The sequence below is a fragment of the Cyprinus carpio genome, chromosome B7 (assembly GCF_018340385.1).
Source record: "Cyprinus carpio isolate SPL01 chromosome B7, ASM1834038v1, whole genome shotgun sequence".
Lineage (NCBI taxonomy): Eukaryota > Metazoa > Chordata > Actinopteri > Cypriniformes > Cyprinidae > Cyprinus > Cyprinus carpio.
In genome coordinates this window covers 23,869,316-24,013,494 of record NC_056603.1, presented here as the reverse complement: position 1 = coordinate 24,013,494, position 144,179 = coordinate 23,869,316, and the positions used below count along the sequence as shown (strand labels likewise).

The 144,179-nt window shown below is 36.9% G+C and overlaps 6 protein-coding genes across 10 annotated transcripts in view; 4 read left to right on the top strand and 2 right to left on the bottom strand.

The window, feature by feature from the left end:
• Positions 1 to 32,339: 32,339 nt before the first annotated feature.
• rnf32 (ring finger protein 32) lies at positions 32,340 to 41,943 on the top strand. Of its 3 annotated transcripts, none has more exons than XM_019107193.2 (8): positions 32,340 to 32,426; positions 33,607 to 33,862; positions 33,947 to 34,089; positions 37,166 to 37,198; positions 37,311 to 37,435; positions 37,546 to 37,654; positions 39,415 to 39,588; positions 41,621 to 41,943. In XM_019107193.2, exons 1-8 carry the CDS (start codon positions 32,418 to 32,420, stop codon positions 41,834 to 41,836), a joined length of 1,065 nt encoding a protein of 354 aa, XP_018962738.1. In that variant the 5' UTR covers positions 32,340 to 32,417; the 3' UTR covers positions 41,837 to 41,943. The 3 variants fall into 3 exon arrangements, with proteins under 3 accessions (XP_018962738.1, XP_018962739.1, XP_018962740.1); XM_019107194.2 differs by lacking the exon at positions 41,621 to 41,943 and adding an exon at positions 39,699 to 40,487; XM_019107195.2 differs by lacking the exon at positions 39,415 to 39,588 and having other exon boundaries at positions 41,621 to 41,836.
• On the bottom strand, positions 41,941 to 73,810 carry lmbr1 (limb development membrane protein 1). Its single transcript, XM_042728045.1, has 17 exons — positions 73,528 to 73,810; positions 70,958 to 71,030; positions 69,642 to 69,681; positions 69,209 to 69,348; positions 68,300 to 68,403; positions 62,277 to 62,403; positions 62,102 to 62,170; positions 60,773 to 60,837; positions 60,603 to 60,675; positions 56,047 to 56,136; positions 53,391 to 53,467; positions 53,170 to 53,247; positions 50,021 to 50,094; positions 49,768 to 49,858; positions 49,365 to 49,431; positions 45,799 to 45,960; positions 41,941 to 45,613 (listed from the first exon to the last, which is right to left on the bottom strand). The coding sequence occupies exons 1-17, from the start codon at positions 73,588 to 73,590 to the stop codon at positions 45,528 to 45,530; spliced, it is 1,479 nt and encodes a 492-aa protein (XP_042583979.1). The 5' UTR covers positions 73,591 to 73,810; the 3' UTR covers positions 41,941 to 45,527.
• A 1,066-nt stretch (positions 73,811 to 74,876) lies between these two features.
• On the top strand, positions 74,877 to 82,375 carry nom1 (nucleolar protein with MIF4G domain 1). Its single transcript, XM_042728044.1, has 12 exons — positions 74,877 to 76,088; positions 76,524 to 76,636; positions 76,769 to 76,906; positions 78,620 to 78,677; positions 78,834 to 79,160; positions 79,347 to 79,457; positions 79,766 to 79,936; positions 80,163 to 80,284; positions 80,726 to 80,858; positions 81,222 to 81,353; positions 81,528 to 81,637; positions 81,982 to 82,375. Exons 1-12 carry the CDS (start codon positions 75,060 to 75,062, stop codon positions 82,154 to 82,156), a joined length of 2,619 nt encoding a protein of 872 aa, XP_042583978.1. The 5' UTR covers positions 74,877 to 75,059; the 3' UTR covers positions 82,157 to 82,375.
• Positions 82,376 to 85,152: 2,777 nt separating this feature from the next.
• On the bottom strand, positions 85,153 to 88,109 carry mnx1 (motor neuron and pancreas homeobox 1). Its single transcript, XM_019107311.2, has 3 exons — positions 87,459 to 88,109; positions 86,103 to 86,263; positions 85,153 to 85,884 (listed from the first exon to the last, which is right to left on the bottom strand). The coding sequence occupies exons 1-3, from the start codon at positions 87,952 to 87,954 to the stop codon at positions 85,603 to 85,605; spliced, it is 939 nt and encodes a 312-aa protein (XP_018962856.1). The 5' UTR covers positions 87,955 to 88,109; the 3' UTR covers positions 85,153 to 85,602.
• A 5,535-nt stretch (positions 88,110 to 93,644) lies between these two features.
• ube3c (ubiquitin protein ligase E3C) lies at positions 93,645 to 123,420 on the top strand. The gene is made up of 24 exons (XM_042728042.1): positions 93,645 to 93,809; positions 94,813 to 94,951; positions 95,217 to 95,270; positions 95,716 to 95,790; positions 95,902 to 96,048; positions 96,245 to 96,360; positions 96,493 to 96,650; positions 96,809 to 96,962; positions 99,587 to 99,807; positions 99,902 to 100,053; positions 100,166 to 100,353; positions 104,258 to 104,344; positions 104,454 to 104,608; positions 104,829 to 105,055; positions 108,034 to 108,138; positions 108,434 to 108,521; positions 110,147 to 110,244; positions 110,475 to 110,607; positions 110,906 to 111,153; positions 114,259 to 114,471; positions 116,310 to 116,498; positions 116,725 to 116,791; positions 118,247 to 118,377; positions 121,669 to 123,420. Exons 2-24 carry the CDS (start codon positions 94,886 to 94,888, stop codon positions 121,837 to 121,839), a joined length of 3,243 nt encoding a protein of 1,080 aa, XP_042583976.1. The 5' UTR covers positions 93,645 to 93,809; positions 94,813 to 94,885; the 3' UTR covers positions 121,840 to 123,420.
• Positions 123,421 to 127,535: 4,115 nt separating this feature from the next.
• The window catches only part of dnajb6b (DnaJ heat shock protein family (Hsp40) member B6b), a 20,076-nt gene continuing 3,432 nt past the window's right edge, over positions 127,536 to 144,179 (top strand). Inside the window, exons 1-9 of one of the 3 annotated variants that reach the window (XM_042728041.1) lie at positions 127,540 to 127,774; positions 131,999 to 132,119; positions 135,028 to 135,137; positions 135,692 to 135,745; positions 135,857 to 135,961; positions 138,803 to 138,928; positions 139,021 to 139,174; positions 139,384 to 139,454; positions 139,562 to 140,165. In XM_042728041.1, the coding sequence (XP_042583975.1) occupies positions 132,055 to 132,119; positions 135,028 to 135,137; positions 135,692 to 135,745; positions 135,857 to 135,961; positions 138,803 to 138,928; positions 139,021 to 139,174; positions 139,384 to 139,454; positions 139,562 to 139,566 (690 nt within the window). In that variant the 5' untranslated portion in view covers positions 127,540 to 127,774; positions 131,999 to 132,054 and the 3' untranslated portion in view covers positions 139,567 to 140,165. Of the gene's footprint in view, positions 127,775 to 131,998; positions 132,120 to 135,027; positions 135,138 to 135,691; positions 135,746 to 135,856; positions 135,962 to 138,802; positions 138,929 to 139,020; positions 139,175 to 139,383; positions 140,166 to 144,179 lie in introns of those variants that run through there. The other 2 variants (XM_042728039.1, XM_042728040.1) reach the window with 2 other exon arrangements.

Here is a 144,179-nt window from a genome sequence, read left to right as displayed (position 1 = left end):
CAGTCTCCTCTGTGTCTCTCCATATTATATATCGAAGACGAACGAAGCTTTTACAGGTTTGGAACAACATGGGGGTAAGTTATTAATGACAAAATTTTCATTTGGGGTGGAGTATCCCTTTAAACCTTTTCCCTTCATTGAAAGCGTTAGAAAATAGTAATCAATCAATCAACTGATAAACAAATAACACTGATTTAGTAAGCCAGTAAGATGTAAATAAATATAGATGATTATTTTTTTGATGTTGGTATGCCAAAAACTATATCTTTATAAATTTCCAAAATATCCTCTAGATCACATTTCAATGTGATTAAGTCAATGAAGGGACAAACAGTCTAGTGATTTAGCCACTGATGTTCATCTATCCTATGGCATTTTCCAATTTTTATAGGCTCCTTAATGTGATGCTAATTTGGTATTACATTTCCAGTTTTACAGCGACAGCAGCTTAATTATCAGCTAAGCAGAAGGTTGAATAATGAGCAGAGAGGCTGATGTCTAGTATTGAGGGGACTCTGTTAGTTCTGGGTGACAGACTCATAAGGAGCAATTACACCCACCCAAGTCCTGTCTGACAGTTTTATGCTTTAACATCCATTTTTTTAATATCCTCTATCCTCTGCTCGGCTTTAAAAGTGAGACATATGAAGAGTGGATGAAAGAGGAAGAGAAAGCGGAGAGAGACAGCAACTAAGCCATAGATGACGTCAACCCTTTGGTCTTTCTAAGGATCCACTCGAGAGAAGAATAATTATTACATATCTGAAAACAAGATTGATTTGACTCTTTATGCCCACAGAACACTAAATCTTCAGGATGAAGGTGGGCAGAAATGCAGAATCATTGTATCTCACTTTCATACTCATTATGTGATCATGCCAAATGATTATAATAATTCAGTCAACACATTCATTTTGGGAACAAGTCCTGCCAGGACTGCACTGATATTGCTGAACTAAAAATCTTGCATGGCAGTATGCTGTTCAGTGCTACAAGTTTACCTGTTACAAATGCATTTGTAACCCTTTTTGGTTCCTGCATACCCTTGTGCAGACCCTTTCCTATAGACTCTTTCCATTGCTGTCTACACCAATTACATTATAGAAATTGATGAGAGGAAAGGGGGCCAAACTCTTAATTACTTTTGCTGCAAGAAAGTGCATCACTGTCTGTTTACCTTTGATCCAGTTTCCCGGCAGTAAAAAAGGGTGCTGTACTAAATCAAGAAAACGTATGCATTTAGCCCCGAATGCAACCAGATCCACACTGACATTTAATGAGCTGCTTCTTTGAAAGGTTATCATACGTGCTTTTCCGACAGGTCTTTGGACAGTTTGATCATAGCCACAGGCCCCAGCTCATCTCAGGTTGGAAAGGCCAAAAGAATTTGCATCTTCCAGACATACTCGCCATCTTGGCAGGACATATTCGGAGAGTGTGGAGAAACAGATTATGAAAAAATGAAGTTATCAGATGATTTACACCTTCCATGCAGAGCTATTGCCTGAGCTCTATCTGAACTTTGATCAGTTGGCACTTCACCAAATTTGGGATCAGTAGGACATGTGTCTGATACAAGTGCCTTTTTTGGTTATGCATGTGAGAGATATGTCTCCAGTTTCATAAGAATATAAGAAATGTATAAATAGTAAAGGCCTTCAGATCATGCAAATGTTATGTCAGAGATTTTGCACTCTCTGACTCCTTTATAACACTTACATTGGAAATTATTTGAAATATCATTGTGCAGTCGATAGTACATACATGTCAATCCCTTTTCATGGATGGGAAATCCCTTTTGATATAACTTTGAGGCAGATTCCCAAATTCAAGTCCCAAGGCACCAAAAAGGCCAGGAAGCACTAGCAGATAGAGAAAATAACCTTTTTTCAACACAATTATGTTTTTAAAATATGAGATAAAGAACAATTAGCCAAGCTAAAGACATATATACAGGCTACTGTATTCTTTCTTAGCCCTTATTCTTTTTTCACTGACCCTAAATAAACATAAATATAAATAAATATGTGACCCTGGACCACTAAACCAGTCTTAAGTGTAAAATATTCTAAATTGAGATTTATACACCATCTTAAAGCTGAATAAATAACCTTTTCATTTATGTATGGGTTGTTAGGATAGGACAATATTTGGCTGAGATACAACTATCTGAAAATCTGGAATCTGAGGGTACAAAAAAATCTAAATATTGAGAAAATCGCCTTTAAATTTGTCCAAATGAAGTTCTTAGCAAGGCATATTACTAATCAAAAATGAAGTTTTGATATATTTACAGTAGGAAATTTGCTAAATATCTTTATGGAACATGATTTTTACTTAATATACTAATGCTTTTTGGCATAAAAGAAAAATCGATAATTTTGACCCATGTATTTTTGGCTATTGGTCACATATCACAAAGCAACAAGCAATTAATAAAATTTCTTGGGTAAAAGCAAAACTTTCACAGCAGAACTCAAAAGTTTTGTAAGCAAATGCATTTAAGTATGTTTCCGGAGTGAAAAAAATGATTGCGCTCACGAGTGACCTGTTCACATCATTCTGAATCACAAACCGATTTGGATCGCTAGCCCTTGTGACCAATTCATTGAAAAGACCCGACTTAAAAAAGTGATTTGGGTATAACGCGTTATAAAATTTACATTACTTAAGTTACAAATTCATTGTGTTAAAATATATGAAGTAAAATCATGTTTTGCGCATCAGTAGCCTATACCTTATAATAAATCACCAGAGAATGCGAGCTAAAATGCAGACGAGTCCTACAACATTTAGATGCAATGAAATCATATTTCAAAATGTTTCACTCAGTTTCACATAATTTAGTCTGGAATTATAATTTGGGAAAAGTTCAACAGGTGAATGTGTACAAGTTTATGTCACAATAACACTGATATCAGTAAAAATAAATGACCCATCAGAATGAGATCCTCCATTGTATTATGCCACGTCACACCACATACTTTTGAGGTAAATTCATGGCTTATTTCTTCACAGATGCGTCTTCTTTCACAAACGAAAAGTAGCCATGATGACCTTAATGAATCTTTCTTTGTTTATGGAGGTGATGTGGGCGTTTACACATTCGCGCATCTCAAGTTTGGTCTCACGTGGATGATTATCTTATAGCGCGGGATGTGCATGGGAGTGATCACACTAGGTGAGCTCAGACGGGAAAGACTGTATCTTGCGTTGGTTTCATACAGATTATTTTATTAGAGAATATTTGTTTTGATTCACTTCATTTAAAATAGACACTTCAAGCTTTCTTTAGATATATTTCTCATATCTGTGTGTAAGAAAAAATGCAAGTGTTCATTCAAGTCAATATCAAATACTGACTATGAGTTTCACTTTGTAGTGTATTTTTTAGTTTTAATAACTTGAAAAGTAAACTTGAAAGTTAAGTAATTAGTAATCTGATTACTTTTTAAATGCAGTAATCAGCAATGTAATCAAATTACAATTTTAAAGATGTAATTAGTCATTTGTACTGGATTACTCTTTTTGAGTAACTTGCCCAACACTGGTGATTCATTCGTGAATCAGCATGGCTAGTTGGGAATCTTTCCGCATGTCAAATCATTCCTTCAAGCCTTTTTGAATTATTTATGAGTAAATCAGTTGAATCATTCAATCAAAAACTGATTAATTTAAATGAGACAAATGAATAATTTACTCAACCTATTAGTTTTAAAAGGCTGATTCATACAGTAAGCGAACAAGTCTTAATGAATGTGTCACTGAATCATTTACTCAGCCAATCTGTTAAAAAACAACAACAACAACACTACTGAGGAGTGTTGTTTAAGGCTGCTGCAGCTTTGTTTTGAACTCAGTTTTCATTTGCAAGTAAATACTGAATTGTTAATTGAACTGTTGCATGCAATATCACACAATTGCGCTGGCTCCTTTGTTTTGTTTAAGAGTAATAACATTCAAATACAGAACTATAATATATGACATATGTTGCCATATCAAAGATTGATATTGCCATATAAGTTACCTATAAGGCCCTGTATAATTTTCACATATATACATTCTCTGACTAGATGATGATTTAAGTTCATAACATAAAATTTGTATATGCACATACATAAACATACATATTTGAATTGGTTATATAAATATACTGTATATCTTAATGTATGAAACTGTCCCAGTTTGAACAGGTTTTATTTCTGTTTTTACTTCATATGACAATATATAACAATAAATTTAATATACGTACATACATTACATTTGCGTATGGGTTACAGCCACTGTAAGCAGTTAAGATAACTGATGATTGGTGGTGGTGATGGTTCATATTCTGTGTGACAGATATCAGTAATCACTGGCCATTATATGGCAAGTATAGGGAACAGAATATGCTCTGTGATTGTGATCTTATTGGTGTTGGAGGGCAGAAAGAGGACAGGGATTGGCTCCCACACTTGTCTGGCATGGTAATGGGTTGTGATAATGCTATTGATGACAGCATAATGTCTGCCTGTGACCATGAATTAAATCAGATCTGTGATGATATTTGTTCAGCTCTCACATGGACTGCTTTGTGCAAAAGATAATACTGAGGCAAAGTAAGGCGAAAGGAAAAGAAAGAGATCAGAGAGAGGCAGAGAAAGAAAGGGAGAAAAAGAAGAATGAGAAGTGGATGACGTAAAGGAACAAGAAGGAGAAGGGAGAAAAGAATGATATGGACAAATCTGTTAGGACTTGTTGGCATTGTGAAGGCCAAACGAATGGTCAGGACTATTGTCTCTGTGGTACTACATGTCCAAGCATAGCATGGCACAGTCACTTGTGTTATTCAGAGCTCGCATGAGCTCTTTGTCAGGGTGCGAAACCCTTTAAGATGGTCTCAGGGGTGAAGCCCTATCTTGAGCGGAGTGGAGCAGAGCAGAGAAGAGCAGAGGCCTGCTTCTATCTCTCAATCTCTGCCTCTCAATCCCAATCACAGGCACATTGTTCTCATCATGTTGTGGAAAAGGCTTTTGACAGGGCACAGTGATGAATCACCCACGCCAGTCTTTCAGCGAAGGAAATAGAGTGAGCAAGTGAGCGAGAGAGAAAGAGAAGGAGCAAGAGAAATAGAGCAACGGGGCCTCACAATGTAAGGGCAGCAAAGAGGAAGGAGAAAAGAGGGGAAAAAACATCAACCACACAGCATTCAATTCATTTCTGTACCTCTTTCATGTCTGGCTCTTTTCATTGGTGCGACGGTATTTTAAAGTTATTCGCTCCTTTTTTTCTTAGGATCAGGTTGAGCAAATAGCAAGAGGCAGAGGCTGAAAGAGGAAGTGCTTTTACCTGAGCGGAGGTGCTGATGGCCGTGAGCTCCCTGTTATGTTGGAGACACTTAGAAAAACAAACGTTAAACAGACCCAATTCCTTAACTAATGAGCTAGCATTCTAATCCCTGTCAGAGTTTAGCCTGACATAAAGAGAAAGCGCCACATCAGTTTGTTTTTTATCATTATTTCTAAAAGCTATATTTAGAGAACACATGATTTCTGGAGGCGAGAGACATATTTTAGAAATAAATGTTTAAATGTATCTTTGATCATGTAAATATCTTAAAATCAACATTATATATATATATATATATATATATATATATATATATTATATATAAATACAATAAGAGGGTCTTCCTAATTCCCCAAATAACTAACTAATAATTTATATAGATAAAAAAATATTCGTAAGGATATATGAGACAGTGGTCATGTTTTTATCTCAAGAATGATGTATAATTTGAGTGCCTTCAAAAGTTTTAGGTCAGTAAGATTGTTTACTTTTTTAAAATAAATCAATTTTTAAAAATTATATATATTTTTATTTGTTTATTTTTGGAAAGAAATTAATACATTTATACGGCAAGGATGCATTAAATAAAAAAAAATTATGTTTCAAATAAATGATGTTCTTTTGAACTTTCGAATCATCAGAGACTAAAAAAGTATCACCATTTCCACAAAAATATTAAGCAAGGATTATGTGACACTGAATATACTAAAAAGAAAACATTTTTTGCAAAATTACTGTTTTTATTGTATTTTTGATCAAATAAATGCAGCCTTTGTCAACAAAAGAGACTTTTTTTTTTAAAACACAAATCTTACCAACCCACATTTTAGTGTAATTGATAATAATAATAATAATAATAATAATAATAATAAAAATAAAAATAATAATAATAATAATAATAAAATCAACATTATAGCCAACATAAGATACAATCACTCGTTGCCGTATTATGTTGATAAATCTTTTAACTTTACATTATCGAGGTAATCATGACTTGATCTGACATTTGATCTGGGCTGGACTGCACTGATGTATAGGATGTAGGATTAACTATAATTTACTGGCCAATTATGCAGCAGTACGAACGCGGGAGGAGCCAGGCTGAAACCACATTCTTCCACCACACCTCCTCAAACCCCAGACTAAACAACACGTGCTGATTGACAAGTCCTAAAATTTGCTATAGGCCTTCCCATTCTCGGCCTGCTGCCAACAAAATATCCTGCTTATTAGCAGACTAATTTCATTGTACTCCTGACTTTTAAACAAGCACAAAATGTTAAAGCCATTCACTACATCTCTACAAGGATAAATGGTCTTTAATAAGACACAGTGTGATGCATAGTGAACTTCTCCTTGCCAAATGCCCCAGGTCATACCTTTTTTTAACCATCTGAGTAATTATGCACTTTATTCTTGGGCCATAAAACTTAAAACTTTTGCGCAGGGTGAGTTGGGCTGTGTTGATAAATGGGCTTTGGAGTGAACAGAATGCTTAGCTGGGCTAGTTAAAGCATGCACACTGCAAATAAACAGGAAACGGGTCCAGGGCCCTGACTGCCACAGCTGTGGCGAAGGGTTCGCCTAGCGCTTTGTGATCAGATACATATACATATTTCATATCTATTCAGGTCTAATCTCCCAACCCCGAGATGGATTCTGTTTGGAAAGCTAGTGCAAACATTGCAAAACAAAAAAGAATGCTGATAATGGTCGCGACTTCCGAAACTTTGCGAAACCAATGAGCTTTCTTGCTTTTTTTAACGGCTTGTCTGAATCGACCTGTTGGGTGCTTTTTGTCTTAGAAAGATACTGCGCGCATAAAGGCCAACAAGGACACTGAGAGCAGTAGGTTAAAAAGTGAGACGCACCCTTGGCTGACTGGGTTAGAGGGACTGACACCTGGGCAAACACTGCCGAAAGACTCATCTGTCATCAACTCCGAGAGCGAGTTAGAAACTCAACCGCTTTTGTCGAGCCACAACAAAAGGGAACATATGAATTAATTTAACACTTTGCATTCAGCGGTCTCTGAGGTTGAGCTCTTTTAAAGCCAATATTATGGGTCAATAAACATCATAAATTCCTTGACTATATGCTGGACTTGATTTGCCTTATTGCTGTTGTTGTGCTCTCTGATCTCCTCGCTCCTACACGACTCTTCATTCAACGTGTCCAAGACAGACACAGCAATTATCCTGGAGTCTTCACGTCATACCTCCATTTCAAACCCGAGGCGCTGTGAATTTGAGATTAAGTAAGGCACAGTAGGAGATTACTAAAAAGTCTGAAAACGATGACATGTTTGTATTCTTTGTGCCTAGTCTTTTGTGACGCATACTTGGGGGCTGAGGAAAACTCTTGTGTGGCTGGGAATGCTAAGCCATTAAGGCCTAGATTCCACGGTGAGCTCAGAGCCATACAGCTCTGAGTGTCACAATTACAGAAATCAGAGTATTAGCGACACGCTAACACCCCTTAGCCTTATTCAGTCTGAATACTTACACTGAGTCCGCTGACAAAAGAGTCATTATATAGAGCCTTATTCCATTAGATATTCCATTTAATTCGATTCTAGGAACATCTGCAGAACACACACAAGGCTACAAAAGTGTAAAAAATAAATGTACAATAATAATAGTCATAACAGCTGTATCAGACATGCATCTTCAAAAAATAAAAGAAGTGCTTTTCCAATAATCATCAGTGTCAAGTGTGATCACACCCTTCTTAAATTATCAAACAAGCTTCTGCATGTGATATGAGCACCAATATGTTAGCTGCTGACTGTGACACTGAGTTGAACATAAATCAGCTAAGCACATCAGAGAATGAGCTTCAGAGACATTTCCATGGCAACACATGCACTGAAATCGCAAAGACTGATTGTTTTCTGTCAAAGGCCAGCTACACGGACAGAAAACCTTGAGAGACCACGTAGACTAGCACTGTGAGAAGGCTTTCACTTTTCAGCAGCTAAGATGAAGCACAGCACTCGGACTGCTGTGCATGTAGAAAAGAAACTCTAAGCTGTTTAAGTCAGCCAGTAATCCAGCTATGAGTGCAATGTGACATGACCACTGGGGACAATGAGTGCATGCTCATTCATTCATTGTCCCCTCAGCCTGATATCATCTCCGTGTTATCTAAATCTGCTACCAGCAGAGCAATGGGATTCTTACCGTCATTATTAATATGTTTGGACTAATCAGTGTCTTTATTACACCCTAAAGCTGCAGTAACAGGATTTTACTTATTTGTGAAATCCCCACAAATCCTCAGAATGGCTGCCATAGATTTAGGGTTTTCTGTGAATGTTCCTCAATTTTTAACATCTATATTCACCAATTATTTCTTTTCTTGAACCTGAGTCACTAGACAACACCTGTGGAAAGAGTGGAAACTACACCCTCTATTGCTGCTTGCTTATATGTAAATATTTGTTCATTATGTCATAATATTGTGCATAATTTGTAGTATTTTGGTGTATGCATGCAAGTGAAAGGCTGTGGAACAATGTATATCTGACAAGTATTTGATAAACCAAATCATTCTAAAATAGGCACAATAAAACCTGATGTGATGTGCAAATAACTTAAGTATGTAATAGTGCTAAAATACTACTCAGTGTTACTGAACTATGTAAACATTTACAGTATATGCTTTGTTCAATTATATTACCAACAGAGTAACCATATGCTGTATACTCTTATACTAACCTTTCATTCAAACTATCCCTCTTTCAAAGGTCGATTTTTTTAAAGACAATTAAATTGTAATAGTAATTGAAAGAGAAATACAGAACTATATGCTGTGTGTGACTACCTCACTGCTGTATATAGGCTATTACAACAGTGGAAATGAAATGTGACAAAAAGAAATAATGAATGGTGGCAGCAGGATAGAGCTTTAAAACAGAGGAGAATCAGACTGAATCAAAACAAAAAGTGTCCACTTCTCTAAAATGTATATAAAAAAAGAACACTAGCATGTAACATATAGAGAAAAAATCATATACCTTTAAATGATTATTGGTGAATAAAATGATTCCACTGCTGAGTCATTTTTGTGCAGTTTTGATATGCAGTACAAGCACAAACAGGAGCAAGCTTTTAAAAAGTTAGCATGAGGATTAACACCCCTCCTATGGTAAATCTCTGTACTGCATGGTGATAAATCACTCCACTTAATTTCATTACATTTTCCATTAATCCAAAGCATTTTTGGCAGTCAAAATATTTTGTCTTAATGGTTTCCATACGGATTAAAAGCTTTGCTATTGCCCTTGTGAAAGTTTGAAATGTAAGTGATTTAAAGGGGTCATCGGATGCTACATGCACTTTTACAAGTTGTTTGAACTGAAATGTGTGTTGGCAGTGTGTGTACACAACCACCCTATAATTATAAAAATCCACCCAGTGTTTGTTTTTTTTATCTACTAAAATCTTTACCCCTATCTCAAATCGAGCCGATCTCAGGTGCCTGTTTGTGTGACGTCACAAAAACAGGCCCCTCCCACGATAGTTTGATTGACAGTAGCGTTTCAGCAAAGACTGGACTGTCTTACCTTAGACCTGCTCTGAGCAAGCTGTCATCAGTCTGCCATTGTTTCAAGGCTGGAGCAGATGTAGACGAGAATGACTCCTAAGAGATTGAGGTGTTCTGTTGTTGGATGTAATAATGAACACAGCAGTCGTCATTTACTCCTGACATCATATCCGCTGAAGACGCAGTGGATTATGTTTGTTTTTGAAGGGAACGTGCCCCTAAACTACGTGTCAATGTTAGCGCGAATCATTCTGATCCAGCTTCACCCACAGCAGAAGTGAGTATAAGGTTTAATGAATCTTTGCAAATCAGCTTTCCTAATAATGTGCTATTTAGCAAGTTTTACGATGAATGCGGCTAAAGTAAACAGTTTCTCTGAGAGCGCCTCAGAAGAGAGGGGCGGAGTCAGCATAGCTCATTAACATTTAAAGGAATATGCTACTAAACTGTATGCTCTGAAAAGAGCTGTTTTTGACAGGGTAAAAAAAATTGTTTTTTACACTACCATTGAGAAATTTTAACCAAACCATATTACAGACTTTTCATTAAGACCCTAAAGAATCATATCAACTTGTGGAAAATGGGCATCCTATGACCCCTTTAAGGAATTTCAGGAATCCTGAGATAATGAAGTGCATTTTATTTTAAATGTCGGATTATAAGTGTTGACCCCCATCTATCAGCCTGCTTTGTTATGACATACATCTCTTTAAAAGTCTTTCTGCTTTGAGAAGAGACATAAGTCATATGAAATCATTAGAGTTGAAAAATGTGAGTTACAAGCTATTGACACCCACGGCCAAATCATCAGCAGCTTAACTGATAGTAGCAAAACCTGCCCATTCTAAGCAAAAGTCATGTGATCAGAAATGGTCATCTTTGTAACACTGACTGAGTTTGGGATTTCTGTCACAATCTTAAAAACCTGCTGCAGTTCCACCTCACACCCCTAGGGGATCACAGCTCAATATAACTATATTTCACACGCAGTGGGGGCATATTGTCAAAAAAGGTCAACGTGTGTTCAGCAGGCAATGGTAGTGGAAATATCCACTGTTTATAACCAATAACTTCCAAGTAATATTCAAAATCAAAGCGGACACAATACAGGAAAAATGCTTTCAAACTGATGTGTAGTTAATGGTAAAATACTAGTATTCCGCTTGTGTCTCTGTTTGCTGTAAAAATAATAAAAGACTAGAATCACACATACTCCATTGCATTACCATAACTATCCCTCTTGTTCTCAACTACAGTGTAAGGATGCATGTGCACTGCAATTTAAAGATGACAGTAGGAATGGGAATCTCTTCTAATGGTTAGATGGGCATCACTGATTGGGAGTACTCCCTTGTCTCCAGCTCAAGAAACCAGTCATAAAAGGATTGGACTCCTCAGACTGCACTGGCAAATAATAATTAACTCTCCTTTGGTCTCAGAGACACAAGCAATAATTGACAAGGCAGATCTAAGGCACTTTACCATGTTCTTATGATGGATTAAAATCTGAAAAGCGTTCCAATAGGACATTATTCCAAATGCTCGTAATATTTTCAGGAGGTGAAGTGGCTGAGTAGACAACAAAAAGACATTTAGTCCTGCATTCTGTATAGTCTCTACTGCCATATATCCAATTATTATAAATCACACTGAGCAGAATGTCAAAATTTGTGTTACTGGGAAAATGAACACTTACAGATTAATATGAAAAACATAATGAAGAGGAAGTGTGTGCGCATGTGTGTCAGCACTATGGTGGAACAAATTCTCTATACAGAGAGACATGCACAGATGCCCTTGCTCTCCTTATACGGTTTGTACATTTTATCATCTCCTCGGCAGAGGTGTGTCACTGCACTGTTCTCAATCTGATCTGACAGAGTGCTAGTGTTTTCAGTGATACAACATCTTAGCAAAGTGCTCCAAAGACGAAGCCATGTTTTATTCATTTCATCTTTATAACCCATGAAAATAGACTTCATCCTAGTCAAACATGTAGAACTAAGTTTTCACACATTCCTACCAAGCTTGGCCTAAAATAATTGATTTGCATTAGTCGTTATTCAACCATTCATTTAAGCAGTTTTGTAGCCATATTGTTATGAAAATTACGTATCATGATTTATTTATTTATCTTTTAGAGCACAAATACAGTATTGATTCATTACAAGTTCATCCCTGTGCTGAAATATGTAGCTGTAAAATCTCTGATCTGTTACCAACATCTACCGGATATTAAAAAGTAACATTTATAATAATAATTACAGTATTATATGATATATCAACTATATTATTTTAATTGCTGTTTGATAAATGTAATTGTTTTTATAAGGACTTTTTGATATGCCCCTAAAACAAACCAATGCAGGTCAGTTCTGTGCATCAGTGGTTCACAGTCTTAGTACTGGAGTCCTTTAAGCAATGAACATGATTCTGAACATTTGATAAATGTTATAGCATAAAGTAAATGCTCTCATAAATGTGCACTGATTCTGGATGAGGCCAATCACCACTTCCTTTCATCCAGAGCAGAAATTTACACAATACAGTAGCTCTGGGCCACTGACCACCATCAATATTTTATCAGGCCCCAACCCTGACACATAATTTTTTCATGTGACACTTAAGCTGCTGTGGAGATGGAGGTTTCTAGGCATGTCAGAAAAACTGCATTATTTTGTTCACCAGGATAAAAGATTGTTAGGGATACAAAATGCTATTTCTCTTGTATGTGTGCAAACATATTCCAAATATGGCATACATATGGTAAATATTCATAAGCAATGCAAGTTGACCTACAGCAAATGTGTGAGTCATAAATATAAGATCTCCAGAAGGGAATTAAGGCCAAGACATAGAATACTACAGCATGACTTTTACGGCAAAGGCCTAAAGTCATAACCTTTATTGCTGAATAATGGTAAAATAAATCCAGCCAAATACTGACTGAAAGAGAAGCCAGTCCAAACTAATGCAATAAAAATGAAGGTGATAATTTAACTCACTCTTTTACATTTTCCTTATAAACAGATGTAATGTCCATTGTCAAAAGGACTAAAGTGAGGTGACAAACAATTTACTGATGTAGAACTCATAACAATTACAGTCGGATATTATGGAGGGTGAGATCAAGAAAGAGAGAAAAAGAAGAGTGTTCTGTTTGCCCAACAGTGGTATTTGAACGACAAGGATGAGAAAGGATTTGTGGTAAAAAGGAGGTGTGGTAGGGAGGGGGGATAGGTGGACAAAAAAAAAAGCACAAAAACTTTTCAATAACTGTGCCGAGTGTTGAGGCCTCAGCCCTGCCTGTCTGTTGCCCTGGGTGCGTGTGAAATGCTTCCAGTGAACAAAGTAAGCCATGGGTGCATCCCAAAGGCCTTTGTGGCCAAAGCCTGGTGAAGAGGCTCTTCAGAGCGCCAGCAAACACAGTCTACAGCCTCTCACCACAATTCTGCAGATCCTCCCATTGTGTCCCAACACACATTACACACTCGAGAGGGAAAAAGGAGAAACAAGGCAAAACTAATGAAAAGCTTTGAGTGGCTGCTCTTCTCGGAGCACACCCACACTCTAAAGCCCAAGAACTGCCCCAGACGCACACACGCACACATACCTCACTTGCAGCTAATAATTGCTATTGAAACACTTATTTGCTGTTGTTACCTGCACATCCTGCCACATCAAGTGTGATGGTTTTGCTGTGGTGTTACTTCAGCAACCTTGAGAGGGAGGCGTCCTATTCCTTATCACCATGCATCATGTAAAGCAAAAAAAGTATATTTCCTCTTCTCTGAAACAGGTAAAAAGAGGTTCAGCATCAAGTTAAGTAATGTGTGTGGGAAACATCAAAACAGGTAATGCATGACAAATTATACTGAGCAAACTAATGCTACAGGTTTTGCCTTTTATTTTGAATTCTGATTAAAGTCCTTTTTTATACCGATACCTGGTACTAAACTATGATATTATGTCTTTAAAAAGATACATGCTTGTGTCAGTGATGCAGACATACGATTTGTCATAAGAAATTACAGGCCTAAAACTGAGATCTCTTCCCTCCACACCTCACCATTACACACTGCACAGTATATTGATAAATGACAAATATGCGAGCGTTTTATGGGAAATTCAGGAAAATTCATTGAGATTTTTTAAGAAAGAAGGGGACAATCGGGGTGAAGGAAAAGTAAATAGCCAAGCACAAAAGTGAATGGAAGAGTGTTCAAAACCATAGGACAATGGTGGTTCTTTACATTAACAGATGTCCTCCTGTAGTTACACTGGGAAAAGCTACATATTATTTGATAACTGTGCACAACATTGAGATATAGGCCCTATATATAATTAGGGCTCAGTATGACTTTTTTTTTAAATAAATTTTTATTCAGTATGCATTAAATTGATTCAAAGTGATTGATCAAAAGAGTAAAGACATTTATAATCTTTCAAAAGATTTCCATTTCAAAAAATGTTCTGTTCAATCCAACCCTGAACGAAAATGTGTTACTGTTTCCACAAAAAATTCAACACTGTTAAGAAATGTTTCTTGAGCACTAAATCAGCATATAAGAATGATTTCTGAAGGACAACGTGACACTAAAGACTGGAGTAATGATGCTCAAAAAGTCAGCTTTAGCATTACAGGAATAAATTACATTCACTTAATTAAAATAGAAAATGGTGAACACTGAAAAAAATCAAGGTTGTGCACAGTCACCTCTTCAGAAAGTCTCTCTCTCCATCTCTCTATATCAAATCTTTACCTATTATGACTATGGTGCAACAATAAGTATATTGAAAGTAAAATGAAGAAAGAAAAATTCTCTGCTTTAAAATTAATCTCGAAAACCTAAAAAGGTAATTTGCTCAGACCTTGGTAGAACTTGGTAGAAAAGCCTATATTTATTTTTGGAATGAATATTTCATGCATTATATAAAATGAAGGAAGGTCAGCGAGCCAGTCAGCAGTTAAGAACTTTAAAAATATGCACTGTGTATGAGCGCAGCAGAGGGAGGCAGACATGTGGCCCTGAGTGCATTTTACTGTATTTCATCAGGAAAAGATATATTCTCTAAAAATAGGAAGGATGAAGAACTGGATGGAGAGGGAGGGTTAAGGGGACTCTGAGGTAACACAGGCTTGCTGGTCTGTGCAGCTTAGCTGTGCAAATTTAGAGACAGTCACCATCATGGAACAAGACTGAGGGAAGATGCTGAGTAATTTTTTCAAATGTTCAGCTAATATATCTCCTTGAGATATGAATACATTTCAATGCCATTTTAGTTTGTGGAAAAAGTATTAGAATCAAAATACTGAGATGTGATATTACATGTAAATTAATAAATGCAAAACAAATATTTAAAGATTTTTATGAAAATTTTTTGGTCAGTTATATTGACTTAAATTCTTCGAACAGCAGCCTTTGGAGCAACCATTTTTCTCTACAAAAATTTAACTTATTATTGATTATTTTACATATTATTAATATACTTTGGAATGCACTTTTGTTATGATAGCAGAAGAATAAAAAATGAAGAAAAATGTTGTGGACCAATCTGACATCACAAAGAATTTACAGACTACAATCAGGGACTACACAAATATTGTCACACATAATTATTTGCTTTTCCAGTTGTGTTCATGTATGAAACACATCATCTGCCTGAGTGTCTTGACATGATTTCCCCAAATATAGTTCTATAACTAAATGACATTTTTACTCAGTTATCTGAAGCATGTCTCACCACCTCTCTACAGTATGTTGGGTCTTGTCTCTGGCTGGAGGAGCTTGTAAAAATATTCTCAACCAGCAAAAGAAAAACAACTTAGGTGAAGGGGATTGTCCTCAGAGGACAAATTATTTTTATGTCTATCTCTTGAGTGACAGACGACTTCATAAAGACATGGCAGCTCTATTTGTCACTGGCAAAAATGTCAAATTGTAAAGATACAATACAATAATTAAGACACCAGGAACTCTGTATTGTCAACAGCACATATTTACATTTTATTTGTGCATGTTTGAGTACATTTCTAGTCCAATAAACAATATTTTATCCAGTCACCAGTTTCATAAGGAACTGAATAAAACATCACATGAATCATTATTTATTAGCAGCAAAACAAGTAACATAATCCAAAACTTCCAGCTAAATTGTACGACCTTCATGATCACACCTTTATGTTTTTCAGTTTGTGGTGGAAGGGGATTCTTGTCTGGTGATGCTCAACAAAGTCTCTGACAATCTTTGTAGCAATGTGGGTAATGTGAGACAAAAGTTACTCAATGGCATAGTATCACAATACAAGAACTAGTCTATAACAAAATGCAAAGTCATGGGGATTCATGCGTAAACCCATCTTCAGAATATTATGGGAAATGTCCTCCTAATAAGCCTAGAAGATGATAATCTCCCAAATAAAATAGGTGCAACGCTTGTTTATAATACTTAATATGCAGCACCAGACCAGCTGTGTCCTCATACTGAAAGACACACATTGTTCGCCTCCTGTGAATTGATGGAAAAGAACCAGCTTTGAAATGTGATTTATGTATCATCTGTGTCATCCTGATAGCCATATATTCACGCTCTGGAGCAGCTTTATGGCCAAACTGTGTTAAACAGTTTAAACACCACATATCATTTGATGAAATGGTACCAGTGTTTTTCTGAGACTTTTTAGAATTGAATTATGACTCTGAGTGTCACAGTGGACATCAAGATAAGATAAGATGCATTAAGACAGGATTTGGTCGAGGAGTGTTTTTATAAATTAAAGCTGCATAATTTTAAAAAAGAGAGCATAGTCACCATACATCTTCTAGAATGTCATTCTCAAAGCAGGGAAATATGCTAATCTTGACATTTTGCAACTTGTGACCTAATCAGTGAATTTAAATAAGCACCTGACATTACAAGAATACACAGGATGTTAGCCTGAAACAGTTCAGCCGAAAAAGACAATTCTGTCGACTTAATTACCGTCATGTCATTCCAAACCTGCAATAATTTCTTTGTATTCTGTGCAAAATGGCTTAATTTTAGTCTATACAAAGATAATAAGATAAATAAAAGATTGGAGAATTTTCATTTTAGCGTGAACTGTGCATTTAAGGACAGTCAAAAAGCTCAAGTGATTCTTTCATTTAATACATACATTCAACCACACTATATTTTAAGGTTCAATTCTCACTATTAGCAAACCATTAACTCTGACTTTTGCCTCAATAAACTCCTAATTTGCTGCTTATTAATAGTTAGTAAGGTAGTTGTTAAGTTTAGGTAGTAGATTGGATTAGGGACATAGAATATGGTCATGCGGAATATTGTTTTATAAGTACTAATAAACAGCTAATATGTGAATAATAGGCATGACAATAAGCAACTAGTTAATAGTGAGAACTGGTCCCTATACTAAAGTGTTACCATACATTTTTTTAATTCTTTGGCATACCAAAGACAATCTAGAAAGACTAGATTTGATCTAGCATTGATATAGGAATGAGTGTCTGTAAGTCTGAAAATGATTATGCATGGGAAGCAGCCTCAACAGGTGTAGCAATTCACTTTCAAACACTATATGATTACGACTTTTAATTATAGGATGCAGCTCTTGTTTAGGTGCATTTGAACTTTTCATTCATTTTTCCCCTCTCCTAAATATTAAGAGTTTAAATGAAATGGCCCTCTATGGGTTTTGAAACACTGATACTGCATTTACAGCAAATTGTACCTTCACTTGTAAAAAATTACAGTGCTCGGTGTGTATTTAAGTAAGACTGTGTGCCGTTTGGAAAGCAATACGAGCAGACTCCATGACCACATGAAACACAACTTAAAACTGACTTCAAAGGAGAAGTGGAAGAGCAGCAGGAGCAAGCTCTGACAGCAAAAACAATAATTTAATCGCATCATTATAAATATTAAGCAGAATTCGGATTTCTCTCATCATCTTTAAAGTGGCTTTTTATGATGTTTACTCTGTGTAATAAAAGGTTAGGATGATTGAGGTGTCATGTGGGTGGAACCCTCAGCTTCCCCTCGATTAACATCTAAACATGATGCGTCCGTTTATCTCTAAACTATCTGCAGACACTGATCGCTCAAACCGCCTGCAGCTTACAGGTTCATCTCCAAGCTGTTAATTAAATCTTTAATTTAATTAACTCATCTTTGAGTTTCTGCCAATCACTTTGTATACAGATACCCAGGTGTTCAAAACATAAGCCACATGACAAATGGCATTAGTGTGGAAATGCATTTGTGTCTAATATGTAACAGAGATTTTGAAAGTCACGGCAGCGTAATCCGAGGTCACAATAACATGCAGGTTTACTGATGAGTCATGAATACGTCTGGTGTTGTTCAGAAGCATAACATTATATTACTGTGTGACATCTGTTAAGACCGGATGCCAAGTTTTCAACCATATTTATTTGTTTGTTTGGGTCTGTTTGCATTAACGAAGAAAAAAATTATTTGAGGTTCATGTTTTAATGTTCAGACAGTAGAGGCTGCACTTTATCCTCAAACAAAACAAGAACTTGAACATATCCGACTAAGTATCCAATACCATGAACTCTGGTATTCAGTACCTGCGAAGTGTAGCACAAAACGGTTTAAGTAGAACCATAATGTGCTCTTGGGAAAGGAAAAAGAGGGATGAGCTTAATCTATCCTGTGTAAACCAGGGAAATTCCTATTGTTGGCAGACAGGCCTCAGTCCTCAGGCATTTAAAGTGCATGTCTTGGCTGCACACGACTGCCTCAAGAACACAGGCAAAATACACAAGCTCAAAAGAGATAAAAAGACAAAAACAATCAGAAGGGTTGGGATTGTAAATCACTGAACTAGAGGATTTCCTCTTGTGAAGAATTTGTTCTTCATGGAAAACCAAATAGGCTTCTGTAACATGTAAAGACATACAGAGAGATGAAGGATAATACAGAGAGAGAAAGCGACGTTCACTGCGTAACAGTGTGAGTGAGCATCTCAAAGGCTAGCTCTGTTGTATGCTACAGACAGACCAGGCAAGTCCAGGCTCATGACTGTAAGCATTTAATAAATCTTCCTCTGAGGGAGGAAAGGCCTCCAGAGATTGATGAACTGCTGACAGTTTTATGGCAAAATTACTATTGTTGCACTGGGGGCACTCATCATTAGTAAAATCAATGATAAGGTATGATCTTTTCTTTTCTAACCACACTTTTCTAGCTACCAACAAGCCACCCTCCTCTTTTTCTGCCTTTAATTTCATCACTAGTCTATCAGCATCTCTCTTATAATGACATGCTGCAAGTTGCAAGGCCTGTCAAAGCGTTGCTGTGAGTTTGTCTCAGACGTTTGTACACCACTCATGCAATATTGCTTTGATCTTCAGTGACAAACGCTGTGGCAAAACAATTTGGACTAATGACTCATTATGTAGACTCTCTAATGCATGAGGACAGGCAAATTAATTTAAATCGATCTCTTCAATTTCAGTGCATGCACTGGGCAGTTTGTCCAGAATTGATTGTGGCTTCCTTAAATGTCTGTGTTTGGCTGATAGTCAAAACAGTTGAATAGGTTAAGACAACAGCTTGTAGTTGCATTGACCTGTACAAACTACCTAGTAGGATAATTTCTCTTAAAAAGCCAGCACTAGATTGATTGAGCATTAATGTAACCTCCTGGCATCTGTACACATGATTTGAGAATGTACTGCAGATTGTGCAGAAGCATTATAATATTACTAAGAGATCATGTTATATGACTAGTGAAACTTTTGAGTCAAGTTTTCAAGAGCTGGAAAAATCAATAATATATATATAAAAAAAAAAACATTAGAATAATCTTTTAGGAATTCAAATAGTCTTACCTATATAAGATTCAGTATTGTTTGAATTCCTTATCTTACAAATTCATTCATTCATACATGTTCATATAAAATAAAATAATAAAATACAATAATATTATTTTCAAAAATATTTTCTACGACTAATATGCTTTTTTATAAGCTTTATTAAATAAAATGAATTAAAAAATATTTTAAAACTGTAAATAAACAGGATGTGAATTAGCCACAATTTACAAGAAATATGAAATATTTCAGCATGCCCTACATGAATGCCTCTTTACCTGACATTCTTTGAATCCAGTTTGCATTTTTTACATTAAAAATTCCCTCTCTCCATAACCACTTGAGTAGACTTTAACAATGGTATATACGTTGTAATTGCTATAGTGTTTGCTGAATTTTCCTCCTCCCTGAGTAGGGCTGGACACAATAGTTCTGTTGCATTGACAGCTCCTCCAGTTCTCACTGAATAGAGTGAGAGTCCTGTGGACAGCAAGCTGACATAATCTGCACAGGACATGCATCTGCAGAGATGGGCTTAGAGTGGCCACAGACGTTCAAAGCTGGAATCCTTTGCAATTACAATGATGTGCTTTATATCCTGAGTAAGAGCACAGTGGAAAAGACTTTGCTGTTTCCCTGATGCACACACACACACACACACACACACACAGATACTATGCTCTATTCTCATTCAACTGACAACGGTCTGTCCTTAATGGGGATTCTGCTTCTGATGAGAAGCTGGTCAAAGAAAGGTCTAGACCTACCGCTAGACAGAGAGACAACTAAAGAGACCATTCTGGACAGAGGGACACCACAAAGCATCCCCTCATTAGCAGTGTCCAAACACTCCAAGACAGGAACAGCTGTCTCTCAGAGAGCAGAGAGAGAGAGGGGTGTCAAGAAAGGTCAAATAGACCAAAGTTTAGTGAGCTTCTTTTCACACAAGTAACAGAGCAGCAGTCTTTAATCGAACTGAGGAATGCAACATAACATAATGACATAATAATTAAACTACATGATGTCATGGCTGAATGGCAACAATTGACATTACTTTTAAAAACAGTTACATTACAAAATGGTTTTAATATACACATTTTTTTAATACACAAAATTATTAATTAAAATATTATTTTAATAAGCAAATGTATTCATTTACATCCTGTTGCCACAAGATAATGGAACATTGCAGTGCAGCAAAATCTGGATGTTGCGCAGTGATGTGAACAGGTGTTTCACATCGTAGCTGTTAAGAGTTTTTCTCAATTGCTTTGGCACATTTTTCGAAACAGTCTTAATCTCTGTCACAACTGTTAAAACTGTTAGCTGAAACATCAGAACCCTATTGCATGACTGCAAAAGGTAGTAACTCATCTAAAACATTTCATTCATGCTTCAAAACCTAGTTATTGACATGGACAATGCCACCAAAATAAAAAGCACTTTTGTCATTGTGTGAGCCACACTGATCAAAATGTTTAGATGTTTTTTTCATCATGGAAATATGTTTTATATGCAAATGTCATTTTATTTATTTTTGTGTTACAGTTTTTCTCAGTCGCTTTGGTGCATTTCTCAAATCATCCTTAATATTTGCAAAAAAAAGTATGTGCATTTCTCAAGACAATTCGTACAAACAGCACCACACAATGGATTACCTGCAAAAACCTGTAACTTACTCAAAATCTTTAGTTCATCTCTCAAAAGTAAGTATTTATGTCAATGAACATATCAGTGCCATCAAAATGAAAAGTCCTTGTGTCATTGTTCACAAACAAGATAGTCAAAATGCTTAGTCATGTTGTCAATATAACAGTGCACTTTATTAGTATTACCTGATGTAAACTATGGCAACAGTTTGGATGACAGTTACTATATTGAACAGTATGCCATATGCTTATGTATGCCATATATCCATTTCAAAAGTACACATGTATGTGGGATGACTGAATGATTGAAAGGGACTGGATAGAATTCCCAGGGGTCTGACCAAAAAATAAATAAATAAATAAAACATGACAATGTCATTGTGATATAGAAAAGGAAAAATAAATATGGGCACAAAGATGCAAATAAAAAATAAGAAAGTCCATTGTCAGAATTTGTAACTCTTGTGTTGTCCTCTGTCTATACTCTGTCTATACATGCATTCCAACTGACAAGTCATGAGTTGAACCTTTGAGCTATTTCAGAGAAATGGTTTATCATTGGCTGATCTGCATTCTCTTCGTTAGTGAGAGTCAAGATTCACTTGCACAATTCATGCCAAATTTGCCAAAAAGTCTAATAATAATAATGTGTAAAAAATTGGCTTGACAGTTTATGACAACTAGATGAACCATTTTGCATTTAATGACTTATACGATAAACTAAAGACCAGATGTTTTGAGAGGTAAGACTCCTGCTCAGAAAACTTTATAATACATTTAGAGCAACATGACATTAGCCAATGATAATGTTGGAAACCACAGATAAATGTATATAATCATTTGCATGAATGTACCAAAGCAATCACAACTTTTTCTAAAGAATAAGTAACTGGTTTAATGATGTGTACAAATGACTAGATGATGTGGAGGTTGTACAAATAGTTTTGAGAATTTCATTTCTGATTTGAGAAATGCACCAATGCGACTGAGAAAAACTGTACACGCAAATTTCATTTTGTTTTATGCCATTTCATTTCATATTTATTATATGCATTTTTTTCTACTTTTTTGTTGACACTGCTTTCTATACTATAAAAGAATGTCTGTTTTATCTGTATATCACACAGCATTTTAGATAACTATCCTTTTTATTATGAGACCCCATGCATCAAATATAAAACTTGTGACTGAAGTGTTCATTCACTTTCACCTTAAGGGAAAATGGTGTTTCCTTCTTCTGTCAACAAGTTATTAGTGAAATAAAACCATTTCATAGCAAAAGCATAGCATTTCATATTGAGTGCAAGAGACTTAATAGAATGGTATTGTGGCAAGCGGAGAGACATTTTGCCCTTTCTTGTTGCAGGCTATAGTTTGAGATGAAACACGAAGGCTAGAGGCAGGTCAATTTCTGCAACGCGCAAGCTGATGGACAGAACCAATTTCAGCTTCCAAGACCTCCAGACTGATTATATAGCTGAAGAAGTGGTGTGAGGTTGTCTAGACAGAGGCGACCAATGAAATACCAGTGTTAGTAAGTCAGCCTATGTAGGAAGTTCTATTCAATTATTTCTCAAAGTAGTAAAAAGTAAATGAGAAAAGTTTTCTTCATCCCTCAGGGGTAAGACTTTTCTATACTTTCCCAAAATAGCTATTTCACAGTTCATAGCTCTGCAGAGTAAATTGGTATTGGATGCTACAAAAACATTTTCTCATTAACACATTAAACTTACACAAAAAACCCTATGTTATCTGAGCATAATTAAATACTAATAATCACAGAGCCTTGCAGCTAAAAAGTATCCTGTCCAACGCTATACTTGAATAAACCACTGTGGTTTATTCCTCTTTATCAGGAATGATGATGATGATGATGATGATAATAATGATTTATTATGATGACAGCTTTAATGACAGCACACAAATCACTTAGATAATATATGTTTACTGCAGCCACAGCATTTGTCTATTGTCTGCCAGGAAAAAACATTCACCTGGCTTGAACTTATCAATAATCAATGTGCATTTGAAAACCAAAAACATTAAACAAAATAGTTCAAGTCTTTACAGCCGAATAATGTTATTATATACTCAGGAAAACTAGGAACCTTATTTGGTTTAAGACATCTCTAAAATTTCTAAGCCACCCTTTTACTTAACATCAGACAGCAGCTTCACGTTTAGTTCCTGAATCTCATTTAAACTTGTATAAACTTGGTGCTTATCACAGATTACTGTGTGAGTGTTTGATCTTCTTAAACAGGACGTCCATGTATATGGAAAATATATATATATTGGATTTCTTTGTACATGTAAGACTATCAAAAGAGGAGTCTTTACATGACCTCGGCCTGAGGTCACTCTTGTATGTTTTTCAGCTCCTGCATTTAGTAACTCCATCCTGAATCATTTTTTTTTTCCCAGAGAGGTGTGTCTATTTACTAAACGGGCCAAACACAACCCTTACCCTCGCTGGCCTGCTACAAAGCTGAAGTGAAATGCTGAAAGATGAAAGCATGGCTGAGGCTGTCACTCACCCCGTCCAAGCTACAAGCGTTGCCACATTCTCATTGTCTGTCACTCATACAGGTGTGCAAAAGAGAGACAAAAGGATATGGAGTGAGAAAGAAATAAACAGGTCAGAGAGTATACAAAGCTGGTCTGGTGTGGGCCAGTTCAACATTTTTACGAGTGTGCGTGTGTCTATGTGAGATGTATAGCATGGGCTTTGATATGTAGCCGCTTGCTGAATGTATGTGTCAAGGTGATGAGCAGGAACTTGTTGGGTCCTTGATGGCTTGTTTATTAATCACGAGGCTTGTGGGATAAGTCTCTCATCACCCTAACAGGTATAATTAAGCATTAAAGGGCACGCAAAGCTTGATGTGTCTTAGTCTAGCTTTTAGGTTTCATCCTTACCTCATCCACTCCTTTTGATGTAAAATGGCATGAGTGGAGTTTTGCAAGAGGCCATTTTGCGTTAAAACAAAGTGATTAACTTTACACTATTTGCTATAAACTGATTGGCTCACTTATTGCTCTATATAGATTATAGATTACGTCTCGGCAACTACTGTATCCTTAAAATTACGAGTTTCCATTTGTAAATACGACTTAGCTCATCATTCGTGTGCTTAAAACTCGTGATTATGATATTTCCGAATAAACGTTAACCTGAAGGGCACATATCCAAAATACTCTGTAATGAATCTTGAGTGCAAATGGAGTAGGCTAGTGCGTGCGACTCCCAAACTAATGACTCTTGAACCGGTTAATTTTACTGAATCAAAAACATACAGTACAGCGCAACAAGCGTAGACCAATTCCCGAACAAATGATTCTAGTCGGTTGATATAGAATCAAACACATAGCCCACAGTGAGGCCTTAAAGGGGTCATATGATGCGACGTGCAATTTTACAAGTTGTTTGAACTGAAATGTGTGTTGGCAGTGTGTGTACACAACCACCCTAAAATGATAAAAATCCACTCAGGGGTTTTTGTTTAATCTGCTCAAATCTTCACACTTTTTTTTAAATCGAGCCGATCTCAGATGCCTGTCTGTGTGACTTCACACAGACAGGCCCCTCCCACGATAGTTTGATTGACAGTAGCGTTTCAGCACAGACTGGACTGCTTCTTACCTTAGACCAGCCCTGAGTGAGCTGGCATCAGTCCATTGTTTCACAGTCGGAGCAGATGTAGACAAGAATGTCTCCTAAGTGATTGAGGTGTTCTGTTGTTGGATGTAATAATGAACATAGCAGTCGTCATTTACTCCTGATATCTGAGCCGCTGAAAATGCAGCGGATTACATTTGTTTTTGAAGAGAATGCGCTTCCAATCTACATAAATGTGTTTATGTGCGTTGGCTGTGTTATAAATTGTCTAGTTAAAGGGTTACTCCACCCCAAAATGAAAATGTTGTCATTAATCACTTACCCCCATGTCATTCCAAACCTGTAAAAGCTTTGTTCATCTTTGGAACACAATTTAAGATATTAAATTAAATATCGCCATTTTGGAGAATATACGCTGAACGCAGGCAGAGCACGCTCTTCTGTGTCAGCCTCGCTGCACGGATGCGCTGTTTTTGTTCAAATCAAAGTGTAAATACACACAGAAAATATATCCTTGTGGCGCGACTGACACAGTATAGCATACGCTGCCTACAGAGGAGACGAATTGTTGAATAAAGTCGTTATTTTGTGAAGCTACGAGAGTACTTTTTGTTCAACAATTCTTCTCCCCGCGTTACCGTCTTGTGCCATTTTGGAGAGTACCACGACACATGCGTGCGCTTTCCCCTGAGCGTAATCAATGCAATCAGCTGCATTTTTTTAATCTGTTATTTTGGTTTTCTTTGCAAAGAAAAAGTATTCTCGTAGCTTTGCAAAACTGAAGCTGAGCCACTGATGTCACATTTTACCAATGTCCTTATAAGCTTCTGGGTCTGGGAACATTTCAGTTGCATTGCTGTCTATGGAGGGTCAGAGAACTCTCAGATTTCATCAAAAATATCTTAACTTGTGTTCTGAAGATGAACGAAGGTCTTACGGGTTTGGAACAACATGAGGCTGAATAATTAATGACAGAATTTTCATTTTTGGGTAAACTTTAACTAGCATCATAACTATTATTATTTTTAATTTTTTTGTTGTGATTCCTGCATGTTACAGTAACTTCCTTTATATATGTCTGCGTAAACTGAGGACAAATGTAGGTTAATATCAAAGTATATGATATTGCACAAAATATCACATAAGTGGAAGTATCTATCTCTAGGTCTTTCTTTCCATATTTCCAAATTGAGATGTGATTCACTGTAATTCCCCAACAGGAGAAAAATCTGCAAGCCTGCTGACGTGATAAAGCTCACAAAGTTTGTTCACCCTGCTGAAGGGTTATGTGAACTAGATCTCCTCCTCCACTTCATCCATCCTTTATTGATTCGCAGAGCTGGATGAGAGATGTGTATGGTGGAACATCAGAGAAAAATGTAAACACGCCACTCTCATCTGCCCTTGATCTTCCATTTCCCTTCCCTGACACGTGGATGGGCCCGATGGTTCAACACTGTAATGTGAGACAAAACTATCAGCCAATCGAAGCTGTCAAGGCCCAAGGCATTTTTCTTCCCCCTGCCAATATTGTTCATAATGCACCTTTTGACATTTGGAGAACAGAAAGTCAGGTAAAGCTATACAAAGTACAAGAGAATGCAGAATAGGGATTACATGAATGGAAAACTTCTTATAAAAAGGCTAATACTGTAGGCCTTTTCCCTGAATGGTCATGCTCTTATTAGGCTGTCAAGTCTTTTTTGGTAATATTTACTACTACTGGCCTACATAATGACTAAAACATAAAACATCTGGAAGGATGCCAGGATTAAGGAAAAGGTGAGCAGACCATTAGAGAGTTAATGCCTTAGAGCTCTGGATGAATGAGGTGACAAGGAGAACTTGTGAGCTATGAACGGTGATTTAAGACATATCGAACATTTTTAATTTTTTTTATTTTTTCTTCCATATTCATGCTGTCGAAGATATACAGCTGAGGGGGTGTAAAGTGATGAGAGATGCACCTTTTTACCTCGGCACGAATGGCAGGGTCAGGCTGGCAGCCAATGGGCTGTCACCTCCTAAGGCTATCAACCAGTCATTACAAAATATCTCATTGAAATGTCTAGGCCCGTTTTGTAACATTTGATTGTGACTTGTAAAATAGGTTTTTCCAATCAGAGATGCTTGAGTTTGTCTTAGCACAGCTCACAAGGCTTTTCATAAACATACTAATTAATACATTATATACAATTTTAATTGAAACTATGGTCATTTTTTTATATTTCCATTGACTTAATATGACATATTAAGTGTAAAAATATTACACATATTACTGACTTATTACTTTTATTTCTAGTGTAAAGCTTCCCACCTCTTTAGTGTGAATGTACATCACTGCAATTCAAGGCAAGACATTTTGTTTTCTCAACATTAACGATCTGCAACAGAGCATATCAAACTTTCAGCTTTCCCCGTCACAGCCTATGTCAAATAGATGCTTCAGATGCTGTGGTATGGATGAAGGATGTTTCAACGGCCCATATCGAAACGGTATTATCAAGCGTCGGTCACATGTCACTACATTTAGAAACACAGAAGAGACTGTGATTTCCACTGGACCTGTTCAGGAAAATATTTGAAGCATCCAAAGCCTAGAAATAATCTCTACAATTGTGCAGTGGAAATATGAGAGATATGATATAAAGTACATAAACAACATACTTTGAACATCATTGTAATAATATTGACTGGGGGCACAGAAAAACAAATGTACTGTAGAAGTATATGTCAATATGAGCAATAAAAGGCAAAGTGAATATTTGCCATGTTGAAAAATAAGTAAATATGCATCTGTCATCACTGTCTGAAATTACAACACAAGACTAAAGTAGTGCTCTCCTTTGGCACAACCTCAACATGCTTTGAAGTATCAAAGGCGTGCTGAATGACTCGCCTGCTGAACAGTGAGGCAACATGTGTCATTTAGGCTTTTTTTCTTTTTCAAGAACTGTGCTATCTATCCAATCGTTTGGATATGGATTGTGAGAGAACATTAAACAAAACAAACAAATGGAAAGAACTGTCTGTGAATTAAGTCAAAAGTCACAATAGCATTTGAAACGAGCCAAAATGGTGATGGTCATAATCAAAAATGGTCATAATTGAAATAACATTGGCTAGAAGATTAAGATTCTCAAGGCACTTTTTATTTAGCAACGAACAGTGAGTTACATGTACTATGGTATGGAATAACAAAACTATTATGTTCTAATAAAAAATACATGAAGTACATTTATGTAAGTACTTTAATGGTAGACCATGTAGATAAGTTTATCAAACCTCAAACCACGGTTGTGTGAAATGAACAAATCTTTGTAGAATTGCTGCCTGCACTCAGATTGACTCTGTCAAGCAAACTGTTTTGCATAGAGAGATAATGTTCGGAAGCCACAAATAAAACCTAAGCAAACTCAAACTCAGGGCACAGCACAGGAAGTTGGAAGGGTGTTGCCCTACGGTAGACGTGGAAAGTCCCCAATTATGTGATAATTCTAGTGAGTGGTTTGGGACATATTTATATTCCTTGCTCAGAGAACTTTTGTATTTACGACATTTCACCACAAACACATTCCATCAACCCAAGGCAAACGTCAGCCTCCATCATTCAGTCATTCATTCACTCAATCACATGAAATAAGCCATGATTAATGTGGGACTTGTAAGGAAGTCTTTGGGCTCTGAACTTCTGCTTTAAATGAGATGAGTTAATTACCCTCTCAGGTTGTTTGTGCATATGTGAGAGGGGCTTCAACATTAATGATAATAAATCCACACTCAGTGAAAACACTAATTTTCTATGCAGATTTACTCTTTATGCTTTTAACACTTAGGGGGTTAACGTAAGACATCAAACCACCTGAGGCTATCCAGATGACTGTCAGTTCTTTATAAGCTTCCATTTCCATTCCAATGTTATTCTCAATAGAACGAAACCACACATGCCGCACAGGTGAGGTATCACAGAAAACTAACTTCAGTGTACTGAATAGTGGGCATTACCACAGCTCTTCCTACACATCCACCCACCAAGAGCACAAGGCCTCCTGCTTTAGGAGCTATAATTTTAATCACTGGCCCCATGTATGAAATCAGCAGGTGACGGAGAGGAGAACGAGACAAGCTCGTCTCTGGAGGTACAGGAGACTCTCAGGCACAGCAGGGTCGGCACAGCTCTGTGTGTTAATCTCTCCTGGGCTACAATTTATGGCCATTATGGCAGTCTATTTTCAGCCCCTGTGATGGATTCTGCTCAATTATTGGCCATTATAGGGACGAGATGGCTTCGCAAGTGTGTTGCAGATTGCTGGGCACCACTGCGACATTCAAGTGAAATCCACTTGGCACACAGAACAAGTCCTTACAGACTATGAGAGCGAGTGCAAAGCATCCAGACTTATTATTATATGTCGTATAAGTGGATGAGGTGTATTGATGGGCAGGAAGTACCATGTGACCAAAGAGACAAATAGTAAAAGCATCACTTGCAATGATGTTGATCCATAAGCCATCACCAAAATTATGTCACTGTAGTTTGTGGGCAACATGAATGCAGAGATGTTCCCCCAGCGGAGGTCGTTCCAGAATTTATCCTCTGCAGTCTGAGCTCAGCCAGGCTAACTGACAATGAACATTTCCAACCAGCCATACACAGAGCCAGCCAAGACCTGTAGTACTGTGGGAGGACCCTTCAGACAGGTTAATCAAACCGCCTGATCGATTACTCTCAGCTGCAAGGAGATTTATGGGAAATCTTTTGTGAGGTCCAAAGCATGAGGTAATGTAGCACTTAGCAAATGAAATAAAAAGACGCAAAAGCACACAGTGATTTGTATTTCATTTTCAGTGGACATGTTCAAACTATTTGGCCTTCCGTCTTTACAGACAAAGCCTGTTTTCTTTCTCTTTTTTCACAGGTTTACTTAGTCAGCAATGACACAAAAATAGCACAATAGCAATAACCTTTTGATTAGCCCCCATCTCAACTGGTTGATGACGTATGTTGTATTATATAAGAGTGGCATTATATCAAGGTTCTATTAGACGGAAGCACAGAAAATCATTTGGACAATGGCTGGTCAACCCCACCATTGGAATAATTCATATAATTTCCACCATTGAAATTATTAGCATATGCTCCATTAATAAGGCAATATTGTATAACTCTTTCCCTCTCCATATGAGTACTTACTTCAATGTAAGCTGGAGCTTAATCTTAATCATATCTTTATTAGAAATCCTGTAAGTTCAAACTGTCAGCTATAGGCCAAGTAAAAATCTATTCATTTATTTATTCTAGCCACTAAGTCATAAGTCAGGGGCTTTGAACATGGCTTTTGTACTGTGTGTCTATTCTGAAAGCCATCAGGCTATTAGCCTCACATCACGACTTGACTGGAAGCTGCACATTCTGTTTTTCAAAGAGAACCTATGCGAAATGATCAACAAATTTCTACATTGATGTTTCAAATTATTCAGTAATACATTTTTCACTATTCATTGCACAGTTTTAAACAAGCTCTTTCCTTAATGATCTTTTGCCACTTTCACATGAACATGTTGTTGTTCAGAATATGCCTGCCCCTTCTCTTTGAGCAGAGATAAATCGATGGATTACTTCTCCCTTTTAAGCTGTCTGTGCCTTGCAAAGTTTGCACAGAAGTTCAGCAAAGGTTTCCTATTCAACACATTACACCAACAGACCCCACAGCCCTCGTTTCTTAGGTCATCGACACATTGCACGGCAAGGTGAGTCCCCTCGTTTTTCAGAACAGGTAAAAAGGTTCACAGAGAAGAAAGTTAAATAGAAAGCTCTTTAAACTGGTATTTATAGAGACGAAGAAAACAAACAGAGTCCCTGTTGAGAATGAAAGCATGTACTAAGATCCATTTCGATGACAGTTGGAAGAAAGCAGCTTTTATGGAGAGACTTGACTGTACTTCTTTTTGAAAACTGTGATTATTTACTTAAAAACACAAATGATGGGCCTCAAGTCAAGGGGATTGAGGAAGACAGGTTTTGATTGAACACTCAGAGGATAAATTCCTCACAAATAAATTGCTCCAAACCTTTGTCTGTGGCATTAAAGGCCATAGGCTGTGCTTTTCTTGCGCTAATCTCAAGAATGCATGGGTCTATAGAAAAAAGCATGATGGTTTTCCTCTGTCACACCGAGAAAGAAGTCCAATGTTCTTTTTGAAGACACCCACTTTTATTGATGTGATGGGTGACCCAGTGAAGGATGCTAAACATAGCCAGTTGCTCTCACCTTGTGTCTGCACCATAACATATGCCATTTATCAGACATTCAGAATTATAAACAAGACATCATTATATTTTGATCACTGGTGAACTGTCTTGTGTGTGTGTTTTTCTCTGAAGTTGTTTTTTAACATCTCAGAATGCCCTCTTTGAGACACCTGAGCTCATGGTTCAGGTATGAGCAAAGAAGCGTTGAGGAATTCAGCATTTGACGAAAGCTCGATGATGAGATCCTCCTGCTCATTGTAGGCGGTACATGCGTTTTAACGAAAAAAAGAGTTAAAGTTAAGACATGTGCAGGCCTAATAAAAATGTGAGTTATTTATTGGAATCAAAAATAAGGACAGAAGAATTGTACTGTAACATAAAATAAAGTTAATAAAAATTAAAGTTATCCAATATTCTTAAAAATAAAGGTTCTTTAATGGCATGGACCCATGAAGAACCTTTAACATCCATGAAACTTTTCCATTCCAAAAAAGGTTCTTTGGATTATTAAAAATTCATGCTAAGAAAAAACGGTTCTTTTAAGAACTGTTCTGAAAGGTTCTTTGGGGTACCAAAAATGGTTGTTAAATGGCATTTCTGTAAAACCGCCTTTTGGAACCTTTTAAACATTGTAGGCCTATACATGGACATGATTTTCCCTCCCTGACCAATTAAGTGCAAAGTGCAAACTCTACCCCGCAGCTGATTTAAAAGTGAAGGTTTTCCCAGTGAGGGAATTGAGGAGTGACTGTTGAAATGGTACAATTTTTAAATGTTTTTATTATGAATTTTTTTTATTTATTTTTTTTTGGACAAGAAAAAATTTAGCTAGGGCTTAGCCTGAGGAAGATTGTTCTTAGTGTTGTAATTATACAATGGTTTTTAACAAAATCCATAAACTTCACATGATTGTTTCTTAATGTATTTAGCCAAATAATTATTTATGATTGCATGTTAAAAATTAACATAATTGTTTTCAGACCTCATAGTAAATGTTTTAAAAACGTAAACATAAACAAAAATAAAAATTGTAAAAGTAACACCAATATTAAATGCCGCGGGTGAGTCTCTACTCTTTCAGAGAAACTAGTTGAGTTCGTGGGAACGTCACACTGAGTTGAATGGAACTTCGTTGCATAGCGACCAAGTAAACACTGTTTCTGTGGACAGCAATGCCGCGGGTGAGGTGCTTTTCTTTTCTTTACTCTTTCTGAGGATCGTCTCTGCGTTGTTAAGCTAGTTTGAGAGGGTGACTTGTAAGGTTATCAAAATGCGTTCCTGCTTATTTTGCGCCTGATAATTTAAGACAACGTTTGTCTCCGCGCTCTTGCTAGCTGTTATGGTTACTGTTCTGATTGCGAGACGGTCAGGAGTAAAGCTAGGTTGTCACGGTAAACATCTGACCTCCATATCAACGACACATTCGCAGGTTCTCGTACGCATAGGTTTCTATGCTCGTAAACTGTTTGTAGGCTAATCTCTGTGTTCATGTCTTCGTGAGACACGGGTCTAAGATAAATTGACGCTGTAAAATAAACTGCATAATAGTTACTTAAAATGCTACAATCGTGACAGTTTTATGAGGCTGGTGACTAAAAATCTTTTCTGCTTTACGAATTCAGTAACGCTCATTTAATCCTGTAATCATTATCATCATCATCATAACAATATAATCTACCATTGTTGGTGCTTATAAATCACTGGCATATGACGCAACGTTCAATTTAACAACATGCAATCTTCTCATAAAAAAGGAACTTGCTGTAAGACACTCAGTCTCAAACTCCCAGACTCTCCATATCAGTATGACAGCCTTCAGCGCACCTCTTGAACAATTTTAAGTTTAAAGATTTGTTTGAACTGGACTGAAAATATTGGATTAAAATTTTGGAAATGCTTCATAGCCATTTGTCTATAGTTAAACCAAGACAAAAAGCCAGCTAGGTCTGTTATACCTTAGCAATACCATTCATCACCGTTGAGGGACCCCACAAAAGTATGTGACCTGACGGCTGCCATCTTTGCTCATGAGCGATTAGTTTCAAGAACGTTTGTCATCAAATGCAGGACACAGAGAATAAATATCAGCCCATTTCACACTTTTAAGAACCCTTGAGATATATGTAGACGTCACTGATAAACAAACAACAACAAAAAAAAAGAATCCATTTTAATATAATTAAATTTCAGTGAATTATGAAGTAGATTCCTTGACAAAAAGGCTATTTAGTCAGATTACACAGTTACATTGGGATTGCCATCAATATGGAAACATGCTTCTTGCCCTCATGCAGCAGTAGACCGGTAGTCTGAACTGGTTTACAGTGTATTAACTGAGTTTGACAGCTCCATGTTTCTTAGGGATTCGGCTGTAAAGCAGAGCGCGGGAGGCTGACTCTAGCTGCTGTAGCACTACAGGACCATATCACACGAAGTGTTCTTGTTCGAAACATTCCCCGTAACCTCCCCGTATCAGACGCTTCCCGTGGGGCTGCACATGTTAGTAGGAAGCACAGAAATCACAATACAAGGCAGAGCGTCATATGTCCTGAGCAGACACAAGGAGAAGAGGAGACAGAGTATGTGCTGGATCGTGGTCCTCCACCTCCGACTCTTGGTAGGCTGCGATTATTGTGCTTCATGCTTTGGTACTGCTGAACAGCCCACACTGGCTAATATTCAGTTGTTGCTGTTGATGCAGCCCAAAGGATGGGTCTGGTGGCAGCTCCTTCAAGAAGACTAACAGCAGAGGAGTGGGCAGAGGTCAAAACCAGGTCCATCCAGGAGGGAGACTCAACCCAGCCTTGTGTGATATGCAGGGAGGAGTTTCGTCTGCAACCGCAGGTAACTGCATTCAAAGGCATCGTGCCCACTTATGTGCTCTCTCATTTTTCAGTCACATTAATTTGGGACGCGTTTAAATACATTCGACAGTTAAGTGCAATGATTATTGTTGGTACAAAATTGACATTGTCCCAAAGTTGTCAACTTTTGGAGCCAAAAGAAGAGGCCATTTAGCCTGTGTGATTCATGGGGCAATCCCAAAATTTTACAAAATATAATTTGTCAGTACAATACAACCAAAGAGTTTTAGCATTTGTTAAAAACGTTTATATATACAGGGGCGTAAATTTCGTCTAACAGTAGGGGGGGGCAATAAACAAAATTTCTCAAGAGCAATTTTTGTAGGGGACACGGATAATACAGCTAAAATTGTACTTGTAAGGATATGTGTTCACAGAGGAATGGCTTACTACTATTAGTGCAGCAGGGAGACTGTGCCAAATTAGACAACGTCAAATTGTGGTCACGCCGTGACAGCACTCGTGATCATTGTAGACGTTACTATCTGTCACAGTGTTGCCAAGTCTGCGGTTTTCCCTTGGAATTGGGCTACTTTATCACTGTTGCCGCGGGTTGTTTTTCATGTCCGCGGGTTAAAGCGACCTGTGTACATTAGCCCCCGGAGCGTGATTTTTACCTGGGGACCCCCTCGAAACGCAGTTAGTTTGGGCTAGTTTTGAGTAGCAATTGGGCGGGTTTTGTTATGAAAACCTGGCAACCCTTTTTGTCAAGCAGGTAACGTTATTATTGCTAACATAGTGGACTTATCGAAAAATAGATTGGCATCATCTGTATTAAAGAGAAAATAATCACTTAATCCATTTTAAGTGAAAAAAATAGCCTTGACAGCCTTGGAGTTCCACAACTATTGACTTTGCTCTCTCTCACCGGACTCGTGTGTGTGTGTGTGTGTGTGTGTGTAGGTGATGTAAACGAGGAAAGCAGCCATTTGGACCAAAGCACTGTGAGGCAAGGGAGGGGAGACTCAAAATGTTTCTAAACTTAAAACCCATTTTTGCCATATTTGTGTTGTTTTACTACTTACACAATTATTTAAAGTATAAAACATTGTTATTTACAATGCACAGCATGATTTTTAAAGGGATAGTTTACCCAAAAATGAAAATTCTGTCATTAATTACTCACCCTCATGTCGTTTCAAACCCATAAGACCTCCGTTCATCTTCGGAACACAAATTAAGATATTTTTGATGGAATCTGAGAGCTCTCTGACCCTCCATAGACATCAAGGATTCTTACACGATCAATGTCCAGAAACATAGCAAGGAGATCAGTAAAATAAACCGTGTGACACCAGGGGTTCAACCGTAATTTTACAAAGCTACGAGAATACTTTTTGTGTGCAAAATGAGGATACTCATGTGGATACTCTCAAAATGTGCTTTCAAAGCAAAGATAAGATGCAGCTTATGTAAGCTACATAATACATGGAAGTATTCTTAATATTTTGGAAGTCACTAATTTACTCAGTCTCATGTTGTTCCAAACCTGTATTAATTTCTTTCTTTTGCAATTGAAGAAACATTTTTCAAAATATCTTTTGTGTTCAGCAAAAGAAAGAAAGTCATACAGGATTATAATTACATGAATATTAGAGATTTATTACAGAATTTTTATTTCTGGGTAAAGTAAATGAAAATTCTGTCATTAATTACTCACCCTCACATTCTTCCAAACCCATCAGAACGTTGTTCATCTTCGGAACACAAATTAAGATATTTTTGATGAAATCCGAGAGCTTTCTGACCCTGCATAGAAAATACTTTTTAAGAGAAGTACTCTGTAAGCTACGAGAATACTTTTTATACGCAAAGAAAACAAAAAGCGCATCTGGGTTCTACGTCAGAATGGCGGCTCCTCCCATCAGCAGCATCATGTGCAAGTGTCATAGAACTCTTGTGGACTCTTTGAATAAAGTTGTTAGTTTTGTTTTCTTTGTGCACAGAAAGTATTCTCGTAGCTTCATAACATTACGGTTGAACCACTGATGTCACATGGACTAATTTAATGATGTCCTTAATACCTTTCTGGGGCTTGAATGTGGTAGTTACATTGCTGTCTATGGAGAAAACTCTCGGATTTCACCAAAAATATCTTAATTTGCGTTTCGAAGATAAATGAAGGTCTTAGAGGTTTGGAACAACAAGAGGGTTAGTAATTAATTACAGAATTTTCATTTTTGGGTGAACTATCCCTTTAAGGAAGGTTTTATGCAGAAATATAATTACAAAAGTAGGAAAGAAATAAGCACTCTTGATTGTCCCTGAGAGAACTTTACTTACTAGTATATCCTCCCCTTTCTTTTTATCTTCATGAGTTCCTGCAGTGCCCTCCAATGTTCTGTCGGTCAACAGATGCCCTTGCTTTTCCCCAGATGTACACAAACACACTGTTTTTAGTGTTTTAATGTTTTTAATGTAAATATTAGTCTACTAAGATGTGGCAAATAAAATTCTATTAATATATATTATATATTATAATTTGTTAAATATTTTATCTATTTATTAGTTTAAGAAATGATTCTCAAAATAATTATTATTGGCATAAACTCAATTTTTTGTAGAGATAAAGATTAATAAAGTGCATGCAAATAGATCAGCTTATGCATTAACAAAAGAATACTGAAAGTCTGAAATATTATTAACTACATAATACAAATTGATTTGAGAATTATGAATATAAATACATAAAACAGTTACATCTGCTCCTGTGTTTGTTGATTTGGTGTGAGAAATTTGCGCTTTAATGGAGACTGAATGCATGTAGATTATCAGACAAGCTGTTGGCAGTAGACAGTTTTATAGGCAGTAAACAGACAGTATACATGTAGTCTCAGCTGCTGTTTCTGGTGACTAATCAAGAACATCACATCTTTTTGTACATAAACACACTGGCCACCTTGATCGATTCATTACCATGCTATATTTTTGAGTAATATGCTGGAACTCACGCATGCTACATTTTGTCAACTAAATGTTTTTATATAATAGCTAATAAAAGGACAGCATTTTTATAGATTTTCTTTAATTATGTTTTTTTTGTGGTCTTTGGTTAGGTTCTACTCTCCTGTTCTCATGTATTTCACAAAGTAAGTCATTACAGATCCTTCCAACATCATTAATTGGCATGGAGACTTTGATAACACCTTATGAAAATCACTCTGAGTTTGTGATTTAGTCCCTTTGTGCCACTAATTTCAGGTGTGTCTGAAGTCTTTTGAGAAGTTCTCAGGCAGGAAGAGCTGCCCGATGTGCAGGACGGAGCAGTATGAGACCAGGGTGATTTACGATGGTGCTCGTCTCCATCGGGAAAAGTGTGCTGTCAGGTAAAGATGTGAAGTTCATGCGGATGGACAATCTACATCCATCTAAATTGCTCCCATTCCCAATCTTGTCATTGTTTTCTTGTGTTTGGTTTTTATTTGACAAATCTCAGAATACAGGCTTTCTGGCGTGGCTACCTTGTTCGCAAATGGTACAGCAACATAAAGAAGTATGTGCCGCCGAAAGACCAACAATTAAGACGAGTATTCTTTGAAAAAAAGGTAAACTTAATTGAGACATTATAACAATTTTAGTCTGTTAATTGACACTTCGGTCTCTCAATAGCATTTTTAGTTCATTAATTTTTTCTAGTATTCTTGATATGCTATTTTAAACTTTTCTGCCAGATATATGGTTTGTCTTGTAATGTTGGAATTTTTTATTTATTATTTTGCAAAATGAAGAGAGTAAAGCCCCAACTGAAAAATAATTCATTTTGTACAAGATTTGTGAGTTTAGAATTGAAGGCCCTAAAGAGTTTGTTTAAAAAAGTCATTTTCCATTGCAGTTTTCATGCACTCTTTGACCCTTCAGAGTGCAGGATACTGATAGCAGGTGAAGGTGGTTAGAAGCTGTTGGTCAGGGACTCGCTGACAGCCCCCTCATTATCCCACACAGAAGTCCCCATGCATTAGCCCAGGGAAAGCAAAGGTTGCCATCTAGTGAGGCATCAACTGTCAAGTCTTGGTTACGGTTCTGGAACTGACAGCACTATTCCAGACTCCAAGCCATATTCTCAAACTGCTTTGGAAAGCTTATTTAAAAACATACAGATGTATGCATTGACCCCTGTGACAGTATCGTATACTGATTAGCGTTGCCAAATATATTTTTTATTTTCATTTGTCTGCTACTAGGGAGTATGGTTCAATTGTGATTGCTAAACAACTAATAGCCAAGTGCTCTCTTACAAGGCAAGTTAGTTTATAGTGGCAGGAATGAAATGATCTACATTTACATCGAATGTATTCATTTAGCAAATATCTTATCCAAAGATTACTAACAATTTTAATGGAAAGATAAAACGTTAAAAAAAAGTACTTAAGCTTTTAATTAGCAAATTTCTTTTTTAAAGCATTCTATTTATTATTGATGTATTGTTGTTTTATCTTTTATTATCGATTTAAAGTAGGGTTTCATGTTTAATCGTATGTTATTATGGTATTTACTTGTTTTCATGTGAAGTGCTTATTGTAATGCTTTTTTTATTGTAAAACTCTTTGAGCTGCATTGTCTGAAAGGGGTTATATAAATTAAGTTTAATATTGTTGTCAGCTTACAGTGCTTTCAAGGAATACGTTTGTGATTTAGATCCATAATCTTGGTATTACTAGTGCCATGATATAACATTGGCATGATATTACATGGAAGTTTTGGAATGCAACTTGTGAATGAGTGTGAATTTCTGTTTTTCTGTATGTTTCTCTGGACCTTTGGCACGCCAGGAAGCAGTTAACCAGCTAAACAAAATGGAACAAAGAGAGAAAGAATGCAGTATGCTTATCGCTTTGCTCTTAGATAGGTTTTCAATCAACTAGTCGCTCGTTTTTTTCCTCAGGTGCCTCACTAAGTCAACATATTAGAAAGTTAAATTGGTGACATTAAGATTGATTGTACCTGCCCTCTCTTTTCCCTGAATGCGAGGAGGCAGAGTTCACACTGTCCATCTTTAGGAAGGTCTACGTTTGAACTCTGAGGAACGCTTAACGTCTGTTTAATTACTGATCAAATACAGCTATAAAGAAAGCATTGATGTCATTCGCTGCAATAGCCGCCACAGGATGTACCTGTGCATGCTTAATCTTGCAGGTCAATTTCTGGGATCGTCCAGAAAGTTTCCTTCATACATCCATTCATACTGCTATTGATCTGGCCGTTAACAGCTTTTCATTGTCAGCGCAAGACTCAGAATTGATCTGTGTTATGACGGAACATCAGTTTGCCTTAAACCCATTTTCATGTCATTCGTTTCCTTAATCAGTTTCAGGAGATGAACGACAGCTTGGTGCGGTCATGCAGCACAGACGTGGAAGCCTTCCTGAGCGATATCGATCGCTCCGTGGCCTCGAGCCACGACATCCTGTGCCGCTTCGACGACAAGTACACCAGTGTTTCTGAAATGGAGGATAAACACTGGCTGGAAGCTCAAGAGAAGGTTTGCGAAAATGCCGCTGCTCCTTCACCTACACATGCAGACGGAGACTGAAATACCTGTGTACTTTTATAAAAGAGCAGCTCATCAATGCCTCTAATCCCTCTCTGCAGTCGCTCCTCGGTCCTGCCCTTCGCCCGACGTGCCGCCACCTGTCCCGGAGCGCTCGAGCCGCGCTGGCGGCACAGATGTTCCGATTCAACAGTATCAAACCCTCCAAGAGATGATTGTTTACCTTGCTAATGAATGAGTGGAAATAATCCACCGTGTTTACTAAAAAACACAAGCTGCGCGGATAATGCACGCCTAGCCTTTCATTACATGCGAGCTGAAGACAAGATTTGGCATTTCAGTGGGCCTCATTGTTATTGTGTTGAGGCAGCCAATGGCAATGATCCACTAAAAAAAAAGGAAACGCTCATTTTTTATCTTCTGGATGAAAGGTCGGGCAGATAACTTGAGACTCTCAAACCTAGAGTTAGCAGAGTTCAAGTCAGAACCAACCTGTTCCCACCCAGACAAACAGAACGGACAATTATGAAATGTTCTCGTGCGAAGCGATTGGCCTTTGCTGAATAAAGGAAGCTTGACAGTCAGTTAATGATTATGGCTGCACACCTACCTTCTGTTAGACTCGACTGTGATACGAGCTGCACACAGCGGTCATAAATCTGCTAATCATTTTTCCCTGATAATGGAGCAGGAAAACACTCTCACGGAACACGAGGTGTTCACAGGCATGTGTTTTCATTTCACAGGAGCATTTCAGAGGCTTGTTAATAAAATCAGCATGATGATGATTAAATACAAATTAATGTTACACTGCCGGTCAAAAGATTTTTTTATGTTTTTGGAAGAAATCTCACCAAAGCTGTATTTATTTGATCAGAAATAAAGTTTAAAAAATTACAAATTAAAATGACTTTTGATATATGAAGAGTTCATTTGCAAAAACAGAAGACTCCATTTTTAACAATTTTCAAAAATCATGTTTTTTCAATGTGCATTCCAATTAATCTCAATCAAACTGCAGTTGGGTTATTTTGATTAGGTAAAAAAAAAATAACTAAAAAATACAGCTAATTAACACAATAAAAACATGATTACATTATAAAAAAAAATATTTTTTTTTTTGCAAATAAACTTCATATTTTAAAATATTATTTACTTCTGTGATGACAAAGCTGAATTTTCAACAATTATTACTCTAGGCTACAGTCTTTCTCTTGAGAAATTATTCTAGAACGCTGTTTTTTTTTTTTTTTTTTTTTTTTTTTTGAAGATGAATAAAAAATTTATTAATTTAGCAAAAATACATTGATCAAAAGTGACAGTAAAGACATCCATAATGTTACAAATGTTCTTCTCTTGAACTTTATATTTATCAAAGAATCCTGAAAACAATATTAAGCAAAAATGGTTTATTAAAACCATTATTAATAATTGAGTATTAACAGATAATAATTGAGCAGCAAACCACAGTTAACCTGAGGAAATCTAGCATGAATTAGCACCAAGCACAGCACAGTCACTTACGTTAAATCTCGATCAACAGAATTAATGGTGATAGTCATTTTGAATTTTCAGTGAGGAATGAAAAATGTAAATGGTCGTCTAATCAACAGATGCAGAGCAGCAATTTGATTGAGTGGCACTGCTGATTGCTGGTGTCAGTGTGGTGTCTTGGCAGCATTAATCATTGTGCATTTTGAATGGTTATAGTCTCTTAAAAGTCAAGAATTGTCCCCGACAGCACATTTTACGGATGGTGCATAATCAACGTTTGATCGTAACAGGCCATGGGTAACATTTTCAAATGGATACTGTATGACATATATTGTGTAGTTGACATTTTAACACCTCATTGAAAGCAACTGGACAGGCATAGATGCATTTTAAGCATTGTGTAATTCTCACTAGTGATATTACTGTTCGTCCATACTCACTCATGTGTTTACTGCTGCCAGTTCCTAGTACTGAAATGACTTCTTTCAATTACACAATCACACATGATTCTTTTTCTTGCTTCCACCAGGCTGTCCAGCGTGGCATTCAGGACTGCCCCATTTGCCTGAACCCCTTGGGCTCACACAATGGCTCGTCTAAGGAAGACAGGAGTGTCCTGTTATTGTCCTGTTCCCATCTCTTCCATGAACCCTGTCTGCAAGCCTTTGAGCTTTTCTTCCATGAGGTGAAACCCACATGCCCTCTCTGCCGGTCACACTATGCTAAAATGCTTGTTTCAAATTAGAGATCAGGATATTTATTAGATTGTCTTGATGTTATAGTTTATATAATGATACTAATTAAACTTCTCCCACATTGTGATTCTACATCATCAAACAGTACGATAAAAACGGTCAAAAGTCACAAACTTTATTGTAAACTGAAGTGAAATACAACGTAAACTAAAGACAATCTGAACATTTTGCTTCACAAACATATGCAATGAAACTCTACAAACAAGAGAGAGAAAACATTCTGAAAATACATTCACATGTAAAAGAAGCAACAGGCAAGAATGGAAACAGAATTAGCTTTTCCTTGGGATCTGAAGATGAGAATTCAAATGAGACAGACAGACATTTAGCCTATGATGAACAAAGAAGCTGTTTTGATGTGTAGACAGGACACTTTCTAGTGAAACGCTGTCAACAGTTCAACTAACCAATAAACTGAAATACCACAGCATCTCTGATGTACTACATTTTTTGTAACTCTTGTGCCAAAACAAGCAGATTATAGAATATGGAATGAATCAGCTTCTTTTTCTTTCAGTTATTTTTAGTATATCACTGCAAAAGCCTCTATTTTAAGAAACCCATCACACCAACTGACACACCAGTCCTTGTCCTGCATAAGTAACAGCAACATTTCTCGAAAACCAATTAAATTAAAGCCTAAGAGTAGAATTTAGCGTTAAAGAAATTAGTATTATATAGTTGATAATAACGTAAGATGCTCTGGCATTACAAAATTTGTGACATTAAAGTTTAATACACATACACACAAAAAGGAAAAAACATTATAAAGCTTACTTCAGTGACACAACTATTGACATAATACTTATTCCCCAGATATTTTCTTACAAAATGTTCTTTGTGCAAATCAACAGGAAGAAAAGATATTTTACATGCAACTTTTTAAAAAAAAACAATGCAACAAACTGAACCAGTTGTCCATTTTTAAATGTCCTTTTCACAGGCTTTTAATCCAGTGTCCCTCATATGAATCCTAGACCTCTGCAGACAATCTGTTTCTTAAAATGATTTCTGCCCAAACTTTAATTTTCAATCTCAGTGCCCTGATAGTTTCTTTTGACTTTGGCCAGTTTGAGTTAAGAGATACGCCCTGTCTTTTTGGTATGCCATGTTATTGACGATCACAAGAGGGGTTCACAGTGAATTAGTCAATAAAAAGGTACACAAACTAACAATCGGTCTCACTCATTTGCACATCTCACGCATGCAACTTGTCTCCTAAATACTGGACAACAGGAGACAAAAACGAAAAAGCCTAGAAAGCCTATTTAAGGCATCAGAGGTCATTTTTTTTGTTTGTTTGTTTTTGTACAATAAACAGCTGCTGGATGATTAATTGTCTGGCCTTTCCACAAATAGCATAGTATGAATGAGGCTCAAAGGCCACTTCATATCTACATTGTACAAAAATAAAACAAAGAAATATACTGTATATACATGTAAATACATCATTTACATTATTATGAGGCTTGCCATAGTTAAAGAGATGAAAATTGAAGACTGCACACAGGATGTCTGTTCAGCTTAACATAAAACCTTAAGAGAAATGTCAGGAATGGCCAAAACTGTTCTTTTAGCTTACTGGTTTTGTCATCAGAATGGGAATGTTTGGAAACTATACTGAACATATTGTACATTAACTGTGTAATCAGTAACATTTAGACAAAATAAAAACAAAACAAAAACAGCTTGTATGACACTGTATTTCATAGCTACAAAGGAGACCCTTCAATGAGTCATGCTGCGCTCTACTGACTCTGCTCAGACTTCACATTCATTTCACTGCACAATAAGCTTTAATAGATGTGAATCAGACTGATATGGCTCTGCAAGTCCTGTTTTCACAGCCTTCATATACAAGATCCTACATAATGTAAGAGTTTAGCCTCTGATCTGTGTAGACCAGTATTTTGTTAGACTGAACAGACTGAGCTGACTTAAAATCCAGCATGAGAGTGAGTGGAAAAACATACAAATATCTTCAAGGATAATCTGGCATTTGCAAAAAGCAAAGCAGCTGCAGAGGTACAGACTAGATGTTGTGAAGGCTGTTTTGCTAGTGATGTTGAAATAAGGCAAATATATAGATCCTTACAAGCTCTGCAGCAATAAACAAGTTCAAAGGATGTATGTTATTGGTTGTATGCTCTCAGTTTGCGTAGTGCATGTAGCATAGAATAGTATCAAATGTTATGAAGGAAGTTGCAGCAGATTTAAGTACAGGAACAGGAAGCATATCCCAAGATTGTGCCTCACCTTCTCCCATATATTTGGTGCATTTTACTACTCCGACAATAGAGCAGCATTTCTCTGCTGTCTTTTCAGTTTTGTACAAGACTACAATACACTACACTCCATTAAACGCGTTAAATCATTGAGGTGATTTTGCCAAGAGTGACTGGCAGGTGGCAATATCCCAAAACACAATCTGCCACAACCAGTTCAAGTAAACACAATAACATATTAAGCTGGTTGTTGGTAATGATTCGAACCCATAATGTCCACATCTGAACCTTACCTACCAATGAAAACAACAAGAGCAGTTGCAGTGCAAGAAGAAATTTGGCAGGTAGGCTCCTCCACTCTTTGTAATATTTCAATACTACCCAGTATATGCCAATATTGTGAGTAAGGCACATGTTTGGGGAGTTTCCTCATCAATTCCCATTACTTAATTCTGTCACATCCAACAAACCTGAATTGTCACAGTAAAGCATGAGGAAACTGAAATCATAATGCTTCCTCATTTATAACGGATCAACTTATAAATAATAACTGATCTTCATTTTAACAAAGTGAATGTAAACATATGCAAAGGCAGACAAAGAATAACAAGTTTTCCGATTACAAAACTTACTTTACACATCACAATTCAAGCAATAAATTTGACAGCTACAGACTGATGCTGACTATTAGTTTTTGTCATTGTGACTGGCCTTCATGTTTTGCTTGTACATTTTTATGAACTGATTTTGTAATGTGCCCCATTTGCACAAGAACCAGTTAATTTGGCATTAAAGCATCTATAACTTAAATTTAGATTATCTATGTTCAGTTAGACTCACTGCAACAATTCTTCAAAGAATGTAGTTTATAATATTAGAACTAATATCATGTGTAATAAAGGTGCCTCTCTTGTCATTAACAAACATGCTTATATGTCATTTGTGTGCTGTTTTTAACGGAACTAAACCAGTTTCTTTTAACAAAGTCCATTTAACTTTACAAAATACTGATCTACAAGGGCACAAAATGTCATCAAACAACAATTCAGGAGGAAAATTATAAGCCCTAATTGAGACTAATGCACGCTTTATTACACGTGAAATTATCAACTTGGCAAACAACTTAATATTTCCCCTAATTAAACTAGAGAAAAATTATAGATAATAAAAAATAATAATAATAATCCCTCATTGAAGGGTGCAGTCAGGAGGCATTTTAGGCGTGCAGGTCAGCAAGAAAATAACATGTTCTCACTTAAAGAGAATTGAAATGAAAGCATTTACAAGCTGAATAACAAACACTGCTAACCTGAATGAAATATTTGTGAATCTCAGCCTGGTTAGAGCTGGAAGCATTCTGGAGTGAGGCTCAGTGGTATGACTACCACTGTACTCTTAAAATGAAAAAGGCAACTACATACACATGAGTTTGTGTGAGAATGGCTCGATTTTGTTCTCACAGAGTTTTCTGATGCCCGTTGACAGCATGTTTCCCTGACTCTGCATCTGTCGTACTGTTGGACAGATTTAATTTATCCAGACCTGAAACCAAAGAGATAGGTATTTCAAACATTTGGACTTTTTGACTCTTATAAGACAGACAAATAATATAGCATTTCAAAACTTAAAAGTACAGTATTCATTTTATGCACTGCTTGTGGACTGCCCTGAATATACAGACACAAAGACATCAGCATAAAAAGAGATAAAAGAGCAGAATGCATTACCGAGGGCTTTGAGGAGTTCCTCTCGCACAGCAGATGTGAATTTTCGGACCAGACACAATGTGGTTACCACAGCAAACAGAAGATTGTACGAAAGTACGATGTAAAAATTTCCAAGCCAATTAAATCGTCCAAAATCACCCAGGAGATCAAACCTTGTTATTCCTGCAGAAAGTAAGACACAGAAAAATGGTCAATTCTCAGATTCCCTATTTTTTGACACACAATAGGTGGGAGTTTCTTAAAAAGTCTCAAGCATAGATAGAAATAAAGAGTGAAGAAAGGGGGAGATGGTCTGTTGGAAAGAAAGGACTGAAAGAGCAGGTGAGGGCTCATGATGAAGACACGATAAAAAGAAGGCCATTCTGAAAGACACTTCAAGGACTACAGCTCCATCTTAATCAGATTACACAACATAATAAAGTATCTTTTCCCACATCCTAGATAAGCAAGCCTGACATTTACCATCTGCTGTCATATTTCAGTTAGAATGAAGGTTGTTTATTGTCGTCAGATAATACATTCTTTCTGAAACAAAACGGACAAGTTGCACTCTGCTATTTTTATAGGACTTAATGATCCATGGCCACATGGTCCATGCGGACATTCAACAGAAATGGTATTTGTACATTTTTCCAGGATTTTGTACAGGATTCCATTTTTCATAGAAGTACTTTCATGTTCAATTTTCTGATTTCCAATCAAACACTCCAAAGATTTGAAACATTTGTCTGAGGACAGATAAAGGATTAACAACCACTTCAAATTAAGCACTTTTAATCACAGTAAAATCAGAGTTCAAATAGCTGCATATTTCAAAGAGGAACAGTCTGCCTCCTTTTCCCCCTTTGCATCATGGCTTTTCCTATTGGACATGATTTTTTTGTCCTCCTCTCATGCTTTTGGGTGCTCCTTTATATAACATTATAACTCAACCTTTTTCTGGACTACCTCTAAATAAAACATTGGGTACAACAGGCTGACTCCTGAGGATAACTTAAAACAACTTCAGTGTTTCCATCCAAAATCTCAAGCACCATCCAGTTTGTTGAAAGTGGTAAAAAAAGGGTCAAGTTTTCATCCGTGGGCAAACATATTCATCCTAAGTTAGATGTGCTTAGTTTTTCAGACTGACCACCAAAGTTAAAAAAAAATAACTCTTTGTCTGTCCAGCATCCACTAATTATCGCAAAAGACCAACAGTGTACACTGGCAAACCTAAATCCTCAAATGTATTCATTAATTACACCAATTCATTTTTTTTAGGATTTTTCTTCGCTAGGATTTCCAACTTGATAAATCCCTTGTAGCTTTTTTCTGCTAGCCTTAAAAGAAGAAAAAACTGCAGAAGGATAAATTAAACAATTTAGTTTAATTAAAGGAGCTTTTCTAGACCTCATGACTGGTTGACGAGGGCAATGACCAGTTTCTGTACTCTGAAACGTTTAAAAGGAATTGTAAAGAGAATCATATTTAAACAGAGCAAAATTCTAATGTCAAAAGGTTTCTCTAGTGCATGCCTGATTTTTTGGCTGTGGTCAAATTGACACCATTATTCTAAGTAAATTAATTGCATAGAATCTGTAGTCCTTCAGATACAACAAGGTCTTTAACAGTCATGTTGAATTAGAACAATGGCATAAAACTTTAGGTGAATAGCACTCTCTAACTGATGATTTCTCAGGTGACCCCTTGTAATGGCTTAGTGAAATAAAGAAACCTACTTCCCAGAAAAGAAAAGAAAATATCATTAAAAAGGAGAGTGTTAAGGTGAGAGTTGTTAACTGTCTGTGTAAAAGTCAGTGCTGTCACACAAGTCAGTTTGCCTTTCCCACATTTTCAACAGGCTCCTGCAGTCTGTTGTGCACACACACACACACACACACACACACACACACAAACGTTTCACTATATTAGTGTGGACATCTTATAGTCCTCCATTGTTTTATATAAGATTAATAATATGCCCTAACTCGACCCCTAACCCTAAACATCACCCCCACAAAAACATGATTCAGCTATTCATGATTTTAACTAGTGATGTCTGGCTCACTAGTCAGTGTTCAACATGTTTTACTATATTAGTGAGGACATGTTTCAATAGAGAGGATATTTTGGACCTCACAGGTATAGCCAAACCTGTAAGTATTTGTACACACACACACACACACACGCACAGTATTTCTGCAGGACTCCCATCTTTCCACACTAGGGAAATGTGTGAGTCTATGTGATACTACATGTTTTAATTGGTCTGAGACTGTATGATCAAAGTTGTTGAAATTCTTTGGTCAAAACAAACAAACAAACAACAACAACAACAAAAAAAAAAACTGTACTTCAAGCATCTCTCCTTTCATCTATTCAGTGCAGCACAGCAGAAATGTTGATATGTTTCTGAAGCTCCCAGTGAGTCACTGTACTCGCTCCTTCACTCGCACATACACACAATGCTATTTGAACAGCTGTGTCTGTAGCTTGCCATGTTGTTTATTGCAGCTATTGTGACGGCTGTTTGTCTGTCCTTTTTCTCGCTCCATTCTTGTGTAAAATCTCTATGGCAAATCCTGCTGGAATGTAACTTGTTAAATCTTAACAGTGCAAATGAGTTTGCCTGTATGTGTATATGTCAGTACAGCTGGGAAATGTATAAAAATGGTAGTATCCAAACACAAACAAATGTTTAATGCACTGTTTATGGCAACCCAAAGAAATACACTTACAGTGCTGTTCAAAAGTTTGGGATCAGTAAGGGTTTCTTTTTTAAATGTTTGTAATGCTCACTCAGGCTGTATCTATTTGATCAAAAATACAGAAAAAAAATGCAATTTTAATGAAATACTACTGCAATTTAAAATAACAGTTTTCAATTTTAATATACTTTAAAATATATTCCTGTGAAGCAAAGCTGAATTTTCAGCATCTTTACTCCAGTCTTCAGTGTCACGGGATTCTTCAGAAATCATTCTAATATACTGATTTACAATTAGTGTTGGAAACCGTTGTGCTGCTTAATATTTTTTGGAACCTGTGATATATTTTTTTTAACCTTTGATAAATAAAAAGTTAAAAAGAACAGTGTTTATTCAAAATAGAAAGTTTGGGGTCAGTAAATGTTTCTTTATTTTTGTCATTTGATACTTTTATTCAGCAAAGATGTGTTAAATGGATAAAAAGTGATAGTAAAGACTTGAATAAATGCTGTTTCTTTTTAACTTTTTATTCCTCAAAGAATCAAAGAAAAAGTTCAGAAGGTTCCAGAAAATGTTAAGCAGCATATTAGAATGATTACTGAAGGATCATGGGACACTGAAGACTGGAGTAATGGCTGATGAAAATTCAGTTCTGCTTCACATAAATAAATTATATCTTAAAGTATATTTAAAACAGGAACCAATATTAGAAATTGCAATAATTTCACAATAATAATGTTTTTTATTTATTTATTTGATCAAATAAATACAGCCTTGATGAGAATAAGAGACTCCATTAAAAAACATGAAAAATCTTACTGATCCCAAACTTTTGAACGGCAGTGTATGTACACATGCAGGTTAGGAGGACCTTACCAAGTGTTCGGGACATGACAGGCAAGGCCGAGCTCAGCACTAGAATGGATACACAGCAACCAATGATCTACAAGACAAGACAAGACAAGACTAAGAAACATTTCCATTCAATGTATCATGACCAAATTTTTTGCAAAATAATCGATTAAGAAAAAGGTAAAATAAAACAAAGAATATCTTTGAACTCCTTAACATTAAGTACAAAATGCAATGGTTTTTTTTTTTTCATTGTTTAGATGCTTAACATCATATGTAGGTATTCAAACTTGTTGAAGAAAGACAAGAATTCAACTTCTCAGAATTGGAAACGATTTGACTCCACAACAAACTGTCAATGTTTTATACATTTAGTTCAACCTAGTGTTAACAGGCCTTAAAACTGAAGCAGTGTTGCAGATCCTACCGTTGTCATGGTAGTGTCGTCCTTTCTGGGTGTGAGCTCCTGAAAGACGCGAAGGCTATAGAAGCCAACCACAGATGAGACCAACAGATAACTGTTCAAGAGTTAAGACTAACCCAGTTGTTTCCTCTAGAACACACTCACAACAATCATAAGCAAACAGCTTTGAGTCCCTTCACTAAACACACACAATCTGTGATCAAACACTCTACTGGAGCTTATGCAGCATTAGATTATCACACACAGCAAAGGATACAACATGAGAATGATTTCGATAACCGCCTGGGCAACTCCAAATTTGGATAAGGAGGCATTGCCAAGATTTCTTTCCTGCAGAAACAAAGAGTGAAAGTTACGGTCAATGGTTATTTTCATAAACTGATTTTATTTTCCTCCACGTAAAATATGCATTCAGAATATGAAAATTTTTCGTAAGTCTCTCAAAGGCACCGTTTGAGGTTCTGGACTGAGTGGAGTAACTGCATGTAGTGGACGTGTTTTAGCGACGTGCCCAACACACAGGCTCCTGTTACAACCGAAGCTGTGTAATCTAAATAAGACTACAGTGTTGACACCTCAGTGCTTCAGGCAGTGAGAGCAGAAAAAAGCGGCACAAATATTTGGAGCTGTTCTGAGTGAACGCTATTATGAAGAAATAAAACATATAAAGCTCAGATTAGCGAAGTTTCCCCTCTCACCAATGAGGACAGACAGAGTGAAATTGGCGAAGTAATGAATGGAAGCAGATGAAAGAAATCTTTTTAAATTCACCGCCGCTCACACACACATAATATGTGAGCAGGTGTTCAAACAAAAAAAGAAGAAGAAGGGAAAAAAAAAAAGGCAATGGAGCTCTTACAGTAAGAGGCTGCATAGCATGAATGGCTGCCAAAAATTAAGAGAAAAATGTGAAGAAAAAAAAAGAAACCAAAACAAATGCGCTGGCAAACAAAGTTTTTCAATCTCAGGCCTTTAATATCTTTTGAAGTCATTGACGTGATCTGAAGGTTTAGATTGGAATTATTACAATAAAAGCCAACATTTATTTGACATAATTTATCAATGTAAAACAACTTTAGTCTGGGCTTGACAAGCAAAAAAAATAAAATAAGAATCAATCACCGCTCTCATTCTAATGATGTGTATTTGACAGCAGACCAATTCAAAATCAACAGAGCATATAAAAATATTTATGATGATCTTTCTAACCGGATTAGATCAAATCTGAACCAGATTTTATAATGTCAGTCTTGCTTGCTGTTATTGATGACAGGCCTGAGGAAAGTTTACATGTGATTGAAAAACCGGAGAACCTCAACTAAACACCTGCTCATAAAATATCATCAAACACTCAAACTGTTATATAAGTGAATAGCTAGCTAGTAGTTGGATCATGCTTTATTATAAAGGTCCAATTCTCTAACCACTGACTACGAATTTTACCTCAATAAACTCCTAATTTTCTGTTTATTAATAGTAAAGTAGTTGTTAATTTAAGGTATTGGGTAGGATTATGGATGTAGAATATGGCCATGCAGAATATGTGCTTTATAAACATCCAATATGTTAATAACACGCATGCTAATAAGCAACTAGTTAACAGTGAGAATCAGTCCCTATACTAAAGTGTCACCAGTAGTTGGAAAAAGAACTGATCGAACATAAAAACCCAAGAATTATATTATTCTATATATATATATATATATATGTGTGTGTGTGTGTGTGTGTGTGTGTGTGCACACATCAATCCTTGACCGTCATTTAACTTATAGCCATAAACCGACTGATATTATTGAACAGGACAGGTATCTCAAATCCCCTTTTTTGCTCAGAGCTGTGTCAGGTGTTTGCTGGCGCTGCTTAACACCTGTGATTGAGTGAGTTTAAGGATATCTGTGTGTGTACCTTCCTTCAGGTGTGTCCTAACTACACTGCATGTTTTGATGTGCCTCAGCTTCCTCTGATGAAGGATAATAACAGAAAAAAAGCAGCAAAAAACTAATCACGGATTAGACAGGCCTTTTTTTTTTTTGAAAGATGTTTACTGACAGGTTAAGTGTCATCTGTTGACTCTTGTCAAAGGTTCAGAGGTCAAAAAGAGAAATATGATCCCTCTCGCTTTCCCTCTCATCTCGTTTCTTATTCCATCATTCCTTCTGCTCCGCATGACACGTGAGATATGAGTTCGGATGAGAAACGGACATTAATGAGGCTGTTTTTAGCATCGACAATAATTCTGAATCCATGGGGAGTGACAGCAATAAGACTTTTACTGCAGTCATTAGCAACAGTGCATCAGACAGCTTAATGCAAGCAGTGCCATTGCATTAGATCTGCTTACCTCACTGCCACATTTACGATGCCCTGCCTTATCTGACAGTCTGGTGTTAACCTAGTTACCTTAACTCGCATCAATCTCTCTTAAGAATGTTGCGGAATGCTGGCCCTCCCCCTGCCACATCCCAAGCCGGCGTAAAAACCATCAAACAGACGTGCAGACACCGCTGCTGGGTTGTCGTGGTTACATGAGATCTTAAGCATGGCACCAGTCCAGCTCATCAAACGCATAAACCATTAACCAGCCTGTCAAGAGGGCCCTTCGTCTCTGAACACTGTGACAAGTGTAATTTGGGGGATTTTCAGTCAAGCGTCATGCCAAGGCAAATATCGACACTAATAAAATAATTAGAATGGGGAGCGGGCACTCTTATAGAGCTGCTCAACACAATCAAACCATGGCCAGAAAAAGGATATGTTGAATTTCCTTTGTTGTGGGAAGACAAAGAAGAAAGGTATGGAGCAGGGACAGCAGGTGGGAGTGGTGAAGTCAGAGTGAGATAAGACCATCATTGTATGGAGGAAAAGAAAGAGTGAGAAACAAACAATGTTCAACTTTATATAAAAAAAAAACAACAACAGGAAATGATGTAACTGTTCCCATGGACCTGTTAATCTATTTACCTGTCCAGAGTTAAACTGACTTGGTCCCATGTTCAATCAGCTGCAGCTTGTAATTTCCTTGTCAAAGAGAAGACTGACACTGTCTTCACACAGTCCAAATTGTGCAGTGATGGTTTCATTACAGAGCTTTGATTCAAAACACCCAGTTAAGACGAATGAGGTCTGTGTCCAGAGTTTCACACACAAACGATGCGTGAGTGCCTTTGAATTGACATCATGCAGAGCGAATGGGAGCGCAACTCTGATAAAAAGCATCAAACAGCAGTGACATGATACACATCTCGACCTGCCTTTTCTTCTACAGAACACACCTGAGCATATCTGGAATTCAGTGTACCCCGACGCAAAGCGTGCTTTTTGCAGGACAGCGAGAGAGGGAGCAAGTGAACGAAAAGCTGAGTATTTGTTTACATTTTCAGGTTTGTTGACTTGTATTTTTCTTACCGTTGAACCCTTTGGCAAAGCTGTCTCATCAACAAGCAAGTACACAATGTTCAGGGCAACCAGGAGAACAGAAATCGCCTGCAAGCAGCACGGATGGAAACAAACATAAGCATTATAAACAGTAGAAAGAGACATCAAACCAACTTATGAAAAAAAAACTATCAATTCATATGCTTTGTGGTTCGTTATGATAACCCTGCAAAGGCTAAATAAACACGTACCGTTCCAGCAAGCAGGATCAGCATTACTATGGGGTAAAGGAGGTTCTTTTCCCAGGCTGAGGCCTTCTTTCTCCTTTCTAGGACAGAGGGTGAGAGAAATGATTGTAGTTTCTGACTAGCAGTACATATGTATACCATGAACTGATGCCGAGCAAATTACACCCAATCCCTTTAATTAGTCCATTCCTCTCAGTGTCTGACAGAAAAACTATTTCACAGCAAGATAAAGAGTAAAGGCCTGTTCACACCAAGGACAATAACTATAAAGATAACAATAAAGATACATTTCTAAAAATCATTCTCAATATTAAAAAATAGCAGAGTCCACACTACAGCTATAACGATAAAGCAACAGAGAAATGATATTGTGTGGGAATCACTTTCATAATTTTTTTTTCCAGCTGATGAACGATACAAACATTGAGACCCAACCAGAATCAATCCTGCCATAACCTACCTGGTCTGATGGCAAAAATGTACCTGGGGGCACTTTTTAGTACATATCACTGCAGTTTCCAAAAGAAATGAACACTAGAGGCAGTAAAACTCAGACTTTTTATGCCTTTTCACACAAATTTTGCACAATTACTTGAAGAATATCATGTTATGATGTCAAACCGATATTAATATGCTGGGAGATTTGAAAACTGATGCATCTGAACGTTCACATTGCACATATCCAGCTGGATACCAATCCAACAGTAGGTTTGTTCGGTAGCTCATGGAGTACAGAGACATATTTGAGAGGTGAGGTGCTCCGTGTAACTACTGATAGACAAAACGGTTCAAATCTGCATATAAGGAAGTTGAAATGGCACCGTTGCATCAACAAATGCATTTTTATATATGTTTTGCATTTGATAACACTATTGGGGTTTGGTGTAGGGAATATTTCCAACACGATAGAGCATTAACTTTTAGACAGTCCCCGGATATTTGAATTCTGAATCGCTGCAATATGTACCTGAAGCAACCTAATAAAAACACAGCAATATGTACCTATATCAACACGTGCCAGGGTTCACGTATTGAACCCGTGTTTAAGCGCCACTCAATGGACATTTCTCTTTGAAACGTGCAGTAAGGTATGTGAAAACGTTGTTACACAACAAGTACACAGAGGTATGTACTTTTATGAGACCAGGTTGGCCATAACAAGCTAGAAAACTAGAAAAAGCAGCAGACGAGTGTGCGTTTAGAATAAACACACTATATTGTCTGCTGGGGTGGAGGCTAATATAGTTATATTTATAGTTATCGTTCTTGGTGTGAATGGGCCTTAACTATAGAAAGACAAAATATCTATTTAATTCAGGACAATTTCAACTAGCAAAGCTATCAAATAAAGACACTATTTACATCAGTGTAACATTTTACAAGTTTAATCAACAGGCTTAAATTTATTATTATTACATAAAATTAAACTAGCTTAGAATTTAAAAAGTAGTAGTCTATGTATAAATTAAAATTTACCTAGATTAATAAATGCTGTAAAAGTATTGTCCATTGTCAGTTTATGATACCAAGTGCATTAACTAATGTTAACAAATAAAACTTACTGTGAGGTGTCAAACCTATACTTGTTTAAATGGTTGGGGTCAGTAAAATTTGGATAGAAACAGACTTTTAATTAGCAGTTAAACATTAAACTGATCAAAAGTGATGTGGAAAAAAAGTGAACATTTTGTAGAAAAAAAAGTTTCCACAAAAAATTTAAGCAGCAAAACTGTTTATAATATTGATAATAAGAACTGTTTCTTGAGCAGCAAATCAGCATATCAGAATGATTTTTGAAGGATCATGTGACACTGAAGGCTAATAATTATGCTGAAAATTCAGCTTTGCCATCATAGGAATAAATTACAATCATTTTATATTATTTCACAATTTTACTGTACATTTGATCAAATAAATGCAGCCTTGGTGAACACAAGAGGCTTCTTTCAAAAACATCTACAAAAACTTACTGACCTCAACTTGAAAGCTACTAAATAAGAACTACAGCCTTACTGTAGAAAATTCATTGCTTTGTATTTTATTAGTGTGTTGAAATAACAGCTACCAGTTATTTCTGGGTTAACTCAAGTAAATCCACATCTGTGTGAGCACAGTTCAGAGGTTTCAGTATAGTTCGTAAGAGTGACAAACATTAGGGATTCTCCTGCTACACCCATGAAGTAATTCTAGAACATCGATCCCAGTGTCTGTCGCTCCTGTGCCTCTCTGTCCTCTACCCTCTCCTTCTCAACATCTCTCGCTTTGATTCTGCTCTGGCTCTGAGGTTGGCAGGGCTCCCTGCATATGCACCATGCTGCCTCTAAATTAATGACCGCACTTGGAGAGACAGCCACAATAAAGTTTACATCACACTCCAATATCCTAAGTGCCTTTGTGGCCTCCTCTCCTTCCAACCGCTCGTCTCTCTGGAATCATTTATAATACCCCAAAATACAGGCTGACGTGGAAAATGATACAGCTATACCCTATTTGGCCTCGGTCCAAATGACCGTTCACATTCAAATATATGAACACACTTTGCAATTCAACAATATTATGAGGAGTGGATATTGCAGCCTACACATATTTGAAACTGACAGCTCTGACAGAATCAGAGTTTAATTTTGTTTAATTAAAAGTTGTTAAAAACATCTCTCACCAAGTTTGTTCCTCTGATTGCGAATGTTGTCCAGCTCTTTGTAGAGATGGTGCTGAGAGTTTCCATGGAAATAAGAGTTTGACATCGTACCTGAGAGACAGATAAAGACAGAAGGAGCTTTAGAAAAAGACTGATAGAGAGCAAAGAACTGAAACAAAGAAAGATACTATCATTCTGTTTACCTTGGCTTATTAAGAGCTTCTGTAAAAAGATCAAACCACTAGGAAACAGCAGGGATGTGAACATAAATCAGTGGTTTGAACTTTGTTATCTTAACTGTTACTCAAGTACCTACTTAATATAATCACACCATTTGTCAGAAAATCTGTCAAGAAAGAAAAATATATTCATTTACTGAAAGTAAAAAACAGCTTTCACAGTGTCGAGGCAGCAGTTAAACATCTGAGAAAAGGTTACTCTTTACATTAGGTGGCCTTTCATTTCAATTGATCGTTTGATACAATGCACTTATTGTTTACATACATGGTACTTTTATTTAAAAAACACTTGCAAACTACATCTGTAATTCATTTCTCTAATTACATTAATAATTACACTGTTGACCTATCCCTTACACCTTAACCCACCCTTAAACCTACACTAACCTTACCTGTATCCCACCTCAATATCAGCAAAAGTGTTTTGCAATACAATATGAACACATTAAGTACATTGTACTTATTTTTATGCAAGTACATAGTGGTTAAGGCCACCTAATATAAAGTGGGACCTAAAAATTCTAACAATAAATTCAAAATTTATAACGTAATTAAGGATTAATTACATTAAATCATTAACATGTTCAATACGTTTTGTTAAGTTTTGCCTCTAAAGGTTTTTCCTTATTGTCAAAAAGATTACGCTTTATTTGAAGGTGTCCTTGTTACAGTGTAATTATGCATTTAAGTGCCGAGTAATATTAATTATATCAATTACTTACTATATGGTTTTGGTTAGGATTAAGGTTTGGCTTAGGGTTACTTGTATGTAATTATGCATAATTTATTTATTCTTCTTACAATAGTAAGTACATGTAACATGTAACAAAGACACCTTAAAATAAAGTTTTACTATCAAAAATAGCTTATAATGAAAATAATAGGTGTACTGCTATAATGGCCATTCGTCATTTATTTTGTTATGGCTTATATACGTTCTTCATACTCTGAGAAAAATAATGTTAACACATTTGACAGGTGCATGTCTGATATGCTGGTCCAAGACCTAAAAGCTTATGTCTTATCTTTAACTTGACAGTGTCATGATGTCTCAAGACAAAGGAAATGAGAGGCTTCTGGTGGCATTTGTGAGTAATATTTTTAAAAGAAAAATTATGTTTGTAGCATATTTGAAATTCAAATATTATGGTTAAAAAAAAACAGTTACTTGGAAAAGTTTAAATTGAATTGAATTGTGCATGATATAAATTTGGTCAAGCACAGCAGGCATGTACTGTACGTGTGCAGCCCATTGATTGTGAGTGTGGATCAAATGGACAATGCTAAGCATTTAGCTGCAAGCATACACTAAGTGTTTACGTCAGAACTGAAGTATACTTTGGGAATGCATTACCCCAACACTAGTAGTTGTATACTCTAAATGAAGAGTCTAGGCCAGACGTGTGCATGCTGCGACTGGTTCTGACGGAAGAGGGGACTGAGGTTTATTCTGAACACAGTGTGTGTGTGTGTGTGTGTGTGTGTGTGTGTCAGGAGGTGAGAGCGAGAGGGCAAAACCAGAGAGGGGTTCTCCAGGAAAACCACAGACTTCGGTCTCATTTAGCTCTTATTTATCCGTTTCATGCTGGTATTTTTTTTTCACAGTTTCAGTGGTTTGTTTGCTCCTCAAAGCAGAGGATTGGTTTGCAGAGCCTCGGGGGACACACTGGCAGATCAGCAGCAATTAGTTCAGTGTTACACCGTTACTGGCGTGCAATAAAAACACAATCTTTCATCTTTTCACTGACATGAGGCTGAGGAGTCAATCACTTTGATCAAAACGTGATTATTATTATGATGAGTGCACCACGCCCTGTCTGGTAGAGGTTCAGGTTCATAAAGAAATCTATTAAAAAAAAAAAAAAAAAAAAAACAGCAGGTCTGTTCCTGATTGTGTAACTTGTCCATACCGGTGATTTTTTGGGGGAAAATCTGTACCCTCCAACCAAAATTGTGAGAAATAGGAAATGTCACTATTAGCTGATCAGGACTGGATTGTTCTGCCAAACATGGCTCTGGGCTGCCCTGAGGGGCTAACAAGATGTGAGTGAAAAATCAGAGCAAGAACAACAGTTAAGACATCTGAATGCTGTATGGAATAACTTTTGATTTCCTGTAATTATTAATAGCAATGTTTTCACACTTTAAACTTGGCATGAAATGAAAATTCACTTCCATGAAATTTATAAATGCATGTTAAATAGATATTATTTTACTTTATCTTTATCTACATTTCATAAAAAAAAAAAATTGGTTATATGCCAGTCTCGAATCATTTAGTCTACCTAAACCCTGCCCCTACACAAATGACTGCAGGGTTGCATTCATTTTTGTGTCCACATATCATAATCCAATCAACAACCAATGAATAAATCCAAGTGGTTGTGTTTCATTGTGAATTTTACTTTTCAGAAGCTTCAAATTTACTGTTATTAAAGAAAAATGATTCTTATTAATTAGGTACATGTATTGCATTGTATATGTTTTTTTGTAGTTTTGTTTATACAGTGCATTCATGACATTATCAATAAATGTCTACCCGAATTCCCTTAAAAACCTAATTCCTGATGACATAAGCAATGGTGGGGGAAACACTAATAAATCCAATAGTTTGTTAAAAAACTGCTGCTCAGAACCGCTGCTGTCCCCATTTCAAGAACATTAGAAAACTCTTAAATAATTTCTTGCATAGAGCCCTTCAATTAAGGTGATAAAGGTGATGCTCAGTAGCAAAGGATGCTGGCAGAAGGAGAGGAGATGATGTCATTGTTTTCTAAAGAAACTTCAGCCGCTTCTGCATTACGTCAGTGGTAATTATGCAAAGCAGAGAGCCATCCGGTACTGAGGAGAGTTTTTGCAAGGTCACCCTGCCACTGCGCATCTGGGCAACAGAGAAAAGCATAGCAAGAGCCAAGACAGAGGACAAACAAATGCCTGCACCCGGACTGGAAGGAAAACATACACTCAGACAAATGCACCTAAACACACAGTTGCAAGACTTTGCCACAGTTCAGAAAAAAGTGCTCTAATGCACACATTCATGCAACTACATGAATGTATTCAGATTAATACTTCAATACTGTAAACTGTATTAATGGCCTCAACTGATGACATGAGACTAAGCAGAGATGCAGATCAGGGCATTACTGTAATAACCAACACGCTTATGAATTAGCCCATATCAAGGGTCTGCAAGAGAGCGTGTGCAGGCATGTAGGATCTAAATGAAGTTACAGTCAGTTGAATAATTGTTATTAGATAGAACACAGATAAGAGAGTAAAGCAAAGTAGACAGTTTCCTCTTGAACTCTTTTCCCCCCAACTTCACCTCAGGTTTTGCATTTATGGGGTGAAAGAAGAAAAGAATGAAAATTCCTTAAATTCCTGATAAGGTAAAATTGTTCTCTCCGTAACGCCTGAGTGAGATCTTCCTGTAACGCCGAGTTTTTGAGCTTCGCCAAAATCACATTCCACATCCCTAGTGCCCTTTTGTCACCCGATCACAGTGACTGCCAATGCGCTTTACATCAAACGGCAATCATAAAGAAGCGAAAATCGTTAAAACAGATTACAATTATTTTATCAGGTGTTCAAAGCAAATCTGCCTTTGGTGCTAACACTACAGAACCAAACAACCAAATGAGAGGCTATTGAAATTCATCCATGGGATTTGAGCAACTGGGCACTATCAGTTAAGATGATCTAGCTTACCTCCGTGAATTCAATAGAAAAGCACATGTTCTATGTTGACTGGCATCTGTACACTCTGTTGCGTGCATGAGTTGAAGCAAAAGTCTAGTTTGGCTTTAAACATGAACACTTCCTGCATTGTGTGTCAGCTAAAAGAAGACGTATGAGTATGAGAAAACTTTATAGTATATTTTTAATGATGTTCACCGGTTACTTATCTGATTTAAATCAAACTAAATCCTGTAGGAAACACTGGAGCATATGGGTATTATTTCTCAGATACAGGGGGGGTTAAGGGAAGGAGTTAAAGAAAGTGAGAAAACATGAGAGGGTGGTTCAACAGGGACATAAATCTGTAAGATTCCTCTTTTTTTTCTTTTTTTTTTTTGGAACTAAAAATAAACCAAAAACTATTTGTACACTATTATTTATTACTGCAATGAATTAATGCTTTCTCAAAAACATAAGAAAACACCCAACTGAAGTGATACTCTACATTTCTTGCAACATCACCAAAACTTTGGCAGCAGAATAAATGCTAAAATTTACAGCTGCAAATAATCCGCTGTTATTCAGTTAATACAGAAAATAATACAAATATGCAATAAACCTTGCATTTGCCCATCATATAAAAACAAAAACACTCACCATTGAGTCTACGCTCCAAGGCCTCTTCCTGAAGCTGTATACAATAAATCTGCTCATCCAGATCCTCTAAAATCTTTACAGACAGAGAAAGAGAGGAACAGAGTGTGAGGGAGAATGAGAGTGGATGTTTAACAAATGCACACACACACATATGGTGTAATAGTACTTACTGTGGGTTTGACTAGTAATTGGCCCATCACTGTGAACATGCGTGACAGCCCCACTGGAGTACACACTGATGAGAAGAGACAAGAAGCTGCTTTAAACACACACATGCTCATTTATGCTTTTCTAAAACAAAAGTATGAATGCAACCTTTGAACTAGTTCAAATTTATCTAACTACTGTAACAGTGGCTGAAACAAGTTTAAATAACACATCTTAATATGCATCTGTTTGCTCTGGAAAATATATTTTAAACCATTTTAATCAGAGGAACCATTTCAACCAAACAGCTACTGCTGCCAATGAGACTGAACCTGCTTAAAGTATTCAAAAGTAACAATCTAGTTATGTTTCCACACTGTTTTTCACTAAATGAACAAAAGAAGGAATTAATCAATTTAATTGTATGAAAGTGACGTGTTGCCAAGTACGGTGACCCATACTCGGATTACAAGTCCAACTCTCTATCCATTAGGCCACGACTGCCCCAATGCACCAATACAACAATACATAGGAATAATTGCATAGGCATAATTGCCTCGTTCACAGTTTTGCTTAATTTTATATTGCCAGCAAAATTATTGTGAATACATCATAAATGTTCAAAATACTGCCTAGCCCTAAAGCACTCTCAGCTTAAATATCTTCCAGTACATTACTATCCCACAGCAAACTGTGGTAGTATTTTTTCAGTCATATTTTTAATAACTGCTGATAAACAAATTATATTACATAATATTACATTATACTATATTAACTATAGCCAGCAGGCACAGGTCGTCAATATAACGTCGAAAAGACATTGCATTTTGTTTGAGAATGAAAATCATGTTGACGTCAGTATTTGATTTGGCGTTGACTTAACGTTGGATTTTAGTTACACAACCAGTAAAAGCAACAAATATCCACATCAGCTGATGGACATCAAATTAACACTGACATTAGACGTTGAATTGACATTGAATTTGTCGCTCGATGTTGCAACTTAAATTTAACCAAATATCAACATCTTATGACGTGTGCCTGCTAAACATTATATTTTGGTAAATTACATATGAACATATTAGTAATTTAGTAACGAGTTCATTTATTGTCAAAACAGATTAAATCAAGAAAACCTGTACTGCTGTGGGACACTTTGTAGAGATTCATTTGTTTTTAATTTCATCTAAACAGATGAAAAGAAAAGGCTGATGCTCAACCAGGAGCTTTATTTGCTTTATTTTCCCCACAATTTTTTTTATACTCTTCACTGCATTGAAATTTACAGCATCCACTGACAGCTAAATACAGAAGTGATCATCCACTGACAGCATGGTTTCATGTGAACTTACTAAGCAGCAACAGGCCTCCCATCAGAGAGATGCAGGAGTAGAGGTATGGCAGATAAAACTCCCATAAATCTAGAACAAGAGAACGTGACAGGCACAATAAACCACAGATCAATACATAACGGATTACATCACATGCGTGCATCCACAGCTGCAGGAGGAGAGTTAAGAGACAAACCGTAGAGCGATTCCATGCTGGCGGCATCATTGTCAATGAGAGCGGACGCCACCCATACAATGCCCAGGATGAGGAGACCCAGCAGAAAGAGCATGACAAATGTCTCCAGCACTCGAGCCTTTATGCCCTGAAACCAACAAACACCCACTTTAATGTTTTCAGGTTTACTTACAGCTGTACCCAAGAGTGATTCAGAAACACACACACAGATCAGCAGGTGTAAATGAGGCTCTAATTGGAAATTTAGCTCTGGAAGCCCCGGGACTTCCCTATAACACTGACTCAATGTCAAGCCCCCTTCCCAATACAAAACGCACACTCAACAATAGGTCACCAGATGCACAAAGAAACTAATGACCTTCCTCTCTCTCATTCACTGACACACACACTTATATGAACAGTTATTACCATGTCCGGTCAGAGTTTGCGGCTAAAATGAAAAAGGTGGCTGCTACTGTCTGAGATTAACTCCAGAGGCTCATCTGGAAACTATTAGGAGTTTTTTTCTGGTTCAGTAAGTGCCTTATGTGTGGCATTTAACTCCACTCCTGATTTACTTGTCCCCCTGAACCTACATATTGATGTTGGTGACTGCAAGTGTTTGTAAACTGCAACACTGTGATGAGATGAGTGTGCTCTTTCACAGTTCCAAAGTTTGGGGTCAGTAATGTTTTTTTTTTTTTTTTGGAAAGAATTTAATACTTTTATTTAGCAATGATGCATCAAAATGTATCATGGTTTCCATGAAATTAGGAAGCAATACAACTTGTTTTCAACATTGAAAATATATACCAATACATTACAGTAATATATTCTTGTATTTTGAGCAAATAAAAGCAGCTTTGGTGAACATAAGAGACTACTTCTTTATAAAAAAACCTTACCAATCTTATACATTTGAATGGCAGTGTACACATTTATCACTCACAATGACAGTAGATACAGAAGTGACAAACTGATCTACAAGCATTTATAAGCAATAAATAATAATAATAAAAAAATGCACATCTGACAATGAAGATTATTTCCCCTTCAGCTGTCCCTTTCACACATTTTCAAACATCTACATTAAACATGTCTGTCTCAATCCATTAGAACTTTGTATATGTGCAGTATTTAATAGCTCTTCTTGATATTAAGGGGTCATATGATGTTGCTAAAAAGAACATTATTTTGTGTATTTAGTGTAATGAAATGTGTTTATGCGGTTTAAGGTTAAAAAAACACATTATTTTCCACATACTGTACATTATTGTTTCTCCTCTATGCCCCGCCTACTGAAACGCAACGATTTTTACAAAGCTCATAGTTCTGAAAAGCGAGGTGTGCTCTGATTGGCCAGCTATCCAGTGCGTTGTGATTGGCCGAATGCCTCAAGCGTGAGACTGAAATGTTACACCTCTTAACATATTGTGAAGCCTTGTCCGGCCGGAGTGACGAGACAAAAACATAAAACCCATAATAAACGTGATATAAACATGATTTCTAGTCATGTTTTCTTTTGGAAGGAAAAACAAAGTTGTTTCGATGTATTTCCTCAGCAACCAGCACGGATCAGCTCCAGGCATGACGAAGCAGATCTCGTCCTCTTTTGGAAGGCCAAACAAAGTAGTTTTGCTTTCACAGTGAAACACACAGTGTCTATACAACATGGCGGTGGCGGCAACAACAATACTATGACAAGAATAAAAGGTACGCCTTCTTTCTTTGCGTGAACATCTGGGCGGCGTTATGCAAATCTTCCCACATACTGACGTAGATATGTGGGGGCGTGTTAGAACGAGCCGTTTCAAGGGGGGCGTGCACAAGTCTTAAACTTTTATAAAAAATATCTCTTTGGATTTGAAACTTTAGTCTTTGCAACTTCACAGATCTTCTTTATTCACCAAGAGCTTGTAACACTCCAAAGAGAAAGGAAAATTTGAAATCGCATCATGTGACCCCTTTAAGAGAATCTAGAGCACCTCCAAGTGACTTCCTGATGAACAACATCTGCCTCATATCAGTCTCCCCTCAATGGACTTTGAACCTTTGATATTTAGACTGGCTATTTTGCTAAAGTAACTAGTACAGACCTCTCAATGTATTTGGAAGCAAGAAAACAAAGAGAGATGTATAGCCAAGACAAAAAGAGAGACGTGGCAGAAAAGCCAGATATGGCTTGAGCTCTTCTTCTCTTGCCCATCTAAATGTGAGCACTGCTTAATATAGTAACTCTAAAATATTCAGCATCTAGTCCATTCTCACACACTCTCTCTCTTTCCCATACACACACACACACTGCAGTATACTCTAATCAGACAGCTGCTAATATCATGCTGGCTGACTTCCAAGAAATATATGCATGTGTGAGAGAGACAAGGGGAGAGATATAGATGAAAAAGCGAGTGTTTGCATTTATGCATGTTTTAGTCGGATTCACTCTAAGAGGGCTCTCCCTGACCTTACACACCCTCAGTCACCATCAGGGTCACAAACTGCTCTCTCATTCTCCAAATCAATGTCTGCGTAACAAGCAAAAATAGAATATAATAAAGACACATCTTTTAAATGTTATTAATATTTAGTGCATGTCAGTCCGAAGAAGGAAAACAGAAAGAGAGATTTTCCCAAAGAGTTTGACTGCAGGAACAAAATTCGAATCTCTGATCTTGTACACAAAACAACAGAAAAGTTCACAAACATGCAGTGTATTTTCTTTGTCCACTATGATTTCCTCTCCATGAACTGACTCTCATCAATAAAGGCTTAGCATGAACAGTAGTCATTACCTTCTTTTTAAGCCTGCTACACTGAAAGCAGTGTCAGAGACACAAAACAGAGCGCAGAACACACAGGGGACATGAATCACTGTGTATCAACACACACACACACAAGCCATTGATGTGCCATTCTGACTAATACGTTAGAAGCCCGTCAAAATGACGAGAAAACAGGATATATGACTTAAGGAAGGCACTTCAGTACTTTTGAAGTTTGTGGGTGTGTTTCATTTTCTTTTTATCCCTCTTCCTACAGTGTCACCATCTTTTTCTTGTTAGCATGAGGTGTCTAACAAATAAGACCTTTGAGAACAGCTTCTGAACTAATCTGGGGTTTGTCAAGAACACAAACAGCAGGATGTTAAAAGTCAAGAGAATGTTTAAAAGAGTGATAAAAATAAGAAATGATTCCAAAACAAGTAGAAAAGGCAAACAGGCAATCATTTTTAAAAGTACTAAAACACATCCAGTGCAATAATCAAACTAATAAGTCCCTCTAGTGTGTCGCAGTGCTGATGGTAGTGAACCGTGCACACACACATTCATTTGCATTCAAGTAAACCTCGCAAGAAACATCTCAATACATACAAACATTCATGCTTTCTAAGGCTTGACTATGGAGGCTATTATCCAATCCAGTGTTGCGCCTCTTCCCGTCAAAATACAGAAACTCATATGTTGTCATAGAAACGGGTATAGAATGGGGCGCAGGCAAAGTAAATACGCAGTGTCACGGCCTTAGCAAGCAAAGCCTGGGAGCCAGAATCACATCTCAAAAATAAATATCAGCCCTATTGTGGACAGACTACAAAGGAAGAGACTGTCAAACACACACACACACACACACACACACACAGAGAAAGATCATTTTTAGCATGTTCAAGGTTCATGTCATTCCTAAGGAATCAGTTAGGTGATGTCCATTTGCATTGTGATAATAACTAACAGATTTCAGCAGTGCTATCTCCATGTGCATCACAGAGAATTAGGAGGCCATAAGGATCCTCTCACTGGATTTTTTTAATGTTACACTGACCGGGGCATCAGGCTCTTTTCTTACTGAAATCATAATCCTGCCATCTGTTGGACAAAATCAGAACTACAGGCCCAGGCTACACACACATCTGTCTATCTGGAGCACCCTTACAAGCTTTCAAAACATTCAAATTTTCAAATATTAACAAAAACAAAATAAAAACAAGCCTGCATTTATTTGAAAAAAAATACAATGCTCACCAAGCCTGCATTTATTTGATCAAAAATACAGTAAAAACAGAAATGTTGCAAAATATCTTTACAATTAAAAAAAAAAAAAGTTTTCTATTTATATACATTTTAAAATGAAATTTATTCCTGATCGTAAACGAAATATACAGTATGGAGAGACTTACATTTACATTAAGGCTCAAAATCCACAAATGTAACAAGTTGTGGGAAAAATGGATTATGTATGTAAACCATTGAGGAAACTGTGATATTGTATATCAAGATGTTGGAATTATTTTGTGATACTGTCTGATATTGTAGCATCCATGATAACCTTGTGTTCTTTGTTCCAACAAAAAAAAAAAAAAAAAAAAGTAAAAAATTCAATTTATTCCTGCAATGTCAAAGCTAAATTTTCACACTTCAGGTCCTTCACATGATTACATGATACATCAGAAATCATTCTAAAATGCTACTTTGTAATCTGATATGCTTTATTATCAACGTTGAAAAAAAACTGAAGTATCCAGTTCAGTAGTTGAAAAGTGCTTCATATTTTTGTGGAAACTGCGATACATTTTTTCAGGGTTCTTTAATGAATAGAAAGTTCAAATAAAATAAAATAAATATATATTTTATTAAAAAAGTAACATCTTAGTTAGTAAAAGTAACAAGTGTAAGTAATATCTTTACTTACTCTTTTGATACATTTAATACATCTCTGTTGAATGAAAGTGTTATTTATTTTACTTACTTCAAACTTTCACATGGTACCGTATCATGGTTTACACAAAAATATTAAGCAGCACAACTGTTTTCAACACTGACAATGAGAAATATTTCTTGAGCACCAAATCAGCATATTAGCATGATTTCTGAAGGATCATGTGACACTGAAGACTGGAGTGCATCTTTGACACCACAAGAATGTGTTAAAATATACTGTGAGAGTAAGAAACTTTTTTCAAAAGCTTAATAAAATCTTAATTATTCTAATTATTTCTAGAGAGAGCGAGAAAGAGGGAGAGAAAACAGTCTGTCTCTTTCTCTACAGCAGTCACACACTTTACTTCCCCACAGAATTTTGGTTTTGTTTATTACATTTGATGAAGTACTAATGCAAACACTGGCCCATAAAACGCACCAGCTACAGCTCTCACAAGCTTTTAACAAACTACCCAGTTTCATTTCCTCCAGTTACTGAATGTAATTTGCCATATATACGTCCCCATTTAACCATCTAACATGGAGACTGGCACAAGCAGGCCATTTGACGTTATACTTAAAAAGAAAACATGAAATCTTGCTTTTATGGGCTTCTACGGTTGACGACTTAACCCTTCCCTGTATCAGCAGGGGGCTTTCATACAAGCGGCAGTTTCTGATCGTTTCCTCTCTTTCGCTACACACACACACACACACACACGTTACACCGGTCATTCTGAGACGTGTAGGCCAACATAAAGCAGTGCTTCCCTCTCTCCTGTGTTTCTGGTTGATCAATGGCCAGAAACAGTCATGGTGCAAACGAGACAAAACGAAGCAGTACGCTTCGCTCCCGTACAAATGAGTGCAGCCCTCATAAACTACAGTAGCAACTAATCTTTATGTAGCTTTGCCAGAAGGGACATAAACCAGGAGCGACTTCAAACTGTGATGAGAGTAAGACAGAGGGCAACTTGATGCATTCCCTCCCACCCTTTCATTTTCATCAGCACGCTCTATTGTGACGCCTTGTGTTTGCTGCTTTACGGTCTCTATGAGCACCGGTGACAACCCTTGTTTGCGTGACTAATGACATAAGGTTGAATGAGCTGTAGAATTAAGAGAGCTCTGCTTTTGAACTTTTATCTTTTTAGGATGGGGGAGTGGCTGAAATCAAAAGGGTCACACATAAAACCGTGTGTGTGCGCGCGTTTGGCCAAGCGAGGGTGAGTAAGTGCACATACCTGGTTTGTACAAATGTGTAAAAATGTCTCTAGCATCCTATGTGTCCTATACATAATATCATTATGCAAAGCCTCAAGCTTGCAGAAAATACACTTAACCACAAACCTTTTTCGAACCGGCAAAGCCCTCGGACTCCAGGAAGAAGTAGGCAAAAGGCATCAGCACAAAGAGACAGAGATTTGAAAAAAGGGACACCAGATTCCACAGGCCTGAAGAAAGAGAAATCAGTTTATTCCACATTAAGTTCAGATAACTAATCTGATCAATATCATTTTACATAATAACAGCAAATGGAAAACACCCCCCCCCCCATCCCTTGTTCTTTAAACAATTAGTTTTAGTTGGTTTAACACATTTAAAACGATTTCATAGATTTTTCCTCAAAACCCAATTAATTAAAAAGTTAAAGAATCAAACTTCTAGTCTTAATTTTTTTTTTTCATAACCCCAAACATTCTTGTATAAAACAACCCAAAACACTGCTCTCAAAAGCTCAGGGCTGCGTTTCCCAAAAGCATCGTAAGCCTAAGTTGATCGTAGCTCCATTGGTTTCAAAGGGTGTATGATGTACTTAAGCTTATGATGCTTTTGGGAAACACAGCCCAGGTTAGTTTAACAGAGAAACCATCGGCACAAAAAATAGACACATGACACCACCTTGTGGCCATGACTGAAGCTAAGGAGAAAAATACCTCAGCTGTACTGAAATGATTTAAAATGGGAGAAGTATGGCCCCAACAACAAAATTAAACACTGCATACATTGTTCAGTGTAAAAATCATTTTAATAAACACTTTCTATGAAACACACAAATTAAACTTTTTAATTTAGATGAAAAGTATCAAAAGGTAAGGACAAATAACGTAATGCGTATTTGGAAGAACAAAGTAAACCATTAGCAGAACACAAGCAGCATTCATTTCTACAACATGACAGACAATAGGGTACAGCCTTATGTAAGACTACTTGTTAAGTAACACATATATAATAAGAAAAAAAAAGTGTGATACTGACCATGAATGAGTGATCCATTGAGCCATTGTATGTAGTAGTTTTTTGGTAGGGAGAGCAGGATCTCATTACTGATTATAGAAAATGGTAAGAGAAGGACAGCCCCTCCAGACACTGCCAGGGTGAATGTACACAGGTACATACTGAGAAAAAGAGGAAACAAAGTAAAAAAGTATGTCAGTACTTTTTATACATCATGTTAATGATTTTAATCAGTTTTATTTTCACATTTAAGGTGATGTAATAATGTAATAATATAGTGTGACATTAAGAAAACAAGTGATTACGATTCAAGGCACAGTGGAAGATTTTATAAGAAAATGTTAAGACTAAAGTTTCTCTGATATTAAGTTGTATATAACTGGATCCTTTAAACGCACAATAAAAAATTTGTATTTGTTATCATGCCCGATATGGTCAATATCAAACAACTCACGATATTCTGTTGACGATGGCATCCTCATCTTCCTGGTCATCTGTTGGCATAAGAGAACAACATAAAATCAAACAATAAACCAGACACAGATTCAAAGTCATTTTGTTTTTGATTGAGATTATGTTCCTAGTGCATAGTCCTGTGACACTCTGACAATCTTTATCAGAGATTTCAGACAGTCAGCTGGTTTACTGTAATTCAGGATAAAGTTCTTTACTGTGAATTTGTAACAAACAGCCTCCGCTACAGAGGACAGGTGACAGATGGTTTAATAAGTCTAAAGCATGATCTCTCTTCATTTAACTGAAAGCTACTGGAAAACGATACTGGATAATCATAAATCACAAACAAGTGAATAAACCTTTACAATAAACCGGCCAGATGGAGGCTGTCAAGAGTCAAAGTGGGTTCAAGAACAAAGGAGAGGGTAAGAGAGAGATGAACAGAAGGCGCAGAATAACATCAATTACATAGATTGCAGTAACTGAATATTCAGACCCTTGAAAAAGCCTCTACTTGAGGCTATAGAGCTTTATAGTCCTGCTTCACAACAGCAGCTCAGCTCAGCTGTACTTTTATAGAGACAGGAGGCTTAAGAACAACCTACTTTTACCTGCAATCGACGCTCTCCACAGGGGTTAGCTGACGTTAGTTACGCTACTTTTAAATGGGAGGGAATGAACTGATCAGGAACTAAATTTGTCCTTGTAACTGTTTGTGTAAGGAAGGTTGGAGGTGGCAGTGCCTTGTGTTGTGTTGAGTTGGAAAATGCTCAAAAGAAAGTGTACTATAAAGTGTTATAAAGTTCTAAATGGTGTAAACCCCTTAAAAGTGTGCAAGCAAGCACACTTAATATCAATCAAAGTGTCCATTTGCCACCTAGGAATTTGCTCTAAACTAAATCTGAGGAGCTCACATGTATTATTAAGTTATAAATAGTAAATATTAATGTAGATAAATATTAAATATAGTTTATATTTAAATATACATAGTAATATACTATGGCGCAGTTTCACAGACGGGGCTTAGCTTAACCCAGGACTAGGCCAAAGTTCAATTAGTATTTTAAAGTAATTTTTATAAACATGCCTTAGAAAAAAGATTACTGGTGTGCATCTTGAGACAAAACAAGGGCACTGACATATTTAAATATCAATCAGTGCAAGTTTCTTTCAGTTGAAACAGCTCAGAGTTACATTTTAGTCGGGGACTAGGCTTAAGCTTTGTCTGTGAAACCGGGGGTATACATAGTAAACATTACAAATATTATTGCATTTAAACAGTGTAACAGTTTGATCAGAAACAGAACTACTTACCGCTTTTTCTCTTGTAGCGTGAGATGACGCAGTACGATACGATGTACAGCACTGCAAACAGGAGGAAGCAGACCTAGAAACACATGGAAAGAGATGGAGTTTTCAAACACTTCTGTTCTGCAAGGCTTTTACGTTGTAAACTTTTTATCCATACCCTTTTTAACTAAAAGCATCATCTTATATCAACTGAAACTTGAAATTTTAGTAGTAGTCTAGTCTAGTGGTAGTCTAGAAATTTTTCCCAAGTAAGATCTTTTTATATAATTTAAAGAAAGAAAAAAAAAAAACCTTGCTACGTGTACTACATTAGGCTAACTGAGACTTGTCACAGCACTTCATATATATATATATATCATTGCTCTTCTGTTGATTTTGATTGCTTCCATTGTCCTCATTTGTAAGTCGCTTTGGATAAAAGCGTCTGCTAGAATGACTAAATTTAAATGTAATGTAAATGTAAGTCTTGCCTGTATTTATAAGCAGTAATAGTCCAACTGAAAGACAAAGTAAAGTACCTCTGTTTTAATCATCAGTAATATGCTGATCAGTAAACTGCAGCAATGTTATATGGCATGAATCAGCAGAGTGTCCAGGAGACTGGAGTGTATTTTAAGAGGACGGACTGATGGATGTGCATATGTAAACATGCCGCTCATGCTTGAACATTTGCTCATATTACACCTTGCTTGTAACCTCACAGAACTACAGAGCGCTAACAGAGTTCTGCATTACAAAAATGCAACTCTGCTCCACCATGAAAATAATCCTACAACAGGTGAAGGATCTGTCAACACAAGGACTTCAGATTATCAGATTAGAAGAAACTCATACCTCAGGCTGCTTAGGAAATCACACATAACTTCTATTAAATTATTTATTATTTTAATATTATTATTATTATTATTATTATTATTATTATTAAAAGCATAAATAATATGCTAAACCTAACCCTTTGCAGAGTGATTGCACAGACGTTTTGTGAGCTCCGCTGGGAAATGGCACTCAAAATACACACCAAAACATATAGCATACTAAAATTCACATTTTTTTACATTTATATTTATCATTAAACGGCTTCTCTTAAAATATATATTTACAATACATAAATGTTTTTCCATTTCCTCCAACAGCTATGAAGTACACAGGAATAATGTTACTCTGTGAAAGCTATAGATCATCATATACACTTGTGCTGGAAATAAATGGCATATGGTGCAAAGCATTATGTATTCATTTATAATTTTCAAACCATTCTAACTGATGCTTCCGGGATGATTACAACTCTCACAATGTCTAGATGGCTCTGAGCCATTGGGCCATTCTTATTATATAAATCCTGCATTAATAACCACTCAGAACCTATTAAGCATCAACAGAGATCTTAACACGAGCAATCAGCACGATGATGACTAACTGAATTCTGACTGTAGACAAAACAGCTTTATAAAATAAAGATTCTTCGTTTGGTAAAGGCCCAAATTTGTCAAAATTATTGCATTTCAATTTCATCTAAGATAATCCAGAAATGGGACAGTTTAAAAACTTCTTGCCCATTATCATCACAGCATTGCTAAAGAGCAAGAAAAGCAGATATCTCCACATGGCACAGACTTTCATTAGACTAACTTAACAGCTATCTCACTTCTACACACAAAAAGAGTTTGAACTCTCTCAAATACACTGCACATATTTCTACATTCACTAAAGTCAGTGGTAAAATTTCAACTGAAATGTCAGGTGTTACTCTTAAATTAAATGACTGCTATCATAATAAAAAAATGAACTTAAAGCGTCAAAACTGCATCACAGAGACAAAGTGAATTTCTTTTGTTAATGCCTTTCATTGCTTCACTCTCTACACTACAGAAACACTTTCTTGGTTGTTGAAAATGTGGATCAAGAACAACATTGACCACTAATTCATTCAGTTAAACATTGATATCCATATAGAAGGCAGAGACGGCAGCTGGGATCACTATAAACAACACAACAAGATTTTTTGGCTGTTATACAAGCAAAGGCTGCAAAATTTGTTCAGTAAGACAAGTGAATCACTTGCATGTCGTTCATCTGACACACAAGAACAGATTTGCCTACGCAGGAAGGAGAGACACATTACATCCTGACACCCGCAATGCTCATGTGTGCACCAACAACAGTAAACAAGCTGTCAGTGTAGAACCCTTGTGATTACTCAACTGATCTAGCGACCACATTATACTGCGTCTGCTCTAACTCTACTAGAGGTTCAATATAATATGTCACAGTCAGAGACCATCGTGCATAAATATATATACAAAAACAGTGAATCAAAGGCACCACAATAGCCACAGGAAGGGATTAATTAGCTCAATACTGTAACGAAAAGCTAACATGCTAGCTAGCTAGCTAGCCTAATGAACCTCACTCATACACACTACGGTTTCTACTGGGAAATTATGATACACTTCAATTATAGCAAGCCCATTCATCTTTTCAGTTTCAGAAATATAGGTAAATGAGGTCATATGCGAGTTGAAGTGTGAACTTGAAGTGTTGTACTCTAATCAGTGTCTCTGTACGTTACTCACAATGTACTCGCGCACTTGGCTGTGGAAGTTCTGCTCTCTAATCGTCACATCGTCTTCTTCCATTCTTCATACTGCAGAAACACATTCATTAGCAACGCACTTTTGTGGCGATTCCATCCGCTGTAAGAGAACGCGCCACTGTGAGATAAACAGACCACCGGAGCAGAGCTCGACTGGACTAACTGACAGCGCTCGCGGTTCAGCGCCAAATAAACCACCAAAACACAGTCAAAATATACTGCGTCATCATTCAGCGACGTACGACAGGACGAGAGGCTTCAAGCTCACACGTGTGCTGTCACTGAGACTGAAGTCGAATTATATAGATCTGATTACATGTAAATTCCAAAAATTAAGTACTTGTAATTAGATTAAAATATGTTTTACTCGTAATCATCAGACTACGGTTACTTTATGGATTACATGATTACATATTATTTACACAATAGCAAAAATGTATCCATAATTTACTGATTCTCCCTAATTCCATTTTATTTTTTCTTTCTCAACTCATAAAGTCTTCCGTTTTATGAACATGTAGTCACTGTCACAGTCAATCTACACAGCATTTTGACCACTGGATTTACAAAAATCAGTTCAGCTACTGAAGAACATGTTAATTTTTTATTAAAATGATCACTCATTCTGTTAATTTACCATGTATTACTTTTGTTTATCTTTCAAACAAATTTACTAATTTTGTCATCTGATCCTCTTTCACCTAATATATTTTTATCTGAAGTACCCCTGAGGTTTTAGAATAAATATTTTAATAATGAAGTATCACAATTGCATGTTCCCGGGTCTCTGACATTGGTTATGTTCACATGACATGTAGGTAAACAAATAAAATATTCCATATAAAAGTAATCAAAAAAGTAGTCTGATTATATTACCAAAAAGGTTTAATGTAATGGATTACATTACTAACTACAATTTTTGTCATGTAATTTAGAAATCAGTAACAGATCACAATTTATAAGTAATCTTACCAGCTCTTTACAAGCCTACACAAAGATCCTGTGTCCTCTACAGTATTACTACTTCCACTACCAATAATAATTTATCCAGAAATGTATTATCTATCGATCCAGTCTATACTACTACTACTACAACTAATGATAATATAATGCTGCTGTAGGCATCAAACAGTAGGCTATATCAGGTTATGAGCACATAGGCTACCAGTGTCTCCAAGATTAAAAGAGGCCTATATATTAGAAACAAAACCTTTATATGTTTATGTAGTTTAATTAAACGCACATATACTTGTTATAAAATAGTTCATTCATATTTCGACAAGTAACGTTACACTCCAACTCAGTAGATGGCGATAAAGCCACGCAATTTTCTTTTCTCTGCTGTCGTAATGTCTAACGAAGAAGCGGCTACAATGGCGACCTCCAGCTTCTACATGTGTTGTCTTTTCTGAGAGCTTTCGTGGGATAATTTGCGATATTCAGTCTGTACACACGCAACCATTTACAACAAATAAAGATTATATTCACAGCCAGACATATTTCTCTTCGAAAATGAAGGCAAAGGCGCGTCGCAAGGGCAAAGCTGGAAAGCAAACACACACGGATAAACTTCAGAAATTCAAGGATTCCGTTAATGACTTTGTGAAGAGCAAAGGCGGCCTCGGTGAAAATGAAAGCGACCGAAGAGGATTATTCGTAAAGAGGAAAAGCAGAAAAGAGCTGCGCAAAGAGAAACGTAAGTTAAAGAAAGCCAAAAAGAAAAGTCACTACACGGGACAGTCCCTGCAGAGCCCCAGCGAGGACCCTGCTCCAAACACTCCTGCTGCGAAGGAGGAAAAGACACACAAACCAGCCCTGAAGACCACTGGAAATCTTAAAGATGCCGCTCAGAAACAGCAGAAGGCAAATAAAGACAGTGTTAATACTAAAGACAATAAAGAAGAGAAGACAAAGAGGAAAGTCCACTTCTCCGAAGATCCGCCAAAACAGAGAGAGAAATCTGGTCTGAGCGGGAGCAGAAAGCGGGCTCTGTTAGAGGCGAATATCGAGGAGGACAAAGAAATAAAGAGATTAGAGAAACGCCTTGGGCTGAATAAAAGAAAGAACAAAAAGAGTCTCCCTCAGTCATTCACCAGCGATGGACTCGATTACATTTTGGGGATTCTTGAGCCTGGAGCATCTGCAACGGGCCTGTATGAGAGTGATGAAGAAATGGACATCGACAAAGCTAAAGATGACTTTGAGGAGCTGGACGAGGACAGCGACGGGCACATGACAGACGATGAGAACAAGGATGACGCTGACAGTGATGAAGAGGATGATGCACAGATAGAAGAAGAGCAGGATGTAGAAGATGACAACCAGACAGAAGATGAGGTGGAAGGAGATGAAGAAGATGACACCCAGACAGAAGATGAGGTGGAAGGAGATGAAGAGGAGGAGGATGTAGAAGATGACACCCAGATGGAAGATGAGGTGGAAGGAGATGAAGAGGAGGAGGATACAGATGCATCAGAGGAAAATGATGATGATGGGGAGGAAGTTGACACTGAACAAAAAACACCTGAAAGCCAGGAGCCCGTATGTCATTCTAAATCTGGATATTATATTTTATTATCATAAGTTTAACTCTCCCTAATGCTCAAATCACATTTATTTATGTAATGCCTTTATACAACTACAAATTGTTTCAAAGCAGCTTCCCGTTAACAAACACAAAATAGTTTTGATGTTAGGAATAAATTCAAATTCAGCTGTGAAACCGCTCAACCAAAGACAATAGTCTCATTATTCCGCTCAATTTAGTTCAGTGGTGATGAAATGTATTTTAATAGTGGTGTCAGTGTAGCAAAACAAGCTTAATTCAACAATAAAGCAGCTCTACAGAAGACAGTAGTATCATTATTCTATTATTCAGTTTCGTAAAGTCATTATTGGTTAATTTTTTTCCCCACGTTGCATGCTCATCAGAAGAGTGTCTTGAAGCTAATATTTGTGTGTGTGTGTTTTGTATAGAATCCTGCCACATCAGGCAAGTATGTTCCCCCTCACTTACGAGAAGCCATGGACAGCAAACGCAAAGCCGAGCTGGAGAAACTGAAGCGCACTGTGAAAGGTCTAATAAACAGGTGAGATACAATGGAAGGTATAGGCTACAAAAATGCACAATTTGAAGAAGCTTTGTTTTAAAAAATAAATACAGTCTTTGGTAAAGCAAGTGAAATTCAGCCAGTTTGATAACCCTGTCCTCTGTTGAACAGGTTGAGTCAGCCCAACATGGCATCCATCAGCAGTCAGTTGGAAGAGCTGTACATGAGCACCAGCAGGAAGGACATGAACGAAACACTCACTGACATTCTGCTGGCCGCCTGTGTCACACCTGCTCTCATGCCTGAAAGGTTACCCTCTCAATAATGACTTCATTTAATAACTGACTCTTTGATAATCACTTTAGTATTAAATGTATGTTGATTTGAGAAAATTTACTTGCTGCTATTCTGTTTTAACTTAAAGGGATACTCCACCCCAAAATGAAAATTTTATCATTATTTACTTACCCCCATGTCCTTCCAAACCTGTAAAAGCTCAGTTCGTCTTCGGAACACAATTTAAGATATTTTGGATAAAAACTGGGTGACTTTGACTGTCCCATAGACTGCCAAGTGTCAAGGTCCAGAAAAGGTATGAAAGTCGTCTTCAGAATACTCCATCTGCCATCAAACAGCGCATCCTTGTGGCGCAGATGACACAAAAGAGCATACACCGCATACAGTGATATGGAGAGACACAGAGGAGACTGTTGACAAAGGAATTATTGAATAAAGTCATTATTTTAGTTTTCTTTGCTTACAAAAAATGTTCCCGTCGCTTCATATAACCCAGATTGCACATCTGATGGCAGATGGAGTATTCTGACGACGAATTTCATACCTTTTCTGGACCTTGATACTGCTATTTACTTGGCAGTCTATGGGACAGTCACAGGCCTCCCGGTTTTCATCCAAAATATCTTAAATTATATTCCGAAGACGAATGGAGATTTTACGGGTTTGGAACGACATGGGGGTAAGTGATTAATGACAAAATTCTCATTTTGGGGTGGAGTATCCCTTTAATATTCTTCTTCTGAGACATTAGACCCTAGCCTAGAGCATTCAAGCCACATCCACCAAATTAGGCTCAGACCTTCAAACTGTGTGGAGAATAAATTTTGCCCAGATCTGCAGTCTGGACGATGTATAAACACTAGTTGCTGAAAGTCAGAGCCAGTCTGCAGGTTTTGGCCAGTCTGAGTTTACGGGCTACATGATTCCGTCTAGTCAGACGACATCAAACATGTTTGATATTTTGAGCCAGTTTTAGAATATGTATTGTTTTTATTTGTCACGTGTCTCCTAGCAACAAGCCACATGTTTCTGCATGAGTTTGTTGTGTTCTGAATGCCTTGAAAGTTTGGTATTTTCTCAGTTTATGTAGTGCGTGATGCCCAGTTTTAAGCTAATTACTACTACAAGCTATTTAAACTACTTTAAATATTCTAGCAGGGCTTTCTTAAAAGGGTGGTTGATCAGCTTTTTTCGAGTGCTTCATTGTGTTTATGGAGTGCAGTGTAACGTGTTTATGCTTCGTTTAAAAATAAATAAATAAATAAACATTATTTTCACATATTTAACCTTTATTCTGCACCACTATTTCCATTCTACTCAAAACGGTCTGCTGAAGCCCCTCCCTCAGAAATATGTAAACTTCAGGGTTAGTGATGTCACAGACACAGTAAGGAGCTCGTTGTAGTTCCTACCATCCTTTTATGTAGTCCTTAAACAGCGTTTTTGTTTTTTTGGCAGCAAATATCTCATTTTGCATTGAACTTTGAGCATCGTAACTTTGCAGATGTAGTTTATGCTCTAGCAGCAACATCACACACTAACTAAAGTTAAAAAGTGAAATCATAAACAACCAAACCTTTAAGTCAACATCAAAGTTTGTCTTGACAACATTAATGTATCCTGGCTCACTTTAATTCTCACTCAAGAAATTAAATATGACCTTAAAACAACACACTAATAAATAGTTGTACATTTTTTTTAATTAACACTTACTCTCTCTTCCAGGCTTCTAATGGAGCACATCCTTCTTGTCAGTGTCCTTCATCATAGTGTTGGCCTGGAGGTATCTAAAATTTTACTTCACATTAAACTTGTCATCATGGCAATATAGTCCACACTAATTACTGTTGCATGCAGTGGCTTAAGAATCTCTCTGTCGCTGTGTGTATTTTTGCTTGATGCTGGTTAATTTCTCACTTTCTCACTTGTTTTCCCTGAGGTTGGAGCTCATTTTCTAGAGACTGTAGTCCGTCAGTTTGATAAAACCTACAGTCAGCTTGATGCTACAGACAAAGAATGTGACAACTTGGTGTCCATAATTGCCCACCTCTACAACTTCCATGTGGTCCATGCTCTCCTGGTGTTTGACATTCTGAAGAAGCTGGTGACACGTTTCAGCGCAAAGGATGTAGAACTGGTTCTGCTGGTGCTGAAGAACGTTGGGTTCGCTCTGAGAAAGGATGATCCGCTAGCTCTTAAGGAGCTGATCTCCGAGGCTCAGCGGAAAGCCAACGCTGAAGGAGAGCGTTTTCAAGACCAAACAAGGGTAAGACACCTTTGTCATGTGAAGAAGCTGTCTTCTGGTGCTTAGGAATTATCATATTACATTAACTTTTAATCGTTTACTCATTAATCCAAAGCAAGTTACAAACGAGGACAACGAGGCGAATCATAAATGAGGTCTGCAGTTGGTCTCAAGCGCAGACATTTGTTATGTTGGCTTGCTTGTCAGATTCGGTTTATGTTGGAGACTATGCTGGCGCTGAAGAACAATGACATGAGGAAGATTCCAGGTTATGACCCAGAACCTGTGGAGAAGTTAAGGAAACTGCAGAGGACTTTGGTGAGAAAATGACTGATGTCAATTTGCATTACTTATGCTATTTACAATGTTAAATTTATAAGGTGGACTTGCAATACAAAAATGCTTAGAGCAGTTAAATAATTAATATTCATCTGTATTAAGAACACTAAAATGAATATTTGATATTTTTTATTCTAAATGTACTTCTCGCCGTGTCCACTAGGGGTCAGACTAACTCTATAGTTTAGTGTAGTCACATTTCTCTGACGTTTGTACAGTATTTTTACAGAAAGGTGGAATGTGTTTGAACCTTGTTTCTTATGCACTGAACATAACATTCTTAACAGATTCACAGCAGTGCGGGTGGAAGTGACATGAAGTTGAGAGTCTCACTAGACAGTCTTCTGGAAGCTGAGTGTGTTGGTCGTTGGTGGATTGTAGGATCTTCCTGGAGTGGGGCACCCATGATCGATGACCATGGAAACAAGACAACTACCCCATCCACCAAAGGGGAACAAGTAAACGAAAAAAGAAAACAGTTGTTTTTGTTTATTTAGAAATGTTTTCATCTGTAATTTAAATGCTCAGATGTACAATTATTTTCAACTGATAAAAATATATAGTTCTGTAGTTTCTGTTTATAAAATCTCTCCATTTAGGCATGTTTTATGGACCTTTATGAGAGTCAAGGTCCATGCAGAAATTGTCCTCTGAAGTTTTTTGTTTCTCTTTATGAATTTGCAGTACAGTGCAAAGATGTTGGAGCTTGCACGCAAACAAAGAATGAACACTGACATCAGGAGGAACATTTTCTGTGTGCTTATGTCAAGTGAAGACTATTTAGATGCCTTTGAGAAACTTTTAAGGTTTGTCAGTATTGTTTCTGTTTCTTATTCTCATTGATTTTCAGTGACAGTGACGATGTTGCACTTTTGGGATTCTTAGCAGTTGACAAATTGAATTGCAAATCAATCAGGTTCTGATCAGTGTCATGTAATCCCAGAATCAATCTGAAATTTACAGACCTACTTGTGTGAAAGAATTGTATAAAGTGATTTAAAAATGAACAGATTTGCCTTATTAGCAGCACAAGTTTCTTTTAGCAAGAACAACATTTCAGATCTTCTGAAATGATAACCTTGTACTGATGTCAAATGTTTTAAAGTTACACAAAATGATCTTTAAATTTCTTCTTTCTAGCAGACATGCCTGTTTTCGTCCTGTGTATTGCAAACGTGATGCACTAGGTTTGTAATATTTGTCATGAACCATTATTTACCCAGTTCAGTGGATTCATGTCTTCTCAGGTTAGGATTGAAAGACCAACAAGAGCGGGAAATTGTTCATGTTCTGATGGACTGCTGCCTGCAAGAGAAAATGTTCAATGGATTCTATGCGGTTCTGGCAGAGAAATTTTGCTCACACGACCGGCGGTTCCAGGTAGAGTGGAACAGCAGTGATTCCTAGTTCTCACTGTGTGCTTGTGCCACTGGTTTCACTGCATTAGGAGCTGCCCTGTGTGTGTTTTGTATGTTTAACTTGTTAGCTCAGGCTAAGAACATTCAGATGTTTTTCAGTACTTTGATCCAGTGGTTAAATTAGCTAAAATTGATGTTGATATTATGATTTCATATTACTCTGTAGTCAGCTGTAAGCTTTTTAATAAGCAAATCTATGAATATCGATAATTCTAAGTCAGTTCATGTACATCTAATACTGCAGCATTTAAAACCTAGTAGCTTGTAGGTGAATTATAATCCATTTTGTAAAGGTTAACCCTCTCTGCTTTTCTTCTGTTTTTAGATGACTTTTCAGTTTAGTCTTTGGGACAAGTTCAAAGACCTGGCAAACCTTTCCAGTCGGCCCTTCAGTAACCTGGTCCAGCTGGTCACTCATCTTCTACACAGGAAGTGTCTCTCTCTTTCCATTCTTAAGGTAATATTTGATAAAGTCCACCCCTCTCCAAGAAGCCATTCTAGAATGCATTTGTGGTTTGTATGTAATGTTGTAGTGTATATGTGTAATGTTCTTCATCTTCTTTATAAACCGCTTATAAATGAGTTAATGAACAGCAGCTTAGTTTTCTGCCTGTTTTCTTCTTTTCATAAGGCTATTGAGTTTGGGGAGCTGGATAAGCCCAAAGTCAAATTCTTGAAGCAGGTTCTCTCAAAACTCCTAAAAGAAACCGAGCCAGAAGATCTCGTGAATATATTTGGCAGGTGAGTATCCTTAGTACTACAAAAATGAATAATAGTACATATTATGTATATATAAATGTTCAGAATGTTGAGTGGTTTGCGATTTTGCAAAAGTGTGATTGCTAATTAAAAATAAGTGTTGTTTCAGAGGCAAATTTCATGATGGCAGTGTATATTAAATGAAAAATAAAGAAAAATTGGACTTTGTTAGTTATAACAATTGTTACATTATTGCTTAATGTAAGAATTTGTCAGTGCAAGTTTTTAAAAAGACCATGTTTGGGAAATCCTAAGGGACATGTAAAATTGCTTGTGTGTGACCTAGTGTGTCAATATCTGTCTTTGTGTCTAACATTGTGTGCCAGGATCTCTGGAATCCCCAAGCTGGGAATGCTTCGGGAAGGCTTGAAGCTTTTCATCAGTCACTTTCTGCTCCGGAACATCCAGACAGAAGAAACTGAGCAAGCCAAGGTCCTCAAGGATAGAGCTGAGGTCGCCACCAAAGCCATGGAGGCCCGGGATGCCAAAATGAGGCTATAGAGCTCTTGCACACAAAAATGTGTGTATAATGCTTCGGACTCAAAAAGTGAGAATTACTACAGGGAACTGTATTTGAGCCTTTATGCCTTACAACACATGCAGATCACTGACATGTTACTGCATTTTTGTATTAATTCTGGCATTCTGTACAAAAATAAAACGTAAAATGTGTAAAGTATATAAATAAATTTTAGTGTGTTTTAAAGAATTACCACAAAAGCTCAATGGTCAGATTTTCTGCTCTATATTTTTATTGTAAGATGTCAGCAGATTTCAGATTTGGAATTTGGATATCTGACATTTTGTACTTTTTATTCACTTAAAGACCTACTTATGAGAAAGAAAAAAATATGCTTAAATGTTTGGTTTTACTATAATGTGTCTTTTTTTAATGGCAAGTCAGAGTTGCTGTAATGAAAGGACAAACTAATCTGTCATCTGAAAAATGTAAGATAAATGATGATAAAAATAAAGTAAAAAAAAAAAGTCTCTTAAACAGCAATTTGAGTATAGATACAAAATAGAAATAGAAAATCAGAATGGCCTGCTTCAAATTAATTCTTAGTGTTTTTTTTTTGTAAGCCAGAAACATGTCTCAAGCAGAAAAAGAGAATAAGATAATTCATTCTTTTGCTGCTCATTAGTTTCCCATGCACATATGTTCACATGATTCATCCTCCGACTTTTAGAATTGAGTATTGAGTAACTTACTCCATATAAACAATACTGTATTAACTTCATTCAGAAAAGAGTACAAGGATGCATTGCTCTACTCGTCATGAAATATAGGTTGATTGCAGTGCTGCAGTGCTCTGGACATGAGTCACGTGTCTGACTAGTATAACATAGCAGAGGGTGACCGTTACATTTGATGCCCTTTGTTAATTCATTAGCAACATCAGCATTACTGACATCAATCCACAGCATTGAGTGATCAGTGCATGATCTACAATCATTTTGGGGTCAGGCAGCGGAAACATAACCCTTGCAGCTCTACAACAAACCAGCTAACTGTTTAATTATATTTGATTAATTAAACCTTATCGCACCCCTCAATGTCACCTCAAACAGATTGTCACATTAGAACCTGTAATAATGACACAACAGTCTGGCTGTTTTTTTCTCACAGTTTCAAAGCTGGAAAAAGGAGGGTTAGCTACAGATGCCCCACTTTTCCACCCTTTGACAAAGACAACGTTGTCACCATATGTGAAGAGAAGTGTATAATGGGGGTCCAGCCCACTAAGATACACACAGGTGATTGTAAAGAGTGTGTGCTATTGTCTGTCTGTGTGAGACCAGAGGAAGGTTGATGCTGACCCTAGTTTGAACTGGTAATAGGAAGCAAAGTTGTCTTTGAACTGATAAGACCACAGTTAAAATACTGTTTGTGAGGATATTGCATGTTCCTGTGCAAAGGACATGGGACTTGGTGTTCGTTTTTTAAAAATTCACCATTGTTGGCTTGTTCTTTTACGTTTTCAAACATTTCATGTGCAGGAATCTCAGCCAGAAGGTCAAACAAATCACTTAAGCTGCCCTGTTGATAAATCTGTATTGTGTGGTTTATTATGCATTTATGAATTTTAGTTTTGTCTCACCTTCCACTGTCTCATCCAGGCCTTCACATAAGTGTCCCACCCTGCTCACTTGTGTGTGGTTTCTTTCCCGATCGTTAGAGGGTGATAGTAGCACTGATAAGGTTGAGTTCTTTGTACTTATGCAGCTGGGTAAACTTACAGGTAGGGTAAATTAGGCATTAGTTAAATCAGTAACTAATGTTTCCTAAATTGACTACTACCTGTTTAAGGCCAGATTAATTCGGTAATTAAATCATTGTTTACTGTTGCCCAACAGAGTATTTTGTATAACATTATTGAAGCTTTTGTTTAGATTTATGGTCTTAGTTATCTTAACATTAATTATAATGTAGTATAGTAACCCATTTCAGCATTTGAACAATATCTTATTTTGTCCCTCTAAACAAAATCCTGTTTCTGTGCTTTCCTATGCTGTCCTCTTGTTTGACTACCCCATAGCCTTTTAGAAACCAAGAGTAAAGCGAAGGTTAATAGATTAGCCATGATTTTTAGTTTCTGCATGCTTTGCTTAGTCACGTCACAGGACTTGTAAATTCTGTTTTAGAGAATTCACCAAAATCCACAGCTTATTATGTTAAATGTGTTTGGACTTTATATATATATATATATATATATATGATTATTTTCCACTGAGAATATGGATAAAGTGGGTTAGTAAATGAAAAACAAGGAACATTTCATTTCACAGTGTCCGAGTAGATAGTTGTCGTAGCCCTGGACTGATAGGAGTGGATAGTGATTATATTTAAATGTCCTCTAATTGATTCGAAGAAGCTCCTTGGCAAAGACCAGATGGATCTCTGGGTTTATTACCCAATAAAGCATGTCGTTATTAATAAAGGAGGAAATGCACTTATGCGAAATAGACCTCAATTAGATTGCAGAAAAGACCATTAAAATAGTCTTGCTGTAATCCAGCATACTCTCCTTCTTTCTTTATCATTTTCGTTTCATGTCCTTGCCAAGTAAGTTTCTCTGGTTTAGCTAATACAACAGGCTCATATTCATCATTACTCTTCTGGCTAGATATAACATGAAGTGTCTAAAATCAGCGAAAAGGTCAATTTAATTTCACTTAAAGTCTAACATAAATATAAAAGACACCTAAAATAGCTTCTGTGATGTGGCCTGGTGATGGATGGGCTTCGTCTCAAAGGTTCATTATGGGCTGCCCATTGCTGCAGTGGTGAGAAATGTTTCTTCATATTCGAGTATGCTTACTCGCACATTTGCACGGATATGAGAGCGCTATAAACAGCGATTCCCATGACCCGACCATGCCACTGACAACAGACCGCTTCACATCCAGCCTTTCCTTGCCGAAGCTTTTTCCTTCACATTTGTAATGGAATATCCGAATTCAACATTGGTACAAATTTAAAAAGGCCCCCGAAATTAGAAAAAAAATCATTTTATTCACAGAGTGTAACTGATAAACCGACACAATAATTTACATGCATTTTAAAAGCAATTTCGTTATAAATTACATTGTATAAAAATAAACAGATCACATAGGCTATGGTTCTGGGTGTAGATAAAACAACAACTGATTTTTTTTCATCCCACTTGAGTTCAGAAATTAACACAGTGGTTATCAGATAGGAACATCTTGATGGTGCGAATTATTATCTGATAGGCCTACTAATCTATTTTGCTTGATGTAATGCATTTTACCACATGCTCTGCATCAGGCTTCACCTTCAGAAGCTATCAGTAGTCAGTGTTTGTAAGTATACAAACAGCTCATGTGGGCGTCCATCTCAGCATTTCCATAATGACTGCAAGATGATAACACATGCAAATCACATACTTCGCTTATATAAGTGTCTCTTTGGAAACGAAGTCTCATGGTTGTGGACTGATATCACTGGCATTGGTTCGTTCATCATCGGAGGAACAATCAGATGAATTCAGCATGTAATTGTCTCCTTCTTCGTCGTCACTGTCCCTAAAGTCCCGTATTCTGTTCCTTTTCACAGAATCTGTCTTCTGGTAGTCCTTCTCCAGTCCGTCCACTTTGTCCTGGCTTCCTTTACCTTTTTGCTTCTCGGCCTCCTGAGCGGCTTGTTCTTTAGCCTTTTTACTGCGCTTCCACTTCATGCGCCTGTTCTGAAACCAGATTTTCACCTGGAAATATGAACATGACATATGTGTCATTTAAAAATAATCCCGAGTAAACGAATATTATTCGACCTTGCTGATTTTAATATTTTAATTAAAAGTATTTTATTATTATTATTATTATTATTATTATTATTATTATTATGTATACTAGCCTATTATAATAATAGACTTTCAGCAAATGAATGTAGACATTTTTAAATGTTAAAAAGCCGATGGTTTACCTGTGTCTCTGTTAGCATTAATGATGTGGCCACTTCAAAGCGTTTTGGTCTCGATAGATATTTATTCAGCTTAAACTGGTGCTCAAGTTCAAGGAGCTGCTGGCTTGTGAACGCGGTTCTTGGTCTTCTGCACTTCCCGAGCAAGTTTGACTGCGCCTGGCCTGCAGAACAAAACACGGAGCGTGGATATTGTGTAGGCTACAACACATCATAAATAAATTACAAAGTTAATGTTTAGGACTGAATGTTGATAATATAAACAGTATATAATATAAACAATATAAAAATAAAGATGCCAAAATAAATAAAAAAATCCACTGAGAACCAAAATGTGTTTTTACATTTTCACACCTTAAGAGAACCTTTCATCTTCTACAAAGATTTTTTATTCTCCATTTTCTCCAAACTACAAACTGATGCTTAAATAACCCAGGCATTTTCTTAATCTCCAAAGCACCATCACAAAAGCAGAAAACTTTATAGAGTGTTAGGCTATTTGATGAACATAGGCCTACTGCACACAGTGGTTAAAAACTTATTTTTGAGAGTGGCAAGGACAGCGGAATTGTTGGTCCTGTTTTTCCACATAGCCTATTTTTATTTTAATAGCCTATAATATTGTGTTACAACATTAGTGTAGTATATAGCTACGCACAATGGATTTTAACACACCGTGTAGCCTAAATGGCACGGCAAGAAATAATAAAAGCTCTCATTCTAAAAAAAAAAAAACTCAAAAGCAATTCCCAATCACACTTAGCCTCAATGTGCCACGGCATTGTCAGTACATCTGCTAACATTTCCACCCTATCTGATTTGTTTGGGAGAGGTTTGAAAAAATGTGCAGACGAGCAGCGGAACAGAGAGACAGTGTCTGCAGTGCACACAGTTGGCAGGCTGTGGTTTTCACACTCGTCCGCCACTCTCCCTCTGTCCATTATCTGTCCATTTAAGCGCCTCTTTGAAGGACAGAGCTCGCTCAGTCTCGTTCAAAGAACAGCTTTACTGACCCTGCACGCGTTATATCTGGCTACTGTGATCCGTTGCTCTGAACACATTTGATTTTTTATTTTTTTATTATTAATTAAACAGTACAGTAGTAGCCTATATGCTACGTGTTGAAAATAAACAGCGTTATTCTGCAATATAAGTCTCAAAAGTGATCAAATATGATTAAAGTATCATGAATAAAAATATTCAATTAGCTATAACAGAACAGCATGGCCACAAAAATTAGAATGAATAAAAATTAATTTCGACAATAATAATAATAATAATAATAATAATAATAATAATAATAATAGTCTAATAACAGTGTTATTTTTTTTAGCCACATGCATTTCAGATGTAACTCACCATTGAAATCTGCCATTTTAGGCAGCATCATCCCCGCAGTGGAGACCCTCAGCCAGTGATCGAGCTGGAAGGAGCTGGCGGTGAGTTTGAGGGGGTCACTGGGATGGTGATGGTGCGAGCCGTGCGGATATGAGTAGGACAGAGCCGGGTGTTGGCCCAGCGCTGCTGCTGAATAAGTGTACATTGGATGACCGTAGAGAGCCTGAGGGGGGATCCCGGTGCTGCTCTGAGGGTGTAGTCCGACCATGCCTGAATGTAGAGAGTTCAAGAAACCCGGTTTGGGAATCAAGCCGCAAGAAGATATCCTGGGGGGCGACGGAGTCTCGGCTCGAAGAGCTTCGGAGTTCGTGTTCAACTCCGACACCTGGACACTTTCGGAGGAGGATGACACTGAAGAGGTGGGCAGGGAGGTGACCAGCGCCAGCGGCGAGGTCTGCACTTTTGGTGGATCGACGGCCAGAAGCGCATCGATGCGAAAGTTTTTGGATTTCTCCATCTGGCCCACCTCAGATTAACGCGTCGTTCGCAACGTTAAAAGGATGTTACGAGTGTCACCGTTGCTCTCCTTAAAGTTATGATCTTGGCTAAGGTGCGCAAGCCAGAAGTCCACTTGTCAACTGCTTCTCGAGAGGGTGTGGATCGCTCGCGTCATCCTCGTGGATATCCGATTGGACAGTGATTTCAGTGCTCACTGCGCGCTTAGTACTAGAAGTTCTATAGTCCTCAGAAAAATATAAAGATTTGTAACTTAAGCGTAAGTTAAAAACCAAAAAAAAACAAAAAAAAAAAAAAGAAAAATAAAAAAAAAAAAAAAAAAAAAATAACTAAAAAACTAAAAAAAAATAAAAATGTTACAATGTAGGCTAGTTAACACACAACACACACTTTTGGCAGATAGGCTATAGATGTCCATATCTGAAGAAAATAATAATTGTTTTATAGATATTCTGCATTGTATGAGTGTAAGTGTATTTAAAAGCAATGATTGATATGCATCGTCCTCTAGAACAGATTGAAACATTTTCATCACATCCCTTAATAAGAGTTTTGTGAGTGTTTTCGACGTGTCGTTGCAAAAATATAGAACTATGAACTAAGATGACTAACTGATTGTCTAAAATTGGTAGCTAAGTACCTATTGCTCACTCGGATGTAGAAAATGTTGCCAAACCAGGCTATATTTTTATCTATGTAAAGATAACGACTATTCGTTTAAGAGAGAGAAAGGCAATCATCCGCCAATAACTGTTTATAAAGATTATAGGCTTATGGGCATTTTTCTATTTGATGATTAAGCCTATATGAATTAATAAGTGGCATTCACGCATTTAAAATGAAAAAAATATACTCTGAATTCTGTAAGAGGACAAAATTGTGGAAAGATTGTTCTTACTTGGACACCTTGGCTCATTTTACTGCAGTGAATATTTATGAACAACCTATGGCTATTTTTTTCAGCAAAAAAATGTAAGCAGTAAAATAATGATGAAACATAAAGCCTAATGAAAATACGCAAAATATACAAAATTATCAAACGTGTTTTGATCAACAAATAGGCCTACGTTTAATAAATTTTAGCCTATATATTTATAATAGCCTATGTAAAACTCATGTGACAACTTGCCCCCTCCACCGCCAAAAATGCACCGAACTGACATTTGTGAAAAATATCCAATTTACCCCTGCCTGAATATAGGCTATTTATTGTGTAATCTCTATACTTTACAAATTTGATGATATCAGAATTTTACTCTGGAGGATAAAATTCACAAAAAGTATTTTAATTTGAGAGGATATTGAAACATAGCCTACAAAACTAATGCTAGAGAAACCATTTTTTTACTAGGCTATAGCCTATTATTTTTGACTTGTAGACCTAGTGACAACGTTTCCGTTGACAGTGCCGGTATTTAGCCTTTGATTATTAAGCGGGAAAAAATATTTAAACAAATCTAAATTAATCTGTGGGCTATTAGCTAATATGTTTACATATATTTAACAACTTTGTGTCCGTAATTTTATTTTAACATTAGGGTATTGCCAAAATAAATACAGGCTATGTTACTATAACACCCAGAGTGAAAATAGGGGATTAGGCTATAAATAATCGCATTATAAAAACAGCTACACATTTATAATTATAACATGTTGGTCCATTAGAACGAATATTTGTAGCCTATTTATTTGGCATAATCATATCGACATAGGTCTAGGCTAATTTAAAATATAGCTAATGATAAAATGACAGGGTCAGACTGTCTTAAAGGTTTTCTAGTGTCTTCAGTTAACGTTGGATCTCGCGAACTTTAAATCGAAATGATTTGTTTTTTCAAGCAGCAGCACTTGGAGGGATATAGGGATGTGGAATAAGATCTGTGTCTAGTCGTGGGGTCTGCTCCTCTTATAAGCCTCTTTAAGCTAATGAAGGAAGAGGTCAGAGAGAGAATTATTGACACTCTGTTGCCCTTAACCTGTCTACCAATAAAGCGGATTAGTTTTCCTCAATTCATCAGCTAACCACCCTCTCGAGACCGGTCGCATGCGTTTATTTGCTCAGGGGAAATCAACAAGTCACGGGCCGACAGAAGAAGAATAACAGGGTGCAGTAATGATACAGTGACCAATTCTGTAATAGAAAGCACCAATCCTCACGTGTAATTGCGACATAGCCTATATAGTGCACGGTACTGTAAAGTGTATTTTGACGATGTGCTGAAATACGAAAATGTTTTTATGTGATTTACAGCGCAACAATAAACCTGTGTTATGTTTAAATCTAGCCAGTGGAATTCTTCTGTAGTTTGAAGTCTGCAACATTCTTTCCAATCAAATGCTCTTGTGACTTTAAACGCTACACATTAAGGCCGCTTTGTCCGTTTCCCAGATTTAATTTCATTAAGGGATTGCATGAATATTTCTATTAAAGCAGCAGTGAAATATGAAGCCGTGGACCTGCAGCGATCAGTGAGATTTATGGCTCTTTTTCATCACATCAGGAGAGAGTAAAATTATTATTGCACTCTGAGATAGAAGGGCCTGAAACAGGGACTCTCCTCGAAGCTGTTCACTCGCTCGGTAATTACTTTCACAATTAAGTGGAACACACATCACAATGACAAATCGAAATAGTTTATATATTAATTATCCATGGTAAATGTGTTCATTATGAAAACCCAATTTAACGGGACCTCCACTGTCTCTTTTATTGCAATAAATATTTTCGATCGTAATGGCCCAAATGGGCAGTGTGTTGAAATTGTGAAAGTGTGTTGAAGGGAGTGTGCCTTTATTACACTGCTTTTAAACACATTTGGGACTCATAATCTTTTTATCAATTTAATTTGTGGAGAACAGTTAGGCCTACTTACAATGAATGGTCTCCGTATCAAAAGTCAGGAAATCCGATTTCAGTGCTTAAAGCTGCATGATTTCGTCCCCCAAGGACTCTGAACGTGATGATAATTCCTTTTAAACGTAGACCTACTGCATATTTTAACAATTTCTTCTTGGCTATAAGCGTTTTCCTCTGTTTGCTTTGAGAAGCCTGATTATCTCTTAAGTGATTCACTGGACCAAACAAACCAGTGCACTAGCCTGAAAGCCAGGTGTCACTTAACCGAGCGCACTGTAGACTACACTAATGTGATGAATACACACACCATTCAGTCAGTGGTGTAATTTCAAATGTGCTTTAAACGAGATGACCCACAAGTCCCCTCTCTCCGTGACACGAGCCCGTGATTGACGATGTCACCAGATGTCAGGCTAATTCAAATGAATTCATTTCATATATCTGTCGTATACGCAAAGACCTCTCTGTTTATTGAAATGAGTGCCCCACGAAAGACTGAGACCAACTTAATATTTTAAAAGCAACATCTCTTTTCTAACAAATGTATTAATTAAATCAACAACAACCCTTATGATTTAACATTTACAAGCAGACACGACCCCAACGAAAAAAAAAAAAAAAAAAAAAAAAAAAAAATTATTAGGCTATTTTATTTGTCCTGTAAGCTACAATGATTTGAATCTGCACATTTAATATTATTTAGAAACAATAATAAAGAAAGCTACAATATTGCCTTAAAGGCCTATTCCTTTTTTTATTCTTTTTTTTTTACTTGGGCTATCTTCATTTAGTCCTCTATTTGAATGCAGAACGCTGTCAGCTTGTAATGCATGACTTTTTAACCTATCCAAACCTTTTCAAATTTAAGGCAAATGTGACATGATGGCTGTATTGTATTTCAGAAAAACACATTTGGCCACCACATATTAATTGGATGGTGTCAGTTTTCCTTATTTCCATTTTCTTCCTCTCCTTTTCATTACTTTTTCAGAAAAAAAGTGGGAGTGGAGGTGCATTTGGCCCTAGCTGTTTCAATTTATCAACCAATATCATAGAGCTAAACAGCTTTTAGTCAGTGAAAACAGTTGTCTGTTTCTTATTAATGTTTCTCAAGCTCAGCTTTTACATTTTACTCACTGACTGATGAATGATCGTAGATCAAAATGTAAGACTTGTTTTTGTATCTAAGGAGTTTTATAATTTAAACAATGGCTGTAGCCTAACTGCAAATGTAAAGCACATAGCCCAGCAACTAATTGGATGCGTAAGAATTAAAGATTAGGTAAAAATATAATTTTTGAATTGGTTTGTGAAATTTGACATTTTTTTTTTTATGTTTAGGAAAAACGTATGGCTGCATGATTCTGTAATAAATAGTTAAATACCCAATAACTGATCCTTAACAAATTTAAGCTATATGCAAAAAAAAAAAATAAAAAAAATAAAAAAAATAAATAAATAAAAAACATTTCTTAGAAATCTTAATTGAAATCTTAATTAATGGTTAAGACCTTTAACATCCATAGAACTTTTCCATTTTGCAAAGTGTCTTTAGGATGGAAAATGGTTATTTTGAACCACATTGTATGGATTCAAGAAATAGCTTAAATCCACTTAAAAATACGGGAAGAGAGGACTCTTGAGTTTAACAATTAAACAGCCTCAGCAAAGAGTTATGGAGATATATAACTCTTAGAGTTGACGTAAATGTGTGACCTTTTTGACATCTTTCAAAATTAGAGACCTTTTGAGATGATGAGACCCCCATTTTGTATTCTGAAGCAGCTCCAGAAGACTTGCTGTAGTGGCTCGTTATCCCCTTTTCAGGTCTAAAAGGCAGGATATGATCAATCAATAACTCATAAATCCCTCTATAACATATATGAGAAATGGAGTGGTTTCCAGTCTTGCTGCTGCTGTCCAACAAGAATCAGATGCCAAGCGTTATGTTCTACAGTATTTAGGAAGATACCTGTGATGTGCTGATGAGTGGGCAGACTTGAACATAAAAAAAAACAGAGATAGGCGATACAGAGATGTACAACTCATATACATAACAATCTTACACCAACACTTCACATAATTACATGTAATTTAACTTCATTGTTTGTGCTTTTGTTTTGGCTTATGTTTATTGTCAGACTTGCTTTATATTTACAGTACTGTTTTCCTAATATTTTGTACCGTGTTTCTGTATGTTCTACTTTGTCTTGTTCTAAAAGCCAAACAAACAAACAGACAACAACATAATGGTTAACTATTTATTTTATGATTAAAAACTTTATGTACAGTAGATGTTTTTTTTTTTTTTTTGCTATGTGTTTGGCATTTCGTGAAATGCTATAAATTATGAGAAAATTTATGCAATAGAATAATTGTTTTTAATAAAAAAATCTGTTTATTTTTTATTTATTCTATAAATAAAAATAAAAATCTACTTATTTATTAATATATATTTAGAATAAAAAACAATTTATCCTAAAGGGATTTGTAAACTTAAAAAAATATATATAATTATAATTATAATAATTATTATTATTTACATTCTGACTTAGAGTATAAACCTTGAAATAAGTTTTTCAGAGCCATAGATTGGACAAAAACAGTAGGCCTATTGGACAGACTCCTAATGGTTTACATCACTTACAATCAAACCAGTAAAGAAAGGCGTTTTATAACACATTTTTTAAGAAGATCTAGAGAATATGATGTAGTTACATTTTCCGGAGATTAGACCCTTCGCACCGCAACTGGTTTTCTTTTATTGCTGGGATTCATCCAGGAAGTAATTGTGACACTATTGACCCCGTGTTAAACCAATCGTTTGGAAGAAAGTGTTGTGTTGTCCAATCACATTTCCCCGGGCTTCTGGGTAGGCGGGCTGTTCTCGCTCTGTGCTGTGTTTGTTTAGTTACAGCAAGAGCAAGGATTTCGGTTTTGTTTTCTGTGATTTCCAGTCGCTGAACTGTATCGTTCGGCTGATCATTCAGTAAAACCAGGTAAACAATTCGCATTTCATCTATTAATACGACTGATCAGTAGAAAAAGCCGTAAAACATCACTGAAATCACTAGATGACTCCAGAAGCGACAGATGACTGAAGTTTGTATCAAGCTCACCTATCATGTCAGAGCAAAGTGCTACATTGATGGTCAAAATGACTGCCTTAATTCTCGCTAAACGTTGACAGACCCCAATAACATATACGTTTACATGTAAATTACTGAGAAATTGGGAATTGTCGAGGCGAAACACAATTGACCTGCTGCTGAGTCATTAGCTAGCTAGTCAAAGAACCTTTAGCCAAGAGGCTAACAGAGAAGTTCAGTCAGTCTGGCTGAAGAAAAAACACCGAGCTGTCTGTCTTCTACACAGCGAGTGCTCCTTTAGACATAAAACATCACAGAACGCGTTCATAAATGATGATGAACTTCTGGTATTGTGATTCTTTGCTTGTTCTGTAGGTTAGCAAGCTAACTAGCCTGGCTGGAGACATAACTAACGTTAATGTATTTGTCTCTTATATAACACAACCCCTTTCTAGAACATGTCTCGCTGCAGAGCAGATAGCCTGCATGGCAAGGCACTTTTTATCCACACAGATATTTGTTTGAATCAAACGTCTATTTCCTGACTTATAGTTTTTGTTTTTAAAACGTGTATGACATTTCTGGTCTCTGTTTCGTGTTGATCACACCTGCTGAAGTGCCAGGTTAGTTTCTGCTATAGTGACAGTTTCCATTCAGTCCCACTGTGACCTTCTGCACCTCCTCAGTTATCTACCACAAGGATACAGTTGCTTTAAATATCTTCATCGGAACTGCTTTCTTTATTCGTAGTAGTGTGTATTTAAGCTTGTCGTGGACACATTTTCATCTTCTTGGTCAGTGTTTATTAGTAGAAGCAAACATAAATTCTGTTATGAGAGAGAGTGGTTTTATTATGATTAGTTCACTGGATTAAGATCAGTCTCATGAGCATTGTGTTTTCTCTGTCTCGTAGGCACAGACAGCACTTTGTTGCTCTGCACACAGGGTACTTGCATTGATCGCTGCTCTATGGAAAAAGTGTAACCATGTTCAGTTTTGAGGGAGATTTCAGGAGAACGCCCAAGGTGTCCCTTGGGGGTGCGAGCAGAAAAGTAAGTTTTCCATGTGATATGATGGCTGAATTATCAAAGTGTCTGAATTCAGACTACTTTGTTCTCACAAATGTGTCTAGTTCTGTGCATCACTACTTTTGTCTACAGTGATTATTATTACTTGGAAAATGCTGATATGGTATGTTTGTGAGTTTTTGGTGTAAAGGATTTTCACGTATGGACTACATGAATCTGGCAAAAATTGCTGTATCATATTTATATATTGGATCTGTTTTGATATGTGTCACATATGTGTTTTGTACAGGAGGAGAAAGCATCACTTCTTCATCGAACACAAGAAGAAAGAAGAAAAAGGGAGGTGAGAATCATCCATTATGGTATTTTAAAGCGCTGTGTTTTATTGTAAAAAAAGGACAGAAAAGCTCTAAATAATTTCTGAAACTTTGTATTATGAGCACTTCTTGTGTTTATTTGCTTCTTAATGATGAATCGCTTGTTGTATCCCTCGTGTAAGCAGCTTGGATAAAGGCATCTTCTAAATGAATAAATTTAAAAGTGATGTTATTTCTGAAAAAAACTTGGGTTGACTAATTGCTCAAATGCAGTAACATTTTCAAGTGTGTCTTGAGAGAAAAAGTACTTTTTGCTGCCATTTTACCCATGATGTGTACAGTATTTCTGCATAGTTGTATCTATTTTCATTTTAGAGCCCGAAATGAGGATATGAAACTTAAAGTTGCAAACAAATAGAAGATGGTCTTGTCCTCAATATATGGTTTTACTCATCTTTGTTTATTCCACAGGATGAGAGGAAAAGACTAAAAAATGCAATCATCATTCAGTCATACATAAGGGGATACCAAGACAGGAAACAGCAAGTATGTAGCAGCGGTTTAAACTCTTACTTTCTTTGAACAGAGAGCCTGTTTGTATTCTTGTAGTTGATAGACTGTTTGTTTAATTCCTAATAATTCTTTCTTTTCTTTTAGTATGCCATTCAGAGGGGCTGCTTTGACCGCTGTGTGTGTCAGTGCCAGTCAGGCTCTGGCCCTCAACTCACAGACAGTGCCATACTCAGCCAACTTGCTCGCCAGCTTCTCTTTTTTTACAGACTAAGTGAAGACAGACAAAGAATGGTAAGGACTGCAGGTTTAAAAATCTGTTATTGCCAGATGAGGCTCAGTGAAGTTTTGTAATTTGCCATTTTAATGTGGTTTGAAGAAAAAAAAAGGTTGGACCGATTGGTATTGTTATGGTGTCACTGACTTTATGAAGCCATGAACCTATGAACCTTCATTGTCGTTTATGGATGTTAATGTCTTAACTGTGTAGATCTGGATGTGTCAGAGTTTGGTAAAGCATCATGCTCAGTTCGTGAAGCTGCTGATGGGGCCAGAAAGACAGAGCTGCCTGTTTCAGATCAAGAGGATACTGGGGCACTGTTGCAGGTACAATGAGATGTTCCTCAGATACTGCTTTGTGTAGTAGCATACCTAAAATGAATCCTTCTGTCACAGTCACATGTAAACCTTTAGATCGTCTTGTTGGTTAGTTGCTAAGCATTTTCTCTGTCTGTTTAAGTTATTGCAAGCATTTGAAGATGACAGTCTGAATGTGGCCGTCCCGATGCGGATGCTGGAGGTGTTTTCATCCGAGAGAACCTACTTGCCCTTTCTACAGGATGAAAACTATGTCACTGCACTTATTGAACAAATATTGTACTATATGGTAGAGAAAGGTACAGAGTTTTGCCCCATGTTAGATTTATCTTCATCATGCATTAGGGTTAGAAGATGAGTGTATTCAGTTAGAGAAAGCACATAAGATTCTCTTTTTAATTTAGCTTAAGTTTGCATCTGTTATCTATCGTAATCATATTTATTTTTTTTGTTTTAGGTTACTACAGATCTCTGTATGTTTTAGTGAATCACAAGTTGCCATCGAGTTTGGAGTATAGAGATGCCCCTTCCATTCCACTGGCACAAATGCTGCTGGAACACACACTCAAGCCTCTGCACTTTACATACAGCTCCTGCCCCCCAGAGACCAGGTACATATTCACATAGGTGCATACTGGGACAAAAAGTCTAACTAATTCAAATGATTCATAGCCTTTTATACTATACCTGCTGAGAAGAGCATTTAGTTTAAGCTGTTAGAGGAATGTCTTTGTTTTGGTGTGTGTGGTGCAAGGGTCCCACTCAGTAAAAGGCTGCGCACTGACCCCTTATTGCAGACCGTTAGCTTTATTCTTCCAGGGGACCAATGGACAGTAGTTCTCTCACTGCTGTATTTACAGAGAGTAGTAAACTCCAGACAGACTCATTGACTCAACATTTACCCTCCATTCTAACACTCTGAGTGATGAACACTGCTGTTTTCTTTTCTTTTCTCTCTGAAGAACGACAGGAGCGCGAGAGAAGAAGCTTGTGCACATAGTCTTGTGTTTGCCCTCTTTCTTTCTCTCGCTCTTTCTCTCTCTTACACACACACAGAGGCATGTAAGCAGACAAACCATTGTTTACCCCCAAAACCTTTTGATTTAAATTGACATTTTTAAAAAAAAAACAATTTTTTTTTTAAATAATGTACACTACTGTTCAGAGGTTTTAGGGGTTAATTGGTAAGGTATAATTCCAGTGCGGATACATCAGATTGTGGTGGTGTCACTTTTAGTTTTTTTATTTATTTACTTTGTGTCTATAAAGCAGTGGTAAATACATCCTTTAGAATTATTGAATTACCGTAATGTCACTTTGGGAAAATATTTATTGATTTAGTTATTTAAAGGTGCCATGTGTCATGTCTGGCAAAAAAATCAAGTCATACTCCACATTCCATACCAGATGGGGGCAGTATGCCTCAATAAAGTGAATTGGTCTACTCTAGAGTAACAAACGAGAAACGGCATAGTCTCTATGCTCCGCCCCTACCTTCACAACAACCCTAGAGTGAGATCTGTCATTACTAACCCCTTAACCATTCTAATATACCAAAATCATCCATCAAACCTAAAAAAAAAACACAGTTCAACACTACAGTAACAAATGTTATGCCTAATGCCGGAACTAGTCTCAGGATCCCAAAATCAGCTAGCCAGTCGATCGCCAAAGCATAACTTACTTCACCATCACTTTACATAACATATTCAAAACATTACTAATTAAGCCAAAAATAAAAAAATATTCTTAGCTGCACATATACAAGTGAAAATAGGGACAACATCTATTTAGAGTGTTACGTATGCTGCCCGCCTGATGCTAATTTAGCAGCATATATCAAGTTTGATTTTCATTAGCAAAAACTTGACCGCTCTGAATATAGTGAGTGAGTGCACGCGGCCGGGGCGCTCTCTCTCTCTCTCTCTCTCTCTCTCTCGAAGACATTTCAAGCTTCTTAGGTAATGTTACATTTTAGCATCAGCTTGGTAGAGACAGGCTTTGGTAGATAACAGGTGAAAACCGGATCGGATCTGTGGGTAAGTTATAGCTAGCTAATTATCAAACGCAGCTACGGTTAGCCATCGCTAACATTAGCACGTTTATCGAACAGCCTTCGATACATTTCTATGTTATAACTTCCCGAAAAAAAATACGCAAACATATAAAAACAAACTTCTAGCGAAATACTAACAGCATCTTACTTACCAATCCAAAAGAAATGTTGCAAGTTCGGAGTCGAACCTCATTTCTTTCAAGTCCATCAGTTGTCTCCAGCGATGGAAAGCAGTGCCGATGTTTACTCTGGTTCGGCTCCTTTTCTTATCGGATTTGATTTGTGATTCCGAGCGCGGTTGTTTCCCTGTAGCGGGTGGTGGTGGTAGGTGTCTCTTGCCAAGGCCTTCAGCCATCCTTCCGCTCTCTTCCCTGAACTGAAATGAAGTAGTGGGCTGTACTTTCCACATGATTGACATCAGGTTCAAGTACGCCCACAAGCCGTGCAAGTTATTCGTGTATTGCAGGTTGGCTGGTGGTTATGTTGCCCGCATACCGCCTCCCATGGCCGAAACTGGTATTACGAAACCTGTCGGGCCGTGGCTAGTAATGCTAATGCTAATTAAGGTTGATATCTCTGCAGCACTATAACTTGACATTTTTTTAATGACATCATCGCCCTTATTTCTTCTCATTCTTTTGATGCGTGTAGGTCATTTTTTGGATATTTTTACCTCAATTTTTACACATGGCACCTTTAAACAGGAAAGTCCTGATACAATACCTCTTCTACCAGGGAATTTAGTCAAGATAGGCAGCAAAGGACAAAGTTACAAAGAAATACATATCACCACACAGTGAACAAACACAAAACACAATTTTCTAGTCAGTTATTAAAACATGTACAGTACACTGTTCTATATAAACAGACTTGAAAATATTTTTAAAGTCTTAAATATGTATATATTTTTAAATATGTATGCTTAAATTATGGCAACTAACTACGTTCTTCTAGGCCAAAGCTCTTCTGTTGGCAAAATTTGTTGTCTCATAGATGCACAAATAGCCAAAAGTGTGTGTATTTATTGGGAAGTATATTAGTATTAAAATGGATATTTATTGTGATATATAGAAAAATGAGGTAATGTCCTTATCGCAGACGGAAACATACAGTACAGTTACAATAAATAATAATAAATTCACAGATTCTCAATCTTTTTTTTTCTTCTTTCATTCACAGGCAATTTGTTTTTTCGGCCTTCACTGAGGAGTTTATTTCAGTGCCTTTCACTGAACAAATCTATCATTTCTTCGTGCCAGCTTTGTCAGACCCAAAACTAGCTTTCCCATTTCAGAACTTCCTTTGGTCACTTCAGGCCACCATAGCCTCCTCTGCCCAGGCCAGAGCTCAGGCTCCCTGGCTCTTTTACTTTTTGCTATCAGTTGGAGAATCAGGACTGGGTAAGCACTGTGCTTAATAGCACTTTACAGTATCACTAATATACTGTGTGCCCGATCAGTGAATAAAATGATTTTGTTCATTTGGTTTGTATAGGTTCACTCTCCGAAGAAGGGTTGCTGTTGTACTTGAATGCGCTCCAGACTCTGTTGCCATTGTTGCCAGTGACGGAGTGCAGCAGTAGAGCTGACATCGACAGTGATTCAGAAGATGAGGAAGAAATGACCATGCAGCCTCCTGCTGCACAGGTACACACACATTCTCTCTTATCCACGTCTTGGCACAAAAATATTCAGAGAGCTTCATAGTATGCAATTTTGTTCTTAAACGGAAGAATATAATTCTGTCGTTTTTTTAAAGGATGGCAGTTGGATATCTGTACATTATATAACAGAGGAGTGTGTACAGAAGATGGACACCAAGCAGCAGACTAATGCTCTGTTAACATTAGTGTGGAGAGACTCGGCAAGTGAAGACGTCTTCACCATGATGGCCTCCATCTGTCACACACTGATGGTGCAACATCGTATGATGGTGCCCAGAGTCAGGTAAGATCATATATGCAATCAACCCATCCAAAAAATTAATCACCTAGGATAACTAATATAACTAGATTCACTGCACAGTGCACACTTGTGCTCTATCACTCTCTTACATCGAGATAAGTTAGGCATGATGGACCACTCTAATTAATAAAAAGAGATGTGGTCAAGAAAGAGCTGCAATCAGATGAGAACTGGATGCAGTTTTATGTGTATAAAAAGATTTCCCAACATCAAAGTGTCAGGTCTATAAGCAGATTGTTTTTTTTTTTTTATCTTCTGATTTAACTATAAAGCAACATTGCTAATGAAGCGATCAGGTGGTTAAGTCTCATCTTACTATGTTTTTTTTTTATTACCAGGGCAGTTTTAGTTGCTGTCACTCATCAATTAGTGTAATGAGCTCTTCTCTCAATCACCTTCGCTTTATTTACTTCTGGTTCTGCAATGTTGACAAAATGAGAACAGGATTTCAGCAGATAGAAGGAAATAAAGGAGGAAAGTGATGGAGAGAGATGGCATGAAAGACAGGGAAGAGGAGAACGTCTGGTTTAATGAGGGAGAGAGATATCAGATAAAGCCACTGAGCTTTAAAAGGTGGTGTCAATCAACTAATCGGAACTAGTTTAAAGTTTTCACTCATGCAGTGTGCACCCTAGTCTATACCTTTTATGTTCTTAATATCATATAATTAAGAACGTTGGATTGTGTATTAAAATCTTCAGAATCAGAAAGCAGTCTTCACAGTAGAAGAGGCAGCATTTCACAAGCCCCTTACATCTTAGAAAAAACGTACCACTTTGAAAAAAATCCACTTTTTTGAATATGTTCCGGAATAAAGGTCAACCTTTTCACATATTTTCTTTTTTCGTAGGGGAATGTTTTTTAAAGAATTTCTTAAAAAATACCCTTGCTAGCTAATGTTTTATTATACTACTTAAAAATTGTTTTAGGAGCTTACATTTTCTCTACAAATACTTATATATATATATATATATATATATAATTTTATTTTGTTAATGTCTGACATGTTTAAATTAGGCAATTTTTTTATGTGGGAAAAAGACTTAATATTAAGCCTGTTTAACGCGCATATTATTGTCTAATTAAAATGCTTTTTTCATAGACAAAAATTACATACCAAAATTAACCTATTTGTAGAACTGTTTAATATTTTTAATAGTTCTTTAAAAACATAGAGTAATCTGAAATAAATGAAAAGTATAACATATCCTACAAACCACATTTCAAAGTTGACGTAACTCAAAATTGTTTCTGTAAGACTCCTTAGACTTCCTTTATAATGTTTTGCATGTTATGCTTTCATTCATATATTAAATAAACCTCTTGGATTTTCATTATGTTTTCCTGCATATCCTTTCCTTGTGCTGTATTTTCCTCCATTTTTTTATTTGGAGGTATTTTTATATTTTACAGCTCCGTCCAGAAGAGAAGGCTTTTATCATAAATCCTGCCTTCACTACTTTATCATTATCGGATATCTGTACAAAATAATTAGCTGGCCTAGGAAGATTAATTCCTGCAGGAGTGGATGGGATAGTTTTACAAGAGGTATAACAGCTGGCCCTGATTTACAACCTTTAAAGAAGCGCCCAGTGAGCGTGCAAACTTGGTTGCCTTTTAAACATGATCATATTTTAAAGTGAAGAGTATGGATGTATTTCACGCTAAACAAGGTCATTATAGTATCAAACTGAGTTAGTGTAAATAGCGCACTTGGGTCTTGTCCATGGAAAGGTCTCATTAATGTTAAGCCTGCTGTATTTGTTTTGGCTATTTAAAGACTCTATGAAGATGATTTTAAATTGTAATTAGATGCAAAGAACAGGAATTTAAAAGAAAGAAAACACACTGTCACATTATTAGGGATGCACCGATGTATTGGACACCGATATTTATCGGTCAATTTTCCTCAATTTATAAACATCGGCATATCGGCTATATAAGGAAAAGGGCAGATATAACAAACCAATGGTTTATTAATTAACTGCGTGAAGGCACTAAGCTTTATAATGTCTGTTGCATAATCCTAGCGCTGCTGTCTTCACTTTAATGCTAATCAAATAACAAAAGACAAAAGATTGCACACTATTCTTGACTAAATAACTTTTGTAACTTTCATAAGTTACATAAGTTCGGACCTCATCTGAATAACTAAAACTTCACTGAAGTTTATTGCGTGCTTTCATTACCCATATAGCTCTGTAGACTAGAAAACCCATCAAAATAAGAGTCCCGCTTTAGTAAAGGAGATCTCATACATATTTAAACTTACAAAAAATATTAAAATGTTTACAAAAACAAATTAGAAGTCTGTTACAGTAAAGGATTGAGATGTATTTAATTTATACAGTGAAGTGCTATTTTACATTTGTTTACTTTAATTCTGTTCCTGAAAACTGTTAAATCTTCCTAAAAAGCACTGTTTATTTAATATGTGTCTTTGTTCTGTTGTATTTATGTAGGCCTGCTGAATGTTAAATGGATCCAATCCATGTTCATTAGAAATTATTTAATGATTCAGCAATAAACCTGTTAGTATAATTTGGTGTTTTTGAACTTTGCTGATTTAAAACATGATCAAAATACTATCTATTTTGATTTAAAAATTTAAAAGAAGAGAGGATGTGACAAATATCGGTATCGGCCAATAAGTGTTTGTTAAAATCGGTATCGGTATTGGCGCCAAAAAAATCGGTGCATCCCTACACATTATTAATGTTTATAATAGATAATGGAGTTATAGCAGTGAAATTGACTTTGATATAGTCATATAGCTTTGATTAGATTTCAAACACATGTACATTTTTTTTATTATTTTGAGAAAATTAAAAGCTGATAGCATTTTGCTTTGCTTTATTTATTTTTGAATATTTGGTCTACTTATTTCAGCATTTCATCCATTTCTCAGTGAGAGTTCTGCAATTGTTGTGTTATTATTTTATTGTTGGCCGTGAAGTGCAAAACAGTTTACAATTCTGAAAACAAAATAACAAATTACAAACGCAAATGCAAATCTAAAAAACAAAATAACAAGTCAGAAAACACAATGACAAATCAGACAAACCGGAAGAGGTAGGTATAGTTTGAGACAGTGCCATTAGTTTGGGATTACTCACCACTGACTGGAAGAGACATCTGTCAATCAACGTATACAGTCATATACAGGCATTTCACAGCCACCGTAGAAAGGTCTATAAAATTGTAAACAGAAGTGCTTTGTGTGAAGTGGATGTACACATTCTTACCTTAACCTCAGCTTTAACCTTATCTTCTCCCTCAGTTGCTCCTAATTATACTTTATTTATTCTTTCACCCCTTGACACAAAACAAGTAACCACCAGAGCGATTTCTCACACCCCAGTGTGACGGCTGTTAGGTTTCAACGGCTGTTAGGATTCGGGCGACCTAAACGCAGTATCTAATTTGTGATAGCAACACTGCTTCTACGGTCAAGCAATTGTGGCTGTGCTACATTGTCTCTCTGGGTGTCATTAACTTAAATGGAGCCCCCACAGGAACCACTGGTCTGTTTACGATCCTGAAGCAGACTGCTGGTTTACTAATGGAAGGTGCCTCACCTAAATAAAGCTTAATGGCTCATTTAATCTTTCCTGTGGTCACATACAAAGACTAGAAATTCCACCTCACTGGGTTGTTTATATTTTTTTCTATTTTATGAGTCCTGCTGGAAGTTTGGGATGTTTAGGTTTTATGGGCAGGAGATGTGGTTATTTGAACATTTAGTGATGAGCATAGTTCCTGTAGCACCTTTGACTAAAAGTGTTGGTGAGTTATGTTTGTGTTTATTGATCTACATAATGTTTGGTGGTATCAACTGTTGTTCTTAAAGATCTATATTCTTTTCCCTCTTTTTTGTCTTTTTCAGGCTTTTGTACAGTTTAGCCTTCAACGCTCGCTTTCTTAGACATCTATGGCATTTAATCACATCTATGAAGACTAAAATGATCACAGGGTGAGATTTCTACATTGGTTGTTTTTCATGTGTACTTCTTTAATATAATATTAATGATATTAACCATTTTTCTTTTGCCCTCTCTTTATTCTCCCCGTCTTTTGTGTAGCTCTATGGTTCCCTTGTTGCAAGTGATGTCTTGTGGTTCTCCAATGTCTCTGGAGGATGCCAACAGGATCATCCCTCTCTTCTATCTCTTCAGTTCACTCTTCAGTCATTCACTCATCTCTGTGCATGACAGCGAGTTCTTTGGCTCAGCAGATGGTATTAACATCTATTCTGCAAATATGTACAAATTACTGTATCATAATATATTGAAGTATTTAATAGAACACATTAAAACACATCAGGTCATTTTGTTCTTTCACCTTCTTTTGGATTGTGGTCTTTGTAAATTTTACAGCACTCCTGAAATTTTAGTTTCTCGTTGCTAACTTTTTTTTGAAAATTGAATTACAAATGAATGTTTCTCATTGCTCGGCAGGTCAGAGCCAGACGTCGATGATGCCCTTCTCTCTGGCGGAGTTGGTGACATTGTCTCGGTGTTTGCGGGACGCCTGTCTGGGAATCATTAAGCTGGCCTATCCTGAGACTAAGACGGAGCACAAAGAGGAGTATGTAGCAGCGTTTCGCAGTGTCGGGGTGAAAACTAACAGCCAAGTTCAGCAGCACATTCAAGCTAGGCAGAAACGATGGGTCCAGCTCTTTAAGGTGATTCACTCCATATCTACATCTCACACTCTTATTTCCTAGCTGATATTAATGGCAAAGGTGTTGTAGTTGAAATGGATTAAACGTTACTAGTACTGAGAAGATTCTCACTAGTATGAATTCCACATTCGTTAGCACTGATAATATCTTTAGTGGATGGTGGGCGTTACTTTTAACCGGCCTCTGTATCAGCAGTGCTAACAACGTCTTTGATGACCTAATTAAATGAGCTGACAATTAATGAGGCGAATAGTCTCAGCATCTGTTAGGGCCATCAGTGCTGATCAGCCAGGCAGGAAGACCACTCACTCAGGAAATTAATCGGTTGTTTGCCAAGACTTAAGTGAGCTGAACAACGGTGTTAGGATATTAGTCAGCTGTCTTCACTCTCTGTCTTCTTCCATCATCCTCTTCCTCGTCTTCTTACTCATTATCTGTGTGTACAGGATGACCAGATCTCCTGCTTGCTGTTGACAGCTCATTGACCTACTTTTGTCCTTTCATTTAACTAAAAATCTTTTCAGTAGGTTTGTAGAGCTTTTCAACATTGACAGTTAAAAATTAAAGGACATAATTTATAAATTTGTATCTTAGTGATTGACGCATTATAAAACGATTGTGAAACAATTTGTTTGATTATACAATACATATCAGAGTACATATGTTTCTCCAGGAGCTTGTTAACATCTGCAACTCTGCAGCACTTTACTCCAAACTGTCATCCGTGCACTCAAAACAGTTCACACAGCTGTCAGTATAGACTTAAAAAAAGTTAAAAAACAATTGTTTTTCCATTATTGGTTATATCTTGTATTCATCAATGTACACGCACAAGTATGCAGACTTCACATTACATATTTTCCAAACCTGTTGTTCAAGTTCATGTGGCTGATAATTGTTAAGATCATTGATCTTAGTTTGGAGAAATGTGTAAAATGAACTGAGATAAAAATGTAATATACAAAATAATAATAATAATAATAATAAACAAATAAAAAATAAATAAATAAAAAAGTAGTTATAGTTTTAAAGCAGTGCAGCAGTAAAAGGCTTTTTTTTTATTCTTAGGAATTCCAAAAATGAAATATATACATTTATATGTGTGTAGCTAACTTGGTGTTGGGTGATATGCTTAATTGTCATATCATCCTATCGCCAGCCTGTGAGATCGCCGATACATGATATTATCATACTAATTTATTTATTATTTATTTACTTCGTTTCATTGCCGGAAAGTGAACCAATTCCAACGTAAGGCCAAAAGCAGCCAAATGTTTTTAATATGACTGAATTTGTGTTTAACATGATAACAATTTGCTATCATAACTAACGTTGTTGTAAGTTATTAATCATAAGGCTTACATTTCCTCAGTTATTCAAAACCGCTACAGAAAATGAGCGAAGAATGTTTATATCACCAAACAACATCATAACTGACTTCAGTCTAGTGCGGGTTTATGCACTTTAAAATACACTCCCCTTATAATCAGTGAAGCTGTCTACATTGTATGATGAATAAATCTCTTTCATAACATACTTACATTGCACGTACATCTGCACTTTGTTGTTTAAGATAAGAGAATTCAAGTCAAAATTCAGTCAGCGCGGGCTGAACAACAAAACTCCGCTGTTTCAGCGATGACTTATCTGAACACCTCTGACTGGACATTGCATTCATAAGCGCAATATAATTGTGTGATTGGTTATAACACACAACTCTAAAAATGTTCAACCTTGACGAACACTGTGAGTGGAATCCCAGAACATACACAGTTGCCCTTTTAAATTTTGCCTTTGTTAAGGTGAACCATCCCAAGGAGAGAATGCAACATTGTAACAGTTGGTTTTTTGAACAAAGTAAACATTCTAAAGGATTTAAGAAAATGCCTATTTATTTTATTTTTTAAGTTTGTACTATGCCAGCTAGTGTCTAAGTGAATTACTGTAAGTGACAGATCATTGTTTGGGTTCCACTAGTCGAGTCAGTACGGCATACAAAAGGCTCTGAAAGATTTCCACTAAAGATGGCGGAAAACGCCTCCTGTCAGCTAAAAGGACCCATTAAAGACGTACAAGCAGGAGAAACGCATTTCCCAAATTGAATGTGCAATTTACAGTCCGCTCTAACGCTGTTGACCCCTCACACACTAATGTTTGCCTCCAGCCATGGGCCGTCCCTCCGGATGTTTTATCACTCCTATTGTCGAGCTATCTATTTAATTGAAAGAAGTTAATTGAATGAAAATGATCAACTAAGCTTGTATTAATATTGCTAATGGAACTTTCTTCTTGGCCGTGTTTGGAGAGGGATGTCACTGCAGGAGTTTTGGAGAGACCCATTAAGGCCTGCACTTAACCCGATGGGCTAATTAACCAATGCTTATTCAGTCCACTTAGACAGGAAGAGCCTTCGGACCCCCTGCCCCACAAACCCACTAGCAACAGAGTTTTGCACTTGCCGTTATTACGGACTCTCTGGTGTTAGCATGTGTTAGTCAGAGATTGATAGGCATGGTCTAGAAATGGCCAGCCAGACGTTTGTTAGACACTGTAATCGGAGAAGAAAAAGCTTTAGTATTAAACAGAAGTGTAGATAAATGAATTTGGATGAAGTTGGTTGACATTGTGGGTGAATTACCCAGTGTTTAAAGAGAATGAAGACATAAAAAAGACATTTAGTGAATTGTAATATTTATTTATTTTCAGCACAAGTGAGTATCTGTGTATTTGTGTCAGCAAATTACGCACTGATTAGTTGTGCTGGCTGAACAATGAAAGTTTGTGTGTATGCACCTTCTCCATCATATAAGCTAAGCGATTACCTATTAAAGAAATGGGATTAACTTTTAATGACTAAATCAGAATGTTTTTGTTAGCATTTTTAGTAGCTTAATATTTTAAATTGCTTTTAAAATTGAAATTAGTTTATTTCTATGCGTGAATGAACAGTGGGCTGAACATTAGTTTCTTTTTTAAAGGTGATTACCAACCTTGTGAAAATGCTGAAAGCCCGAGATATTCGAAGACCGTTCTGTCCATCGGGTCACTGGCTGTCTGATGAGGTCAACATCAGAGCAGACAAGGTAAATATCATTTGGTGATCGTATGAATAAAGCCTACTAAACAGAATTCAGAAAGTGTCAGCAATTTTTTTTTTATCGATAAATAGTAAAAAATCCAATGAAAACTAGACAAGTTATATTTTAATAATTGTAAAGCATTTGCATTTAAAAGAATAAATACATTTTATTATGGAAGTATAATTTTTTAAAACATGGATATGTGTTTCTAAAAAAAAAAAAGTTCAAATGTGTATATGTGTAGAATCACTAATAGCTTGTAGTCATCTAACTTTTTAATAATAATATTTGTTTGTAGGTGACTCAGCTCTATGTCCCCTCTGCAAGACATGTGTGGAGAACCAGGAGAATGGGACGCATCGGACCGCTTCAGTCCACATTAGATGGTAAGACTTATCCATATGGAGTACAACCTCAACTGAAGTTTAGTGGAAAACACACACACACACACACACACACACACACACATAAACAAGAAGTAATAATAACAGCCAGTCAAGCAATTTCATACACTCACGAGGGTGTTGACGCTAACTAGTACCAGTGTTTCTGGTCTTTTCCATGCCCCCTGGAGCATATGTGCTTAAAAATTCAATCAGCCTAAGGCTGGACACATCTGGCTGCCTGTTTGTCTGGACCTTTTTCATTTCCCTAAATGCACTTGCGAGGTAGTGACGAATGGCTCCTGTATTGACCATGCTGCGCCATATTTCTCCACCAAGATGGCCCCTTGATGGCTGGTTTGTGGAGAGAGAGGACTGACTAATTGAGTAGAATCATTCCACCATGCAAGCAGCGTATTAGATGAATGACACTTCTCATCTGCTGCTACGGCAGTTTTTTTCCTGTGGTCAAAACGTTTGTAGGACGGAGTTTTAATATAAAACAAACGTCCCTGTAATGGAGGGAGAGGACAGGTGGATGGGCAAATCACTGCTGAGTTAATTAAAAGTGTGTGGCAGGAAAGACAGAGGGGGATTGAGTGATCTTTAATGGGATGCTCTGTAAATACTGCATTCAGCAAGGCTGCTAGTAGACCTCACTCAAGGTTGTGCAAGTGTACAGATGCAAATTAAGTAGGTCTTTTGCAGCAGACATCTAGTTTCTTATGTTTACAAAGGACCCATTAATTTGATCAAAAATACAGGAAAGGAAATACTAATATTGGGAAAATGTTTTCTGTATTAATGTATTTCATTCCTGTGATGGCAAAGCTGAATTTTCAGCAGCCATTACTCCAGTCTTCATTGTCACATGATCCTTTAGAAATTATTCTAATATGCTGATTTGCTGCTCAATTTCCTACAATTTCCTACATTACATTTCCTAGTATTGCCAATATTAAAAAGTGTTGTGCAAATTGTGCAGTTTTTAGTGGATGCTATAATATATTTTTTCAGTATTCTTTGTTGAATAGAAAGTTCAGAAGAAAAATGAAGTCTTTTCTAACATTTTAAATGTATTTACTATCATTTTTAATGCATCATTCCTTTTATGAATAGAAGTTTCTGTTTAAAAATCCTACCGCAAACTTTAAAACGGTAGTGTATAATTGTCATTTTTTAATTAGAGTACTAATATAATGGCATGTTAAGGTAATGAGGAATTTGGGTTTACTGGTAGTATATTTGTCTGGATGATGAATAGAGAGCTTTAGAGATTGACTTTCGACAGGATAGATGAAGATGGAGGCAAATGAATTCTGTGCTTATTGAGCGAATTGCTTGTCGGTATTGTCTTTTGTTCTCCATGTAAATTAAAGAGCAGATTGATAAATTTTTGCCAATTTTCATTCTTTGCGCATTAACATCCATAAGTGCAAGGGCAAGAAGTGACAAGGATATCGGAAACAGGTTCTTTCCGTATCTTGCATCACCCGCATTGAACATATCAGTAGATCTTTGTTGAGCATATTTGGCTCAAGAGATGTTGTAGTTTTGAAAAGAGATATTGGTTTAAAGATTACTTTAAAAATCAAGGTTTACAGAAATAGTTTTTGTGTTCCTCACAGTTGGACTGGAGCCTCCACCATTGTCAGTATCAGAGGAGAGACATTTGGCAATCCTCACCGAACTTCCGTTTGTTGTGCCCTTTGAAGAGAGAGTGAAGGTAAGACAGCCGTCACTGGTATAGTGTGGAGTGTTTTGTGCACAACACTTTAAAAATTCAAAATTCAGTCATTTGCGAAATAAAAAGAAGGTTAAAAATTGTAATTAAGTGATGACATTGTTTTGTGCTTTAGAAATGAAATGCAAGTGAAAATCTAAATGGAATACATGCCTAGATTCTGAGGAGTTAAATGATGTTAATCAGCTAAACTTTGTTCATTCTGCTTTTAGATCTTTCAGAAGTTGATCTATGCTGATAAGCGTGAAGTGCAAGGAGAGGGCCCTTTTTTGGATGGCGTTAATATCACCATTCGACGGAACTACATCTATGAAGATGCTTACGACAAATTATCCCCCGAGAATGGTAAACAAGGCAAACCGATCCCTTCTGACATGTTGAAAACTCTTAATAAAAAGCATTTAGCACAACGAATGTGGCTTTCTTAGACACGGAGAAAAAGACATTAACCTTGCTTAGGAATTCGATACAGTAATTCATAGCAGCTGTCACCAAAAGCTGTTTAGATGATTTAGGGCAAGCCGTCTTGAGTGTTAGTACTCACCTCAAGTCTCTTAGAAAGTCTCTTTAGTTGTATAGCATCAGACTTTTATAAATAAAAATTGTGGAGTGTGCTAAATATATTTGTTTATCTCCATTTCAGAGCCTGATCTTAAGAAGAGGATCAGGGTTCATTTGCTCAATGCACATGGGCTGGATGAAGCTGGTATTGATGGAGGAGGAATATTCAGAGAGTTCTTGAATGAGCTGTTGAAGTCAGGCTTTAATCCTAACCAAGGCTTCTTCAAGACAACTAATGAAGGTCTTCTCTATCCGAGTCCCACTGCAGAGATGCTTGTGGGAGAATCCTTTACCCGGCATTACTACTTCCTTGGCAGGATACTGGGAAAGGTAAGACAAGAATTACATGATGTATTGCACTACACTGTAACATTTTTATCTCTTCACAGACCACAGGTCATCACTTTAATCTCCTGCTACACCTGCTCTCTTTTTATTTGAATGATTCTACTGCAAATTAATTATTTGATAACTCTTGCAGTGGCTTATCTTTGGGTTTTCTCCTAGTTTTCTGATTTGTCTTTTACTCACATACACACTTAAACACATACAGGGTCATTTAGATCAATGCTGAAGGTCAAAGGTCAGGTTCAATCAGTGGTCTCAGGCTGAGTAGCTTAGTTACCATCATAAATCCTATCCATTTGATTTACGAGGTCACTGCAGTTTAAAGTCAAGTTTATTTGTGGCCTTTTGATCCAAATAATTTTTCCTTTATCTGGGTTTATTTTTGTAGGCTGCATGTAAATTACACTACTTGGTCTAATCGTATCAGTTCTTAAAGTAGTTTTGTAACATTAATGTAGCTTCAATTTACAGTGTCCAAGAATTTTCAGAATCTATACATACAGTAGGATTATGTGGTTAATTAAAAGGGTTAATAATAAGTGAAAAATGTTGTGCAATAACACCATTTTGATAAGTCTTCTGATTATCCTAATTTTGCCCTGTGTTTTCTATAATGGCTACACCTTGAGCCACAATTTATTGTCGCTATTGTTTTGGCTTTCTCTTTCGTGTGTCCGCTAGCTGGTATTTATTAGCCGCTAATGTTTTTAAAGTTTCATTAATGCGTATGCCCAGGATTGTTTATCGCAAAGCACGTTGACTGGGGGAAGGGTAGATGAATTACCTCATGCCAAGAAGCTCGCTGCTCAATTAGTCTACTCCATTAGCCCATTATTCCACTTCTCTGTTTGTGTAGCCATCGCATTTTGCCGTGGACGCTAAATCAGCTAGCACCATAAATAACAGGCTCCGTGCCGCTGGTAATAGAGTTTTGATCTGTTTTACAGTCACGGGCATCAACACCACTTGTGAAGAGGCAATTCAGGCCACTTATTAGAGCGCTATAATGAACACACACACATACGCACACCTTGTACGATGGAAGGGACATAACTGAGCTCCTACCCTGAGGAATGGCTGGCCCCGCCCCCTACTTTCCTGATCTTATTCCATTCAATTGCCCCCACTCCGTAGTAATGGGCAAAGCAATTAAGGTGACGAGATTAATTTGAATTTGACTTTCAATTAACCCTCCTTCTCTCTCCATAAATATGTGAAGGAGTGGCAGACTGAGTGGGATATTGATATTTGTTTAGTGCTTTTATAAAGACGACCTGTATAGATTACAATTGCGTCACTGTTGCTGTTTGGCTGGGCCCACCAAAGATACACACACAGAAAAACTGATGATTTTACTTTCTGTGATGTATGGCACTTTTTTTTTTCTTTTTTTGCAAATTGTGCTGATTTGTCACCAAGGTAATGTTATATAGCTGGCTTTGGTTGAAGATTTTCTCTGAACCTGTCAGGAGTGTTTTATGTATTGTATACCATCGTTTTCTAGCAAAAAGTTTTAGTGTAAAAGAGGAAAATACATATTTCTGGAACAATAAAGTCTTTTTTGGTTGTGGGGTTAGTGAGGAAAATGCAGATTTGATACATTTTAGATTTGGTAAATCTATACTTTTTGCTCATTGAAAAGAGTTAAGGCATCATTGAAAAATGCAGATTTTGTGTGCACCTGCTAACCAGTGCTTTACACAGAATTAGATCCCCAGTCATTGACATGTATGACACATCACACATTAGCCATATTTGCATATACTGTTTTTATACTTTTTTGCTATTTTGATTTATTATTAGTTTTTCATAATTTTTTCATGATTGCTTTTATGATGTTTATAACACAATTTTGTCTTAATATTTATATATTTAATCTACAGTCTAAGATGTTTACCAGGTTTGTGACGAATAAAATCTTGAATTTGAACATGAGTAGTTGCTATTACATATTAGCATGTAGACATCATGGGCTGGGTGCATTTATAGATCATGATGTAGAAGTTTTAAAGTATCAAGACATGCTTACAGCCATTCAATCTTTGAAGCCATTTGATTAGAATTACCCCCTGTTGAATTATTTTCACACGAATACTTCTGCAGTCTGCTCATACCCTCAAATACAAACTGAGTCACACACACACAAATACAAAATGTTCTGCAGTTCAACAAGCAGTGCTAAACTGTCCCTCTCCAAAGGGCAACAGAAAGGAAAGAGAAGGTCAGAACTCCTGATTGATGGCAAGTGTGTTAAATTTTTTTATTGATTCTTAATGCTGTAAATTTACAAATTTATTTGGCAGAAACAGAAGGCAGCTGCTAAGTTGTTGGCGTTTACTCTCCTGATGGTGCCACAATTTGCATTAATTGCGTTGCCACTGCACTCACTTATATTAAAAGGCTCGGCCATTCATTAATCCTTTTTATCCCAAGTCATTTTGGCACAATTTCTGGCAATAAACACCCATAAATAACTTGAAGGTTTGAAAAATAGTCTCTGTCGTGCCTCTATATCCTTATTGCGTCTTTTTTCTTGGGAGCGACATTATTGATAGGTTTCAGGAGGGCGCAGCACATATGTTCCCACAACAGTGCTTGTGGGAAGAATGTTGCTAAGTGGATTATTTTGCATAAAAAATGTCCAATGTTTGAAGTCACATAATTAACCTGTGTTTAGAAAATACTCGATTTAGAGCCTCTGTGTGTGTTTTAGATGCATGCTTTATGGAGATTTGGGAAATTTATAATCCATTTAGCTTATGTGGTCAAGGGATTTTAGTGCAATCATTTATTCAAGGCCTGTATATTTTAATGTCCTCAGATATGGTCTTTTTAGGACTATTGCGGTACTTTAGCTTTTATGACTCACCATCATTGTGCTTCTTAATGGAACAACAGGTTAAGGATACAGTTGATGTTTTTCAAGTTTGAGCTTCTTCAATTGAAAGTGTCAGAATTTGAGACCGATTAGCCCACAGGATGAAGATACGATTTTGTCAATTACATAGCTCTTATTGGCTTGGCTGCACATTGCACTCCTGGAAGTTGTCTTTAGTTTAATATCTCTCTATTTCTTCTTTCCCCCAGGCGCTGTATGAAAACATGCTAGTGGAATTGCCATTTGCAAGTTTCTTCCTGTCCAAGCTCTTGGGCACGAGTGCAGATGTGGACATCCACCATCTGGCCTCTCTAGACCCAGAGATGTACCGAAACCTGCTTTTCCTCAAGAGCTATGAAGGTGACGTCGAAGACCTCGGCCTTAACTTCACCGTGGTTAACAATGATCTTGGGGAGGCCCAGGTGAACAGCACTTTTTTTTCCACGTTTGTCCTCTTTTGCTTGTCTTTTGTGTCTCCTCTCTCCTTCTCTTGTACTCTGGCATTGTTAATGATTGATCTAACTGTTGTTAGTCTTAGCTGATGGAGATAAAGCACGTCTCTGTCTAGATCTCTCTGAAAGAACTTCTCTGTTGACCAGCTCAAACATACCTGCTGGGAGAAAATGGTGTCTAACATAGTATTAGAGCTAATCATCCCACATGATATCTAGCATTGCCACTCTTTACCACCAAAAAAGCAAAAAAAACCCCAAAAAACTCAGAGGTGTATCAAGGAAAATTGTGCGTGCTTTCCACGTTTGTTTCAAGTTTGTTTTTATGTTCTTTTAACAAATGGTTTACATTTAGAAAATGTTGATTGTTAACCTCAGTAACAATTATTAAATAATAAAATTATATAGACGAAATGTAGACATAAATAAATAAATAAGTTTATATATGGAGCGATCACACTAGTCAAACGAATGGGGCTTTGCGGGTCAAACGCGCTCAGGCACGGTTAAGATTGCCTAGTGTGAGTACACCCTTATTCTCCCACATCCTGCACACACGAGTCTCTACCCACCAGCACTCGCCCATCAAGTGTTGTCCCGCGCCGCACTCTGCTATGTTGTGTCCCGCGATAGTGCAGGTCTCTACTCGGAAGTAGCCTGTTATAATGTTATGATCAAGGCTCTGGACTCTGAGCATAACTTGTTTTTCTATAACAAACTATAAAATATTTTCTATAAAAACGTTAATGCAGTAGCAAATAGCTTTGGTTTTGTTTAATTTGATTACATTAATGTTTAAGTTGAGATAGTATACTTTAAAGGCTTGCGCGCACAGCTGTTGGAGCTTTGTGCTCGTGTATCCTACCTCTCTCATTTGGCAAAAATACAAATGTTCCATAATATTTCCATATTTTCGATGTATCTGAATGCTAAACTATTATTTATTATGTAAATTACAGGCTTTTTACTTCAGTCACATTCCAACGGTGACACAGAGGCAGACGCGCTGATCTGTTTGGTTCACTGTATTTTATTTTGATAAAGTACCAACAAGTTAGCAAAGCTGGAACTGATATGTTTTTTGTGTGTGTGTGCACACTGGCATGATCACTTCAACTAATACCAGCAGAATCAACTTAAAACACTTATTGTCTTATTAATAATGCATCACTGTAAAAGGTCTACTTTTATTTTCGTACACTCACAATGAAAACAAAACGTGCTTTTGTAAAATAAAAAAACAAATAGGATTTCGCTTTCTGACATTTGAGTTTCCTTTCTTGAACAAATTAAGCATGTCACAAAAATGCTCAGCAAAAATAGGCTACGTTACGTGTCGCACTGTTTTTTCCCCCTTGTTTATCTAAATCAAATATATTTCAAGTATTTATTCCTTGTATGTATATATGTACTGCAGATTTTATATATATATTTAAAAAAAAATCATGATTACAATTTTTTATAAAAACTATGCCAGAATGGGTAACAGGGTGGTAGATTTAGCCTAAATAGTCATTTAAATAATAGTTGTTATTGATAAACTTATATTTCCATTAATAAAAAACATTTGTTTGATGACTTTTTCTTATAATAACTGGGGTAACCGAGTAAAAGTAAACCTTTATTTACTTTCCCCTTCATTAGCGAGGTAAAGGGTGTCCGTGTGCACTCATTTCCTCTGTGTTCCTCAGTTGCCTTCAGCACTTTCCTCTGCAGCTGTACTCTTCCACTTTCAACAAGGAATTAAATCATCACTGAACCCAGGTGATGGTGCCTGTGACACTTCCATCTATTTGTGTCTTTTCCAGGTGGTCGAGCTCAAACCAGGGGGAAAGGACATCCCGGTAACCACAGCCAACAGTATAGCCTACATCCATTTAGTGGCCGATTACCGTCTGAACAAACAGATCCGAGCACACTGTCTGGCCTTTCGACAGGGCCTGGCCAACGTGGTCAATCTGGAGTGGCTGCGCATGTTTGATCAGCAGGAAATTCAGGTAGCAGCGCACACACATACTTTACACTGAAAATGTGAGAAAAGGCACATCTGTCTAGACGCACGCAATCAGTCAAGTGTCAGAAAAGATTATTAATAACAAGATTAGCAGATATTATTGACAGATATTATCACACTGCCTGTCTTTTCTTTACTCCCTACTTTAAACGGTTCTATTTGTGGTCATTAATTAAATATAAACAACTTAAGTCCATCTGTATTTACAGGTACTGATTTCTGGTGCACATGTGCCCATCTGTCTGGAAGACCTGAAGAGATTTACTAACTACTCAGGTACTGCAAGAACACCCGTCACACTTTTTATTAGTCACTTCATTTTTTATTTTAGATTTAGCTTGATTTAAGAGCCTTTGTCTTTTTTCTTCCAGAGAAGTCAGGTTGCTATATTGTTTTGTATTCTGTATTTACTAGTAAGGGAGAGCAAAAGCACACACAGGTCAAATGTGAATTTATAGTTTATTAATTAATTAGTTATAAAGATTAGTAGTGGATTTGATGTTATTTGATTAATATTGTATTTGGTACTGCCCATAAAGGCTGGATTAAACTACACAGCTTTTACCCAGATTTGAGCTTGATTTGCAGTATGGAGGATTTGCTGTTAGTTGCCAGAAGCTCATTTCAGTCTGTGGATTTTGAGCACTTGACAGATTGCACAGAATATCATGTATGATACATACATATTGTGTATATTTGGCATAGGCAGGTTTTTTTATTTTTTTTATTTACATTTAGATTTAGTCACTTAATTAGACGCTTTTATCCACAGCGACTTACAGTTGGAGAATACATAAAGCAATTCTTCTTAAAGAGGCAAACAGACACAGGAAGTGCTTGTAATACCAAGTTTTAGGCGTTTGTTCAAATAAGTACAAGCCAGAAAGGGAAGAAATAAATAAATGGGAAAGACAAAGTTCTTTTTTTTTCAAAGTCAAGTAGCTTTGAAAGAGATGAGTTTTCAGCTGTCGCTTGAAAATTGTCAGGGATTCAGCATTCCGGATAGGGGTGGGAAGATCATTCCACCAGCCAGGATTGGTGAACGAGAATGTTCTGGAAATTGATTTTGAGCCTCTCTGTGATGGTAGTATGAGGCATTGCTCACTTGCGGATCTCAGACTTCTGGAGAGGATGTAGATTCGTAATAGTGAGTGGACGTAGGTGCGTGCTGAGCCTGTGGTTGTTCTATATGCAAGCATCAATGTCTTGAACCTGATGCGAGCCGCAACCGGTAGCCAGTGCAAGGAGATAAAGAGAGGTGTAACATGGGCCCTTTTGGCTCGTTGAAGACCAGTCTTGCCGCTGCATTTTCAGTGTTTGATATTTTGCGCAAATTTTAGAACACATTGTTTTCATTTCTTATGCACCTCCAAGGCATATGTTTCTGCATGAGTTTTTTGTGTTTAGAACGACTTTCGTACTATGTGATCCTCAGTCAGTTATTTACTGTATGATGCCTAGTTTTTTCAAAGGTGGCAAGTTTATGATGCCTAGTATTTCAAAAGTTGTTCCGATTTTTAAAAGTTGTATAGTGTATTCCAGCCTTAAGTGTTAACTTAAATTACTCAACTTTTCTTCTACTTAAACCGGATGTAGTAAAAAAGGTTTCAAATTTTAGATCCATTTTTTGAAGTAAAGCACATAGCTGATCATTCATAAGGGTTAGACTTTTAGTCACTGCATTATATTCTTTACCTATTTGATTTTCTCAACTGTTGCTGCATTACTCAGGTGGTTATTCAGCAAATCATCCAGTCATCAAAATCTTCTGGGAGGTGGTGGAGAGCTTCAGCGATGAGGAGAAACGCAAGCTGCTCAAGTTTGTTACAAGCTGCTCGCGACCTCCGCTCTTAGGCTTCAAGGTCAGTGAGAGCCAAAACCCTCTGAAAATATGAATATAATGAATTAACTTTTGGCATGTAGAAGACATCTGATGCTCTGTTCTGTTGTGTCTGAACTCTTTAAATACAAGTTAATGATTCATCTGAGATTGTATGGTGGCTTAAATGGGTTCACTGGAAAAGTGAAATGTACAGACATGACCCAACTCAGCTGCATTGATATGACTTGCACCACTGTTATCACAAATGGAGTTCAGCTGAAGTTCACACCAACTCACACCTGCTGATGATTTTGTCCCATTTTCTACATTTTTATTAAAATAAAGTTTTCAGGATCCCCACCGCAAAGAATTCTACTTGCTGTAAGGTGTGCTGCCTTAACAGAGAAATAATGAAGTGAATAGAATGTTTTGTCATGAATTTACAAAAGGGTTTATGGGTAAACAGGCTCATTGTAACAAATCATTTTCACATTATAACAGCTATCAGGATAGGCCCTATCTGGGCCTCTCTGTGTGCTAAAGAGGTTGTGACTCTTAGCACTGTAATGCTATTTGAGGCTTTACCAAGTGCCACTGGGTGTGTCAAATCCATCTGACTGATAAAAACTTATAAATGCCCTGTTGAACTTTCAATGGCTCTCACTTAATGTTGACTGGATCTAGCGTGTAATCAAAGGCCAGAAAATATTGGTATGAGAGAATAGTATCTGACAGCTTACGAATTGCATCTACCAACAGTTTTCTTATTTAACAGGATTATTATCGTCTCAGTCTCTAGGAATGTAATCTTAAGTCTTTTTCTTGTATGTCACAGTGTGAAGTCTGTCAGTTGTGCTTATTACACTCAGCAAAATCTGGAGAACAGAAACATCATTAAATGTGTTTTTATGCCTTGCTTAGACTAACCAAGGACAGTAATTGTCATTTCATTGACTTTATTACATATTTTAATAGCTGTCATCAGTTTAAAGCGGATTACTTTAGCCTGTATGAATTTGGGTGGGGGAAAATCGTGGCTTCCGAGCAATTCCACAGATATGTGTTACTGCCAAAATTAAAGTGGGGCTGTTTAATGAATTTGACTTTGGTGCAGACGCTCTGAGGAACGGATGGAAAGGAGGAGTAAGAGGAAAAAGACGAAGAGAGACAGATCAAGGGGAGATGGCCTCCCACCTCGTCTGCCAGCTCAGCCTTAATTAGGTGCCGTTAAACACCCCAGAATTCATTAGGGGAGAAATAGCCCTGTCACAGAGAGCTATTTAAAAAAGATGATGGATACCCTTTTTTCAAAACGATGGCTCCCATCGTGACACTTTCTCGATAAGCAATGATACTTTAATACCTTAATTGTTCGAAAAATTGGCTGGTTAAAGCAGGTTTAATCAGGTTCATTTTGGGGTTGAGCCTTGCAGCCACGTGGAGAATTTTTTCATTAGGCCTATCTTGTTGTTCATCCAGTAACCTTTCACAGACCTGAAAAGTTCTTCTAAGTGGAGATTTTGCATCAATGTGATATCAAGCTGTAGTATGTTACATTTATCTGCACAGATGCTGCCTGATTAAAATGTGTATTAGTATTTTTTTATTACTATTTAAACATATTTATTAGTAAACAACCAGTCAGTACAGTCACTTGACATAAATGAAGACAACTTGTTGTAATCAGTGGTTTTGTCTACACTGAGACACTGACAGTATACTGATGCCCCGTTTTATTTCGGACATCCTCCATGTGTTTGCTCTAATTCTAACAGTACAAATGGATCTGAAACTTAGGCTTTCAGTGTTAAGCTGTATGGTGTGGCACGTCAAAATAGTCGCAACCAGCGTAGACACAATGTTACACTGTGTGATCCTTCACTGATTTTTAAGAAATACAGGGTGGGTGAAAAGTAACTAGGCATTAAATATTGGTAATAATGTCCATATTTCTAATACAAATTTATTGAAACAAACTGTATATGTGCTTCATTACATAGGAAAATGAAAGCAGATCTTTAAATCTCAATGTAGGCATCGGTAGCGTCTACCAGTGATACAAGTTCTATAGCCATTAAATATTGCCTAGTTACTTTTCACCCACCCTGTAGTTTACTCAAAATGAAGACTTGCTGAAATTGTACTCACCCTTAGGTCATCCTAAATACTGAGTTTGTTTTTTTGTCGGAACAGATTTGGAGAAATTTAGCATTACACCACTTGCTCACCAATGGATCCTCTGCAGTAAATGGGTGCCGTCAGAATAAGAGTTTGAACAGCTGATAAAAACATCAGAATAATTCACAAGTAATCCAAACGACTCTAGTCCGTCAGTTAATGTCTTGTGAAGTGAAAAGCTGAGTGCTTGTAATAAACAAATCCATCAAGATGTTTTTAACTTGAAACTATTGCTTAGGGCTGAAACCTGAGTCCTCCATCCATAATACTGCTTTTCTACAGTTTAAAAGTGTCTCATCTGAATCAGGAGAGAAATCTGCACAAATCAAACCTAAAACCCAAAACCCCAAATCAGTCCTAAACCAATAGGTCAGTGGATTTCGATGTGAAAGGTGATGGACTTATTTTACTGGAGGAAAGGTTGGTATTATTATGGATAATGGACTTTCAGACTTTTTTACTTATGTATTTGTTTCTTGATAGACTAGAGTGTGAATTGTGTGTGGATTATTGTGTATCAGCTGTTTGAGCTTTCATATTAACACCAATTAACTGCAGATGATCTGTTGGTGATATAATGCTACATTTCTCCAAATCTGTTTATATGAATTAACACACTCAACTACATCTTGGATGGCCTGATGGTGAGTACATTTTTAAGCAAATTCTCATTTTTAGGTCAACTGTACAAGTACACAAAACTTGCTTCATTTCTAGACGGTCATAACTGAAATGAATCATAACTTGCAGTGAGTCAGATGTTGATTCAGTAACTGCCCTGAGTGATTCAATGAGTGTGAAAAGATGAAGGTGAAAGATGTGTCAGACTGATTAACCCAGTAACGTCTGAGTGTTCAAAAGAACTGGCTCAGAAAGTGAATTGAACAGTACTGGTTACTCTGTAGGTTATTGCCCACAAAACTCACCTCCATAAAAAGACGTTTTGTGCCTTTATTTTATTTTTTTTAATCTTCACATTTGATAAATATTGCAATCTCACATTCACTTGACTAAAATATGATTTAGTTTGTCACTGGAAAAAGCTTTTTTTTTTGTCCATCTCTTATTTCTTCCAAGTATATTATCAAATGTGTTTGTTGAGTATTGTTTTCTGTTGTCATTGATGTTCATGAGACTTTCTCCTTGTCTCTAGGAGCTGTACCCAGCCTTTTGCATCCATAACGGAGGCACTGACCTGGAGCGTCTCCCTACTGCTAGCACTTGCATGAACCTTCTCAAGCTGCCAGAGTTCTGTGACCCTCAGCAAATGAGGAACAAGTTGCTGTATGCTGTTGAATCCTCTGCTGGCTTTGAGCTCAGCTGAGGAATACGTCAACTCCTAGATGGCCTTGAAACCCGGACAAGAGGATTCGGCTTTTGTTGTGGTGACCAGATAGGAAATGATCAGAATGGACAGACAGTGTGTCTGTGTGGATCTACAGTGATTTGGAGAAGGTGCTGGGAAACAGACAGTTTGAAGTTGTGGCACGGACAAATATATGCTCGGTTTTAATTTTACTTCAAAGAAAGTAATCTTGTAAATAATGCATTTATAAATTCAAAGCAACATCCAAGAAGGCGTCCATTGATCAAAAGCACTAATATTGAACAGGAACATCTGAATGTTGGAGATACAGAGGGAATAAAATGGCAACGCAAAATTTACTTGTAGATTTTCCTTGGTTTTGCATTTCTTACACAAGAATGGATGTTTTTAGACAGTCGTTTTACGGTTTCAACTGCTCTTTGTCGCCATATTGCAGCACAATTTAAGTGTCTACCAATAAAATGCATGCATTTGCCTCGCTAACTCAAGAACAAGCTAAACAAGCTTCTCCAATATAACAGCATGACTGAAACTTCTCCAATACAGTATACTAAACAGTTGGCTTGGTTGTGGGTCACACAACCTTAGCTATACAAATACACATGCCTTGATACAGGGCTTGCTAATGGTGTAGCATTTGCTGAAAACTGAGCTATAAATTTTCCAGGCTAAAAATTATTTTATGGCTAATGTGCCACCAACAAAAGAGTTTAATAGATTAGAGTCATGGCAGGATGCGTGAGGTTAACAGGGGTGGTAGAACAGTAGCACAGAAAATGGTGTGTAGTCGTCTTGTTTTAATCATGTAATAAAGATGACTTGAATTGGCGGATTCAGGTAGACATTCACCTAATAGAGAAAAAGAAAATGTGTAATCATGTATTCCACACATTGGGCCTTGGCATTGTAGCAATGGATATAATGCTGACATTTGTGCAATAAAATAAAAACAGACTTTGAGGACATTCAAGTGGTTCAAGGGGACATTTTTAAGTCAGATTGATGAGTGAAGGAAAAGTGTGACTTCAAAGCCAAGGCCTGTGTACTGGACACTACTCCAACATCTGCTGTAGCACAGAACAATTCAGTAAACTGAAGAGGATTGAAGTATTTCCTGTCAGCATCCTCTGGTTGCCTTTTTTGCTGCTACTTCACTGGGCTCAGCATGGCTGTAAGGACCTGTTGTTTGCTTGGTTGGTTGGCAGAGAGCTGATGATGATGGACATGTGAATATGTATATGTCTACATCTTTTAACATTCACGTTCAGCATTTGTACAAGACTTTTAATTTCTCTCTTCCCCTTGTCAGTAATAACCTGTCTCCTAACATCTGTTAAATGAGAATATATGACTTCACACAGGTGCTGAATATCTGATTGTTTACAAACACTGATGTGTAGAGTTTGTCTTGATGTTGCTGATGAGAAAGGACAAGCAAAGTTTGTGTAAAGATGTGCGTTTACCGACTTTAAGTGTATGTGCCCTGAATGATTTTTTGAATGACAAAGACAGGTGTTCAATCTATGTATCAGAGTGTATGGCAATGATTAAATGTTTTGAGTTTTTGTTTGCACTGGAGATAATCAGCATCTTTTGTTAAAATGGAATGTATTTAAGAAACAACTGTGGGATGAGAATTTCATTTTGAGTTTTATGGCCTTTGACATATAATTAAAGAAACATCCAGTGATGGAACAAGAAAGGAGGCTAGTCCAGACCACAAATGCATTATCTGTACGACATAAATTAAGAGTGTGTGCGTTTGACATAAATCTAATAGGGTCCTGCTATGAGAGCAAGAGATGGCCGGAGCAGGGGGAACTTTTTATTCTTCCTTGGATCATCTCCATATATTCTGCCAGCCTCCGCCTCTGGACTCTTCCCTCTCTGACCAAATCTCCAGCATTTTAGCAGCAATCTCAAGACAGGGGTAATTGGGTCTTAAAAAACCAACTTGTCCTATAGCTATGAAGGATTGGTCTTAATTATGGGGAGATTTATTTGGGCCTATTACCTTATAATGGATTATAGCTCGCAAACTTAATGCCTCTGGTCATCAATCACATCCACGTGCAAAGATATACCAAAGGTATTTTATATAGCTTTTAGAAATGTTATTATTGCACTTAGGGTCAAGTCATTTCACACCAGAATATGAAAGCTTAAAGATTTCATTTCAGAGAATTCATTAGCAACAATTAATGGGTTTTATAAAACCCTTTACGTTTAACAGGGTCTGACTGCTTTTTTTAAAGGAAGGGAAACTATTTCTAATGTAGACTGGCTTGAGTTGTGTTAAAGAAATTGTTTTGTAAAACGTATTAAATCTCTAATTTAATTTAAATAAATAATTTATCTTTGTCAGTGTACAGAAACTCCCACTTCAATAGCACTTCCATAAATTTGAGAGTTTTATTCCTATCCATATTCTGAAGGTTTTTACAGAAGGGTTTGCTCATGTATAATTACACAACATTTTATTCATAAAAAAATGGAGTGATAAAAGGGATATCCTGTATCCCCTCTGTAAAAACCTTTGACTCTAATATGTCTACAAAATGAAACAAGAATTGTGAACCTAGCTATATCCAATGTTCAGATTTTTGTTCTGGAACTGTATGCAAATTTGAGCATATATAATTAGATTATGTTCAATTTGCATATTTATACTTCAGAAAACTTGAAATACAAAATTTCTTCTTTTTTTGTTTTTTTGGGATACATAATCTGATTTTCCACACATCTGAATAGATAGATAGATAGATAGATAGATAGATAGATAGATAGATAGATAGGATTAACAGTAACATGATTACAGTTAACAATTTCTAATTCATCATGAAAATCAGACAGAGAAATTGGTTTACTACATCATTAGAAGACCAAGGGTGCCTCCCTGTGGAGGTTTTTTGACACAACTAGAAAGAAATTTTGTATCAGTTTTAATATGCAGCATTTATAAACCAAGACCTCTGTTATTACAAGATAAGAGTCTAACTGAATCATTGATGTTTGAAAATGCACATATTGGTTTATCTCACATGGCTAATAGTGCACTATAATAGCGCGGTTAAATGGATACATGAATGCATGATCAAAAGAAGGAAATGCTCACCATCTGCTGGTCAATACTTGCAGCACATGCTTCCTAGATAATAGTACAGAGCACAGACAGCTTTAAAGCTGTAGCTGGAACACCTAAAAATCTATATGTCTACGTCTTTTAATGTTCACGCAGTGTTTGTACAAGATTTATAATCTCTCTCTTCACCTTGTCAGTAATAACATGTCTCCCAATATCTGTTAAATGGAAAATATGACATGATACAGGTGCACTTGTCTACATTACACGGTCACTATAATTGAATACTTTTTTGAATGTTTTATTCACTTTTGGAGATTCCTATGCAATAAGTAATTAAGTAATTTATATGATATCATATACTGTTTTTATTATGTTAAGCCCATGTTCAAATATGAAATGTTATTAGATTTAAAAGTATGAGTGTTTCTACAATTATTGTGTAATAAGAACATAATAAAGCATTTCAGCTAACAAATAAAGATAATTATCTACTTGTTTTAAGCCATTTTAAGTAGTATTGTACTCAAGGGAACAGAATGAAACCAAAGGGACTCTGCTGCACTTTCACACACTAACATTCTTTAATAGAACGCATCCTTACCAGATGTTCTTTCAACACATTCTTCTGACTTTTTACTACTTTTGACATCTGTCTGAAATAGCATAATGCTTTCTTAACCAGTTCTAACATGGTATACTCTGGGGGGATGGCGGATAAGAGCCATTTGCCATTTTATGTGCTTCCTGCCAAAATGTCTGAATCAAGCCCTGAGACAAATGCCAGAACAAGCTTTTTGGAACATTCTTTCACCAAAAAAAAAAAAAAAAAAAAAAGATGAGTCACTCATGAATAATCATCCTTATTCCTTATCTTCAAGCTCCAGTCCAAACCTTCACAGGCAGCAGCAGGAGAGGTAAAGGCAGCAAGAATTCAATGCCTGCATCACAACCTGTCTACTAAGATGCAATCATTTAGTTGAATTCTGTAGGAAACACAGTATCTGCCTGTGCCTACAGTATAATAGCCTAGTAAATAATCTGCATGGTAAGCACAAAAAGCTCATATGGATTTTTCTAGAATCTAGTTCATTAAAAATTGAGTTCTGGTGACTGCCTGGACACTTACAGAGCTGCCCTGCATCCCAATGGTCATACTATCCATCCTAAAAATTATGCGAAATTAAAATAAGTGTGTCCCAAAGGATAGTATGTTGAAAAGAGTATGCCAGAAGTACCCGGATGGTCTTCTATTTCAGGTAGTTTTTTGTCAACTTTTATAAACATCAGTTTGGCCATTAACTTTTAAATGCATCATAATGCAAAAAAATATGAGCAGAGTTATCCGACAAGATGATTGACAGGCCAGTTTACAGTGGCAGGGTGCGTGTAATTATGCGACAGAGCAGTCCGTTAAAGAGGCAATTTTATGACCTTATAGTTAAAATTTTCAATAAACTTTTATTTCAAAAGAATTTATTTTTCATGGATTATTATTTTATGTCTCTTACAGGGTTAAGATGTTTTAGGAACAGAATGTATGGAATGTTTCCTTGTTATATAGCCTATATTACATGCAAAGAAGTGGCAGGGCAGAATGTACAGCTCTCTCACTTCAATACCACGACTGAGGTGCCCTTGAGCAAGGCACCGAACCCCCAACTGCTCCCTGGGCGCCGCAGAAATAAATGGCTGCCCACTGCTCCGGGTGTGTGTTCACGGTGTGTGTGTGCACTTTGGATGGGACAAATGCAGAGCACTAATTCTGAGTATGGGTCACCATACTTGTGCACATGCCACGTCACTATCAGTTGCCTTCAGCTTGAAGTCTTAAAAAAGAAAATTACATCTTAGAGAGAACAGACGACTTTCCATTTGAAAGTGTGGTGTCTAGTTCTGAGCAATCTGAAAAGACATGTTGAATGGAGGCTGCCAGGGTTTCCACTATCAGCAAATTCAGACATTCTCATGCTGAGTACATCGTGACTTTTTACTAAATTCAGTCGCTCTGAGAATGTAGGCCACAAAAAGAACAAGGGTAAATTGAATCTCTGGGTTTGTATGCCATAAAATGTCCTTTTTCCATTCTTAACACTTGTTTTGTCTAGTGTTTTTCTCTTCCTTCCTTTGGAAGTGCAAAAATGTGTCCCAAACCTTGCCTACTCTTCTACTACACACTCAAAAGTGTGTAGCCTACTTTTTCTTCACCAAAAGAGTACATACTTTAAGGGCGTAGTATAAGTCAGCACACTAGGACACAGGTTTCAGACACACACCCAGAGAGAGTAGATACAGATCACACCTCTCCTGACCTGCTGCACTTTCACTTTCTACTTTACAGGACCCTAAGTTCAGCTTGTGTTTTCTGATTATATGTAGATAGATAGATATTAGTTTTACAAAAAAAAAAAAAAGAAAAAAAAGAAAGAAAAAAAAAATTATTTTCTTTAATGGATTATGTAGCCTAAATATTTGCCTTCGTTCTATAACTTAATGCACAGATCTGCTGAAACATTTATAGCCTAAATATGAATCCGTTTCCCCTTAAGAAGTCTTTTGACATTTCCTCATGTTATAAAACCTTGAGCTGACACATCACACTTACTGAGCAATCTCCTTCAGCTGTTTGGGTAACAGGAAGTGACGAAACTGCACATCCCAATAAGAGTCACACATCTGCTCATCTCTGTCTGTCACACAGAGAGCTTGTTATGATCACCTGAGCCTATTTTATAAACAGACAGACTTCGGGTACTATTACACATAAAGAAACTCGACCTCATCTTTGGGATACTCAGCGGAGGTCCGAATAAAGCAGCGGGATAAGGACATTTGTCTCCGTTACATAAGGTTGGTGAGTTTAAAGTTGGTTAAAGGTTTTTAGGTTTGCTATGGAAAGGAGAAGAAAAACATTTACAGTCTGTGTCTCAAAACCTAGTCAGCTGGCTACCCTGACAGCATCCTTGGCGCGCTCTCCTATAACAGCGAAAATAGGATGGAAAATGATCGTGTTACATGCAATTGTCAAATAGTTTCTTTTATTAATGTGTGTAAACTGACGCATGCATGTGAAACGATTTGAAACTGGCTTGACTTTCTAGACGTTTCTGCGTCTTATCACACCTGTAATCTTGTCAGTCAAATATCATGTGAACCTGATAGCCTACGTGGTGGAAATTGTTTCCACGATTAGTTCTGACGGTGTTTATAGAAATTATGCACAAACTCAAAGAGATCACACTGCGTCTTCTAACTTAAGGACTGGGAAAAATCTAGAAAATGATCTGAAGACTGTGCATGCGTGGCAGTGGACACCTGTGTTTGTCGGAAAGTACCTGAGGTCATCTCGGTTTTCACTTTTAGTAGGAAGTACTAGTGTTTGTCTTTCTTAAGCTCATCTGCGATATAACAGATGTGGGTAACGTTAGTTGAGCTGGCGTTCTTATTTTGAAAGAATGACAATGAGCTTGATGTGTTTCTTCAAATTAAATACATTGGTGATTATTTGTGACCGAGGACCACAAAACCAGTCATAAGGTGTTTTTTTTTTTTTAAGTGGAGATTTATCATAATCTGAAAATTGAATAAATAAGATTTTTGTTAGGATAGGACAATACTTGGCCGAGATACAACTATTTGAAAATCTGGACTCTGAGGGTGCACAAAAATATTGATAAAATCGCCTGTAAAGTTATCCAAATGAATTCCTTACCAACGCATATTACTAACCAAAAAGTAAGTTTGTACATATTTACGGTAGGAAATAATAATAATAAAATCTTAATGGAACATGATCTTTACTTAATGTCATAATTGTTTTTGGCATAAAAAAAAATGATAATTTTGACCCATACAGTGTACTTATGACTGATTTAGTTTTGTGGTCCAGGGTCACGTTTTGTGAACTATGGTCTGTTGTCTTTGAGGTTTTGGTCTGCAATTTCAAACTAACACATTTTCATATTTAGGTATGCTTTATAAAGTCAGTTTTATTTGTTATGAGATCCAGGGTTGACAGCTAAATACATAATTCTTACATTTCAGTAGAGTGTAGTGTTGTCCATTAAGGACAGTAGCTAGTTTAGCATGGCTTTACTTAAAATTATATACTACCTTTCAAAATTAAAGTTGGAGAAAAGTTGTTCAATTTTTGGGGGGAAGATAACTGTGGTAGCATAAGTCAGTTTATCAATGCTATAAAATGGCGTAAGATGTGATTCTTTTATTATCAAGTGAACCAACAAAATGTCCCTTTTGTCATCTGTGCTGTGTCGATGTGTCTCAAAGAGATCAATGTTTTCAAAGGTGAAAAAGGTATTTGAAACTTTTTGTTTAAGGCTTCAAGTCAACCACTTCAGGTTATTTTAGCTGTAAAAAAAAAAACTACTTATGTTGCTTGATGTGACTGACACAAAATATTTAATTTTCTTAATCGTTATTATCGTAAACACATTGGTTTAGTGCGTACAGACACTGCATAGCACTTAAAACAGGTTTTAATGCTCCGGCACTATAGTCATTTAAAGAATTTACAGGCGGTACATATACTGTCATGTCTTTTTGTTACAGTCTATCTTTTGGACAAACATGTTGCTCTTGCAAAAAGTATTTTGTTGCCAGGCAGCTACTATAAGGAAGCGTGTCTTTGTTACCACAATGAATGTCACTGTACTTGTTCAAAGATAGAAAGAGAAACATAACTTTTTAAAGTTTTCTAATAGTAACATAGTCAGAAACTTGAGTCAGTTGGCCATAAACCTCAAACACTGTCCTCTGGTTCAGTCTGTCACACCTTTGCCAAATCATAATTTCCATTTGTCCTAGGTAGCAGTGCCTCAACTGTTTGTCACATTGACAAACACATGCTCTGTCAAATAGTCTCTCCTCCTGAGTTCTCATAGAAGGAAAAATAAAAAGCAAATGGCCACATTGGGAGATTGTATTGTAATTATAATGGCATTACCTGGCCAACAAATCCAGCTATTTAATCTGCTGATCTGACCTTGCATCCAAGCATCTCTGTAAACACACCTACATCCTGATTCTATCATACTCACTTACTTTTAGGACCGTTCCTGTTGTGTACCTCTCTGCCTTTCGCATTTAGAAGTCTAATTTAGCCTTTTAAACCACTGAACCAGTTTCCGCCAACAAAACTGGCTGAGCAGTGGTCCGATTTGGTGCAAGTTATTGCAGTCAAGTGATCTGCTTTGAGCTGAGCTGACAGCCTCCTTTTAGTGCCACTATGAGAAGCCAGAAAACAAGCTCCAGAGAATTCAGCAGCCATTTCACATCTGTTCACACATTTGTGAGCTTGTCCTGACTGCTGTTTCATGACAAGTAGCTAAGGAATGTTCAACAGAGATTTAGAAGAAGATAGAACAGAGGAAAGATGATGATGAAGGGAGGGCTGTTGCTTAAAAGTGTGTTTCCATGAAGAGGCTGTCTCAGAAAGATTGACCAGATTGACTGGAGCTGTGGGGCAGAAGGTGTGGTTTGAAAGAAAAGCACTTAATGATCTAGTGGTGGTAAAGAGAGCAGATGAAATGGTGGTGGTGTATTGTGAGTATTAAGATTGTCCTGTTGTTACCAGTGGAAAGGAAATTTGCATCTGCTGCAGAAACTGGGCCATCAGTCACTGACAAAATTCTACATATCTACCGCTCTTTTGTTCTGTCCATTTAGTAAATCATTTTTCTAATTTGATTGTGCTTTTAGTTACCAACAGCATGCTTCTCTTAACACAGGTTTCCTAATTTAAATCCATTCCACAGAATTCCTCAGATTATACCCTAAAATCAGCACATAAATAATAAAAATAATAAAAATAAATTTTTATTTGCAGGAACAGACTTTCAAATTTAAATAGTCTTCGTGGTTATAGGTGGTTAGTGTTTATTTTTTGTGTGTGTGTGCCATTTGTACAGTAGATGTTTATTAGAGACGAAGTAAACATTGCCTAACATTGTTGTGAAATTTGAGTGTGCTGGGCTGGCCTACAGGTATATGATATAATATTCCTTTCTGTTGTTAAGCTCCAAGGTTTAAATAATGGCAATACAAATCATGTTGTGTTTTTCAGTGCCTTGGTAAGCATTATTTATCCCTTTGAGCAGTGAGCAGTGGACATTCATTTTGAACAAATGTCATCTTACATTCAGCTAAAGAGAAATAAATGCAAACAGGGCATTGAACAAAAGACTGAGTTGTTTTTGTTGTACATATCAATTAAAATTAAATTAAGGGTGGAATACATTGCCCCTATGTGCAGTCATTGATCATCTGTTTGAACTCATTCTGACGGCACCCATTCACTGCTCCATTGGTAAGCAAGTGATGTAATGCAAAATTTTTCAATATCTGTAATAAACTCATCTACATCTTGGATGGCATGAGAGTAAATGCATTTTGAGGACATTTTTTATTTTTGGGTGATCTACTCAACTATTGGGTGAACTAAATGTATTGATTTTAGGTTGTGTATTTTATTCCAGCTATAACAATGCAGAGGAAAGCCAGTGCTGTGCCATGATCACCTCTGAGCCTGTCCTGAAGGACACTGCAGATATAAATAACACCAATGAGATCCAGCTGGAAAGCCACTGGAACTGGCTATTCGGTCCCTGATTGTTTGGAAGCAGTTGACATTTTGTTCTTCACAATAAGATTGTTTAATCTGAGATGATTCAAAGAAACTGGGTTTAAAATGGCTTGTAGCTGTTAGGTGTAGCTGATTTGAAAATATTTTATTTCGTACATTTACCATTTTTGTATCTTCTTTAGCTGGAACCAGAAAAGGATGGATTATGTCGATAAGAAGATTATACAATATTCCCCAAAAGCAAACTGAAACGTTATATGGGTAACAAATACAATCATGAATCAGCCAGTTCCTGATAAATGCTTTTATGTATGTAATGTAAAGTGGAACCATACTTTCATATGATGATTTGGTGTTTCGAGGTTGTCCGTCACAGTAGCCACCCACCCACATAACTACCAAAACACACCCTCCGTTTATTATCCCCTTTTAAGTCGTCTTCAACTAGATCTCTCACTTCTTTTTCATTCTAGGGCCACTGCTGAAAATTTATCCTCATCCAGAAGAGTGGAAACCTAAAACCTGAGCCATGGGGGATTATTACGAGGTCCTGGGTGTGACGAGAAATGCATCCCATGACGATATAAAGAAAGCGTAAGTACTCTGTGTCCTGTCATGGGCATCTATTTTTACACATGGGACATAGTAGAGCAGTAATGATAACAGTGACTGTGCAGCACAGGGGTTAGTTGATTCTGTTCATGTGAGACTTCTCTGCTCTTTGCTGCTTGTCTCTATTAATGTGTGTTTGTCTCAATACCTCGCTTCTGATGTTCTCGGTTTAAAAAGAAAAAAGCATCAGCCCTTAATTTTAATAACAAGGAAAAAGGGTTTGGAGTTTGTGGGTAGATGGGGAGCATATGGCTTTTAGTGGTGTTTAGACACATTGGGTCCTTATGCCCCCCATGCCTTATTCACCTACTGCCTCCCTGGAAAGGGTGTTTTGTCCTTTGTTTGTCAGGTAAGCAAACGTCTATTGAATCCTGGTTCTGTAGGTCACTGAATTTGCTGATGGTAAAGGGGGGGATTTGTAAAGCACAGAGCTATGGAGCGCAAACACTAATAAAAGATGTGCAAAGGACAAATCCCCTGGTGTATGGAGTGTTTGGTTTAGGCCATTGACCCTGCTGTGTGCTGCTGGCTGGGTGCGAATCGCTGACACAGGCCTAGTGTGTAGAGATGCTGACCTGTTGCTACACCTACTGAAGTCGTATTGTGCAGCATGACCTGTATTGAAAGTAGTTGTTAAGAGGTGCATGACTTTGTAATGCAGTGATGTGTTAGCATCATGAATGAGGACTGTGGAGAACTTTACAATGAAAAATGAGTCTCCCTGAACTGTTGATTTACATATTATGGGCCAGATTTACTAAACGGGGCAAATTAGCATTAGACTGCAATTCCATAAAGGCGCTGATGGGAGGGAAAATTTCTGTGTGTGATTTACTGACAATGCGCACATTAAAGAACAAACACATCTCATTTCCGTAATGACCAGCGCAGTCTACCAAGAGCAGCGCAAACTCCTACAAATGCATATTCAATAAGGTCAGGCGCAAATATAACTGTGTCCATGGCTATTCAGCAATAATTCTTCACTGCATGTATTAAGTAAATGCTGACAGTACAGTTTTAACGCCAAAAGACAGTTTGCGCTGGTGCAAGCTATTAGTAAATCTGGCCCTATGTCTTAAAACATGTTTAGCCTATAACAAAATCATTTTAAGTCCATACTATACATGTGTAAAATTGTTTATTTTTACACTAAATAACACTTTTCTGCCATGAAGTCAGGTTGCTATATATATGTATATGCATGAGTAGTCATGTTATATCACTCAATATCACAATGTCTGTGATGTACAAGGCCGTTTATACAATAGTTTGACAGCACAAGTGTTTTAAAAAAATAAGAAACAACCACACAGTGTTTTAACATTTGTAAACAGAACTACTTCCTTCCGCCATGGATTCAAATCTCAAGTTGGCAGTTAATGGATAACAAATCATGCCTATGGCTGAATCACAGCCATGCTGATATATTGCTATCACACAGGCACTCATGTGATATTGCCAGAGGTGTAAAGAGTACCTGAAAACCACACTTGAGTAAAAGTACAGATACCTTGCAGTGAAAATGACTCCACTACACGTTACAAGTCACCAATTCCAAAACAACTTGAGTAAAAGTATTACAGTATCTGATTTTTACAGTACTTAAGTATTTTACTAATATTGGCTCAAAGATGCACAAGTCAAAGAGACATGCCAGTCAAAAACTGTAACGTTATGAAGAAGCTGAGGAAACAGGCAGAGGCAAGGATCTGTGTGCAGAAATTTCATGAAAAACTAGAACAAACAATAAGCCAAAAACCACAGGGAACAAAGAACAGAATGACGGCCAAACAGACAACCATTACATTCAACAACTCACAAAGAACTAAAGAAACACTAGGGCTGTATATACAATATACAGGAGGCTAACAAGCTATAAGATACAAACTGACTACAAGCACCACGGGAGAAAGGAAGTGACATGAAGTTTTCCTGTGGCTCAGTGGTAGAGCGTTGTGTTAGCAGCGCAAAAGGTTGTGGGTTCGATTCCCAGTGAACACCTGTAAGGTAAAAAATGTTAGCCTGAATGCACTGTAAGTCGCTTTGGATAAAAGCATCTGCTAAATGCATAAATGTAAATAAAAGTTCAAGATAAGGCACAGAAAACACACACAAAAAAGCAAGAAACAGCTGATTTGTGAGGAGAGCAATCACGCTTATTTTCTGAAACCAAAATAAAACTGAACACCTCAAGATTGCAAAAACAAAAAACAATATCCTTCAAAAAGGTCTCTTCAGTGTAACGGATAAATAAAATAATGTTAAGTAAAATTTAAAAAGTCAGTCTTCTTGCACTGGATGTGCTGGTTTCAGCCTCATTGGCAGCTGCAGTCATGTCCTCATCTCATTTATAAAACACCTGTGAGTCACAACTACTGGCTAAGAAACTCACATTCACGTCAAGTAGCCTTGTTGACAAGTTTGTTAAGGGCAAAATGCACAAGATATAATACTTTCAGTGCCCTGTAGTTGGCAATATCACATCTTTTGTAGCATAAACTGCTGCAGAAAAGCTAGGTGCCATGCAAAATGTAATGTTTAACTGCAACGCTCATTCGAAATGTAGTGGAGTATAGAGAGTTAAAGTTGCTTATATCTTTGGTACTCAGTACAACTACAAAGTATCCGAAAAGATACTGAAGTACAATTATTAGTTACATTTACTCAAGAACTTTACACCTCTGGATATTGCTCATATTTATTTTAGCTGAGATATAGATTTTAGTTGACGCAGTGTATATTATTGTATAGAATGACCTTCATATTTGCTGTACTTTTAAACTTGAAGGAATGTTGGCAGATATACTAAGAATGCCCTGCCTTTTGTGTTGTCTTTCCACACTTAAGAAATCTTGTTTTAATAAGGGTTTGGGAACGTGTTTTACAGGTACAGAAAAAAAGCACTGAAGTGGCATCCAGACAAAAACCCAAACAACAAAGAACAGGCAGACAAAATGTTCAAAGAGATCTCCGAGGCATATGAAGTCCTGTCAGATGGTACTATTTATATATTTTTCTAATTTTTTTAATATGATGTTAATTTGAGAATTAATATATTTTTAAATGACAATACTAACTTCTTATATTAAAGAATTGTTGTGGAATGAATGTCCCAGGCCATGAGATATTTACTTCATGCAGGTAAAAACAGCATAAAACAAAAAGCTGTACCCAGGCAGATCTATGATCAGTCTCATAAGGCCATCGGTAGTTGAAAGCCTTAATTCATGAATGTTTTAAACAAACATATTGAGGTATAGTGCTTGTCCTCAGAATAGAATGGAATTTGTCGGAAAGGTCACACTCTCACACTGTGGATTACATCTTTACAAACCAAACTTTGGTTTAAAAAATGGCCAGTTACATTTGTCCCTGATGTTGATGTGTCTCTAATGTACTGTCAGTATGAGTAGCCTGTTGTTGTTGTTTTTTTTTAGTTAAATGTTAAAAATAATACATGAACATATGGTGGGAGGAGTGTGTAATTAATATAAAACATTAATCTGAGTTTGTTTTGAGTGAAACTAAAACAGCATTTTTCTTTCATACAGAAAACAAAAGGAGACGGTATGATACATATGGTAAAGAAGACCTATCTCATAGAGGTAAGTAAAGTTATTCCTGATTTATGTTATCTGTTGACACATTTACCATATTTAAAAAAAAAAAAAAAATTTAAATGTGGTTTTCCTCTAATTATTGCTTGTTGGAAAAAGGAGGCCATTATGATGAGGATTTCATGGGCGGATTCACATTCCGAAATCCAGATGATGTCTTCAGGGAATTCTTTGGAGGCCGAGATCCTTTTGCAGATTTCTTTGGTAGGTGCTTAAGTTAAACTGATTAAATAACAAAAAATACACATGGAATAGAAAAAGAAGACATATACAGTCTTAAATAGCAAAACCACGTTTAACCAGCATCATTTCTAAATAAAGAGGTTTTGGTCAATGAAAACAGGAGTGTTAAAAATTAGAACAAAATTCCCAAAGAGAGGAAATGAAGGTCATTTAATCTCTCACAGCGGCTCTGTGACAGTAATGATGTGGTCTGAGTTATAATTAGGTTTTGCTTGAAATTATTGGAGCTTGGGTTCTTTAGATGATTAGCTTTCTGTTAATCCACCATAATTATATTGTTCACCAAAAATGTGCTCTTAACTTGGATGTGTATTATGGGAAATTTTTTCACACTTTACTGAAAGGGGTGTTTTACCTTTTATATGTCTGTATGTATACATTCAATAATTTTATACCTGTATAGAATTATTACGACTATATGACAGATAGTCTCAGACGTCATGCCTACGGACCGTTGGCTAAACGTCTGATGCATATGGGACACAAAATTGGAAATACTTCAGGAGTGTCGAAGTCGTTATTGGATTGGAGATGGGTCAAGACCCTTTTGTTGGATTGGTTGAATTCTACCAGATTTCCGCGAGACGTGTGTCACATTCTTTAACATTCCACCTGGAAACAAAGATACCGTGGCGCCAAACCCCTCGCGAAAGAAGAAAGCCGTCGCGTTTACAACTGTGACGACGAGCGCTTATCAGGATTAACTAAACCCTGGATTTACAGAAGTATGTGAAACATTTGTTTGCGGCATAGAATCTTTAAAATATGTCAGCGAGATTTACACACCGGTCTGTTATTGTGGTGACATTTCCACGCCTTGAAACGTGATGATGAACGAAATGAACTGTGATTGGTTGTTTGACATGTCGGTCAAACATCCTCCTGGGCAGGCCTTGGCCAATGAAAGCTGCCATGAATTCCAGACCTTCAGTAATCAGATAATCACAGGATGTCAAGGACATAAAAGCACCATGAAAGTAGTCCGTATGACTTGTGTGCTACATTACAAGTCTTCTGAGGATTATCCATGAATAATAGCTTAATATAAATATCCTTTTAGAGTTTGACACACTGCAGTCGCTAAAAATTGCCTTAATTGTGGAGGGGTAAAAGTATGTGAAGATTAAATGAATAACAAAAGGTTTGGAGTGAAACCAGGCAGAGTAAACGATGGCTGAATTTTCATTTTTGGGTGGACTAATTTGATATGTTGTTGAATAAGCTCTTAAAAGCATGAAAGCTGATATAGGAATTCATTAACTGGTGAAAATAGTGTTGTAGAGCTGATTATACATAACACATATTAGTCATCTGTGAAACACTAAAGTGCTGCCCCGTGCCCACTGACTCTAACTGCTGGGAGCAAATGGCTGAACGGCATGTGTGTAAAACATACAGGCACTCTAAATATGGCGAGGGCGCTCAGACCAGCAAGGGGGACGAGAAGAGACTCTGCATCATCCGCCAGGAATGTTCTCAGAAATAGCTTCCGAATAAAAGAGCAGCAAGAGAAAGGGAATGGCTAATAGCTCGAGACCGCTACACAGAGAGAAAAATGCGTATGTGTGCACATATGAGTGTGTCGTTCTGTGAGCAATAAGTCAACATTCTGAGAATTGTTTCAAATTGGAATGTTTCAGGAAGACTATCCATGATGATAGAAGGTCATTGATGTTTATTTGTGTTTATGTAGCCATGACAAGGTTGGGGGTGGGTTAGAATAAGTCACACTGTGTGTGTGTGTGAAGATATCAGGTGAGGTTCTGCCTGCCAAATCAAACTGCTTGAAGGAGATTCAAAAGTTCATATGAAGGTGCCTGAAAATGGAGAAGCATTGATCTAGACATGTTTCAGCAGGCATAATGCTACATTGCAACACTGGTCCTGAAATTATGTGGATGAATAAAAATAAACCTGTGAAGCCCCCCATCAACCAAGTATTTCCATGAACCAAAAAGGAAAACATAAAATGTGCAAATTTATTAAGAGCCTGATGCAGAAAACTTGTGGGTTTGATCTCTGCATGAAAGGATCAATGAGACATGAGCAATGCATGTGGCTCCAGGGAGATTCTCTCTCTCTTATAACACATGTATTGTTTGACAGCCAGCTCTCAAGTTTAAGCTTGCTCTGAGTGGCAAAAGGCTAGAATTGGTCAATAGATGGTATTTTGTGACTAAAACGACCAGATAGATCAAACTGGTAACCTTTTTTAGCCAAGCCAGTGGTTTCCAACCTTTTTGACTCGAAAGGTCCCCTATTGTCTAACATGGTATTCTGAGGTCTCCCATATAGAGTAGGATATTTCATCTGGTATTTCTGCTGTAAATTGACAATGCTGCTTGTTTTCAAACATTTAAAAAAAAAAAAAATCTGGAGTAGTTTTGATATTAAATTATTCATGATATCATTATTATTTGCATGTTAATTACAATTTTCGATTTTTTTTTTTATTTAATTAAACCATTTTATGTCACCTTTGGACGTTATATCAGGAATTCATTTTCTTTACACTTTTTATGTCTCGTTTTTAATGGAAGATTTGAGAAAAGATGGCAGATTTTCCCCCTTTCACTGTGTCCATGTTTGGATGCTGTAAATGCTTTCTTTAGTTCTGTAATGCAATATCATGCTGTTGGTGAATGTTTCAGTGGTCTGTCTGTCAAGCATGTGAATCTATTATCCAGTAGTTATGTTCAGTAGTATATAAATTGTACTTGTGGGACCACTTTATTCTAACATATTTAACATGTACAGCCATGACATTGTTTTTCACTAAACTCCTTTTTCTTTTTATTTTAGCTGATGACCACTTTGAAGATTTCTTCGGTGGGCGGCGTCACAGGGGTGTTAGCAGGAGCAGGACGACAGATTCATTCTTTCCTGGGTTTTCTCCATTTGGTTCCCCCTTTTCTGGGTTTGACGCAGGTTTGTTAGTGTGTGTGTGTGTAGCTAGTGAAAAATCATACTTGTTTATTTAAACATCATCATCATCATCATCATCATTGTCATTTCTGTAGGTTTCACCCCGTTTGGCCCAATGGGTGGGGGTGGCTTCACCTCATTTTCCTCCTCCTCATTTGGGGGTGGTGGTGGTGGTGGTGGAATGGGAAACTTCCGCTCTGTCTCTACATCCACCAAATTCATCAATGGGAAGAGGATCACCACCAAACGGTAACGAAGAACATTCTGTAACTATTTAAATAGTGATTCACAACTTCAAGCAGATTACACAATACCGCTTGCATATTGTTCAGTCACTACATATCTATGCAAAATGCTCATAAAATGATGACTTTTGACTAAGCCTTAACTACTATCTATGGTAATAATTGTACAGTTAATGTCAGCTCACTCTACAGCTAACTTTTGTGTGATCACAGTATTGTGGAGAACGGTCAAGAGAGAGTGGAGGTAGAGGAGGACGGTCAGCTGAAATCTATCACAGTCAATGGTAAGGACCAGCTTCTCCGACTGGACAAGTGATCTCTGAACTCTGCAGATGAACATTCAAACATTTTAACCCAAACATTCCTAATCATAACCAACCCTCCCAACCAGGCTGATGGCTACTAAAACACCTGCTCTCCACCAGTCAGCAAGCCAAGAGTAGGTCACGTGACGCATCCATGTGATGTGAGCTTTTAGGTGGTGCTGTTACCCTCTGTGCAGTGAATCGCAGACCTAAACAGGGTGAACTCTCATTCCAATGTAAGCGGGTTTTTTTTTGTTTGTTTTTTTTGGGAGACGGGGACCATTTATTCCACACAAAAACAGGAGACCTCCTGCAATTCATTCCTTTCTGTCAGCTGATGGCTGTTCTTTCATCCATAAGTGCTTATTGCCTGTTTGAAACTGGAGCTTAACAGGTTGTATCTGCTTTCTGCTGTAGAGCCATTCAACTGTTCAAATGTTGAAGTCTTAACCTTTCCACTATGAAATATTAAATATGATCTAACCAATGTTAGGAGCTGCCAGTTGTTTATAATATTAAGCTGTTTATAAAATACTTCATCATTTGGCTTTACACCAAACTGTTGCATAACCTGAGACCTTTCCATTCCTAAGAATATATATTGTGTGACTTTGCCTTACAAAGAACAAAATGTCCAGAATGTAAAGATGGACGAAGTTTCAGGTTCAATAAATCTCACTCTCACCTGTTTGGAATGTTGCACTCAGTTTCTTTGCGGTGGTGTGTTTTTTTTTTTTTTTGCTTGGCTGATGTGTGTCATTTGCAGTGCTTACAAAATTAAAATGAGTAAAACATTGCCTTCTAATCTGCTTTTACATCACCTTATTGTTTCTACTAGCTTCTAAAATATTCCCACATGCATGTGCACAAACTTAAGCTGAATTATTTGGTTTGTTCTACAATGTTGATTTCAGGACACAAAGACAAGATTTCACCTTTGATTAACTGCAAATATATGTAAGGATCACTTGCTCCCGCAATCTTTGACAGCCATGATGTGATAAGCTCAAAGCCTCAGCAGATGTTCATTTATCCAAACATTGTCCTTCTCATATTGATGTAAATAGCCTCTTACACACACTGTGCAGGTCATTACAAGATTTGAAGAACTGAGATGCAGCAAAGGTGTAATTGATTTCCTCTACACCTTTTTTTTTTTCAAACAATTTATTCGACATTTTATTGCTTCAAAGATAAATATTAAAAGATAATGTATATGATTTAGATATATATCTTGAGAGAGAGACACACACACACACACACACACACACACACACACACACACACACACACACACACACACACACACACACACACACACACACACACACACACACACACACACACACACACACACACACACACACATTGAAAGCAGTGTAGAGCAGGGTTGCCCAATCCTGTTCAACTTTAACCCTGTTCAGACACACCTTAACCAAGTAATTAAGATATTCAGGAGCACTTGATAGTTAAGACAGGTGTGTTAGATCAGGGTTGGAGCTGAACTCTGCAGGTAGGTAGCTCTCCAGGAACAGGATTGGGCAACCCTTGTGTAGAGCGGTTCTGTTTTCTGAAATGTTGTCGACTGGCGCCCCCTGTAGTCTAAATGTTACACGAACACTCTCTTCCATTTCCAGTCAGTCTTGCCTTGTCCTTTACCTTTAGTAATAGCAAAATAGATTTGACATTTGCTAATGATGAACGTCCTTTGAAGGGCTGTTAACCTTTTCTGGAGCGGTGTAATTTCCTACACACATTGTCCACTGAAACGCAAAGGTAGTGTCTAATCTACAGTGACATCGCAGCGCTAGAGGGCGCCATTTCTTCAGTGATGGTGCGCAAAATATGCTTACAATTTTATAAAGATGAATTTAACAAAAACATTTAACACACAAGGTGTAACACAAATGACTGACCTTTTACAAGGACTTTACAAAACAATAATAAAACAGAGCATATAACACCTTTTAACTGTGAACATGTTTACAGTAGGCTATTTTGTACTGTATGGCTTAAAAATATCACAAACACACTAAATATAGCCTAATGTGTATTTTTTACATGTGAATTTTTCTAAGCCATCCAAGTAAGAAAAAAAAATTATATACTGTAGTCGACAAATGAAAGCAGGCCACAAAAATAGATTATAGACATACAAGTCAATAAAAACAAAAACAGGCATTAATTTCCTTGTCTCTTTCTTTGATGAATGATTCAAATTTGATCAAAATCATCCACAACTGTGATGAAACCGGAAGCTGAAAACATCCAAAGCCTGATGAAGAGTGTTTTCCCTCGTGTTTTACTGCTGTCCTCCTCCCAAGGCTTATGAATGATGGTAAAGATAGGAGTGACGCAAGAGAAAAACAGGAGGCCAGCTCTGGGTTTCTGTTAGAGCCTGTTAGATGCTATCAGAACACCAGAACAGTGGGAAGTGTTAGCTGTTGACTTTTTTGTTGTTTTTATCTGTTGGAAGAGTCCCAGCCTTTTCCTTAGAGATCCCCAGAGACTAATTTTCTCAGTGATGGCCATACTTTTTGTTTTTCGTGTCATCTTGTTGTGGTTGTTTTCTCCAGCCACTGAAAACATACTCTGTTCACTGTCAACCATTATTAATTCTGTTCCATTAACATCAGCATACCAAGATTAAGCTAGTAGTATTCAGCTGGTCATGTGACTTCAACACAAGTGCACCTTTGAGAAAACTACTGTCCCCTTAAACCTCAAACACATGCAAGTGTATGCTATTTGCAGCTCAAACAAAGCACATCTTTGAAACACACCGTCTAATTAAAGAAAAAACTGAGATTTGAACAGAGAAAATGCTTAATATTATGTATTAAAAGATTGCATTTATTACAGTTTTTAATTGTTTCCAGCCAAAATATTGATTTCGCTGCTGAAAGTAATTAAATGATAATGGATTAGAACATTTCCTGTCTTATCACCGGAGTAACCACCACATAATAGCATAATATAGGCTACTGATCTGAAAACAAGGACGCTTTCAAACAATAAAAACACCACCTTGAATCAATCCCGCTCCTTCATGAATACACCAGGCTCGCGAAAGCCTCTCTATTTCATTTCTTTATTTCCCCTTCATATTTAAACAGCTAGATATGATCTCTCCGCTGCCTTTCATGGACGAATAAACGTTGCTTGTTATTCAAAGCTCGACGAGGAAGAGAAACCTTCACGCCAAGGGTTTTGACTCCGCTGAGAGCCAGTGAGCGGGACACTTATTTTCCACGTGTATTCCCTGACTGGGATTTAGACACCGCGCCATGACTTGCTCGGATGCATTTCAGAAAAGCATCTGAATGCGTGCATCTGTGTCGGTAATAGACTTTTTTACGGGGGTCACCGCGGCGAGCTCGCGGTAATAACACGTCCAGTCATACGCGCGGATATTGAGACTTGCGCGGTCTGTTTTTGTCTCTGCTTGACCAGACTCGTTACGCTTTGTGCCGACGATTGGGCCTCTTCTGTGTCACGTTCTCTCATCTATATCTCTTCCTTCATCTTTCATTTTGTGTCATTCTTTTTCGCCATATCCCCCACTACTGATCATTTATCGGTTTCTTTCTTTTTCTTTTTCCCTGCCAGGGATGAAAAAGCTTAGGATAGAGATAGAAGAGCACATTTTGATTAGTAGGCTATACTAGAAGGTCTGAAGGAGGTCCTCTGCTCATATGCTATAGTTCCTGTCCCAAGTTATATATAGGAATATGTCACAACTAAATATCCATCTTTATGTATGTATTATCAAACACGTGAACTTTCCTATGTGTAAAACATCATGCAGCACACATTTACAGATATACATAAATCTACGTGACTGAAATGGCAACAGCTAACGAGGTAGGCTATCTACATTTAGAAGAATTGATATTTAGCAACCAACTATCTTATTGAAATGGTCCTCTTTTCCACCACATTGAATGGTAATAATCCAAGATTATCAAAATAATCTCAGATGCTCCCAGTTGTAATTAGGATTTTGAGGGCACTCTGTATGTGATGTATGAGTATAGTATAATTATATACATATAAATGTTATAGTTACGACTAATAATAATAATTTTTGGTCATGATTTATTCATCTCCCTGTTGTTCCAAATCTGTATGGCATTCTTTCTTCTGCAGAACACAAAAGATAATAATAATAGGCCTAATAATAATAACCATTATTATTATTGTTATTATTATTAATAAATATGTGGTTACCACTATTTTTCTAAAGATTTTCTTTGAAAGAAATCACACATCACATGGGTTTGGAATGACATGAGGGTGAGTAAATGATGACACAATTTTCTTTCTTTTAATATATGTGACCCTGGACCACAAAACCAGTTATAAGGGCCAATTGGGCTATTTTGAAATTTAAATTTACAAAATATCTTCATGGAACATGATCTTTACTTAATATCCTAATGATTTTTGGCATAAAAGAAAATGGATAATTTTGACCCATACATTGACTATTACTACAAATACCTGTGCTACTTAAGACTGTTTTTGTGCTCCAGGGTCACATATATCCCTTATAATATTGTTCTGAGTATGTTATCATTTAAAGTAATTAACTTGTTGATGTTAAAAGCTTTTAGAGGATCCATAAACAGTGACATTTCCCAGTGTCACCTTAGGCAGCTGTTGTTGTGGTTTGGGTCACGATGATTCTTTTCTCCAAGCTCA

Bases quoted from the DNA above. Each gene is read 5' to 3' on its own strand.
- mnx1 (XM_019107311.2), bottom strand. From the start codon at position 87,954: ATGGAGAAATCCAAAAACTTTCGCATCGATGCGCTTCTGGCCGTCGAT. The intron at 86,264-87,458 runs GTGAGTTACATC...TTTGTTCTGCAG, and splicing joins TAAAATGGCAGATTTCAATG to GCCAGGCGCAGTCAAACTTG. The intron at 85,885-86,102 runs GTAAACCATCGG...TCATATTTCCAG, and splicing joins TAATGCTAACAGAGACACAG to GTGAAAATCTGGTTTCAGAA.
- ube3c (XM_042728042.1), top strand. From the start codon at position 94,886: ATGTTCAGTTTTGAGGGAGATTTCAGGAGAACGCCCAAGGTGTCCCTT. The intron at 96,049-96,244 runs GTAAGGACTGCA...TTAACTGTGTAG, and splicing joins GTGAAGACAGACAAAGAATG to ATCTGGATGTGTCAGAGTTT. The intron at 104,609-104,828 runs GTATTAACATCT...ATTGCTCGGCAG, and splicing joins GTTCTTTGGCTCAGCAGATG to GTCAGAGCCAGACGTCGATG.
- lmbr1 (XM_042728045.1), bottom strand. From the start codon at position 73,590: ATGGAAGAAGACGATGTGACGATTAGAGAGCAGAACTTCCACAGCCAA. The intron at 69,682-70,957 runs GTAAGTAGTTCT...TTATGCCAACAG, and splicing joins ACGCTACAAGAGAAAAAGCG to ATGACCAGGAAGATGAGGAT. The intron at 49,859-50,020 runs GTATCCTTTGCT...ACTCTTGAACAG, and splicing joins ATCGAAATCATTCTCATGTT to TTATCTGTTGGTCTCATCTG.
- nom1 (XM_042728044.1), top strand. From the start codon at position 75,060: ATGAAGGCAAAGGCGCGTCGCAAGGGCAAAGCTGGAAAGCAAACACAC. The intron at 76,089-76,523 runs GTATGTCATTCT...TGTTTTGTATAG, and splicing joins CACCTGAAAGCCAGGAGCCC to AATCCTGCCACATCAGGCAA. The intron at 79,458-79,765 runs GTGAGAAAATGA...CATTCTTAACAG, and splicing joins GGAAACTGCAGAGGACTTTG to ATTCACAGCAGTGCGGGTGG.
- rnf32 (XM_019107193.2), top strand. The intron at 37,199-37,310 runs GTAAGTCATTAC...CACTAATTTCAG, and splicing joins GTTCTCATGTATTTCACAAA to GTGTGTCTGAAGTCTTTTGA. The intron at 37,436-37,545 runs GTAAAGATGTGA...GACAAATCTCAG, and splicing joins CGGGAAAAGTGTGCTGTCAG to AATACAGGCTTTCTGGCGTG.